The sequence below is a fragment of the Blennius ocellaris genome (genome assembly GCF_963422515.1).
Source record: "Blennius ocellaris genome assembly, chromosome: 20".
Lineage (NCBI taxonomy): Eukaryota > Metazoa > Chordata > Actinopteri > Blenniiformes > Blenniidae > Blennius > Blennius ocellaris.
Window position 1 is genome coordinate 23085178 of NC_137669.1, and position 137377 is coordinate 23222554.

At 52.1% G+C, this 137377-nt stretch overlaps 13 protein-coding genes across 15 annotated transcripts in view; 4 read left to right on the forward strand and 9 right to left on the reverse strand.

The window, feature by feature from the left end:
• The window catches only part of LOC308144815 (serine/threonine-protein kinase Sgk1), a gene marked incomplete at its 3' end in the record, with an annotated part of 8684 nt that extends 4768 nt beyond the window's left edge, over positions 1-3916 (forward strand). The window contains exons 8-13 of the mRNA XM_080516048.1: positions 315-427; positions 678-801; positions 1307-1402; positions 1484-1639; positions 1720-1809; positions 3752-3916. Coding sequence (XP_080372174.1) covers positions 315-427; positions 678-801; positions 1307-1402; positions 1484-1639; positions 1720-1809; positions 3752-3916 — 744 coding nt within the window. The remainder of the gene's footprint in view (positions 1-314; positions 428-677; positions 802-1306; positions 1403-1483; positions 1640-1719; positions 1810-3751) is intronic.
• Positions 3917-7989: 4073 nt separating this feature from the next.
• eya3 (EYA transcriptional coactivator and phosphatase 3) lies at positions 7990-18057 on the forward strand. The gene is given in 28 exon segments (XM_080515888.1): positions 7990-8094; positions 9324-9419; positions 10225-10274; positions 10416-10486; positions 11677-11742; positions 11819-11873; positions 12157-12266; positions 12454-12597; positions 12767-12837; positions 12839-12853; positions 13595-13693; positions 13695-13773; positions 13881-13891; positions 13893-13910; positions 13912-14001; positions 14003-14026; positions 14028-14054; positions 14183-14265; positions 14377-14467; positions 15012-15035; positions 15037-15058; positions 15061-15070; positions 15198-15235; positions 15238-15360; positions 15627-15741; positions 16507-16628; positions 16701-16801; positions 17922-18057. Coding segments are annotated over 27 exon segments (1788 nt in total). The 5' UTR covers positions 7990-8094; positions 9324-9371; the 3' UTR covers positions 18003-18057.
• A 2286-nt stretch (positions 18058-20343) lies between these two features.
• Positions 20344-33079, reverse strand: xkr8.3 (XK related 8, tandem duplicate 3; the record flags this gene model as incomplete). The annotated part of the gene is made up of 6 exons (XM_080515889.1): positions 32695-33079; positions 31289-31533; positions 29511-30466; positions 26495-26859; positions 22034-22293; positions 20344-21098 (listed from the first exon to the last, which is right to left on the reverse strand). Exons 1-6 carry the CDS (start codon positions 33018-33020, stop codon positions 20344-20346), a joined length of 2907 nt encoding a protein of 968 aa, XP_080372015.1. The 5' UTR covers positions 33021-33079.
• A 987-nt stretch (positions 33080-34066) lies between these two features.
• On the forward strand, positions 34067-40726 carry srsf4 (serine and arginine rich splicing factor 4). Of its 3 annotated transcripts, XM_080516033.1 has the most exons (7): positions 34067-34197; positions 36066-36205; positions 36568-36585; positions 37199-37305; positions 38254-38468; positions 38565-38642; positions 39903-40726. In XM_080516033.1, exons 1-7 carry the CDS (start codon positions 34091-34093, stop codon positions 40390-40392), a joined length of 1155 nt encoding a protein of 384 aa, XP_080372159.1. In that variant the 5' UTR covers positions 34067-34090; the 3' UTR covers positions 40393-40726. The 3 variants fall into 3 exon arrangements, with proteins under 3 accessions (XP_080372159.1, XP_080372160.1, XP_080372161.1); XM_080516034.1 differs by lacking the exon at positions 36568-36585; XM_080516035.1 differs by lacking the exons at positions 34067-34197; positions 36066-36205 and having other exon boundaries at positions 36326-36779.
• Positions 40727-42448: 1722 nt separating this feature from the next.
• msto1 (misato mitochondrial distribution and morphology regulator 1) lies at positions 42449-51386 on the reverse strand. Its single transcript, XM_080516013.1, has 14 exons — positions 51223-51386; positions 50327-50456; positions 50172-50241; positions 49020-49095; positions 48833-48882; positions 48567-48716; positions 46676-46790; positions 46455-46589; positions 45972-46124; positions 45195-45326; positions 44920-45104; positions 44721-44825; positions 44526-44650; positions 42449-43543 (listed from the first exon to the last, which is right to left on the reverse strand). Exons 1-14 carry the CDS (start codon positions 51304-51306, stop codon positions 43293-43295), a joined length of 1761 nt encoding a protein of 586 aa, XP_080372139.1. The 5' UTR covers positions 51307-51386; the 3' UTR covers positions 42449-43292.
• A 6580-nt stretch (positions 51387-57966) lies between these two features.
• On the reverse strand, positions 57967-64413 carry tomm40l (translocase of outer mitochondrial membrane 40 homolog, like). Its single transcript, XM_080516036.1, is given in 11 exon segments — positions 57967-58350; positions 58352-58413; positions 59647-59749; positions 59841-59917; positions 61244-61366; positions 62155-62260; positions 62355-62456; positions 62530-62622; positions 63432-63499; positions 63568-63782; positions 64356-64413. Coding segments are annotated over 10 exon segments (1155 nt in total). The 5' UTR covers position 63782; positions 64356-64413; the 3' UTR covers positions 57967-58143.
• Positions 64414-65650: 1237 nt separating this feature from the next.
• On the reverse strand, positions 65651-78548 carry LOC308144802 (putative ATP-dependent RNA helicase ddx6). Its single transcript, XM_080516030.1, has 13 exons — positions 78400-78548; positions 75174-76171; positions 73340-73444; positions 73120-73249; positions 72885-73031; positions 72128-72222; positions 71903-72025; positions 71535-71663; positions 71335-71451; positions 71156-71219; positions 70079-70180; positions 69664-69880; positions 65651-68514 (listed from the first exon to the last, which is right to left on the reverse strand). The coding sequence occupies exons 2-12, from the start codon at positions 75438-75440 to the stop codon at positions 69669-69671; spliced, it is 1491 nt and encodes a 496-aa protein (XP_080372156.1). The 5' UTR covers positions 75441-76171; positions 78400-78548; the 3' UTR covers positions 65651-68514; positions 69664-69668.
• An 849-nt stretch (positions 78549-79397) lies between these two features.
• Positions 79398-91622, reverse strand: lipea (lipase, hormone-sensitive a). The gene is given in 17 exon segments (XM_080516057.1): positions 79398-80252; positions 80255-80258; positions 82112-82227; positions 82230-82404; positions 82406-82456; positions 82458-82492; positions 83869-84096; positions 85572-85716; positions 85801-85947; positions 86020-86205; positions 86293-86310; positions 86312-86439; positions 86912-87002; positions 88170-88454; positions 89185-89689; positions 90787-90838; positions 91589-91622. Coding segments are annotated over 15 exon segments (2157 nt in total). The 5' UTR covers positions 89509-89689; positions 90787-90838; positions 91589-91622; the 3' UTR covers positions 79398-80028.
• Positions 91623-95763: 4141 nt separating this feature from the next.
• LOC308144710 (sodium/hydrogen exchanger 3-like) lies at positions 95764-113712 on the forward strand (the record flags this gene model as incomplete). The annotated part of the gene is made up of 16 exons (XM_080515890.1): positions 95764-96109; positions 105595-105897; positions 106264-106424; positions 107226-107304; positions 107552-107729; positions 107814-108034; positions 108133-108335; positions 109482-109571; positions 109648-109718; positions 110179-110308; positions 110405-110556; positions 110744-110864; positions 111195-111362; positions 111461-111515; positions 113173-113265; positions 113399-113712. 16 exons carry the CDS (start codon positions 95764-95766, stop codon positions 113710-113712), a joined length of 2685 nt encoding a protein of 894 aa, XP_080372016.1.
• Positions 113713-115225: 1513 nt separating this feature from the next.
• On the reverse strand, positions 115226-119158 carry olah (oleoyl-ACP hydrolase). Its single transcript, XM_080516047.1, has 6 exons — positions 118974-119158; positions 117900-118038; positions 117676-117775; positions 117120-117289; positions 116191-116273; positions 115226-115840 (listed from the first exon to the last, which is right to left on the reverse strand). The coding sequence occupies exons 1-6, from the start codon at positions 119098-119100 to the stop codon at positions 115698-115700; spliced, it is 762 nt and encodes a 253-aa protein (XP_080372173.1). The 5' UTR covers positions 119101-119158; the 3' UTR covers positions 115226-115697.
• Positions 119159-122802: 3644 nt separating this feature from the next.
• LOC308144711 (free fatty acid receptor 3-like) lies at positions 122803-123828 on the reverse strand (the record flags this gene model as incomplete). Its single annotated transcript, XM_080515891.1, has 1 exon — positions 122803-123828. The coding sequence occupies one exon, from the start codon at positions 123826-123828 to the stop codon at positions 122803-122805; it is 1026 nt and encodes a 341-aa protein (XP_080372017.1).
• Positions 123829-127883: 4055 nt separating this feature from the next.
• LOC308144712 (free fatty acid receptor 1) lies at positions 127884-129059 on the reverse strand (the record flags this gene model as incomplete). The annotated part of the gene is made up of 1 exon (XM_080515892.1): positions 127884-129059. The coding sequence occupies one exon, from the start codon at positions 129057-129059 to the stop codon at positions 127884-127886; it is 1176 nt and encodes a 391-aa protein (XP_080372018.1).
• A 1951-nt stretch (positions 129060-131010) lies between these two features.
• tekt2 (tektin 2 (testicular)) overlaps positions 131011-137377 on the reverse strand; it is a gene marked incomplete at its 5' end in the record, with an annotated part of 7931 nt that continues 1564 nt past the window's right edge. Inside the window, 8 exons of the mRNA XM_080515894.1 lie at positions 131011-131378; positions 131481-131560; positions 133836-133979; positions 134073-134180; positions 134626-134740; positions 135897-136040; positions 136130-136335; positions 136707-136871. Of these exons, the coding sequence (XP_080372020.1) occupies positions 131165-131378; positions 131481-131560; positions 133836-133979; positions 134073-134180; positions 134626-134740; positions 135897-136040; positions 136130-136335; positions 136707-136871 (1176 nt within the window). The 3' untranslated portion in view covers positions 131011-131164. The remainder of the gene's footprint in view (positions 131379-131480; positions 131561-133835; positions 133980-134072; positions 134181-134625; positions 134741-135896; positions 136041-136129; positions 136336-136706; positions 136872-137377) is intronic.

The following is a 137377-nucleotide window of genomic DNA, read 5'->3' on the forward strand; positions in this document are numbered from 1 at the left end:
ATGGATTAACATGTGAATGTGACTGTGTGGATTAACAATGTTGAATAACGTGTGAATGTGACACCGTGGATTAACACCGTGGATTGACGTGTGAATGTGACGCCGTGGATTAACAATGTTGAATAACGTGTGAATGTGACACCGTGGATTAACACCGTGGATTGACGTGTGAATGTGACGCCGTGGATTAACGTGTGAATGTGACGGTGTGGATTAACACCGTGGATTAACGTGTGAATGTGACGGTGTGGATTAACAATGTTGAATAACGTGTGAATGTGACGTCCTGGATTAACGGCGTTGTGGCCCTGCAGCTGTTCTACCACCTCCAGAGGGAGCGGGTCTTCCTGGAGCCCCGGGCCCGGTTCTACGCCGCCGAGATCGCCAGCGCGCTGGGCTACCTGCACTCCCTGCACATCGTGTACAGGTACTACAAGAGCTCCGGCTCCCTCTGGTGGACACATGGCGACAAGGCAACCCAACAGTTTGATGAAATGAGTGAAGAAACGGAGGGAAAGGAATAAGAGAAGGAGTGTAAAATGAGTGTTAAATGAGTCCAAATTACTCGAGTACTTGAGTGTAAACGTTAAACCAGAACTCAGACTGGTTCAGTGTTTGGGCCAGTGGTTCTTCTTCGGTGGTGGTTAATCGGCAGGACTGACCCGTCCTCCCCTCAGGGACCTGAAGCCGGAGAACATCCTGCTGGACTCGCAGGGACACATCGTCCTCACGGACTTCGGCCTGTGCAAAGAGGGACTGGACCCCAGCGGGACCACCACCACCTTCTGCGGGACGCCGGAGGTACGAGCGCCGTCCCACTTCCTGTTCCCGTCTCCACGGCAACCTCTCCGGCGAAAAACGCTCGGATTGAGGAGAGTTTAGAAAACCATGTCGGTTTCCATGGAGACGGCAGAAACGCTTGTTATTACGGTGACTGTCAAAATAAAACCGCCAAGTTGGATTGTTATTACGGTGACTGTCAAAATAAAACCACCAAGTTGGATTGTTATTACAGTGACTGTCAAAATAAAACCACCAAGTTGGATTGTTATTACGGTGACTGTCAAAATAAAACCACCAAGTTGGATTATTATTATGACGACTGTCAAAATAAAACTACCAAGTTGGATTGTTATTACGGTGACTGTCAAAATAAAACCGCCAAGTTGGATTGTTATTACGGTGACTGTCAAAATAAAACCGCCAAGTTGGATTGTTATTACAGTGACTGTCAAAATAAAACCGCCAAGTTGGATTGTTATTACGATGACTATCAAAATAAAAGTCGCCCCGCCTCCCCCGACAGTACCTGGCGCCCGAGGTGTTGCAGAAGCAGGCGTACGACCGTACGGTGGACTGGTGGTGTCTCGGCTCCGTCCTCTACGAGATGCTCTACGGCCTGGTGAGTTCCCGTGACCTCTGACCTCACACCCCCCCCGGTCTGTCCACAGCACTAACCCCGCCTCCCCCCCCTCCCCCGCAGCCGCCGTTCTACAGCCGCAACACGGCGGAGATGTACAGCAACATCCTGCACAAGGCGCCGCTGCTGAAGCCCAACGTGTCCAACGCCGGCCGCGAGCTGCTGGAGGGACTCCTGCAGAAGGACTGCGCCGCGCGGCTGGGCGCCAAGGACGACTTCGTGAGTACCCGCCATCCCATGATACCGCCCGCCGTCGCCGCGGCAACCGGCTGATCGCTGACGGTTCCCTCTGTCTGCAGCTGGAGCTGAAGCACCACTCCTTCTTCTCCCCCATCAACTGGGACGACCTGATGTCCAAGAAGGTCACGCCCCCCTTCGTCCCCTCAGTGGTACGTCCCAACACTGCGTCCACTCTCTGTGTCCACTGGTCCAACCTCTGTCCTGGTCCAACTATGTGTCTCCTGGTCCAACTCTGTGTCTCCTGGTCCAACTCTGTGTCTCCTGGTCCAACTCTGTGTCCTGGTCCAACTCTGTCTCCTGGTCCAACTATATGTCCACTGGTCTAACTCTGTGTCTCCTGGTCCAACTCTGTGTCTACTGGTCCAACTCTGTGTCCTGGTCCGACCTGTGTCCACTGGTCCAACCTGTGTCTCCTGGTCTAATTCTGTCTCTTGGTCCACTCTCTGTGTCTCCTGGTCCAACTATCTGTCTCCTGGTCCAACTCTGTCTCCTGGTCCAACTATGTGTCTCCTGGTCCAACTCTGTGTCTCCTGGTCTAACTCTGTGTCTCCTGGTCTAACTCTGTCTCCTGGTCCAACTCTGTGTGTCCTGGTCCAACCTGTGTCTCCTGGTCCAACTCTGTGTCTCCTGGTCCAACTCTGTGTCCTGGTCCAACTCTGTCTCCTGGTCCAACTATATGTCCACTGGTCTAACTCTGTCTGCTGGTCCAACTCTGTGTGTCCTGGTCCAACTCTGTCTCCTGGCCCAACTCTGTCTCCTGGCCCAACTCTGTCTCCTGGTCCAACTATGTGTCTCCTGGTCCAACTCTGTGTCCACTGGTCTAACTCTGTGTCTCCTAGTCTAACTCTGTCTCCTGGTCCAACTCTGTGTGTCCTGGTCCAACTCTGTCTCCTGGCCCAACTCTGTCTCCTGGCCCAACTCTGTCTCCTGGCCCAACTCTGTCTCCTGGCCCAACTCTGTCTCCTGGTCCAACTATGTGTCTCCTGGTCCAACTCTGTGTCCACTGGTCTAACTCTGTGTCTCCTAGTCTAACTCTGTCTCCTGGTCCAACTCTGTGTGTCCTGGTCCAACTCTGTCTCCTGGTCCAACTATATGTCCACTGGTCCAATTCTGTGTCTCCTGGTCCAACTATATGTCCACTGGTCTAACTCTGTGTCTCCTGGTCTAACTCTGTGTCTCCTGGTCCAACTCTGTGTCTACTGGTCCAACTCTGTGTCTACTGGTCCAACTCTGTGTCCTGGTCCGACCTGTGTCCACTGGTCCAACCTGTGTCTCCTGGTCTAATTCTGTCTCTTGGTCCACTCTCTGTGTCTCCTGGTCCAACTATCTGTCTCCTGGTCCAACTATGTGTCTCCTGGTCCAACTATGTGTCTCCTGGTCCAACTATGTGTCCACTGGTCTAACTCTGTGTCTCCTGGTCTAACTCTGTCTCCTGGTCCAACTCTGTGTGTCCTGGTCCAACCTGTGTCTCCTGGTCCAACTCTGTGTCTCCTGGTCCAACTCTGTGTCCTGGTCCAACTCTGTCTCCTGGTCCAACTATATGTCCACTGGTCTAACTCTGTCTGCTGGTCCAACTCTGTGTGTCCTGGTCCAACTCTGTCTCCTGGCCCAACTCTGTCTCCTGGCCCAACTCTGTCTCCTGGCCCAACTCTGTGTCTCCTGGTCCAACTATGTGTCCACTGGTCTAACTCTGTGTCTCCTAGTCTAACTCTGTCTCCTGGTCCAACTCTGTGTGTCCTGGTCCAACTCTGTCTCCTGGCCCAACTCTGTCTCCTGGCCCAACTCTGTCTCCTGGCCCAACTCTGTCTCCTGGCCCAACTCTGTCTCCTGGTCCAACTATGTGTCTCCTGGTCCAACTCTGTGTCCACTGGTCTAACTCTGTGTCTCCTAGTCTAACTCTGTCTCCTGGTCCAACTCTGTGTGTCCTGGTCCAACTCTGTCTCCTGGTCCAACTATATGTCCACTGGTCCAATTCTGTGTCTCCTGGTCCAACCTGTGAAATGTTTGAAATCTGTTGGTTTGTGGAAATAAGTTTCAGAATTTGTTTTAATCGTCTGCCCCCCCCCCTCCCCATCACCCCCCCCCCCACAGAGCGGCCCCACCGACCTGCGGCACTTCGACCCAGAGTTCACCCACCTCCCCGTGTCCTCGTCTCTCTGCACCGACAGCCTGAGCGTCACCAGCAGCGTGAAGGAGGCGGCCGGCGCCTTCCCAGGCTTCTCCTACGGACCCCCCCCAGACCACGCCTTCATGTAACCCCCCCCCAACCCCCCCACCAACCTGGCAACACGTCACCACATCAGGGTGTGGAGGAACCGAGCAGGACGGACACATCTGGTGCAGGACACATGTCTTCCAGCTCAAGTGCCAAGAGGAGGAGACACTGAGGAGGAAGAGGAGGAGGAGGAAGAGGAAGAAGAGGAGGAGGAAGAAGTGCCTGAGGTTCTAAAGGCAGTGGGGCAGTATCGGACCGAGTCGTTTCCATGGCAACGAGTGAAAACACAAAACTTCAGTTGCGTTTTTGGGAATCCATTTACACTGAAAACACACTTTTTTGAAAATGGCCCCCCCGGTGGAACTTTTCTGAAACTGCATCGTGTGTGTGTGTGTGTGTGTGTGTGTGTGTGTGTGTGTGTGTGTGTGTGTGTGTGTGTGTTACAAAAACAGACGGCGCCAACTAGTGGCGGCCCAGCATGCTGTGACATCGTTTTCACTTGAGACGTGGCGTAAAGACGGGGGGGGGCGGAGCCCCAGCGGGGGGGGGGAGGGGGCGGAGCCCCGTGTTCCTGCTCACGCCTTCATGACGTCTTCATGTGCTAAAGCCGCTTTTATTTTCTTAAAAGTTCACCGTGTCGTCGTTTCCTGTTGACGCTGGGCTGCACTGGAGGGAACGAGGGGGAGGAGCCTGGGGGAGGAGCCTGGGGGGAGGAGCCTGGGGGAGGAAACGAGGGGGAGGAGCCTGGGGGAGGAAACGAGGGGGAGGGAACGAGGGGGAGGAGCCTGGGGGAGGGAAAGAGGGGGAGGGGCCTGGGGGAAGGAACGAGGGGGAGGAGCCTGGGGGAGGGAACGAGGGGGAGGGGCCTGGGGGAGGAAACGAGGGGGAGGGGCCTGGCGGAGGACGCCGTGTGGACGCAGGGGCAGTTTGTCACCTTTACTGCCCCCGCGGGGCACAAATGAAGGAAAAACTTAATTTTTTTTTTTTTTTTAAATTAATGACTTATTGATCTATAGTGTCTACGTCTGTAGATCTATGATTCTAGACCAGGAGGGTGAAACGCGACGCTCCAACTGTGAACATTCCCAACAAAATCTAAATGATCTTCCCACGTTTCTTCAGCGTTTCGGAGGCTGAAGCCAGTCGGTTTGTAGAAACTCCCAGAATGCAACAGGGTTTTTTTTTCTGGACGTTTCATTGAAATATTTTGGAAGAAGTGGGTTAAACTGACGGTTGCCACGGCGACATGACGCCAGCCGGGGTGAGATTGTGGCTCGACTCTCCTCCTGCTGCTGCTGCTGCATTGTGGGTAAAAAAAAGTCCACGTTTTCTCATCCGAGTGAGAAACGATGAACGAAATGAGTGAAGCTGTCTCATGTCTCCTCATGTCTCATGTCTCATTGATCCAAACTGTTCACTTTCTCTCTCCTTTTCACTCGTTTGTCCTCAAAAACAGAAGATTTTCCTTTTAGAAGTAGAAAAAAAAAAAGTGTCTATTTAAATGTTTTTTTCTATATTTTAACCGCCACAGTTCGGTCTGTACATAAATAGGATTATTAAAGATTACATCTATGAAGAATATATTTAATTTTAGGGGCTTTTTTTGGGCTCCTTTTCATCCAAACCTGTTTTAATCTGATGTTTTAATCTGATGTTTTAATCTGAGTGAAGGAAGCGTCACTGAAGCTCGTCCGCATTTCATTGTTTTTGCCGTTTCCTTGCAAACGAATTGTTCCGTGTGTTCGTGTCGAGGAACTGTGGACGTCTTGTGCCTGTCCAGGGCGGCCTGTAATCCCTGTAATCCCTGTAATCCAGATACATTACCCCCCCCCCCCCCCCCCCCAAAAAAAAAACCCCGGGCTCCTTGCTTAATCTCGTAAAAAACAAAAAACAAGATCAGTAATTATTAACAAGGAGCCACAACTTGGTTGTGCAAAGTGCAATAAGACCACGTGAAATAAGTTTCATTCATTCGTCGTCTGGGATTAATTCTGTTTTCACAGAAAAGGTTTGGTTGTTTCCGGAGGTTTCGAGAGGAAACGGAAGATCCTCTTCCACTCCGACGTGTTACTTTTCTGTTTTCTACTTTTTATTTATTTCCACGTCGACGTGTGAAAACATCATTTACATGAAACGTTCTGAAACTGTAACCTGCGTCAGAAACGGCAAATTAAAATCTCTAAAGTGGAGTTTGTGTGTCTTGGTGGTGTTTTAATGCAGTTTACACTTTAAATAGTCGTTTGGACATAAATAAAACCTAATTTCACAAATAAAATCATCAATTATATTTTATTAATTTCTAATTTATTAGCAAAATATGACGTTTGTCAGGCAAACTGTGTTTCTACATATTTTATTACCACACTAACTGTTGGAGACGTGTTTGTTTGTTTGTTTGTTTCACTTTAGTCTTTATTGACTTTTCTCTTCTTTTTTCAACACAAACAAATAAAAACCAGGAGTTTTTCCTCAAAGGAACAAAGTGATTCAATTAGTCTGGTCAGGAAGAGGACAAGAAAACAAATGTTAATAAAGAGAGGGAGAGAGAGAAAGAAAGAAAGAGAGAGAGAGAGAAAGAGGGAGGGAGAGAGAAAAAGAAAGAAAGAGAGAGAGAAAGATAAAGAAAGAAAGAGAGGGAGAGAGAAAAAAGTAAGAAAGAAAGAGAGAGAGAGAAAGATAAAGAAAGAAAGAGGGAGAGAGAAAAAAGTAAGAAAGAAAGAAAGAAAGAGAGAGAGAGAAAGAGAAAGAAAGAAAGAGAGAGAGAGAAAGAGAAAGAAAGACAGGGAGAGAGAAAGAAAGAAAAAAGAAAGAGGGAGAGAGAAAGAAAGAAAAAAGAAAGAGGGAGAGAGAAAGAAAGAAAAAAGAAAGAGGGAGAGAGAAAGAAAGAAAAAAGAAAGAGAGAGAAAGAAAGAGAAAGAAAGAAAAAAGAAAGAGGGAGAGAGAAAGAAAGAAAAAAGAAAGAGAAAGACAGGGAGAGAGAAAGAAAAAGTGAGAAAGAGGGAGAAAGAAAAAAGAAAGAAAAAAAGGAAAGAAAGAGAGAAAGAAATAAGTAAGAAAATATGAGAAAAAAAGAAAGAAAGAAAGAGAAAAGCAAGAAAGAAAGAAGGAGAGAAAGAAAGAAAGAAAGAAAGAAAGAAAAAAGCAAGAAAGAAAGAGAGAGAAAGAAAGAGTGGGAGAGAGGAAAAAGTAATAAAGAAAGCGAAAGACAGGGAGAGAGAAAGAAAGAAAAAAGAAAGAGGGAGAGAGAAAGAAAGAAAAAAGAAAGAGAGAGAAAGAAAGAAAAAAGTAAGAAAGAAAGAAAATATAAGAAAGAAAGAGAGAAAGAACAAAAAAAAGAAAGAAAAAAGTAAGAAAGAAAGAAAGAGAGAAAGAGAGAGAGGGAGAGAAAGAAAGAAAGAAAGAGAGAAAGAATGAATGAAAAAAGAAAGAAAGAAAGAAAAAAGTAAGAAAGAAAAAGTAAGAAAGAAAAAGAAAGAAAGAAAGAAAGAAAGAAAGAAAGAAAGAAAAAAGCAAGAAAGAAAGAAAGAAAGAAAGAAAGAAAGAAAGAAAAAAGCAAGAAAGAAAGAGAGAGAAAGAAAGAGTGGGAGAGAGGAAAAAGTAATAAAGAAAGCGAAAGACAGGGAGAGAGAAAGAAAGAAAAAAGAAAGAGGGAGAGAGAAAGAAAGAAAAAAGAAAGAAAGAGAAAGAAAGAAAAAAGTAAGAAAGAAAGAAAATATAAGAAAGAAAGAGAGAAAGAACAAAAAAAGAAAGAAAAAAGTAAGAAAGAAAGAAAGAGAGAAAGAGAGAGAGGGAGAGAAAGAAAGAAAGAAAGAGAGAAAGAGAGAGAGGGAGAGAAAGAAAGAAAGAAAGAAAGAGAGAAAGAGAGAAAGAAAGAAAGAAAGAGAGAAAGAATGAATGAAAAAAGAAAGAAAGAAAGAAAAAAGTAAGAAAGAAAAAAAAAGAAAGAAAGAAAGAAAGAAAGAAAGAAAGAAAGAAAGAAAGAAAGAAAGAAAGAACTCTTCAGGTTATATTTATACCTGTCTCTTCCCGCCACACCTGTCGCGTCCTCTCGCGCCAAAACCCCTCTGCTGTCGCTGAGCGGCTGACGCATGCGCAGTGCGGATCCTCCCCCGGCCAGACTTCCTGCCAAATAGTGCTCCCTAACAACGGACAAAGCTTGTGAGAGCGGAGCCGCAGAAAGACACAGAAAGAGCACCGCGGCCCGGTCGCTCCTTCAATGGTAAGCCGCCTCCGGGCCGTGTGTCCCGGGTCAGGGCTCCGGGGGGGCTCCGGGGGGGCTCCGGGGGAGGTGGGTGCTTCAGCTCCGGCTCGGTGCACCGGGACTCAGACGCCTCCACACGCTGCCGGAGGCGGCTAATTCCCGGAGCGGAGAACTTTTGTCTCCCGGGCTGGAGTCGGTGTAATTCATGATTAAATACCGGAGTTTTTTTTTTTTATATATATATATATATCGGTGAAGCGAACCGGGAGTTCTGCCGGGGGAGGAGGAGGCGCGTTTACTGAGTTTTCGTTGCGATGCAGCGGGGTAAAGTGAGTGGCTGTCGCTGGAAGGTTGCGGGGTGCCGTCTAAATGCTGGCGCACTCTTGTTTATTTGCTCCAGTGTCACCCTTAAAATTCTGGCCCGGTGACGTTGCTTGATTGCCCGTCTCGTGTTTTGTACTCTGCGATCAATGAACGCTCGGGCTTCTTGTGTTTGAACCGCGTCCAGTAGTTAATTCCCAGGAAGTAGTCTCGGACTGGCTTCACCTTCACCCGCCAGCCGCCGCGGGAGGCGTGTACTTCCTGGACGCTCATCCCAGCCAGCCTCCAGTCTGGACCTGGGAACTGGATAATGAACCTTGTAACCTGGACCTGGTCTCGAGACTTTACCCTTGATTATTTAAATATCCTCCTGGACTTTTCTAGAACTCTTCCTTGAACCTCACCCTGGAACTTTAAATACTCTTCCAGTGAGACCGATCCAGACCTGGAGCTTCCTGCTATTTACACAATAAAATAAATCACTGGATTTCATTAAAGAAGATCAGACTTTTCTGGACTTTACCTTTAAAAACAAGCTTTAAGAGGAAGTGGGTGATTTAATAAATACAGATTGTTGGACCAGGACCAGGTGAAGACCATGTTCGTCATGTTCTGTCTCTTTAAATGTCACATTCTGATGTAAACAAATAGCCAGTTTGTTTGTTTTTTTCCAACGCAGCTAACAAAATAAATTTTTTAAATGGTCTTAATTTGGAGGGACGAGGTTTGAGTAAAAATAAAAAATTTGGATGGGTTGGTTTTCCGTCGGGGCGATTTCTTAGCTTTCGGTATTTTTTTAGTTATTTTAATGTGAAGTGTGTGTGTGTGTGTGTGTGTGTGTGTGTGTGTGTGTGTGTGTGTGTGTGTGTGTGTGTGTGTGTGTGTGTGTGTGTGTGTGTGTGTGTGTGTGTGTGTGTGTGTGTCAGCGTTACAGTGGGCTTCCCGGCTGCATCCAGTAGGCGGAGCCAGCAGACATGGCGGCTCGCTCCTCTGCAGGGATGGACGACTCCCAGGAGCAGCCAGTGAGTCTGGGGGGGGGAGGGGGGGGGGGGTAATGAAGTGTGATTTGTTTACTTGTTTACGTTCCAATCTTCTGAAAACTCATGCATGCAACCTGCGTAAATGCTGCACACGATGTAATTGGCATGTTTGGCCACTAGTGGGAGCTGCTGTTTGTTTTGGTAGTGAAACCTCACACACACACACACACACACACACACACAGCACAGAACCATCTGAACGTTGACGCTGGGAGAACACGGACCTTCTAGTCCACAGGTGGTTGAATTATTGCGGTGACTGTCAAAATAAAAGCACCAGGAGAATCTGGACTGGCGGTCTCTACTGAGCATGTGCAGAACTACTGGTGACTGCCGACGTAGCGAGGTGGAGCAGGTTCAGAAGAGTTCCTGGTTTGTCCAGCGGGGGGACGTCCTCCTGACGCTCCTGGTTTGTCCAGCGGGGGGACGTCCTCCTGACGCTCCTGGTTTGTCCAGCGGGGGACGTCCTCCTGACGCTCCTGGTTTGTCCAGCGGGGGGACGTCCTCCTGACGCTCCTGGTTTGTCCAGCGGGGGACGTCCTCCTGACGCTCCTGGTTTGTCCAGCGGGGGGACGTCCTCCTGACGCTCCTGGTTTGTCCAGCGGGGGACGTCCTCCTGACGCTCCTGGTTTGTCCAGTGGGGGACGTCCTCCTGACGCTCCTGGTTTGTCCAGTGGGGGACGTCCTCCTGACGCTCCTGGTTTGTCCAGTGGGGGACGTCCTCCTGACGCTCCTGGTTTGTCCAGCGGGGGACGTCCTCCTGACGCTCCTGGTTTTGTCTCCGCAGGCCAAGAAGGTGAAGCTGGAGCAGGACGGTTCGCGGGAGAAAGAGTCCAGGTTCGTCCTCGTCCTTCCTCCCCTTCCTCACCTTCCTCACCTTCCTCACCTTCCTCACCTTCCTCCCCTTCCTCCCCTTCCTCACCTTCCTCCCTTCCTCACCTTCCTCACCTTCCTCACCTGGTCTTCTTCATGTTTCAGTCGTAGCGACGGCGGCAGTCCGGACCAGGCCGCCTCGTATTCGTCGCTTTCTGCAGCCCAGCTGGACCCAGGTACCGGGACCGCCTGCAGCACTGGGAGGGTGGGGGTGTGACGGTGTTCTGACGGTGTCGTTGTGACGGAGTCGTCCTGACTGGGTTGTAACTGTGACGTGTCGTTGTGACGGTGTTGTTCTGACTGTGTTGTTGTGATGGTGGTGTTACTGTGATGGTGTTGTTGTGGTGGTGTTGTTGTGACTGTGACGGTGTCGTTGTGATGGTGTCGTAACTGTGACGGTGTTGTTGACTGACGGTGTTGTTGTAACTGACAGTGTTACTGTGACGGTGTTGTTGTGCTTGTGGTGTAGCTGATGGTGTTGTGACTGTGTTGTGATGGTGTTGTGACTGTGACGGTGTTGTGACTGACAGTGTTACTGTGACGGTGTTGTTGTGCTTGTGGTGTGACTGTGATGGTGTTGTTGACTGTGACGGTGTTGTTGTGACTGTAACGGTGTCCTTGTGACGGTGTCGTTGTAACTGTGACGGTGTCCTTGTGACTGACGGTGTTGTCGTAACTGTGACGGTGTTACTGTGACGGTGGTGTTACTGTGACGGTGTCGTTGTGACTGTGACGGTGTCGTTGTGATGGTGTTGTTGTGACTTTGACAGTGATGGTGGTGTGACTGTGACGGTGTTGTTGTTACTGTGATGGTGTTGTTGTAACTGTGACGGTGTCGTTGTGACGGTGTTGTTGTGACTTTGACAGTGATGGTGGTGTGACTGTGACTGTGTTGTTGTTACTGTGACTGTGTCGTTGTGATGGTGTTGTTGTAACTGTGACGGTGTCGTTGTGACGGTGTTGTTGTAACTGTGACTGTGTCGTTGTGATGGTGTTGTTGTAACTGTGACGGTGTCGTTGTGACGGTGTTGTTGTGACGGTGTTGTTGTGACGGTGTCGTTGTGACTGTGACGGTGTTGTTGTGGTGGTGTTGTTGTGACTGACGGTGTTGTTGTGACTTTGACAGTGATGGTGGTGTGACTGTGACGGTGTTGTTGTTACTGTGATGGTGTTGTTGTGACTGTGTTGTTGTAACTGTGATGGTGTCGTTGTGACTGTGACGGTGTCGTGATGGTGTTGTTACTGTGACTGTGTTGTTGTGATGGTGTTGTTGTAACTGTGACGGTGTCGTTGTGACGGTGTTGTGGTAACAGTGACTGTGTCGTTGTGACGGTGTCATTGTAACTGTGACGGTGTCGTTCCTCAGCTGAAGCGGCGGCGGCGGCGGGCGGAGCGGCGCTAGCAGGCGACCTCGCCATCAACTCGTTCTCAGGTACCAGACGAACTCCTGACGGAGGAAACGTGGAGGACGGAGACTTTTAACCTTCGTTTCTTCTTCTGTGTGGCAGAAACAAACTCGGCGGCGACGGCGGAGTTCAGCCAGCAGGTGTACCAGGCCGGCAGGTGAGTCGCTCTTCATCATCATCATCATCATCATCATCATCGTCATCTTCATCGTCTTCATCACAACCAGCCTTGTTCCTTTTCTCACCTTTAAAAATGACGAAATTGACCGAATAAGTTTTTTAACCACGAAATAATTTGGTGGGACGTTTCGGAGAAAAATCCTAATCTGGATTATTTTGGTCAAAATTGAAATCAGGATTAAATCTTTTTAGTTTGAAACAGAATTTTTTTGAAACAGGTTTTTTTTTTTTTCAAAAATAAAAGCGTCTCTGTGTTTCAGCCCTGCAGTGACGTCCTACAGCAGCCAGGTGTCCTTCCCCCCTCTGGCCCAGTCCACCGTCTACTCCACCTTCCCCCAGACCGGCTCCACCTACGGCCTCCCGCCCTTCGGTTAGTCCCCCCCCTCTCCCCCCTCCCCCCCCTCCTCCACCCTCCCCCCGAACAGCCTTCGCTCTTCAACCTTCATCGCTCTGCTCATCGTGCTTTGGCGCCGTGGACTCGGTCTGCTACACTTCCTGTTTCTCCTCCTCCTCCTCCGTCACCCTCTGCTCCTTCCATTGCTCTCTTTCCTCTTCAGGCGCTATGTGGCCCGGCATCAAAACAGAGACAGGGCCGCCAGAGGCGCCCTCTGGTGGCCAGCCTGGGTTTCTCAGCTTCAGCTCCACATACACCTCCTCCTCCAGCCAGCCCGGCCCGCTGCACTACTCATACCCCAGCCAAGGCAAGCTGCTCCCCCTCCTCCTCCTCCTCCACCTCCACTACCTCCACCTCCACCCACCTCCGTCACACAGTCTGCAACACCACCACAGCTTCCTGTCGTCTCTCCTCATCACTTTGAGCTTCCCTGCAGGAGCAGCGGTGGGTTTTAACCGCGGTGTGTGTGTCTGCAGGCTCCAGCTTCACCACGTCCAGCGTGTACTCCAACGTCCCCGCCGCGGCCGCCGTCACCACGGCCTCCACCCGCCGCCGCCCACCAGGTCACAGACCCCCACCCCCCACCCCCACCCCCCGGCCTCTTATTCTCTTAAGACAGGGGCGCCCACACTTCTTCAGCCTGCGAGCTACTTTGTAAAACGACCACGGTCAAAGTGATCGCCCACTACAAAAATGCAATTTTCAAATATATTGAGGATTCTTTATATGTACAAACGTATAACGATGCACCTTGCCAAAACCGTACGAGCCAATATTGTGCAACACGACATAATTAACTAGGAACATTCTTTGTAACTACCTGGAGTTTACTTTGATGTTACTTTGATCTTTGGTGTTGCGACGGTCTGACTGGCCGACGAGACAAACGCACTTCGAAAACGTCATTGTGAAAAAACAGTCCGCCTCCCCCTTCCTCGTGAAAGTGACACGTCTTCGTCTTCTCACTTGGTCCGACTCCCCCCCCCCCCCCCACACTTATTGTTTGGGGGGGGGGGGGGGGGCTTCAAATTTGCAGTAACTCGCTGACTAGCTTGTTAGCTTCGCCACGCTTTGCGTCGTTGTTTGCGCGTAAGCGGCGACCTGAAGGTCAGGAAAATTCCGCCGTCGTCTGACGCTGCGTTCGATCGTACTCGTAATTCGTAAAGGTAGATTAGCTTCATTACACCAGCGTCTTATTTGTTTTCATGCGATCGACTGGTAGATGGCGATGGACGTATTGAAGCGCCCCTGTCTTGAGACGTCTCCGCTCCGCCCATCTGACCTTCCTGCCGTCTCGCCTGCAGGAGTTCGGCGGCTTCAGCTCGGTGGCTCAGACCCAGTTCCCCCAGTACTACGCCCTGCCGCCCAGCTACCTGCCGCCGGCGCTGCCCGCCGCCGACGAGCTCGGGCGGCGGCGTGGGCGTGGCCGGGTACTCGGCGGTGAAGTCGGAGGAGGCGGCCTCCGCCGGGCTGCCCCCGAGAGGTGAGGCTCACTCTGGAAAGGCTCCATCGCCCCCTGGAGGTTCTCCTCCGTCGGTTCTCCTCCGTCGGTTCCTCCGGCTTCAGGAGTGGGGTTTTTGTCTTTTCCAGACGCGTCCCCAGCCGGAAAACCTCCCGGCCAGGCGCCGCCCTGCCCTCCGGCGTCCTCCACCAGGGCGGCGGCAGAGAGCAGGACGAGGTGGGCCGCAGGAACTCGGTGGGCAAAGCCAAGGGGAAAGGGCAAGAAGTCTGAGAACTGCCCCGCCGCAGGACGGAGACCTGGAGGTAACTGGAGTGGGGGAGGAGGGGGGGGGGGGGGGGGGGGGGGGGTGGGGGGCAGGAGGGGAAGGGGGGGGTTAAACCAGAGGTGTGCAGGAAGTGGATCAGTGGTTCTTCTTCTTCTGTGGTTTTAGCGCGTCTTCCTGTGGGACCTGGACGAGACCATCATCATCTTCCACTCTCTGCTCACAGGGTCCTACGCCCAGGAAGTTCTCCAAGGTCTCCGTCTCCGTCTCCGTCTCTGTCTCTGTGTCTGTCTCTGTCTCTGTCTGTAACTGGGTCTGTGACTGACTCTGCGTCTGTGCCCCCCCCCCCCCTCCCCCCCCAGGGACCCCGCCACGGTGTTGAACCTGGGCCTCCAGATGGAGGAGCTGATCTTCGAGCTGGCCGACACTCACCTGTTCTTCAACGACCTGGAGGTAGGGGGCGGAGTCTAGCCCAGTGGGGGTGGTAGGGGGCGGGGTCCTGGAGGTAGGGGGCGGAGTCCAGCAGGGGGCAGAGCCAGCCCGGTGGGACGGTAGGGGGCGGAGTCCAGCCCAGTGGGGGTGGTAGGGGGCAGAGTCCTGGACGTAGGGGGCAGAGTCCTGGACGTAGGGGGCGGAGTCCTGGGGGTAGGGGGTGGAGTCCATCCCAGTGGGCGGGTAGGGGCGGAGTCCTGGAGGTAGGGGACGGAGTCCAGCCTAGTGGGGGTGGTAGGGGGCAGAGTCCTGGACGTAGGGGGCAGAGTCCTGGGGGTAGGGGGTGGAGTCCAGCCCAGTGGGGGGGTAGGGGCGGAGTCCTGGGGGTAGGGGGGCGGAGTCCAGCCCAGTGGGGGGGTAGGGGCGGAGTCCTGGGGGTAGGGGGGCGGAGTCCAGCCCAGTGGGGGGGTAGGGGCGGAGTCCTGGGGGTAGGGGGGCGGAGTCCAGCCCAGTGGGGGGGCGGTGGCGAGCAGCAGCTTGCATCATGAGCCTCTTTGTGTTTCAGGAGTGCGACCAGGTGCACGTGGAGGGACGTGTCCTCTGAGGACAACGGGGGGACCTGAGGTGTGTCTGTCCTCCTCTTCCTCCTCCTCTTCCTCCTCCTCTTCCTCCTCCTCCTCCTCCTCCATCACTCTTCTGACCCCCCAGCAACTCCTTCTCCTTCCCCTCTCTCTCTCTCTCCTCCCATCAGCAACTACAACTTCCTGTCTGACGGCGGCTTCAGCGGCCCCGGGGGGGCGGAGCCTCGGGGGCGGCGGCGGGGGTGCAGGGCGGCGTGGAGTGGATGCGTAAACTGGCGTTTCGCTACCGGCGGCTAAAAGAGATTTACAACGGCTACAAGGGGAACGTGGGCGGTGAGTTCTTCTTCTGTGGTGGATTCAGAGCAGCTCACGTTTCTACCGTCACGGTTCTATAGACTGTTTTTATTCACATTCCAGTTTGTATTTCGTGGTTTTCAGTGAAGTTTGCTTCACAAATGGTGTTTTGTTGTTTCTCCCCGTTTCCACAATGATGAAGAGTTTCTCTACCAGTTGACGTGTTCAGGTGTAGTGTTTGAAACGGTTGCCGTGGCGACGGGTGCCGGGGGTGTTGCTAACGGAGGCTGCTGGTTGTGCCCCAGGCCTGCTGAGCCCCATGAAGCGGGAGCTGCTGCTCCGCCTGCAGGCGGAGATCCAGGTGGTGACGGAGGCCTGGCTCAACACGGCGCTCAAGTCCCTGCTGCTCATCCAGTCCAGGTCACTCTTCATCCTCCTCCTCATCCTCATCATCTTCATCATCCTCCTTATCCTCATCTTCATCATCCTCCTCCTCACCCTCCTCATCTTCATCATCCTCCTTATCCTCATCTTCACCTTCCTCGCCCTCCTCATCCTCATCATCATCCTCATCTTCATCTTCACCCTCCTCATCCTCATCACTCCTCACCCTTCTCATCTTCATCATCTTCACCCTCCTCATCTTCATCATCTTCACCCTCCTCATCTTCATCATCCTCACCCTCCTCATCCTCACCCTCGTCCTCCTCCTCGCTCTCCTCGTCCTCTTCATCCTCCTCACCCTCATCATCCTCTTCACCCTCCTCTTCATCCTCTTCACCCTCCTCTTCATCCTCCTCACCCTCTTCATCCTCCTCACCCTCTTCATCCTCTTCATCCTCCTCACCCTCCTCTTCATCCTCCTCCTCCTCCTCTTCACCCTCCTCTTCACCCTCCTCTTCATCCTCCTCACCCTCTTCATCCTCCTCACCCTCTTCATCCTCTTCACCCTCCTCTTCATCCTCTTCATCCTCCTCATCCTCCTCCTCCTCCTCACCCTCCTCTTCATCCTCCTCCTCCTCCTCTTCATCCTCCTCCTCCTCCTCTTCATCCTCCTCCTCCTCCTCTTCACCCTCCTCTTCATCCTCCTCAGAGAGGAGAAGGTGCTGGAAAGTCGTCTTCACATTCACTTATTTAATTGTCTGTCCCCCCCCCCCCCGTCCCGTCCCGTCCCGTCCTCCACAGGGGGAAGTGTATGAACGTGCTGGTCACCACCACCCAGCTGGTCCCGGCTCTGGCCAAGGTGCTGCTGTACGGCCTGGGAGACGTTTTCCCCATAGAGAACATCTACAGCGCCACCAAGATCGGTACGGCGGCGCCCAGGTAATCCCAGGAGTCATGTAATCTGACTACTCAGTGTTCGGCGCTCTGCCACGCAGGCAAGGAGAGCTGCTTCGAGAGGATCGTCTCTCGCTTCGGCAAGAAGGTGACGTACGTGGTGATCGGGGACGGCCGGGACGAGGAGTTCGCCGCCAAGCAGGTGAGCAGCTTCCTCTAGTCCAGATTATAGAGCATCTTCCTCTAATCCAGATTATAGAGCATCTTCCTCTAATCCAGATTATAGAGCAGCTTCCGCCTCTAGTCCAGATTATAGAGCATCTTCCTCCTCTAATCCAGATTATAGAGCAGCTTCCTCCTCTACTCCAGATTATAGAGCAGCTTCCTCCTCTAGTCCAGATTATAGAGCATCTTCCTCCTCTAATCCAGATTATAGAGCATCTTCCCCCTCTAATCCAGATTATAGAGCATCTTCCTCCTCTAGTCCAGATTATAGAGCAGCTTCCTCCTCTAGTCCAGATTATAGAGCATCTTCCCCCTCTAATCCAGATTATAGAGCATCTTCCCTCTCTAACCCCAGATTATAGAGCATCTTCCTCCTCTAATCCAGATTATAGAGCATCCTCCCCCTCTAATCCAGATTATAGAGCAGCTTCCGCCTCTAGTCCAGTTTATAGAGCATCTTCCTCCTCTAATCCAGATTATAGAGCAGCTTCCTCCTCTAGTCCAGATTATAGAGCAGCTTCCGCCTCTAGTCCAGATTATAGAGCAGCTTCCTCCTCTAGTCCAGATTATAGAGCATCTTCCCTCTCTAACCCCAGATTATAGAGCATCTTCCTTTATAGAGCATCCTCCCCCTCTAATCCAGATTATAGAGCATCTTCCCCCTCTAACACCAGATTATAGAGCATCTTCCCTCTCTAACCCCAGATTATAGAGCATCCCCCCCCTCTAATCCAGATTATAGAGCAGCTTCCGCCTCTAGTCCAGTTTATAGAGCATCTTCCTCCTCTAATCCAGATTATAGAGCAGCTTCCTCCTCTAGTCCAGATTATAGAGCAGCTTCCGCCTCTAGTCCAGATTATAGAGCAGCTTCCTCCTCTAGTCCAGATTATAGAGCATCTTCCCTCTCTAACCCAGATTATAGAGCATCTTCCTCCTCTAATCCAAATTATAGAGCATCCTCCCCCTCTAATCCAGATTATAGAGCATCTTCCCCCTCTAACACCAGATTATAGAGCATCTTCCCTCTCTAACCCCAGATTATAGAGCATCTTCCCCCTCTAATCCAGATTAAACCAGGTCTTGTCTCCACCCTCCAGCACAACATGCCGTTCTGGAGGATCTCCACCCACGGTGACCTGGTGTCCCTCCACCAGGCGCTGGAACTGGACTTCTTGTAGGAGGAGCTCAAGCTGCTGGACGAGCCCCCCCCCCCCCCCCCCCCCCCCCCCCCCCACACACACACACACACACACACACACACACACACACACCCCCCCTTCCACGGCAGCTGAACGTCTCTTCCTCTTCATACTTCAGGATGCGTTGTCTCTTCCTGGGGGAGGTCCCCAGGACGTCGGTCGCCATGGAAACACCCCGGGGGGGTGAGGGCGGGGGGGGGTCATGACAGGGTTAATCTCACTTCCTGTTGTTTTGCCATGTGGCTCTTTAACAAGCCTGGTGGATTTGGACTCACGGCCCTCAAACAGACGATGACTCCGCCCCCCCCTCTGACCTCTGACCCCCCCCCCCCCCCCCCGCTGCAGGTCAACGGCAGTCATGAAGCAGCTCACAGTGACTCAATGAGCTCGTTTCTAGAAAGACTTCATCCAGAAGCTCAGACTCTTCCTGAGGAAACTTTCACCACTGGAACTTTTCTTTTTATTCTGACTTCCTGTGGGGGGGGGGGGGGGGCAGCAGAGAGCAGGAACTGTGTTTCTGACCACCTGAAGTCCTGGGATCAGATTGACGTTTTAACCTCGGGGGTCATGAAAACACAACGAAGCATCTAAATATTGGAAAAAATCCTTTTTTTGTTGTTGTTGTTTAACCTCGAGGCCAAAATGACGATAAAAACATTTAACTTGCAGCTCCAATCAAAGAATTTCTCCTGAAGCAGTGAAACCGACGTGGGGAAAACCATGACGTTCTGTTTCCTCTGTATTGTCGGGGGGGGGGGTTGAGGGGGGGTCGTGGCCAGATTAGGACTGAACACTGAGCCTGAACAAAACGTTGGTATTTCCACACCTGCAGCTTCGACCGTTACGAATGTGTATTTCTGTGTATTTTCCTTTGTTTGTGTGACTGTGTGCATATTTATATTGTGCCTTTAACCCCCCCCCCTCCTCCCACCCTCCCCCCCCCCTCTCCCCCCTCCCCCCCCCCCCGGTGATCAGGTGAGGCTGCAGCCCCCCCCCCAGAGGGTTTTAAAGCTTTGTTCTGCCGCCTCGGTGAGTCAAATATGAGCAAACGAGTTCTCATGGTAAAAAATACTCGCGCTTCACACAAACGTGCGTTTTTGTTTTTTATGTAAAAAAAAAAGAAAGAAAAATTTAAGCAAATTTTTTGCTTTTCTTTTGTGTTTTTGGAAGAAAAAAAACGGCAAAATTTGTGAGAATATCTGGATATAATTTGTGTTGATTGACGCCGAGGTAATGCTGCTAAACGTGCACTGGGGGGCGGCAGTGAGTCTGATCAGTCCTGTGATTCCACCCGCTGCCACCGGGGGCTGCAGTGACTTCCTGTTCACAGCAGAAGAAGCAGGAAGAGGCTTTTATCTCCGTGTGTGTGTGTGTGTGTGGCGTGTTTCCACTTCCTGTTTGATTTCTTCTTCGTGTAACTTTGTGTTGCGGTTCCTCGGGGTCGTCTCCGTCATGAAGAGTCGCTACGCGTGACCCTTGATGCTAACGTGACGACGACAGTCGCTGTTTCTGGGTTCTCCTGTTTACAGCCTCCAGACGGTGTAAATACATTAACGACTTCGAACTGACGTCTCTTTATTCACGGAAACACAAATGCTTGGACACGTTGGTGACGGAGGTATAAAATACTCTGGTAGTGAAGGGCGGGGCTTTAAAGATTCACTTTGACAGACGCTAGCTCCATTAGCATACACAGCTAACGTTCTCCAACTGTTAGCTTTAGCAACTTTTAACTTCCTGTTCACTGACCAATGAATGACGTGTGTGTGTTCATAAATCAGCTTTAGAGGCAGAACCTCGTCCTGTTTGACGCTACAATAGTAACTCTACAGTTGTAGCTCTACAATAGTAAAAGCACAGTGACTTGGAGTCGTAGCTGTAATCTGATTACTGGTTTGGAAATAGTAATGTCAGATTACTGGTCACTGGAAGAAGTGGTCATAAGTTAACAGAATAATACTTCACAGGCATCATCAGCCACCGCAGGCTAACTAGCCTAGCCACCACGGGCTAACTAGCCTAGCCACCATAGGATAGGGAGCCTATCCACCATGGGATAAGCAGGCTAACTAGCCTAGCCACCATGGGATAAGTAGCCTAGCTGCCACAGGCTAACTAGCCTAGCCACCATTGCATAAGGAGCTTAGCTGCCACAGGCTAACTAGCCTAGCCACCGTGGGATAAGGAGCCTAGCCGCCATAGGATAACAACCCCCCCCCCCCCCCCCCCGAGTCCTCCAGCTCTGCCCACGTCACCAAGCCCCCCCAGAGTCACAGTGACTCGGTCCAACGTCCGTCCCCTGGAGGACGAGGGACGCCGGTCAGGAGTAGAAGTTCTCGGCCAGCTTCCTCATTCTCCTGTTGCAGCGTTCAGAGGTGGGGGGGATCTGGGGGTGGGGGGCCCTCAGGCATCTGTACATGGGGAGGTCCACCTCGTCCGCGGAGCCGGGCGTCTCCGCGCCGTCCCCCCTCGCGTCGTCCACCCCCATGCCGCCGTCCCCCTCCAGCTCCTCCTTGCCCACGTTGGGATGGAAGTACTTGTAGTACAGCAGCTTCAGTGCGAGTCCCAGGACGTAGAGGACGACGAGGCAGGCGGCGGTGGCGGCGCCCGGCGGCAGGACCGGGACGTACGGCGGGTCCACCGTCGTCCTCCAGAACCAGACGCCGCACAGCGCCGCGGTGTCCGCCAGCGCGAAGCCGTGGTACAGCAGGGTCTGGTGCCTGGTCCGGCCCTCCGACACGTTGAACCAGCTGAAGTACCAGATGAGGCCCACCGTGCCGCGGTACAGCCACTCGCCGCCGGCGCTGTCCATGAAGTGGGTCTGCGCCCTCCAGGCGCAGAAGAAGAAGAGCGCCCAGCAGCACAGGAAGTGGGCGAAGACGAAGCAGGGCAGGACGGAGGCGAAGAGGGCGAGCGCCGCCACGCGGGACGCGATGAGCAGCAGGTTCCACAGGAAGAAGACCAGCGAGGAGACCAGCGACGGGCGGTGCTTCTCCGGCAGGAAGGAGCGCAGCGAGCGGTGGTACGTGGTCACGCAGAACGCCACGGCGGAGGCCGACGCCGCCGCCTTCAGCACTGAGGAGGAGGACGAGGGAGAGAGAGAGAGAGAGACGTGGTGTCAGGCTGTGGGCGGGGCTAATCAGTTAGGGGGCGCTGTGAGTGGGGCTAATCAGTCGGGGCTGTGGGCGGGGCTAATCAGTCGGGGGGCTGTGGGTGGGGCTAATCAGTTAGGGCTGTGGGCGGGGCTAATCAGTGAGGAGGGCTGTGGGCGGAGCTAATCAGTGAGGAGGGTTGTGGTCGGAGCTAATCAGTGAGGAGGGTTGTGGGCGGGGCTAATCAGTGAGGAGGGTTGTGGGCGGGGCTAATCAGTGAGGAGGGCTGTGGGCGGAGCTAATCAGTGAGGAGGGCTGTGGGCGGGGCTAGTCAGTGAGGAGGGCTGTGGGCGGAGCTAATCAGTGAGGAGGGCTGTGGGCGGGGCTAGTCAGTGAGGAGGGTTGTGGGCGGGGCTAATCAGTGAGGAGGGCTGTGGGCGGAGCTAATCAGTGAGGAGGGCTGTGGGCGGGGCTAGTCAGTGAGGAGGGCTGTGGGCGGGGCTAATCAGTTACCATCTACCGTCGTACCTCATCTCCCGTTTATACGACAATGAAAATCTTTCCTTTTCTGAAATGTTTCCCGTTTCCATGGAAACGATGACGAAAGCCAGAAACGCTGTAGTCGCAACTATTATTTTTAATACTGAAATATCGATAAACACAAGAGTTCAGCCGCTCTTTGAACGTTACATCAATGACTTGCGGCCTCGACGCTGCCCCCCGGTGACACCCGGCGGTACTGCAGCGTCCCGGAGACGGACGAAGACGACGTCAGATCGGAAGTTAGCTTTTCACGTAGCGTGACCGTCGCCTCTCAATGGGAAAAGTTGGCGGTTCGATCCCCCCCGTCCTCGTGTGACCCTTGGAGCAAGGCACCAAAACTAAAAGTTGCTCGCCGTGGATCCCTCGTCTCCTCACCTGGTATGGGGTGGAGACGCCCCCCCTGCAGGACGCTGGTGAGCATGAGGACGAGCTGGGGGGCGCTCTCGGAGAAGGTCTCCATGATGCGCAGCATGTTGAGGTCGTGGCTCAGGTACGCCGCGTCGTCCTCTGGGTCGCCGCCCTTCGGGTCGTCCTCCGGGTCGCCGCCCTTCGGGTCGCCGCCCTTCGGGTCGTCCTCCGGGTCGCCGCCCTTCTTGCGGATGCTCTTCATCGCCGTCTCCAGGACGCCCAAGTACCTGAAGGAGAAACGACGCGGCAACAAACAAAACGCTCAGCGGCTCGTCTGGTTTCTGGAGGAAGTGGTCATAAGTTAACAGAATAATACAGGCTAACTAGCCTAGCCACCACGGGCTAACTAGCCTAGCCACCACGGGCTAACTAGCCTAGCCACCACGGGCTAACCAGCCTAGCCACCATGGGATAAGGAGCCTAGCCACCATGGGCTAACTAGCCTAGCCGCCACAGGCTAACTAGCCTAGCCACCAGGGGATAAGCAGCCTAGCCGCCACAGGCTAACTAGCCTAGCCACCATGGGATAAGGAGCCTAGCCACCATGGGATAAGGAGCCTAACCACCACAGGCTAACTCGCCTAGCCACTATGGGATAAGGAGCCTAGCCACCATGGGCTAAGCAGCCCAGCCGCCACGGGATAAGGAGCCTAGCCAACATGGGATTAGGAGCCTAGCCACCACAGGCTAACTAGCCTAGCCACCATGGGATAAGCAGCCTAGCCGCCACAGGCTTACTAGCCTAGCCACCATGGGATAAGGAGCCTAACCACCACAGGCTAACTCGCCTAGCCACTATGGGATAAGGAGCCTAGCCACCACAGGCTAAGCAGCCCAGCCGCCACAGGCTAACTAGCCTAGCCACCATGGGATAAGCAGCCTAGCCGCCACAGGCTAACTAGCCTAGCCACCATGGGATAAGGAGCCTAACCACCACAGGCTAACTCGCCTAGCCACTATGGGATAAGGAGCCTAGCCACCATGGGCTAAGCAGCCCAGCCGCCACGGGATAAGGAGCCTAGCCACCACGGGCTAAGCAGCCCAGCTGCCACAGGCTAACTAGCCTAGCCACCATGGGATAAGGAGCCTAGCCACCACAGGCTAACTAGCCTAGCCACCATGGGATAAGGAGCCTAGCCACCACAGGCTAACTAGCCTAGCCACCATGGGATAAGGAGCCTAGACACCACGGGCTAACTAGCCTAGCCACCATGGGATAAGGAGCCTAGCCACCACAGGCTAACTAGCCTAGCCACCATGGGATAAGGAGCCTAACCACCACAGGCTAACTCGCCTAGCCACTATGGGATAAGGAGCCTAGCCACCACGGGCTAAGCAGCCCAGCCGCCACAGGCTAACTAGCCTAGCCACCATGGGATAAGCAGCCTAGCCGCCACGGGCTAACTATCCTAGCCACCACGGGCTAAGCAGCCTAGCCGCCACAGGCTAACTAGCCTAGCCACCATGGGATAAGGAGCCTAGCCACCACAGGCTAACTAGCCTAGTCACCATGGGAAAAGGAACCTAGCCGCCACAGGCTAACTAGCCTAGCCACCACGGGAAAAGGAGCCTAGCCACCACGGGCTAAGCAGCCTAGCCGCCACAGGCTAACTAGCCTAGCCACCATGGGATAAGCAGCCAAGCCACCACGAGCTAACTAGCCTAGCCACCACGGGCTAACTAGCCTAGCCACCACGGGTTTTCGGGGAGAGTTTCGCCGTCACGCAGCTGCTTTTTGAAAAACGACGTCCGTTTAGAAGGAAGCGGCAGAAACGATGCAGGTGACGTGTCGTCTGTTTTGTTTCTGTAATGAAACTACACACACACACAATAGAACGATGAGTTCTAAGCAAAAACTCTCGAAGAACATTCTCCTGGACAAACCACCAAGTCGGATTGACTGTCAAAATAAAGGTACCAAGTTGGACTGTCAAAATAAAAATGCAATTTTGCAGTTTTTGTGGGTTTATCCAGAAACGGTCGGCCGCCGATGGACGACATCAAATCATCCCTGAAAATTTCAGATTAAATAGTTTAAATTTAGAGTATTTTTTTGTGAAAAGCTGGTAAAAATACATAAATACAAAGAAACAAGTAAATAAACACGAGCAGACTGAAGTGAGTTCCTCCATTAACAGATATTCTAGAGTTGTAACTTGTAACAGACCAGAGTTTCATCAATTCTTTGAAGTCGTTGGTAGTTTTTGTCTCTTTCAGCGAACTTTACTTTGAAAGTAGGCGGAGAAAAGCAGAGCGAGGGAAGTGTTGGTTCTTCTTTCCTTCCCGAGTCGCCGTGGCCTCGTGAGGACGGACGTCACGGGTCCTGGAGAGGAACTACACCCTGCTGCCACTGTGTGCTCCACCTGACCCCCACCTGACCAACTTCCTGCTGTGTGCTCCACCTGACCCCCACCTGACCTCAACTTCCTGCTGTGTGCTCCACCTGACCCCCACCTGACCTCAACTTCCTGCTGTGTGCTCCACCTGACCTGTTCCTGCTGTAGTGCTCCACCTGACCTCAACTTCCTGCTGTGTGCTCCACCTGACCCCCACCTGACCAACTTCCTGCTGTGTGCTCCACCTGACCTGTTCCTGCAGTGCTCCACCTGACTTGTTGTTCCTGCTGTGTGCTCCACCTGCCCTGTTCCTGTAGTGCTCCACCTGACTTGTTGTTCCTGCTGTGTGCTCCACCTGCCCTGTTCCTGTAGTGCTCCACCTGACTTGTTGTTCCTGCTGTGTGCTCCACCTGACCTCCACCTGACCAACTTCCTGCTGTGTGCTCCACCTGACCTGTTCCTGCAGTGCTCCACCTGACCCCCACCTGACCTGTTGTTCCTACTGTGTGCTCCACCTGACCAACTTCCTGCTGTGTGCTCCACCTGACCTGTTCCTGCAGTGCTCCACCTGACCTGTTGTTCCTGCTGTGTGCTCCACCTGACCTCCACCTGACCAACTTCCTGCTGTGTGCTCCACCTGACCTGTTCCTGCAGTGCTCCACCTGACCCCCACCTGACCTGTTGTTCCTACTGTGTGCTCCACCTGACCAACTTCCTGCTGTGTGCTCCACCTGACCTGTTCCTGCAGTGCTCCACCTGACTTGTTGTTCCTGCTGTGTGCTCCACCTGCCCTGTTCCTGCAGTGCTCCACCTGACCCCCACCTGACCTGTTGTTCCTACTGTGTGCTCCACCTGACCAACTTCCTGCTGTGTGCTCCACCTGACCTGTTCCTGCAGTGCTCCACCTGACCTGTTGTTCCTGCTGTGTGCTCCACCTGACCTCCACCTGACCAACCTCTTACTGTGTGCTCCACCTGACCTGTTCCTGCAGTGCTCCACCTGACCTGTTGTTCCTGCAGTGTGCTCCACCTGACCTCCACCTGACCAACCTCTTACTGTGTGCTCCACCTGACCTGTTCCTGCTGTGTGCTCCACCTGCCCTGTTCCTGTAGTGCTCCACCTGACTTGTTGTTCCTGCTGTGTGCTCCACCTGCCCTGTTCCTGTAGTGCTCCACCTGACTTGTTGTTCCTGCTGTGTGCTCCACCTGACCTCCACCTGACCAACTTCCTGCTGTGTGCTCCACCTGACCTGTTCCTGCAGTGCTCCACCTGACTTGTTGTTCCTGCTGTGTGCTCCACCTGCCCTGTTCCTGTAGTGCTCCACCTGACTTGTTGTTCCTGCTGTGTGCTCCACCTGACCTCCACCTGACCAACTTCCTGCAGTGCTCCACCTGACCCCCACCTGACCTGTTGTTCCTACTGTGTGCTCCACCTGACCAACTTCCTGCTGTGTGCTCCACCTGCCCTGTTCCTGCAGTGCTCCACCTGAACTCCACCTGACCAACTTCCTGCTGTGTGCTCCACCTGACCTGTTCCTGCAGTGCTCCACCTGACCTGTTGTTCCTGCTGTGTGCTCCACCTGAACTCCACCTGACCAACTTCCTGCTGTGTGCTCCACCTGACCTGTTCCTGTAGTGCTCCACCTGACTTGTTGTTCCTGCAGTGTGCTCCACCTGACTTGTTGTTCCTGCAGTGCTCCACCTGACCTGTTGTTCCTGCTGTGTGCTCCACCTGACCTCCACCTGACCAACCTCTTACTGTGTGCTCCACCTGACCTGTTCCTGCAGTGCTCCACCTGACCTGTTGTTCCTGCAGTGTGCTCCACCTGACCTCCACCTGACCAACCTCTTACTGTGTGCTCCACCTGACCTGTTCCTGCTGTGTGCTCCACCTGACCTGTTCCTGCAGTGCTCCACCTGACTTGTTGTTCCTGCTGTGTGCTCCACCTGAGCTGTTCCTGCAGTGCTCCACCTGACCTGTTGTTCCTGCTGTGTGCTCCACCTGAGCTGTTCCTGCAGTGCTCCACCTGCCCTGTAGGAGGCGCAGCGTTTCCTGTCAGCAGGAGAAAGAAAGAGAAACCAAACTCCCCCACCTCAAGTAGCTCCCCAGCTGCAGCAGGTGGAGGACCCCCAGGGTCCGGCCCCTCACGCTCTCCTCCACCCGGGTCCGCATGACGTAGTCGTCGTAGCCGTACCAGAGCCAGCTGTAGACCTGGACCAGCACCGAGGAGCCCCCCAGCAGCAGCGCCAGCACCCCCAGGCGGCCCCAGGCCCCCGCCCAGTAGAAGCTGCAGGCCGCCAGCAGGTCCAGGACCACGTCCACCAGGAAGAGGACCAGGGACACGCTGGACAGGACGAAGTCCAGCCAGGTGAACCGGAACTGTCCCATCCTGACGGGGACACGGTCTAACTCCGACTGGCCAGAGGCAAAGTTCAGCTTTGAAGAGGGCTCCTCCTCCTGGGGACAGGAGTCTTAAAGGAACAGTGTTCCATTTCTCACTCACACTGAGGGGGTGTGTCCTAACACTCCCTCCTGTCTCCTTACAGTCTCTCCTGTCTCCTTACAGTCTCTCCTAACACTCCCTCCTGTCTCCTTACAGTCTCTCCTATCACTCCCTCCTGTCTCCTTACAGTCTCTCCTATCACTCCCTCCTGTCTCCTTACAGTCTCTCCTGTCTCCTTACAGTTTCTCCTAACACTCCCTCCTGTCTCCTTACAGTCTCTCCTATCACTCCCTCCTGTCTCCTTACAGTCTCTCCTAACACTCCCTCCTGTCTCCTTACAGTCTCTCCTATCACTCCCTCCTGTCTCCTAACAGCTCCTATCTCCTTTCCTGTCCACTTCTCCTGAACCACAGAAGTGTTCAAGAGATAAGAGCATTGGAATTCTCACTAAGCCAAGGAAAGGAGGCTCAATGCTTCCTTTATCCTAGGAAACACTGATGGGGGGGCGGGGGGTCTGGATTGGAGGTGGACGGGGGGTCTGGATTGGAGGGGGGGGGGGGGGTGCGGGGGGTCTAATTGGAGGTGAGCACCTCGTGGGCCCCGGCTCCTCTAAACACTTCATCAGGTTAAAATCTTTATCGAAGAGTAAAATAACTTTTAAGAATCGACACACAAACATCAGGAGTCGTTTTAACAGTCGTTTCACTTTAATGCTGGTAAATGAGGTAAAAGTTGATGATGTGACCTTGACTGTCAGTCTGTCAGAACGTAGACCGTCAGTCTGTCAGAACGTAGAGGAGGACTGTCAGATCGTAGAGGACCGTCAGAACAAAGAGGAGGACCGTCGGTCCGTCAGTCTATCAGAACATAGACCGTCAGTCCGTCAGAACAAAGAGGAGGACCGTCAGTCTGTCAGAACATAAAGGAGGACCGTCAGTCCGTCAGAACAAAGAGGAGGACCGTCGGTCCGTCAGTCTGTCAGAACAAAGAGGAGGACAGTCAGTCCGTCAGAACAAAGGAGGACCGTCGGTCCGTCAGAACATAGAGGTCCGTCAGTCTGTCAGAACAAAGAGGACAGTCAGTCCGTCAGAACATAAAGGAGGACCGTCAGTCTGTCAGAACATAAAGGAGGACCGTCAGTCCGTCAGAACAAAGAGGAGGACCGTCGGTCCGTCAGAACATAGAGGTCCGTCAGTCTGTCAGAACAAAGAGGAGGACAGTCAGTCCGTCAGAACAAAGGAGGACCGTCGGTCCGTCAGAACAAAGAGGACGACCGTCAGTCTGTCAGAACAAAGAGGACGACCGTCAGTCTGTCAGAACGTAGAGGACGACCGTCAGTCTGTCAGAATGTAGAGGACCGTCAGACTGACGGTCTACGTTGTGACAGTCTGTCAGAACGTAGACCGTCAGTCTGTCAGAACGTAGAGGACCGTCAGTCTGTCAGAACATAAAGGAGGACCGTCAGTCTGTCAGAACAAAGAGGACGACCGTCAGTCTGTCAGAACAAAGAGGACGACCGTCAGTCTGTCAGAACGTAGAGGACCGTCAGACTGACGGTCCTCTACGTTGTGACAGTCTGTCAGAAAGTAGACCGTCAGTCTGTCAGAACGTAGAGGAACTCAGGACTTAAAGCAAAGTGAAACAGTTTGACAAGAGAAAAGTAAACAGCTGAACAAACAGACGGTCGCTGCTCTTCTGGGTCCAACAGGTTGTTCTGGTTCAGACAGTAAAACAAACAGAGCGTCACTGCAGCCCTACCCTCACTGCAGCCCTACCGTCACTGCAGCCCTACCGTCACGGTTCGTCTCCTACAACCTGAGTTACATTCAGCTGAAACATTTGAAAGTTTACAATCTATTTGTCCTTTAACCTTCATGTTTCCTGCTCGTTTTCTAAAACACCAGACAAACTTCTGACACATGAAAATAAACTCTTTCATCTCTTTCATGTACAAATAGATATTTTTCGGTGTAAAAACAATTTTCTGAGTAGAAAAAAAGAGTTTGTCTAAAAAAGAAGTTGGTTCTTGTGTGAAGTTGTTGAAACTTCCTGGTTCCTTCATGAACAAGTTCTGAGTTTCTCAACTAGTTTTTCCCTTTAAAGTACAATATGACCAAAAAACACCCGTGATGAAATATTCTATTTATAGATACTGTGAGTCACTTCTTAAAAGAAACCCGGTCGTTTCAGTTGTTTTTTTACCGTCGTACATCTTTTATCATTTTCTACGTCTTCTCAGTTTAAACATTAACTTTCTTTATTATTTCATTTCAACCAAAAATACTGTGTATTACTAGTTTATCACAAAAATTTAAACAGTATAAATCCGTTTATGATTTAAGTTGCCAAGAAAATCTCAAATTTAAAAATGTCTAATATTTCAGAACGTCACTTTTTTCTACTGGGCGTCACGATTATCGGAAAGTAAAAATATATAAAGAGGTTCAGATGCAGAAATTCACTAAACTGGATCAAACTGATCTAGTTCCAGACTTCTGGATTCAATCTGGACTCTGAGGAGGGTCTTCATGGTTCCGTGGCCTCAGCGGCGGCGCTAGCCTCGTTAGCCTGGCTAGGGTTAGCCTCACTAGCCTGGCCCGCGGCGTTAGCTCGGCCCACGGTGGCGCGGACTCGTCTGGGCGTGTAGAAGGTTCATGGTTCATGGTTCCGTGGCCTCGGCGGCCGCATTAGCCTGGCCCGCGGCGTTAGCCTCGTTAGCTCGGCCCGCGACATTAGCCTCGTTAGCCTGGCCCGCGGCGTTATCCTCGTTAGCCTGGCTAGTGTTAGCCTCGCTAGCTTGGCCCGCGGCGTTAGCCTCGTTAGCCTGGCCCGCGGCGTTCTCCTCGTTAGCCTGGCTAGTGTTAGCCTCGCTAGCCCGGCCCGCGGCGGCGCGGACTCGTCTGGGCGTATAGAAGGTGTGGGCGTGGCGGACCATGCGCCTGTTGAGCAGCTGGTTGGACGGCGGTCCGTCCAGGAAGGTGAAGTCTCTGTAGGCCACCTGGGCGTCGGGCAGGTCGGGGGGGGGCGGGGCCGCCGGCGGCGGCCCCCCCCCCGGGTCCCTCAGCGGGGGCCTCCACAGCCGGGGGTGGAAGCAGCAGTAGTACAGGGCCTTGAACAGCAGGCCCAGCAGGTAGGTGAGCGGCAGGGCCACCAGCAGCGCCGCGCCGTACGCCTCCGTCTGCGCCTCGTCGCGGTAGCGCCACCAGGTGGCCAGCAGGATGGCGCCGTCCGTGGTGATGAAGCCGTGGTACACCAGGCCGCGGCCCCGCGTACGCCCCTCCGCCACGTTGAACCAGCTGAAGTACCAGATGAGGCCCACCGTGCCGCGGTACAGCCACTCGCCGCCGGCGCTGTCCATGAAGTCCGTCCCCTGGCGCCACGCCCACAGGACGAAGACCGGCCACAGCAGCAGGAAGTGGACGGCCACGTAGCCGGGCAGCACCGAGGAGAAGAGGGCGAGCGCCGCCACCCGCGGGGCGATGAGCAGCAGGTTCCACAGGAAGTAGACCAGCGAGGAACCCCAGCCCTGCTGCGCCTTGTCCGGCAGGAAGGACCGCAGGGACCGGTGGTAGTCCACCACCATCCAGGCCAGGGACGTGGTGGACGCCGCCATGCTCACAACTGGAAGACAAGGAAGCAGGAGGACGATCAGGATCGGGGACGGGGACCAGGAGGACAGTCAGAATCGGGGACCAGGAGGACATTGGGTACGGGGACCAGGAGGACAGTCAGGGACAAGGATCAGGAGGACAGTCGGTGACGGGGACCAGGAGGACAGTCAGGGACCAGGAGGAGAGTGGGGACGGGGACCAGGGGGACAGTCGGGATCAGGGACTAGGAGGACAGTCAGGACAGGGACCAGGAGGACAGACGGGGACCAGGAGGACATTGGGGATGGGGACCAGGAGGACAGTCGGGGACCAGGGGGACAGTCGGGGACCAGGAGGACATTGGGCGACGGGTCCAGGAGGACAGTCAGGATTGTGGACGGAGACCAGGAGGACAGTCAGAATCGGGGACCAGGAGGACATTGGGTACGGGGACCAGGAGGACATTTGGGGATGGGGACCAGGAGGACATTGAGGACAGGGACCAGGAGGACAGTGGGGGACGGGGTCCAGGAGGACAGTCAGGATTGTGGACGGAGACCAGGAGGACAGTCAGAATCGGGGACCAGGAGGACATTGGGTACGGGGACCAGGAGGACATTTGGGGATGGGGACCAGGAGGACATTGAGGACACGGACCAGGAGGACAGGGACCAGGAGGACAGTGGGGGACGGGGTCCAGGAGGACAGTCAGGATTGTGGACGGGGATCAGGAGGACAGTCGGGATCGGGGACAGGGACCAGGAGGACAGTGGGGACGGGGACCAGGAGGACAGACGGGGACCAGGAGGACAGTGGGGGACCAGGAGGACAGTGGGGGACCAGGGGGACTCACACTGCACGGGACGGGCCTGGTTGGTCCTCAGCACCACGTAGATCATGAGGGTGAGTTGAGGCGCGCTCTCGCAGAACGTCTCGATGAGCCGCAGCATGCTGAGGTCATGTGTGAGGTACACGGCGTACTCTGACCCCGCCTCCCGGCGCCACCACACCCTGAAGCCCTGCCGGATGGCCGAGACGTGCCTGAGGGGGGGGACAGACGGCGTCTCACACACCGGAGACACAAGAAACCCTCTGGAGCTGCAGGTCAACCCAAACAACTGTTGTTTATTCCAATGGCCGAGTCTGATGCTGTTAGCATTAGCATTAGCGTGCTACAATCGTTAGCTTTCTTCTTCTCACAGCTTTAGATGTTTCTGCTTCAAACGTCTGTTAGCATGTTTAGCGTTAGCAGCATTTAGAAGTCTTTTAAGTATCTACTGAACTTTTTATGAAGTTATGTCATCTAACGTCAGATTATAGAGCATCTTCCCCCTCTAACAGATTATAGAGCATCTTCCTCCTGTAATCCAGATTATAGAGCATATTCCTCCTGTAACATCAGATTATAGAGCATCTTCCTTCTCTAACATCAGATTATAGAGCACCTCCCCCTGTAATCCAGATTCTAGAGCATATTCCTCCTCTAATCCAGATTATAGAGCATCTTCCTCCTCTAACATCAGATTATAGAGGCTCTTCCTCCTCTAACATCATATTATAGAGCATCTTCCTCCTCTAACATCAGATTACAGAGCCTCTTCCTCCTCTAATCCAGATTATAGAGCCTCTTCCTCCTCTGACACCAGATTATAGAGCATCTCCCCCCTGTAATCCAGATTATAGAGCATCTTCCTCCTCTAACATCAGATTATAGAGCCTCTTCCTCCTCTGACACCAGATTATAGAGCACCTCCCCCTGTAATCCAGATTATAGAGCCTCTTCCTCCTCTGACACCAGATTATAGAGCACCTCCCCCTGTAATCCAGATTATAGAGCCTCTTCCTCCTCTGACACCAGATTATAGAGCACCCCCCCTGTAATCCAGATTATAGAGCATCTTCCTCCTCTAACACCAGATTATAGAGCATCTCCCCCTGTAATCCAGATTATAGAGCATCTTCCTCCTCTAACACCAGATTATAGAGCATCTCCCCCCTGTAATCCAGATTATAGAGCCTCTTCCTCCTCTAACATCAGATTATAGAGCCTCTTCCTCCTCTAACAACAGATTATAGAGCCTCTTCCTCCTCTGACACCAGATTATAGAGCATCTCCCCCCCTGTAATCCAGATTATAGAGCATCTTCCTCCTCTAACACCAGATTATAGAGCATCTCCCCCCTGTAATCCAGATTACAGAGCCTCTTCCTCCTCTCGGTGAAGCCCCGGAGGAGCCACCAGGTGAGCACCGGCCGTTACCTGCACAGGAAGCCGAGCTGCAGCACATGGAGCAGGCAGAAGACCTGCACCCGGTCCCCGCACAGCACCGTCTGGACGCCGGTGCGGCCGCCGAGTCCCGGCAGCTCGCGGTCGTACCAGAACCAGAACCAGCTGAACGCCTGGACCACCAGGGAGGACAGCACCATGAGGCCGACCAGCACCGCGAACCACGCCACGTCCCCGCGGCGGTAGAACTCGGCGGCGACCCACACGTCGGAGCCCCAGTCCACGAGGAAGGTGCAGAGGCCGACGACGGAGAAGGTGAAGTCCACCCAGGAGTACCGGGAGAAGCAGGCGCGCTCCATGGCGGAGCGGCGACCTGTTGCCGCGGAGCTAGCAGCGGCTAACCCCCCCGCCGCCGGGCGGACCGTTACTTCCTCCTCCTCCCCCCCTCCCCCGGAGCTTAGGAGCGGCTAGAGTCCGGCGGGCGGACCGTTACTCCCCCTCCTCCTCCTCCTCCTCCTCCTCCTCCTCCCCCGGAGCCGCTCCGCTGCCTCCACCGCGGAGAGGACGAGCTGCTCCCGGGACTCCCAACATCTGCTCGCCCCGCTCGCTCCGTCCGGGCGGCGTCGGAGCGGAACGGCGGCGGAAGCGGGCTGGAAGCCGAGACGCGAAGTTGTACAAAAAAAAAAAAAAAAAAAAAAAAAAAGTTTTTCCACCAGCGGAGTGTCGCGCGAGCACCGCCCGGCTGGGTGGAGCGCGGCCGGATAAGCCCCGCCCACCGCGCCGGGGCGGGCGGGCGGAGACTTCCAAACGCCAACCCGACTTTTTTAAACGGACTGACCGTTAAAACCGAAGCGTCCGTCGATGAATCGACTCACCGATGTCCAGAAAGTTTTTTTTTTGTCTGTTAATTAAAATAAAAACTTAATTTTAAATTACATTTTTATTTTAATTTTAAAATAAAATGTTTTTCCCACCTTTGGAGCTTTGCTCACCTGGAAACAGACACACAAGACCCAATGAAAGTTTCACTGGAGGTTTCACACACACACACACACACAATAAATAAATAAACAAATAATAAATAAACTAAAATAATACACTCTGATATATTTGGAAAATAGGTAGGTTTTTTTTAAGGATTAAGTGTTTGTGTTACTTTTTAAGATGTGCTTGTGGCACCTTACTTTTTCAGTGAAAAGTGTATTACAAATAAAAATAAAAATTATTATTATTATTATTATTATTATTATATAATAACTGTTTCAAATTACAGTACAGTAATCAGTGCCGGTGAAGCCACGCCCACGGTGCCGCCGACCAATCACATTGAACACCAGGTGACGTATACCACCCCGGGCCTCCCCCGGGAACGCGCATCGTGCGTCACCAGTCGAGTTCACGCGGTTCGCTGCACGCGCAGGCAGACAATATGTCGCGGGTGTACATCGGCAGGCTGAGCTACAGAGCCCGGGAGAAGGACGTGGAGAGGTTCTTCAAGGGCTACGGGAAGATCCTGGAAGTAGACCTTAAGAACGGGTACGTTACCGTCCGTCCCCGCCGGTGGGAGAGCGGGCCGTGTGCCCGGGCCTCGCCGGGCAGATGGCTCCGTTGTCTGGGCCTCGCTCGAAGCCCTGCGGCCTGCTAATGCTAACTAGCATGTGATTCAAACGAACGTGTCGCTTTTGTTAGCTTTTTTATTTTTTATAGATTGAATCGAAAGCGTGTTTCGTTCGGTGCTAAACTTGGGAAGCACGCGGCGGCGACGTGGTTCCGAGAGGATAAATGTTAATTCGTTCTCATTTAAATCTCAGCAACCCGCGTCGAGGTCCGTTAGCCGCGGCGAGCTAGCCGCTGGACGTGGCAAAGTCAAAGGCAGAAGCCCACGTTTTCTGTTCCGAGCGGCTGTAAAACTGCACATCTGGAAGCAGCTGCACCCACGGTGCTTCGTCTGCACACACACACACGTGTTAAAGTCCATCCTCACGGTTTAACTAGCGGCTTTTTATTTAACCAATTCGCTCCGTTAGAGGAAACAAAGCGGAATTCCCTCACAATGTGATGCAGATTCTAGATCTATAGACGTAGTATCCTAGATTACTCATTACAGCATATATCTATTGGATATTGTACAATTGCAGGGTATATTGAATATTGCACACTTCGGATTTTGAACTTCTATTTTAAAAATGTGTATTTTTTTTGATAGATGTAGTTAGTCTATATTCTTTAATCATCCCCGAAGGGAAACTGTTTTGTTGCAGCAATCTGGTACCTAGGAATGTTATAAAATACAATTTTATATTCTATTCTATTGTATTTTATAACATTCCTAGGTACCAGATTGCTGCAACAAAACAATTTCCCTTCGGGGATGATTAAAGTTATCTATCTATCTAATGTTTATTCAGGGTGATCTATATACATCTACATCTATAGATCTACACCGTAGGACGAACAGGATGGAATTCAAATTCCGCTGTCTTGTGCTCACTGCAAAAATACCAAAGTTCACTTTGACTAGATTAAATGTCCACGTTATAAAACACCACTTCACTGCTCTGCAGCTTTTCCCCCGCTGTACTTACGTCACAGTAAGTTTCATGTTTCGTCCCGAGTCAAATAGTGAAATAATGTTTCCTGCAGGAGATTCACGCCTCTGAAGCTGCTGCGTCCTCCTCCACGTGAAAATAGTCCCAACCTCTCCAGGGACCAATACAGTGATTGTGAGGTTTTAAAGACGGAACTAGTTTATTATGATGAATAAAGTATTATGTGGAATATGGACGTGGTTACAGAGAACAAACTGATCCTTTATTTAAACGACTAGAAACACTGACATTTAAAAATTTAGTGGAGTAGAACCTTCTAGAAACCAGGTTTAAAGCTCATCTGGACATTTTACCGAACAAATTGCAAAACAGATTCGCCGAGAGAGGAAAAGTAGATCTGAACTGAAAGGAACTGAGGTTTTTTACAAAACCCAGGTTTTAAAGGAAAAATGCATCTGAATGTAAGGAGTCGGTCTGATTGTAAAACTAAAACTTCTAAATCCACTGATGTGTTTAAGAAACTTGTTAAATGATCAATGTTACAGAAATACGACACTGCGGAGCAGCAGATCAACCTTATTGATTAATTAATTTTGTATTTGATGTTTTGGGGGGAAAAACGTCTGCATGTGAATGAACTGGACTGTAAATGATTTAGTGTTGATAAGAGGTTTGACTTCTTTCTGCTCTTCATTCACATGAACTGCTGCTGTTGCGTCGTTTTAAATGAATGAAATAAATCATAAAACGAAAAACATATTAAAGCAAACGGCTCTGGTGTCTGCAGATCAAAATGTCTGTTTTTGTTGTGTTTTGTCTGGAAGTGACGTGTGTTTTGTGCCGTCCCTCCTGCAGGTATGGGTTTGTTGAATTCGATGACCCTCGCGACGCAGACGATGCCGTTTACGACCTGAACGGCAAAGACCTGTGTGGTGAGCGGGTCATCGTGGAGCACACCAAGGGGCCGCGGCGCGACGGAGGCTATGGGGCCCGGAGTAAGTGTCCGGCACGGCGCTGTTTAATCTTCATTACGGGGAGTCGACGTTTGTTAAAACTGTGTCCTTGGCGGCTGCGGCGCATTCAACTTCAATCCTAATTAATCAGACATCAGATCATGTTGCTTCTCGCGTTGAGATTTCAACATCGCTACCCGCTCTCCTTCAACTTGCTTGCGCCGCCGCCGCCAACGCGCCGAAGCACTGTGATGATTGAAGTAATGTGACTGTGACGGGGCCTCGATGCCGCCATGATCGATGTCTGTGACCACTGTGAAACGTAACCATGTCAAATATCCTGTGCTCTCAATCAAATGTCTTATCGTATCCGTTTTTTTTTTCTTTTTCTTTTTCTTTTAAAGTGACTGTCGATTTAAAAGGTAAAAAGATTTAACAAAGCACCTCAATGTTTTAATTGAAAGAGTCCTTTGCTGACTGCCTGCCCCCCCTATTGCTGGCCATGGTGTCCCCCCTTTCCAAGAGTGTGGTTTGACCATTCTGGGCCCCTGGGCAGACCAAAAAAGGGAGCCATTGTGAATGAAGACCGCTTTTCCCATTAGGCCCAGGCCGGGTGGTGAGGATGCCATGGGGGTTAGGAAGAGATGTGGGTTCAGCCTGAAACAGCAACATGTATTGTGTAACAGTCAAATGTGTCTAGATAGGCTAGCTTAGCAACTTTGCTTTAGTTCACCGTAAGTACTTTTCTCTGTTAGCTTGACTTTTTTTTGTTAGTTTTTTTTTTGGAGTCTTTTCTTTAATTAGGCCAATTGGACTTTTTAACCAAATCACATGTGTTGTACTGTAAATTAAGATTAAAGTCGTAGATGTAAACTAATGAGTTAGCGTTTGCCTTTTTAATTTTTTTAATCCCATGTGGATATTGTCAGACTTGGTAGCCTGTAGCTTGGAGTTTAGTGAGCTTTTTGTTTTTTTTTCCAGCGCAGTTGCTTTCCCGTCCTCATTTCTCCTTTTCTTTCCTTCTTACCCTGCAAGGTGGATATGGGCGCTGGGGCAGAGACAGATATGGTCCTCCCATAAGGACAGATTATCGCCTTATTGTTGAGAATCTTTCCAGCCGCTGTAGCTGGCAGGACTTGAAGGTAAGACACCTTTTCTCACTGTGGGGGAGGGGGGGGGCTGGACTGGCTCCGCCCATCTATGGGAAGAGGGGGAGGTACTTTCTCCTCGTGGTGCCATGTGCCAGAGCAGAGCTGCAGAGAATCGGTTTCACATTTTAATGGAGACTTTGATTTGATCAAGTTTGGCTTCTTTCAGAATCAATCAATCAATCAGATGTTATTTGTATAGACCTTTACAATCACCCAGTGGAACCAAAGTGCTTCACAGCAAAGCTATAAAAGAAATATATACAAGAATAATGCATAAAAACAATACATTAAATGCAGGTGTGACGGTGCTGCAGGTTGTTGGAAGCTTCCAGAGATTCATAAAAACTACATACAGAATAAATACTCCGTCCTAGACGGAGTTAAAACCTAAAAAAAAAAGGGTTTTCAGCTTTGACTTTAAAAAGGCCGAGATCGTTAGTGGTGCGAATCGGTCAGATGTTGGAGGTTTTTGTCGTTTCTTTAGTGACGGACTCGTTTCACGATGCCGCAGAGGAAACCAGAAACAAGTCTGGGTCTTTGATCTCTTTAACGAGATCAAGGACTCGTTTCACGAAACCGCAGAGGAAACCAGAAACAAGTCTGGGTCTTTGATCTCTTTAACGAGACCAAGGACTCGTTTCACGAAACCGCAGAGGCAACCAGAAACAAGTCTGGGTCTTTGATCTCTTTAACGAGATCAAGGACTCGTTTCACGAAGCCGCAGAGGAAACCAGAAACAAGTCTGGGTCTTTGATCTCTTTAACGAGATCAAGGACTCGTTTCACGAAGCCGCAGAGGAAACCAGAAACAAGCCTGGGTCTTTGATCTCTTTAACGAGATCCTTTGAAGTATTTGTGAGGATTTCGTAGTTCAGTGTCCAGGAAGTCTGAGCTCCGTCCTTCAGTCTGTCGGACTCTCCTGACCCGGACTCTCCCGCAGGACTACATGCGGCAGGCGGGGGAGGTGACGTACGCCGACACCCACAAGGGCCGCCGGAACGAGGGCGTGATCGAGTTCCGGCTGTACTCCGACATGAAGCGCGCCCTGGAGAAGCTGGACGGCACCGAGGTCAACGGCAGGAAGATCCGGCTCATCGAGGACCGGCCCGGCGCCCGCCGCCGCCGCTCCTACTCCCGCAGCCGCAGCCGCTCCAGGTAGGGTCCCGGGCGGTACGGCGTCCCAATCGGTGGATCGGTTCGCCTCCGTGACGATAAGCGTACGGCGGCCTCATGCTCCTTGCTTCTCCGCAGGTCTCGCTCCAGGAGCCGCAGGAGTCGCAAGAGTCGCAGCCGCAGCGAGAGCAGCAGCCGCAGCCGCTCGCACTCCAGGTGAGGCCCTGGTGGGGGGGGGGCCGCTGCCGCCTGGTGGCGGGGAGGGCGGGGAGCCGCCGCCGTCTGGTGGGGGTGGGGAGCCGCCGCCGTCTGGTGGGGGTGGGGAGCCGCTGCCGCCTGGGAGGGCGGGGAGCCGCTGCCGCCTGGTGGAGGGGAGGGCGTCGAGCCGCCGCCGCCTGGTGGGGGTGGGGAGCCGCTGCCGCCTGGTGGAGGGGAGGGCGGGGAGCCGCTGCCGCCTGGTGGAGGGGAGCCGCCGCCTGGTGGAGGGGAGGGCGGGGAGCCGCAGCCGCCTGGTGGAGGGGAGGGCGGGGAGCCGCTGCCGCCTGGTGGAGGGGAGCCGCTGCCGCCTGGTGGAGGGGAGCCGCCGCCTGGTGGAGGTGAGGGCGGGGAGCCGCCGCCGCCTGGTGGAGGTGAGGGCGGGGAGCCGCAGCCGCCTGGTGGAGGGGAGGGCGGGGAGCCGCAGCCGCCTGGTGGAGGGGAGGGCGGGGAGCCGCCGCCGCCTGGTGGAGGGGAGGGCGGGGAGCCGCCGCCGCCTGGTGGAGGGGAGGGCGGGGAGCCGCCGCCGCCTGGTGGAGGGGAGGGCGGGGAGCCGCCGCCGCCTGGTGGAGGGGAGGGCGGGGAGCCGCCGCCGCCTGGTGGAGGGGAGGGTGGGGAGCCGCCGCCGCCTGGTGGAGGGGAGGGTGGGGAGCCGCCGCCGCCTGGTGGGGGTGGGGAGCCGCCGCCGCCTGGTGGCTGGGAGGGCGGGGAGCCGCCGCCGCCTGGTGGAGGGGAGGGCGGGGAGCCGCTGCCGTCTGGTGGGGGTGGGGAGCCGCTGCCGCCTAGTGGAGGGGAGGGTGGGGAGCCGCTGCCGCCTGATGGAGGGGAGCCGCCGCCTGATGGAGGGGAGGGCGGGGAGCCGCTGCCGCCTGGTGGGGGCGGGGAGCCGCCGCCGCCTGGTGGAGGGGAGGGCGGGGAGCCGCTGCCGCCTGGTGGAGGGGAGGGCGGGGAGCCGCTGCCGCCTGGTGGAGGGGAGGGCGGGGAGCCGCTGCCGCCTGGTGGAGGGGAGGGCGGGGAGCCGCCGCCTGGTGGAGGGGAGGGCGGGGAGCCGCAGCCGCCTGGTGGAGGGGAGGGCGGGGAGCCGCAGCCGCCTGGTGGAGGGGAGGGCGGGGAGCCGCTGCCGCCTGGTGGCTGCAGAGCCAAACAGTCATGTTTCCTGTCCAGACGCCTTGTTGTGCGTCAGGTTGTCTCCGGGTGTTGAAGTTCCGTGTCTGTCCACAGGGCGGCGTCTCGCTCCCGCAGCCGCTCTCACAGCAAGAAGAACAAGAGCAAGAGCAAGAAGGAGGAGGAGGAGCGCAGCAACGGCGCCCAGAAGAGCAAAGAGCGCAGCCGCAGCCGCAGCCGCAGCAAGAGCAAAAAGGCCAAGAAGGACGGCAAGAAGGGCAAGAAGGACGACTCCAGGTCCCGGTCCCGCTCCCGGTCCAGGTCCAGGTCCAGGTCGGAGGTCAAGGACCGCTCCAGGAAGTCTGGCTCCAAGGGCCGCGAGCCGGCCAAGAGCGACGACGAGGGGGCGGAGCCGGAGCGCGGCTCCCGCTCCCCGTCCCCCGCCGAGCCCAAGCCCAGGGCCGCGTCCAAGTCCAAGTCCCGCTCCCCCTCCCCCGCCAAAGCCCGGTCCCAGTCCCGCTCCCGCTCCCGGTCCGCCTCCCGCTCCAAGTCCCGGTCCCCGACCCGCTCCCGCTCACCGCTCCCGCTCGTAGTTCACTTTTTGTAACGCCCCCGCCCCCGCCTCTTGTCTATTTACATTCCCCAGCCCCCGCCCCCCCTCCACCCTGGCCCCCCCCCCCCCTCCGCCCTGGCCCCGCCCCCCCTGTTTTGATAGTGCCGGAGGAAACGTGTCTTCACCTGCTAATTCCATTTGGTTTGACTTTTACTCTGCGTGTCTTTCCATTAGAGGCGTTTGTACATGAACGGGTTCATTCGTTTTATAAGTTTAATGATGGAGTGATCCTCTTCTTCTTCTCTTCTTTTTTAACTGGGCTGTAGTGGGGACGTGTTCACACTCCCAACAATCACGTTGTTTCACATTAAAGATCTCCTGTTCTGAACTCTGTTTCATCTGTTCACTGACGACTATCAGCTTTTATTTCAGCGTGACGAAGAAGTTCTCACTTTAAATCTTCACATGTTCGGTTCTACTCAGGAACATTTAGAAACGTCAGTCAAATAAAATCTCAAATATGAAACACTAAAGGGAAAGTAACCTTTAAACTACAATGAGTTTCTGTTATTTTGACGACAGGAAAGCAACTGGAGGTAAAATGAAACATGAACTCAGGATCAAAGTTCTTCAGACGTGTTTTAATGTGTTTTACACAACGAGAACCGTTATTAAAGTGATGCAGCAAAGAAAATCTCGGTTCTATAAGGAGGAAGATCTGAATATGTCTGGTGAACAGTGACACCTGCTGGACACGAGGGGAAACGCACCAAGTCCCTCATGAAACATTTGTTCCATTAGATCAGGGGTCGTGGAAGTAAAACTGCCGTCAGATTCTGAAGTCGAATTTCTAACAATTTTTTTACCATTGAAATCAGACTTTGAATTTTAAAAGTTTCTTAAGTTTCTTAGTTTCTTTTTTTGCTTCTGATTTTTTTTCAACGTCTAAAAATATTCAGTGTGTAAAAATTCAATGGTTCTAAAATTTCAGCTGCAAAAAAAATTCAGCCACAAAAAAATTCAGCTGCAAAAAAATTCAGCCGCAAAAAAAATTCAGCCGCAAAAAAATTCAGCCGCAAAAAAAATTCAGCCGCAAAAAAATTCAGCCACAAAAAAATTCAGCCGCAAAAAAAATTCAGCCACAAAAAAATCCAGCCGCAAAAAAAGTTCAGCCGCAAAAAAAGTTCAGCTGCAAAAAAAATCCAGCCGCAAAAAAAGTTCAGCTGCAAAAAAAATCCAGCCGCAAAAAAAGTTCAGCTGCAAAAAAAATCCAGCCGCAAAAAAAGTTCAGCTGCAAAAAGAATTCAGCCACAAAAAAATTCAGCTGCAAAAAAAATCCAGCTGCAAAACAGCCAGAATCTCTGCGCCATCAGGACGATGCAATCGACACTTGTCTCGTTCACCCAACGTCCAATCAGGGGAAGCTTTGTTGGTCACGTGACCAGAGCAACGCTGGGCCAGAGAGGATTTATGCCATTTATGTGTGTAAATTCTACAAAGACATTAAACCACATTGCAAATCACCAGGAGTTATGAAACAACATACCGGTATGTGACAAACTTTTAATGACGTGTGAAAATGTTTTCAAAGAAATTTAATGTATGCAACGTTTTACATGCAGAAAATAGTTCAATTTTCTCCTGTTTGATTTTTGGCAAAAACACATTCTAACCTCCCCATAGTGCTTCTGGCACCGCCGTCAATCACCTGCTTATGTTTGTTAACATTTGTTTTTGCCATAACAAGCACTGCGCAGATTAGAGTATTCAATGGATGTAAAAAATAAAAATCAAACAGCAAACAGTGAATTTTTTTTTTGTGGCTGATTTTTTATTTGCAGCTGAATTTTTTTTGCAGCTGGATTTTTTTTTTGTGGCTGAATTTTTTTTGCAGCTGGATTTTTTTTTGGTGGCTGAATTTTTTTTGCAGCTGGATTTTTTTTTGGTGGCTGAATTTTTTTTGCAGCTGGATTTTTTTTTGGTGGCTGAATTTTTTTTGCAGCTGTATTTTTTTTTGGTGGCTGAATTTTTTTTTGCAGCTGAATTTTTTTTGCGGCTCAATTTTTTTTGCAGCTGAATTTTTTTTTGCAGCTGAATTTTTTTTGCGGCTGAATTTTTTTTTGCAGCTGAATTTTTTTTGCAGCTGGATTTTTTTTTGTGGCTGAATTTTTTTTGCGGCTGAATTTTTTTTTGCAGCTGAATTTTTTTTGCAGCTGGATTTTTTTTTGTGGCTGAATTTTTTTTGCGGCTGAATTTTTTTTGGTGGCTGAATTTTTTTTTTTGCAGCTGGATTTTTTTTTTTGCAGCTGGATTTTTTTTTGCAGCTGAATTTTTTTTGCAGCTGAATTTTTTTTTGCGGCTGAATTTTTTTTTGCAGCTGAATTTTTTTGCAGTTCAATTTTTAGACACATTGAATTTTTACACACTGAATATTTTTAGATGTTGAAAAAAAATCAGAAGCAAAAAAAGAAACGTACTTGAAATTTGACAGCTTTTGCTAAATTTTTTTTGTGGCTGAATTTTTTAATTAAGAATAAGTGAATAAAAACCAATCAACCTGCAGGTAAAAAGCTCCACAAGAAGTCAAACAGTGTTTTGGCTTCAGATAGTTTATTAAATATATATAAAAAAAAAACAAAAAGTCATTACAGTCATGTGACGTTCTGTAGAAAAAACATCCAGTTGCAGTAAAAAAAAAAGGATCTGATCAGAACGTCGCATTAAAACGAGAGCGGAGCAACTTTTAAACAGTAAACATGTCCGTTTCCATGCTAATGCTACGTTAGCGCCTCCCGCTGCTGAACCGGAGCGACGTTCATCCAGAGCGACGCTTCGTCTGGAGTTCCTCACGTCGCCGCGGCGTGGAGTCGTCCAGACCCCCTGCAGCTCGTCCTCAGATCGTCCTCAGCTCGTCCTCAGATCGTCCTCAGATCGTCCTCTGCTCGCGGGGCAGATCAGTCGTCGTCGTCGGACGAAGAGGAGCGCGTGGCGCCGCCGCTGTCGTCGCGGTAACAGCGAGCCAGGCAACGCAGCTGCTCCAGAGCCTCCTGGTAGTCGGCGAGTTCCAGCCCCTGCGACAGGAAGCTGGGCACCGAGCGGCGGACGGAGGCGGCGGCGGCGCCCCGCTGCAGCTCGGACAGCCACGACTCCAGCGCCGGACCCGACTGCAGCGACGTCAGGACAGGAAGTGACGAGACGGCCGGCGCTGCAGGAGCAAGACAACGTGAGGCGCTACGCTAACGTGGAGACGAGGACGAGGCTACGCTAACGTGGAGACGAGGACGAGGCTACGCTAACGTGGAGACCAGAACCACGCTACGCTAACGTGGACCATCCAACCAACCAACCAACCAACCCAACAACCAACCATCCAACCAACCAACCATCCAACCAACCATCCAACCAACCAACCAACCATCCAACCAACCCAACCAACCAACCACCAACCAACCAACAACCAACCAACCAACCAACCAACCAACCCACCATCCAACCAACCCAACAACCATCCAACCAACAACCAACCAACCATCCAACCAACCAACCCAACCAACAACCATCCAACCAACAACCAACCAACCAACCATCCAACCAACCAACCCAACCAACAACCATCCAACCAACAACCAACCAACCAACAACCATCCAACCATCCCAACAACCATCCAACCAACCAACAACCATCCAACCAACCCAACCAACAACCATCCAACCAACCCAACCAACCAACCAACCATCCAACCAACCAACAACCAACCAACCAACCAACCAACCATCCAACCAACCATCCAACCCACCATCCAACCAACCCAACAACCATCCAACCAACCAACAACCATCCAACCAACCCAACCAACAACCATCCAACCAACCATCCAACCAACCAACAACCAACCAACCAACCATCCAACCCACCATCCAACCAACCCAACCAACAACCATCCAACCAACCATCCAACCAACCAACAACCAACCAACCAACCATCCAACCCACCATCCAACCAACCCAACCAACAACCATCCAACCAACCCAACCAACCAACCATCCAACCAACCATCCACTTAACAAACCGACCAAGGAGAACGTCCCGCCATTATTTTCCTTCACACCTTCTGAACATGAAGTTGTGTTGTTGTCTCGTGAGCGGCGGCCATATTGAATGTGTGTTGGCGGGAGGACGACTCACAGGCGTGCGGCGGCGGCGGCGGCGGCGTCTCGCTCAGCAGGAAGCCGCGGTCGCTGAGAGACGGGCTGAAGATCTGAGGGAATGGCGGCGTCAACTTGCTGGGGGTGGACACCAGCTGCAGGGCCCTGCAGGAGACACCGGGGGGGTCAGGGGGGGGGTAAGACAGACGTAGTCACCCTGCAGAGCCGGACTCACAGAGGACAGGAAGGGTAGAAGGAGCGGACGTAGGACGCCAGGACGTCCTCGCCACTGTGGAGGCTGTGCAGGGGGGAGGGGGGCTCCGTCCCGGGGGGCAGGGAGCTGTGGAGGACAGGAGGGGGTTAGAGTGGTAAGCGGGGGGGGGGGGGGGGGGGTATCCACGTTCTCGTCGCCATGGAGACAGAGGGACAGACACCTGAGGAGTCTCTGGCCCTCGTAGCCCTTCAGCGTCGTCCACTGGCCGTAGCAGCGGCCGTCGCCTCCCTCGGGGCACGCCGACAGCGGTTTCCACGGCAACGCGTCGGCACAGCCGCTCAGGGCGTCGGGGAGCGAGGAGCCGTGCATCATGGGAAACGGCACGGCGCCGTACGCCGCCACCACCTGCGGGGGGGGCGGAGCACACGTCGGGACTGCGGCGTGGAACCGGCGCGGCGGCGGCGGAGACGCCGGGCGGCGGCGGCGGCGGCTCACCTTCCTCCCCGACTCCGTCAGCGCGTCCGACACCTGCCACATGGGGACGCTGTTGGTCCTCAGACGGTACGGGACGGTCAGGGCGTCCAACGCCAGGGCGAGGACGGCGCTGGAGTGGAACCAGAGGGACGGCTGCAGAGACCAGGGACGACACGTTAGAGGGAAGATGCTCTATAATCTGAGGTTAGAGGGGGAAGATGCTCTATAATCTGATGTTAGAGGGGGAAGATGCTCTATAATCTGAGGTTAGAGGAGGAATATGCTCTATAATCTGGTGTTAGAGGGGGAAGATGCTCTATAATCTGAGGTTAGAGGAAGATGCTCTATAATCTGGTGTTAAAGGAGGGAGATGCTCTATAATATGGTGTTAGAGGAGGAAGATGCTCTATAATATGATGTTAGAGGAGGAAGATGCTCTATAATCTGGTGTTAAAGGAGGAAGATGCTCTATAATCTGGATTAGAGGAGGAAGATGCTCTATAATCTGAGGTTAGAGGAGGAAGATGCTCTATAATCTGGATTAGAGGAGGGAGATGCTCTATAATCTGGATTAGAGGAGGAAGATGCTCTATAATCTGGATTAGAGGAGGAAGATGCTCTATAATCTGAGGTTAGGGGGGAAGATGCTCTATAATCTGGATTAGAGGAGGAAGATGCTCTATAATCTGGATTAGAGGAGGAAGATGCTCTATAATCTGAGGTTAGAGGGGGAAGATGCTCTATAATCTGGATTAGAGGAGGAAGATGCTCTATAATCTGGATTAGAGGAGTTCTCACGTCGTAGTTCAGGTCGGGGAACGCCGGCGGAGACGGCGGTCGTCTTCCAAGTCGTCCTCGAAGGGTTAAAGGACAGAAGAAGGAGCTGTGGCTGGACATGTGGACCGTCGCCATGGTGACGTTCAGGAGGTGGTAGAGGTCCTTCAGGGGGGTCTGGACACACACACACTACAGGTCACACACACACACACACACACACACACACACACACACACACACACACACACACACACGCTACAGATGACACACACACACACACACACTCTACAGGTGTCACACACACACACACACACACACACACACACACACACACGCTACAGATGACACACACACACACACACACTACAGGTCACACACACACTCTACAGGTCACACACACACACACACACACTACAGGTCACACACACACTACAGGTGACACACACACACACACACACACACACACACTGCAGGTGACACACACACACACACACACACACTCACTGAACCCGGGTGACTGACGGGCGCCAGCCCCCACGTCAGGATGCCCCGCCCCCCGTAGGAGTCCCTCAGCATCTCCGTGACCTTTGACCCCAGGCCGGCGAAGCCGTCGGCCACGTCGCAGAGCACCTGGAAGCCCTGCGGGGAGACGACGAGTCGTTTAGCCCGAGCCGCCGCCGCGCTTTTTTTTTTTGGTTCATCGTCACGTTTCCGGCGGCGGCGACCTGCAGGTAGTCGCACTCCTCCACGAAGAAGTGCAGCTTGTCCTCCAGCTCGTCCAGCAGCGCCCCCTGCAGGAGGGCGTCGCCCTGGCCGAAGGCCTCCAGGCGGTGGGCCTCGCTGCACACACACACACACACACACACACACACACACACACACACACACACACACACACACACACAGTTCAGACGGAGTACGGGGTTAATATTTGTGCCAGAATTCTGAGCGAGCGACGGGAAGATTTGAGCGCAAAAAGAATTAATTGTGCAGCAACACTAGTCGCATTGTGAGGAAATATTTAAATTGCGCAAAGACAAACTTGAGATTGTCGCTCAAAAATCATTTCTGCGCTCAACCTCTCTCTCTCTCTCTCTCTCTCTCTCTCTCTCTCTCTCTCTCTCTCGCTCAACCTCTCTCTCTCTCTCTCGCTCTCTCTCTCTCTCTCTCGCTCAACCTCTCTCTCTCTCTCTCTCTCTCTCTCTCTCTCTCTCTCGCTCAACCTCTCTCTCTCTCTCTCTCTCTCTCTCGCTCTCTCTCTCTCTCTCTCTCGCTCAACCTCTCTCTCTCTCTCTCTCTCTCTCTCGCTCAACCTCTCTCTCTCTCTCTCTCTCTCTCTCTCTCGCTCAACCTCTCTCTCTTTCTCTCTCTCTCTCTCTCTCTCTCTCTCACCCTCTCTCTCTTTCTCTCTCTCTCTCTCTCAACCTCTCTCTCTTTCTCTCTCTCTCTCTCTCTCTCTCTCAACCTCTCTCTCTCTCAACCTCTCTCTCTCTCAACCTCTCTCTCTCTCTCTCTCTCTTCTCAACCCTCTCTCTCTCTCTCTCTCTCTCTCAACCTCTCTCTCTCTCTCTCGCTCAAATCTCTCTCTCTCTCTCTCGCTCGCTCAAATCTCTCTCTCTCTCTCTCTCTCTCTCTCGCTCGCTCAAATCTCTCTCTCTCTCTCTCTCGCTCACTCAAATCTCTCTCTCTCTCTCGCTCAAATCTCTCTCTCTCTCAAATTTCTCTCTCTCTCGCTCGCTCAAATCTCTCTCTCTCTCTCGCTCAAATCTCTCTCCTCTCGAATCTCTCTCTCTCTCTCAAATCTCTCTCTCTCTCTCTCAAATCTCTCTCTCTCTCTCTCAAATCTCTCTCTCTCTCTCAAATCTCTCTCTCTCTCTCTCCCCTCCACCTCCGCTCAAGTCCTGCTGTGCGCTCGCTCAAAATGTCCAAAGCCCAAATGTGACACACGGTTGTCCACCAATCACAGAAACTCAGGGCGGGCGTTGAATTCTGATTGGTTGCTTCGGATTGTGGAAGTGCCTCATAACCGACGAAGAAGAAGAAGAAGAAGAAGAAGAAGAAGAAGAAGAAGAAGAAGAAGAGGGAAAAACAAACAGAAGGGAAAACAGAAATAAGGAAAACTAAAGTTCCTGGATTACAACATGTTTTCCCCCGCAGTTTGTTTTTCCCTCTTCTTCTTTTTCTTTTTCTTCTTCGTTGGTTATGAGGCACTTCCATGTTCCGAAGCAACCAATCAGAGTTCAACGCCCGCCCTGAGTTTCTGTGATTGGTGGACAACCGTGTGTCACATTTGGGCTTTGGACATTTTGAGCGAGCGCACAGCAGGACTTGAGCGGAGGTGGAGAGAGAGAGAGAGAGAGAGAGAGAGAGAGAGAGAGATTCGAGCGAGAGAGAGACAGAGAGAGAGAGAGAGATTTGAGCGAGAGAGAGAGAGAGAGAGAGAGGTTGAGAGAGAGAGAGAGAGAGAGAGAGAGGTTGAGAGAGAGAGAGACTTTCAGCCTGAGGTCGTTGCCAGAGGCTCGACGCACCACCTAGTGGTTTGACGTGGTACTGCGAGGAGAGGGGGAGGTGGGCGGGGCAGCGGGAGGGGGGGGGGGGGGGCGGGGGGCCTCCTACCCGTCGTGGTTGTACTGGTGGATGACGGAGATGGTGCGGGGGTGCAGGTGGATCCTCAGGAAGTCGGACCACACCTTCACGCTGCCCTCCAGCCGGTAGCCCTGCTGCAGGCGGGCCAGACGGCGGTTCACCGAGTCCACGCCGAGCGGCCCCTGTGGGGGGAGGGGGAGGGGAGGGGGAGGGGGGGAGGGGGGGGAGGGGGGGGGGGGAGGGGGGGTAGTTAAACCGCTGCCTCCCACTCCATCTGCCCCCGGGAGCTCTTCTTACCCGAGCAGTGGGGCTGTGAGGAGAAGTCAGTCTGGGCCAGGATCTCAGCCTGAGGGACCAAAACAACAGGTTACTATGGCAACGGCTACAACAGCTGCAGGGAGTACTTCCTGCAGTACTTCCTGCAGTACTTCCTGCAGTACTTCCTGCAGTACTCCCTGCAGTACCGGCCCCGACAACACTCACGTCCATCTTGTCCAGGTCCTGCAGGAAGGGGTTTTTCTCCAGAGGACTTGCTTCGTGCTTCACCAGACCTCCGTCCCTGAAACGACTGTAAAACCCAGGATGAAGATGTTACTGCTGCGACTGTCAAAATAAAACCACCAAGTTGGACTGTTATTACGGTGACTGTCAAAATAAAACCCCCAAGTTGGACTGTTATTACGGTGACTGTCAAAATAAAACCACCAAGTTGGACTGTTATTACGGTGACTGTCAAAATAAAACCCCCAAGTTGGATTGTTATTACAGTGACTGTCAAAATAAAACCACCAAGTTGGACTATTATTACGGTGACTGTCAAAATAAAACCCCCAAGTTGGACTGTTATTACAGTGACTGTCAAAATAAAACCACCAAGTTGGACTGTTATTACGGTGACTGTCAAAATAAAAGTACTAAGTCCAGGAGAATAAGGACGGTAGTCGTGACACCATGGTGGAAACTTCGGTCTCTACTGAGCATGTGCAGAACGACTGGTCTCTACTGAGCATGTGCAGAACAACTGGTCTCTACTGAGCATGTGCAGAACTCCTGGTCTCTACTGAGCATGTGCAGAACTCCTGGTCTCTACTGAGCATGTGCAGAACTCCTGGTCTCTACTGAGCATGTGCAGAACGACTGGTCTCTACTGAGCATGTGCAGAACTCCTGGTCTCTACTGAGCACGTGCAGAACAACTGGTCTCTACTGAGCATGTGCAGAACTCCTGGTCTCTACTGAGCATGTGCAGAACTACAGGTCTCTACTGAGCATGTGCAGAACGACTGGTCTCTACTGAGCATGTGCAGAACTCCTGGTCTCTACTGAGCACGTGCAGAACGACTGGTCTCTACTGAGCACGTGCAGAACAACTGGTCTCTACTGAGCATGTGCAGAACTCCTGGTCTCTACTGAGCATGTGCAGAACTCCTGGTCTCTACTGAGCACGTGCAGAACAACTGGTCTCTACTGAGCATGTGCAGAACTCCTGGTCTCTACTGAGCATGTGCAGAACTCCTGGTCTCTACTGAGCATGTGCAGAACCACTGGTCTCTACTGAGCATGTGCAGAACCACTGGTCTCTACTGAGCATGTGCAGAGGAACTTATTAAAGAAGACTGACTGGAGGGTTTCTCACCAGGTGACGGCAGACGTGTCTTTTCCCGGGTCGTAGAGACGTCCCTCCTGACGCAGGGTCCGAAGACTTCCTGAAACACACACACACACACACACACAGTGTGAGGATGGAGGGACTCGTTGCCGTAGTGACAAGGTGCTCGCCGTGGCGTTGACCTTTGAGGTCCATGGCGATGAGACGAGGCGTGTAGGTGACGTGTCCACCATGCGTCTGTCCCTCACGGAACAACACGTCACTCTGGACCTCACCTGCTGACGAGTCGGGGTCGTACGACAACCCCGCATCCTGAGAGAGAGAGAGAGAGGGAGAGTGGGAGGGAGAGAGAGAGAGGGAGGAAGAGACAGTGGGAGGGAGAGCGAGAGAAGGAGAGAGGGAGGGAGAGGGAGAGATTGTGGGAGGGAGAGAGAGAGAAGGAGAGAGGGAGGGAGAGAGACAGCGGGAGACAGAGAGAAGGATGAGAGAGGGAGGGAGAGAGATACAGCAGGAGGGAGAGAGAGACAGAAAGATGGAGAGAGGGAGGGAGAGGGAGGAGAGAGAGATAGACAGAAGGATGGAGAGAGGGAGAGAAAGAGACAAAAGGATGGAGGGAGAGAGAGAGAGAGAGAGAGAGAAAGAGACAGAAGGATGGACAGAGAGAGAGAGAGAGAGAGAGAGAGAGAAGGATGGAGAGAGGGAGGGACAGGAGTGGATCTCAGGTCTGGTTTTTCTTGATTCCATCATCAAGTAAAGTAATTTATTCATTCTATACGTAAACACAATGCTACATGCTAAATGCTACCATGTCCAGTTAAAATGCTTTGAGGACACATTCTGGTTGTTTACAGGATAGAACAAGAATGAATAGAGGAAAAACTGAGATTTTGAAAACATGGACATATTAAATGTTCCTCCGCAGCAGAGGAAGACCCCCCCTCCCGGTCTACCGGGACCCGAACCAGTCCACACGTCAGGATCGTGAGTCGAACCGGGAGAGAAACGTGAAGCTCGTCCCACAAGTGTAAACACACGCGGAGCTATCGGTTAGCCACCTAGCCTAGCGTTAGCCGCTAACCTGTAAGTTCCACCAGTGGGCCCCCACGAAGTTCGAATAGTGTCCGAGCTGCAGCGTGACGACCTCCCGGCACAGGCCGCTCATCGTGGCGGGATCAGCGGACACGAACACACGTTTGGAAGAGTTTTGGGAGCATGACGGGAGAGTTTACGGCGAACCGCAGAGAGGCGGGGCCAGTGACGTCAGCCTCTTGCTATTGCTTCGGGTGGAAAGCGACAGGGGATTTGATTGGACTGTGATATGACGTCACAGTCAGGGTTGGTTGCACTGTGCCATGGTGTCACGTGTAGCTGGAACCACCGATATTAACAGGACTTCCATAATATATATATTATATATATATATTTATTATTATTATTATTATTATTATTATTATTATTTTAATTTTGGTTTAATTTTATTTATCATTTTTTTTATTAAATGTTATACATTTTTTATTAAAAAATTCATTTTTTTTCCATCAAGACTCATATCAGTAAACTAACAAGATGAGAAACACAAGTCATCATAAACACACACACAAACGCACACACACACACACACACACACACACACACACACACACACAGCTGTATACAGGTAGTTAGAATCTGTGTTTTATTCGTTTTCATTGTAAATAAATGTAATGTTTGGAATCATACTTGTTGTGTTATTAATGAGCACAAACGTGACTGAGATGTCGACTCTTCTGTGTCAAGAACTCCAAAATCCTTCAAGCTTTACTGTTAATTCTGGTAACTGTAATTAATTTATAACTATTAATTTAAACTCCTGATGAACAGTTTAGTGTATCTTAATGGACTGATAGAACTGAACTGGCTGTCACTTCCTGTTACACATGTGGAGCTCCAGGTTTCTGATACGCTTCAGATTAAATGTTCAATAACTTAATTACAACCTTTGATGATTGTCGACCTGCCGTCCTGATCCTGACCAGTGAAGAAACCTTACATATGAGACGTGTTTTGACGTTTCAGTTCCTCCATAACGAGTCCTGAAATGTGTCCAGTGAGTGTGACGAGGACAAAGAGACGACCCCCTGCAGTGCACGGTGGTTTTATTGGTGATTCTTCACACAATCCTCTCTACTGGCCGCCGGTGAAGAACAGCACCAGAGGCTGGAACCAGACGCGCACCTCCTCCGCCTTCTCGCCCAGCGTGGACTTCAGGTCCTCGGCCGAGTCCTCGATGCGGTCCTTGATGTCCTCGGCCGCGTCCTCCATCTTGTCCTTCACGCGGTCCACCTGGGACTCCAGCAGGTCTCTCAGCGAGGCCACCTTAGCCTGGGCGTTGTCCCGCACCTGAGCGAAGAGCGGGTCCAGGCGAGACCTCACGTCCGCCACGTTGTTGGCGGCGCGAGACCGAGCGTCGTCCAGGTAGTCGGAAACTTGCCTGAGAGGGGAGACATGGAGGACTTTGTGGAGAACCGGCGACTCACGATCACGACGTGTTCATTCTGGGTCTCCGGTTCTACCACGGTGAAAACGAAGCGGCTAGTTTGTGGGTTCTTACTGCCCAATGAGCTTCAGCCTCCGAGACAGGGGTGATGCGTTCAGGTGCATCACGTAACTTTCTTGTTTTCTTTTTTAGATTTGGTGAGTTTGTGTTTGAGTTACCTTTAATCCTTTCCCTTACCCTTACCATAACCTTAAACCCTTACCCTTAATCCTTTCCCTTACCCCTAATCCTTAGCCTTACCCTAACCTTAAACCCTTACCCTTAATCCTTTCCCTTACCCCTAATCCTTACCCTTACCATAACCTTAAACCCTTACCCTTTATCCTTACCCTTACCCTAACCGTAAACCCTTACCCTTAATCCTTACCCTTACCCTAACCGTACACCCTGACAGACCAAAGTCTGTCATGTGGACACGAATCCACTCAGGAAGTAGTTTCGGTGTCTGGATTTGCTCTGACCCCCGTCTCCTCTGAGACAGGGGTGATGCGTTCAGGTGCATCACGTAACTCCGAACTTTCTTGTTTTCTCTTTTAGATTTGGTGAGTTGGTGTTGAGGTGTTGAGGTGTTGAGGTGTTGAGGTGTTGAGGTGTTGAGGTGTTGAGGTGTTGAGGTGTTGAGGTGTTGAGGTGTTGAGGTGTTGAGGTGTTGAGGTGTTGAGGTGTTGAGGTGTTGAGGTGTTCAGGTGTCGAGGTGTCGAGGTGTTCAGGTGTTCAGGTGTTCAGGTGTTCAGGTGTTCAGGTGTTCAGGTGTCCAGGTGTCCAGGTGTTGAGGTGTTGAGGTGTCCAGGTGTTGAGGAGTGTCCCACTGACCTCTGGATGTCCTGCGTGTCCTTCTGCAGACGCTTCCTCAGCTTGCGGCTGTAGGCCGACATCCTGGCGCGGACGTCCTCGGCGTTCTGCTCCACCATGGCCTGCAGTTCCTCGCGGTACTTGTCCATCTGCTGGCGCCCGTCGGCCACGTGGCCCCGGAGCCGCTGGCCCAGCCGCTGCAGGTCCTTGCCCGCGCGCTGCGCCGCCTCCTGGCCGTACGGACTCAGCTTGGTGTGGACGTTGTCCCGGTACGAGCTCAACTCCGCCAGACTGTCCTGGACCAGGGTGCTGAGCAGAACCAGGAGGAGACGGGGGTCAGAGGACTTTGGTCTGACAATCTGGTGGTTCTTTCTCTGAACCCACACGGTTCAGGGTACAGGTAAGGGTGGGGGTAAGGGTTTAAGGTAAAGGTATAGGTAAAGGTTCGGGTAAAGGTAAGGGTTAGGGTAAAGGTAAGGGTGGGGGTAAGGGTTTAAGGTAAAGGTATAGGTAAAGGTTAGGATTAAGGGTAAGGGTAAGTTTAAGGGTTTACGGTTAGGGTAAAGGTTAGGGTTAGGGTAAGGGTAAGGGTTTAAGGTTAGGGTCAGGGTAAGGATTATGGTAAGGGTAAGGGTCAGGGTAAGGATTAGGGTAAGGGTAAAGATCAGGGTAAGGGTCACTCACTCCAGCTCTCTGCTGACATGCGAGTCCTTCAGGTCCTTCAGGATCCGGTCCAGCTGAGAGTTCAGGTCAGTGAAGAAGTCTTTGACCTTGTCCACGGGGGAGGTAAGGTCCGTCTGCGGGTCGTCCTGGAACAGATACCTTGCCTGGCAGCCTGGTGGGACGAGAGGAACCGTCACACATCAGGAGGAACAGCTGATCACTTTCATATCAACTTCATAATTCATCAAACTGTTAATATGCAATACTGATGACATCCAGCAGGCGGAGGCGGAGCTAAAGAAAGATCAAAGGATCCTTTATGAACTATTCTAATAAATAACACTAAAATTCAAGAAACTGTTTTTCATTGATTTCATAGAAACTTGTTTTTCTGTTTGGTTGTTTGTGAATCTGCAGGTTGTTTATCGACACAAACAAATAAAAGCTTCGTGACCGATAAAAATATACAACCAATAGAATTTATTGTTCCTGTTTTATCTTCGATCAGCTGATTGATAAAGCCACTTTACATAACGGTCAATATAAGAGGAATTACAGCTCAGCCCTTTGAAGACTTGCTCAATAAGTTAATAAGTTAATATTAGTCACAAGTGACCATGACAAAGTATCAATGAAGTAGAAATAATAAAGTAGCAGTAATAGTTATAAAGTATTAATAAAGTAGCAGTAATAGTTGTAAAGTATTAGTAAAGAAGCAGTAATAGTTGTAAAGTATTAATAAAGTAGCAGTAATAGTTATAAAGTATTAGTAAAGAAGCAGTAATAGTTATAAAGTATTAATAAAGTAGCAGTAATAGTTATAAAGTATTAGTAAAGAAGCAGTAATAGTTATAAAGTATTAATAAAGTAGCAGTAATAGTTATAAAGTATTAGTAAAGAAGCAGTAATAGTTATAAAGTATTAATAAAGTAGCAGTAATAGTTATAAAATATTAGTAAAGTAGCAGTAATAGTTATAAAGTATTAGTAAAGTAGCAGTAATAGTTATAAAGTATTAATAAAGTAGCAGTAATAGTTATAAAGTATTAGTAAAGTAGCAGTAATAGTTATAAAGTATTAATAAAGTAGCAGTAATAGTTATAAAGTATTAGTAAAGTAGCAGTAATAGTTATAAAGTATTAGTAAAGAAGCAGTAATAGTTGTAAAGTATTAGTAAAGAAGCAGTAATAGTTATAAAGTATTAATAAAGTAGCAGTAATAGTTATAAAGTATTAGTAAAGTAGCAGTAATAGTTATAAAGTATTAATAAAGTAGCAGTAATAGTTATAAAGTATTAGTAAAGTAGCAGTAATAGTTATAAAGTATTAATAAAGTAGCAGTAATAGTTATAAAGTATTAGTAAAGTAGCAGTAATAGTTATAAAGTATTAATAAAGTAGCAGTAATAGTTATAAAGTATTAGTAAAGTAGCAGTAATAGTTATAAAGTATTAGTAAAGTAGCAGTAATAGTTATAAAGTATTAGTAAAGAAGCAGTAATAGTTGTAAAGTATTAGTAAAGAAGCAGTAATAGTTATAAAGTATTAATAAAGTAGCAGTAATAGTTATAAAGTATTAGTAAAGTAGCAGTAATAGTTATAAAGTATTAATAAAGTAGCAGTAATAGTTATAAAGTATTAGTAAAGTAGCAGTAATAGTTATAAAGTATTAATAAAGTAGCAGTAATAGTTATAAAGTAGCAGTAAAGTAGCAGTAATAGTTATAAAGTATTAATAAAGTAGCAGTAATAGTTATAAAGTATTAGTAAAGTAGCAGTAATAGTTATAAAGTATCAGTAAAGTAGCAGTAATAGTTATAAAGTATTAATAAAGTAGCAGTAATAGTTATAAAGTATCAGTAAAGTAGCAGTAATAGTGGAAACACATCTCCAGTTCTACTGTGTGTGTTTTTTTTACCCCATTGAGTAAAGTAATGAGTAAAGTAATGAGTAAAGTAATGAATAAAGTAAAGAGTAAAGTAATGAATAAAGTAAAGAGTAAAGTAATGAGGTCAGTTTTAGTAAAGCGGGTCAGTTGGACAGGAAGTGACCTGAGAAGACGGCCAGAGCCACGATGAGACCAAACGTCCTCATGATGGGCAGCATCAGGATCCTGCAGGAGAGACACACCATCTTCATCATCATCATCATCATCGTCATCGCTCTCATCATCATCATCATCATCATCATCATCATCATCACTGCTTTTGTTTTCCAGGATATTTCAGTCTCAGGTGGTTTCTATTAACATAGTTCTACTTTTATCAGCACATTAAAAAAAAAAAAAAAAAAGAACTTTTTAACACTTCACTGATTTTTCATGCTAATTTTTTTTAAATTCATTTAGAAGAAAAATTCTGACGACAAATGTTAAAAAGCCACTGATGAGACTTTAAAAAAAACAACAATTCCCTCTTAAAACAAGCATCAAAGCAAACTTTGTTTTTCTGGAAGACGAAGAAGAAAAGTTTTACTTTGATCCAGTACATAAAGTTTTTTACCGTTTCTCTTCCAGCAACTAAATCAAACTTACTGCTTTTTCACAAGAACTTCTTTACCTGAGTTTAATCTGTATTTAATCTGTATTTCTACTTCAATCAAAGATCCAAGTACATTTTACACATTTAACTAATGTTTTGTGTGTGTGTGTGTGTGTGTGTGTGTGTGTGTGTGTCCTACCTCAGAGATGTGATGTCGTTTCTCCAGACGAGCTCCTCACTCAGTATTTATAGTCTATTGATATCACTGATCTGATCCAATAAAAGTGAGGAGGTCAAAGTTCGCGGCCTCGTTGTCACCTCTTTATTGCCGTTTGGAGTTTTTGCTTTGTAAAGTACAAAGCAGACGCTGGACGTCCTGGAGGACACGGTCCTGGAGGACACGGTCAGACTGCGTCCGTCCTGAAGCCGTCCTGAAGAGACGCGTCTTCGTCTGAAGACGTGAGGATGTGTGAGTTTGTTGACGTGAAGTTTGAAGATAAACAAAGACGAAATCAAGAAGAGATCAAAGGTCACGTCAAAGCGACACGTCGGGTCCACAGTGTGACTCTAATGACTCGAATTATAAGATCGGAACGTTTCCAGGAACTTTAACCCGTCGTAAAGAAACAGTCAAGCTCTCCGACTGCTTTTTGTTTTTTTACCTGAACTTCTTTGGGTTTTACCTTCTCTTTCATCTGAAGCACAATTCTGTTCATTCTGTCGTTATGGTTGTGGCGCTGGTAGCTTGGTGGCTAACAGTGCTGGGAGCTTAGTAGCTTGGTAGCTAACAGCGCTGGTAGTTTGGTAGCTAACAGCTCTGGTAGCTTGGTAGCTAACAGTGCTGGGAGCTTAGTAGCTTGGTAGCTAACAGTGCTGGGACCTTGGTAATTAACAGCGCTGGTAGCTTAGTAGCTAACAGCACTGGGACCTTGGTAGCTAACAGCGCTGGTAGCTTAGTAGCTAACAGTGCTGGGAGATTAGTAGCTTGGTAGCTAACAGCGCTGGGAGCTTGGTAGCTAACAGCACTGGGACCTTGGTAGCTAACAGCGCTGGTAGCTTAGTAGCTTGGTAGCTAACAGTGCTGGGAGATTAGTAGCTTGGTAGCTAACAGCGCTGGGAGCTTGGTTGCCAATAGCGCTGGGAGCTTGGTAGCTAACAGCGCTGGGAGCTTGGTAGCTAACAATTTAAACAGTAAAGATCTACAAGTCTAACTGCTTCTTACAACTTAGTAAACTTTCCCTCCGTTTCCATGGAGACGGAGCGGTTGCAAAAAGTTGCATCCGACCGACACTGCGGCGCGTTTTAAGCTGAAAGGCCGGTGACAGGAAGCGAGTGAAAGAAAGCAGCGACAGCAGGTTCAGTACGAAATGCTCTTTATCAGTCCCGGAGGTATGTACAGGTCGGTTCTACGCTTTCATGAGTGGAACGTAGAAAAAAAAACAAAAAACAAAAAAAGGCAACAAAACGATTGTGACGAAGACGAATGGCGCCGTGAACTCCTCGCTAAAGTTCCTTGGCGAACGAAGTCGGACCTCAGCTGGAGACTCGTGACGGGAGAAAAAAACAGTCCGGAGGTGAGCAGCGGCGGCGGCGGTGGCGGCGGCGGCGGCGGCCGACTGCTGCCGGACGTCCTGAGCGCCGCGCGGCGGCGGCGGCGGGCGCCCTACCCGATGGTGACGCGAAGCCGCACTGGAACTTGTTCTTGCGGTGGTTGAGGAAGGAGCAGAGGACCAGCGACAGCCGGCAGCGGCAGCAGCTTCTTCTCCAGCGTGGCGCCGACCACCCAGTTGCTGTCGACGGAGCCTGAAGGGAAACGACGAGCAGAGGCAGCGTCAGGAAACGCGGGAAAACCCTTTGATCCAACTCTTCCTCTACACAAAAGAGCGATTAGAGTCTAGTGGACGTGGTTCCAGAGACCAAACTGATCCTTTAGTTAGAACAGTGTCTTTCAACCTTTTTTGAGGAGGCACACTTTTTTCTTTGAAAAAATCTGGAGTCACACCTCCACCCGAAATGTTAAAATGTTAAACTGTGTAGCCTCTATTAACAATATAAAGTCTTTCTCATCAAAGACATCAAAGTCATTGTCATCAAAGACATCAAAGTCATTGTCATCAAAGACATCAAAGTCATTCTCATCAAAGTTTTATCAACAGGAATCCAGTAAATCCTTTTTTTAATAGTGACTCCCTCAGTGTGAAACCTGGACCTGATGGATGAAGAGCTGAGATCCTGGTTTTCAAAAACTTCTCCATCACTGTCACTGACACAGTACTTTGATACAAGATGGTAGCAGGAGGTGGAGATGAACCACACTGACGTCTGTCACTTTACATTTCACCGGCAAAGTTCTGTGCTGCCCTCTAGTGGTGAAGAGTATTTATACAGGATTACTCTGCAACACACTGTCGCTGTGAGAGCAAAGGTTTTTTTAGAAAATAATGTGAAATTGGATCATTTCCCACGACTCAGCTGACGATCTGGAGGAAACACCAGTGTGTCGCGGCACCGTGGTTGAAAAACACTGATTTAGACGACTAGAAACACTGAAATGTAAAGATTTAGTGGAGTATAACCTTCTATAAGCCAGGTTTAAAGCTCATCTGGACATTTTACCGAACAAATTGCAAAACAGATTGGCTGAGAGAGGAAAAGTAGATCTGAACTGAAAGGAACTGAGGTTTTTTACAAAACCCAGGTTTTAAAGGAAAAATGCATCAGAATGGAAGGAGTCGGTCTGATTGTAAAACTAAAACTTCTAAATCCACTGATGTGTTTAAGAAACTTGTTAAATGATCAATGTTACAGAAATACGACACTGCGGAGCAGCAGATCAACCTTATTGATTAATTTTGTATTTGATGTTTTGGGGGAAAAACGTCTGCATGTGAATGAACTGGACTGTAAATGATTTAGTGTTGATAAGAGGTTTGACTTCTTTCTGCTCCTGTTCATTCGTATGAAATTCTGCTGTGGCGTCGCTTTAAATTAATGAAATAAATCATAAAATGAAATGAGGCGGCGTGCGGCGCCGACCTTTGAACTGCAGGTTGGCTTTAGGGACGTCCAGCTGGTAGGCGAAGGACACGCTGGTGTCCTGCATGCGGGCGCTGGCCTCCAGCTCCACCCCCACCTGCAGCTGCTCAACAAACACACAAACAAACAAACAAACAAACAAACAATCAAGCAGCAGATCGTCCGGCGACGCTCCAGGAGGGGGCGGAGCTTACCTGATCGTTGGCTCTGTGGTAGTACGAGGCGTGGCCCCCCGCCGAGCCGAGCGTCAGCGTGGCCACGTAGTTACTTCCTGCGGGGCGGAGCAGGGGGGCGTCAGAGGAGGAGGAGCGCTACGCCCGTTTCACAACCACTTCCTCTACGTTTCCATGGAGACGGGACTCCCGCCGTTTTCTAAGGCTCTTTCTTGTCTACGCGAGCAAACCACATCTCCCCCCCCCCCCCATGCAAACTACTCCACACGATGCAGTACCACCACCGGGCCTGTAGGGGCGCCGGGGCGCACCGCTAACAAGAGGACGACACGGAGGACGGTAAAACGGAGAAATCGACATCCGTCCATTAAAGCTACAAGCACCAGCAGCTTCTGCAGCGCCCCCTGGGGGAGGGAGTCGCCATGTTGGGGTTCAGTGATGTCACAGAGAAGGAGGCGGGGCCATGACATCATCGTTTTCAGCTAAATCCAGTTTGACTCTCACCTGTGCAGCGCTTTGACTCTCACCTGTGCAGCGCTTTGACTCTCACCTGTGCAGCGCTTTGACTCTCACCTGTGTCGCGCTTTGACTCTCACCTGCGTAGCGCTTTGACTCTCACCTGCGTAGCGCTTTGACTCTCACCTGCGTAGCGCTTTGACTCTCACCTGTGTCGCGCTTTGACTCTCACCTGCGTAGCGCTTTGACTCTCACCTGCGTAGCGCTTTGACTCTCACCTGCGTAGCGCTTTGACTCTCACCTGTGTCGCGCTTTGACTCTCACCTGTGTCGCGCTTTGACTCTCACCTGTGTAGCGCTTTGACTCTCACCTGTGTAGCGCTTTGACTCTCACCTGCGTAGCGCTTTGACTCTAACCTGTGTTGCGCTTTGACTCTCTCCTGTGTCGCGCTTTGACTCTCACCTGTGTAGCGCTTTGACTCTCACCTGTGTAGCGCTTTGACTCTCACCTGTGTCGCGCTTTGATTCTCACCTGTGTAGCGCTTTGACTCTCACCTGTGTCGCACTTTGACTCTCACCTGTGTCGCGCTTTGACTCTCACCTGTGTAGCGCTTTGACTCTCACCTGTGTAGCGCTTTGACTCTCACCTGCGTAGCGCTTTGACTCTAACCTGTGTTGCGCTTTGACTCTCTCCTGTGTCGCGCTTTGATTCTCACCTGTGTCGCGCTTTGACTCTCACCTGTGTAGCGCTTTGACTCTCACCTGTGTAGCGCTTTGACTCTCACCTGTGTCGCGCTTTGATTCTCACCTGTGTAGCGCTTTGACTCTCACCTGTGTCGCACTTTGACTCTCACCTGTGTCGCGCTTTGACTCTCACCTGTGTAGCGCTTTGACTCTCACCTGTGCAGCGCTTTGACTCTCATCTGTGCAGCGCTTTGACTCTCACCTGCGTAGCGCTTTGACTCTCACCTGTGTAGCGGCCCACCAGAGACATGACGGCGCCCTCCTCCCCTGGCCGGCGGTGGTACACTAGCTCCGCCCCCAGAGCCACCGCTGAGGTGACGGACTGCAGGTAGTGAGTGACCAGGATACCTGCCAGGAGAGAAGTACTCTGATTACTCCCGGGAAGTTACTGCTCTATTTTATAGAGCATCTTCCTCCTCTAACATCACATTATAGAGCATCTTCCTCCTCTAATCCAGATTATAGAGCATCTTCCTCCTCTAATCCAGATTATAGAGCATCTTCCTCCTCCAACACCAGATTATAGAGCATCTTCCTCCTCTAATCCAGATTATAGAGCATCTTCCTTCTCTAACACCAGATTATAGAGCATCTTCCTCCTCTAACACCAGATTATAGAGCATCTTCCTCCTCTAATCCAGATTATAGAGCATCTTCCTCCTCTAATCCAGATTATAGAGCATCTTCCTCATCCAACACCAGATTATAGAGCATCTTCCTCCTCTAATCAGATTATAGAGCATCTTCCTTCTCTAACACCAGATTATAGAGCATCGTCCTCCTCTAACACCAGATTATAGAGCATCTTCCTCCTCTAATCCAGATTATAGAGCATCTTCCTCCTCTAATCCAGATTATAGAGCATCTTCCTCCTCTAATCCAGATTATAGAGCATCTTCCTCCTCCAACACCAGATTATAGAGCATCTTCCTCCTCTAATCCAGATTATAGAGCATCTTCCTTCTCTAACACCAGATTATAGAGCATCTTCCTCCTCTAACACCAGATTATAGAGCATATTCCTCCTCTAATCCAGATTATAGAGCATCTTCCTCCTCTAACAGCAGATTATAGAGCATCTCCAGTACTAAAACCTAGTAGTAGTAACTGAGTACTGCTACGTGGAGACGCAGTACCAGAGCCGGCGAGGACGTCGGGGTTTCCTAGCGTCACGGCGGCGGTGAAATCTTCTCCCCTGAACTCGGTGTCGCCTTGCCAGTTGACGAACTTGTGTTGTTGCGTCTGAAACCGGAAGCAGGAAGTGAGTGGGCGTGTCCCGGCGGAAGTGGGCGTGTCCCGGCGGAGGGGGGCGGCGGCGAGAGGGCGAGACGCTCACCTGGAAGGCCAGCTTGGATCGGACCCTGCTGCCGAGCTGGTGGATGACCTGCGCGTTGAGGCTGCCGCTGTTGTCCATGTCGGCCACCATGACGGGGAAGAGCTGCGGCGCGGCGGCGGCGGCGGTTAGATCAGAACCGGCGCCACGCAAAGTCACTTGGCAAAGAGTTTCTCACCTCAGCAGGACCCGTCTGCTTCGTCCCGACGTAGGTGGTGCCGAACCTGTAGGTGGAGTCTCCGGCGGTGCTGAGCAGCAGCGTGTGATTCACCTGCAGGCCACGGAGCAGAGCGACCGTCAGCACGCGGTGTGGGGCCATCGGCACACGGTATTGCGACAGTTGGCACGCGGTGTGGGACTGTAGGCACGCGGTTGGAAACAGTCTGCTCGCTGTGGGGGACTGTCGGCATGCGGCGGGGGACCGTCGGCACGTGGTGGGGTACAGTCAGCACGCTGTGGGAAACCGTCGGCACGTGGTGGAGGACAGTCGACACAGTGGAGGACAGTCGGCACGCTGTGAGGGACAGTCGGCACGCGGTGAGGGACAGTCGGCACGTGGTGGAGGACAGTCGACACAGTGGAGGACAGTCGGCACGCTGTGAGGGACAGTCGGCACGCGGAGAGGGACCGTCGGCACGCGGTGGGGGAAAGTCGGCACGCGGTGGGGGAAAGTCGGCACGCGTTGGGGGTACCGTCGGCACGTGGTGGAGGACAGTCGATACAGTGGAGGACCGTCGGCACGCGGTGAGGGACAGTCGGCACGCGGAGAGGGACAGTCGGCACGCGGAGAGGGACAGTCGGCACGCGGTATGGAACCGTCGGCACGTGGTGGAGGACAGTCGGCACGCGTTGGGGGTACCGTCGGCACGCGGTGGGGGGTACCGTCGGCACGCGGTGAGGGACAGTCGGCACGCGGAGAGGGACAGTCGGCATGCGGTATGGAACGGTCGGCACGTGGTGGAGGACAGTCAGCACGCGGAGGGGGACTGTAGGCACACGGTTGAAAACCGTCTACTCGCTGTGGGGGACAGTCAGCATGCGGTGGGGGGGCCGCCGCACCGCGCCGGCGGCTGCACGCACCTGGAAGTGGTTGCTGAGGCCCTTGTTGACGAGCAGCCGGACTCCCTCCATCGCCAGCGGGTACACCTCTGCGGACACAGCAGGCGTCAGCGCCAGCAGCTCTGCTCCGCGCCTCCGGGAGCCAATCGGGACGTACCTTTGCACCGGCGGTGGCACTCGTCAAACGCCCCCGGGTTCGGCAGCGAGGCTTCGCTCTCCGGCTGCTCGCCGCCCGTCCCGGTCGGGGGGGACACCGAGGACACCGAGGACACCGGGGGCATCCCGAAGCCCGGCGGCACCGTCAACCCGGGGCCCGCAGGAGCCGGGGGGGGCGAAGGGGTGGGAGAGCTGGCAGCCAGAACACTGCCCATCCTGGGGGGGGAGGAGGAGGAGGTGGGGGGGGGGGGGGGGGGGGGGGGGGGGGGACTCCATTAGAGCTGCTGCTGTAACATAGGGGGGGTTAACACCTCTTCACCCCCCCCCCCCCCATCACACCCTGGAGACAAGATGACACTGTGTACAATCCAATCAGCGGAAGACGTTAATGACCTCAGCTAATAAACACGTGATCCAAACAGGGGCGTGACCCTTTAACCTTTGACCTTTCACGTCGCTCGCTCAAAAGTCGGCAGAAAACAGATTAATTTCAGATTAATTCATCCGACTGACACATTTGAGAAAACGCTGCAGACCGTCAGCTCCGGGTCAGACTGAAGGAGAGAGATTAAGAAGTGTGTGTGTGTGTGTGTTTGATGTTTTGAATGGGAGCCGCCATAGTGACACTCCGTTAGCCTCTGCTAGCCTGTTAGCTCCACACAGAGCTGCTCAGCCGCCCCGCGGCCAAACCCGCCGCGGGCCGCCGGCCCGCGCCGGTAAAGCCCCGCTCGCATGTTTCCGCTCGAGCTCCATGTTTAAAGCCAACAGGACGAGAAAAGAGAGACTCACGCTGCGGTTCCAGAGGACGAAGCAGCCGGAAGTCAACGAGCGAGACCGGAGGGACCCTGGACCCGCCCCCTTTTCTCACGACGCACCCCGATTGGCTTGACGAGGCGGAATCCCGGGCGGTGATTGGAGGAGAGATCCGTCACTCAGGGAGCCGAGGTGAACTGCAGACGTACCGGGGTCATCCTCGAGCGCTATTGGCCAACCTGCGTGACGTCATCGCGACAGTGCTTGTGATTGGAGGAGACGTCCCGGTTTGGAGGGCGCGGCCAAGTGACGTCGCCGTCAAGGTCAAATGTCAATCAAGAGAGGAAATCTGAAGCGTGTTTGTTTTTTTTCACGAGTTAAAGGTTTTAAATTAATGCACAATAACTAAAACGATAAAAACTGTTAAAAACATGAGAAATGGGGGAAAAAAACTTTAATTTGGAAAATAAAAAAAAAAAGCTATAAAAAGAACCGAGAAGAGAGCGTTGTGCTTCTTCTACAGTAAGTCCAGGTCAAGAAGATTAAATGACGGGAATAATTTAATGACAAAGGTTCCACTTTTAATGCATTGATGACCGCACTAATATAAAAATAAATAAATATTGAAAGCACATTGAAATGAGAATTTTGTAATAAAAGAAGCGAAGCCAGGAAGCTGAAGTTCAGGTCATTTATTGACTTTGAGTCCCTGCATGTTTATTCCATGTTACAACCGTAGAGGACCGAGTGATTCTACACAAGTTGCTGCAACACCTCCTGTTTGTTTATGCAATTTCTGGGATTAAAAAAAAAACAAAACAAAAAAGCATTAGTATGACATCTTTGTGGTTTCAATCAATTGAAAGGGAGAAAAAAAAAAATAAAGACCATGAGGAGAAACTATATTGGGAAAAGTAAAGAGTCATTTTAATTTATTTTAGGAGGAAATAAAACTAAATTTTCTCGGAGGTGAACTGAATGCGATCACTCGTCACTGCTGGACGTGTCGTTGGGAAACTCAACCTGCTACCCTGGAGCTGAAAAAACCAAAAAGAAAGAAAAGAGTTTTTGTTGTGGGAGAACTTCGCTGAGTCGCTTTTTAAATCTGACCCCGACTGGAGGTCGCCCGGCGGAGGAACGCCGTCTTCACCTCCGCCCACTTTTGCTTCGCTCAAATTGGAAATCTGCACAAATCCCTGGCAGCGTCTGACTTTGGAGGCCGAATTCTCACAATTTCTTCAGATCGTTGAAGAACTTAACCCCGCCCACTGCCCCACCCCCACCCCCACCCACTCCTCACCCCCACCCCCCCCCCCACCCACCCCAAAAAAAGACGTACAACACAAAAGAACATTCACAGCCTCAGTCACCATCTCCCCTGCGACTCCCGGGAAAAAAAACAAAAAGTTTGAAAAACCTGGCGAGATCTGCTCTTAAAGGTACAGTAACACAACAGCACGTTTTTTTGCTAGCTTGTTAGCATGCTAACAGTTAGCCAGGAAGTAGCCTTCAGCATTATGCTAGCGGTGTGAATAAAGCGTCATCCAGCTAAAATAAAGTGACAGTTCATTTTTCAAACATCGTTCGAGGGCGAAACTGAATTCCAACCACCGACGATCATCCGCTAGCTAGCACTCTGGCTAGCATACGCCAGCCGGAGGAGTTCGACGCGGTGTTGACGCGACGGTGGGATTTTTTAGCGTAAATCAAGTGAACAGAACATAACGTCCATCCCCAGTCGAGTCGGGGGGAAAAGGGATTAGCGCTAGCTTGTCGGCTCATTAGCACGGCGCCAACAATAGCCTAGCGTGTAGCATCAACACCGGCTTTGACATTTTCAAAAAATAAACGATGGCGATTAAAGTTTAATTCACACAAATACTCCGTTCTTGAGTTCGTCCCATAAAAGTCAAACGCTTCGCCTTCATCACCGCGTCGTTCGCCTCCAGCTGATCAGCTAGCTTAGCAGAGCTAGCGGTTCTGCAGCGTAAATACGTGTCCCTCTACCGCCCCCTACTGCCTTTAAACTGTCACAGCCAGCCCGCGAGTTTAGGTTCCCTCTGCTGGGGGGGGGGGGGGGGGGGGGGCATCTGGAAGCAGTTGTGGAGTCGCAGAGAAGATGGAGAACCGACGGTCTGGGTGTGGAACCAGAACCGTGGAACCCAACACACACACACACACACACACACACACACACACACACACACACACACACACACACACACACACACACACACACACACACACACACACACACACACACACACACACACACACACACACACACACACACACACACACACACACACACACACACACACACACACACACACACACTTTTTTGGTTTTGCTTCGATGTTAAATCCTGAAAATCATTTTCGAAGGAGTCAAACTAAAAACTTCTCACCAAGCAAAAGCGTTTTGTTGTTTTCTGATGTTTTTTTTTTTTTTCCCCCTCCAAACTGTAAACGACGAGTGTAAACAACGGTGAATCGTCACGGTTCCGTTGCCGGGGAAACAACCGGGGGGGGGGGTGACCTCGTGTGGGAGAAAATAAAAGTTTCCAGGAAAACGTCACTGACGGACCATTTCTGTGTGCTGAAGCCTGAAGCCCCCCCCCCATCCCCCCCCCTCCTCCCCTCCCCCCCTCCCCCCCAGCAACACAAACCCCCTGGTCAGTGGGACTCTGAGGGGGGGGGGGGCTGTTCCAGCTGCCTGTTCAGCGATGCTACAGTTAGAAAGCGAGGCTCCGCCCCTCGCCTTGGAAACTAAACGAGTGCTGCTGCTGTTGGTCCTTCAGAGGCCGAGCGCCTTCGTCGCTCTGTGGTCCAAAACAAAAACAAACAACAAAAAACAAACAACCTAAAACCTAAAACCAGGCGGCGAGAATCAAACGACGCAGAGTTTCAGACATTCAGAGGAGCTGGGAGAGACGAGGAGGACGAGGACGAGGACGGGGACGAGGAGGACGACTGCTGTTTAGCACCAAACTGGAATCGTTCTGCAGAGACGGGCCGGTGGGGGAGGGGCGTGTGTGTGTGTGTGTGTGTGTGTGTGTGTGGTTTGCCATCGGGGTGAAAGGGAACAACAGTCACGCAGTGTTTTAAATAAAGCTGCCCTTTTTTCTCTTTATTGCCGCGTTCACACCAAAAAAATACCTTCGCATTCAGGACTGCAACGAGTTTGAGCCGTGTGTGTGTGTGTGTGTGTGTGTGTGTGTGTGTGTGTGTGTGTGTGTGTGTGTGTTTGTGCTTGCACGGTGACTGGATGAGTGATTAAGGCACTTCAGTGACGTCAGCAGTGAGGAGAGAGAACCGACGGACCAAACCTCCCTCAGAACCGGACCTGGACCGACACACCACATCCAAACAGAACCATCTGGAACCATCTGGACCGATTCAACCCGACGAGTCTGGACCGAGTCAACCTGGCCACAAAACGATCCGTACCGATCTGAGCCAGAACGATCTGAGCCAGACCACTGTGAACCCCCAACTGATGTGAAACAACCTGAACGGATCAGATCCACGAAACGATTCACCACAAACTAAACGATTCATCTTGAATTAAACGATTCACCCCGACCTAAACCATTCACCCCGACCTAAACGATTCACCCCAAACTAAACGATTCACCTTGAATTAAACCATTCACCCCGACCTAAACGATTCACCCCGACCTAAACGATTCACGCTGAACTGAACCATTCACCCTGAACTAAACGATTCACCCCGACCTAAACGATTCACCCTGAACAAAACGATTCACCCAGATCTAAACGATTCACCCCAAACTGAACGATTCACCTTGAACTAAACGATTCGCCCTGAACTAAACGATTCGCCCCGACCGAAACGATTCGCCTTGAACTAAACGATTCACCCACATCTAAACAATTCACCCCGACCTAAACGATTCCCCTTGAACTAAACGATTCACCCCGATCTAAACGACTCCCTCTGACCTAAACGATTCTCCCCGACTCCACCACGTTTCCAGTTTGGTGCTAAACGACGTCTGGCTTGCCGAGTTGAGGCTCCGCCCCTCGCCGGGCGGCAGCAGCAGGAAGCCAACGAGCCGCCGGCGGGTGGAGCAGGTGGAGCGGGTGGAGCGGCTTCGCCGGGACGAACTGAGAATGAAGTGTTGTTGAAGCTCGTGTGTGACGTCTGTGCAAAGGCCCGGCGAGTCCCGACGCTGTGGAGGAGAGGAGGTTCTGGTTAGGAGGTTCTGGTTAGAAGGTTCCAGTCGGGAGGTTCTGGTTAGGAGGTTCCAGTCGGGAGGTTCTGGTTAGGAGGTTCCAGTCGGGAGGTTCTGGTTAGAAGGTTCCGGTCGGGAGGTTCCGGTCGGGAGGTTCCGGTCGGGAGGTTCCGGTCGGGAGGTTCCGGTCGGGAGGTTCCGGTCGGGAGGTTCCGGTCGGGAGGTTCCAGTCGGGAGGTTCCGGTCGGGAGGTTCCAGTCGGGAGGTTCCAGTCGGGAGGTTCCAGTCAGGAGGTTCCAGTCGGGAGGTTCCAGTCGGGAGGTTCCAGTCAGGAGGTTCCAGTCAGAAGGTTCCAGTCAGAAGGTTCCAGGTACAAGGTTCCAGTCAGAACGTCCAGAACGACGCCAGCAGATCCAAATGAGAAAAAACAAGCAAGAAAAGCAACTAAAACAAGAAACGGCTAAAGAGGGCCACTAGAGGGCAGCACAGAACTTTGCCGGTGAAATGTAAAGTGACAGACGTCAGTGTGGTTCATCTCCACCTCCTGCTACCATCTTGTATCAAAGTACTGTGTCAGTGACAGTGATGGAGAAGTTTTTGAAAACCAGGATCTCAGCTCTTCATCCATCAGGTCCAGGTTTCACACTGAGGGAGGCACTATTAAAAAAAGGATTTACTGGATTCCTGTTGATAAAACTTTGATGTCTTTGATGAGAATGACTTTGACGTCTTTGATGAGAAAGACTTTATATTGTTAAAATGGGCTACTCGGCTGTTCAGACGAGCTTTTAGTCGTCATGGCTGTTTTTGGTTTGATCTTTATTCCGTCCGTACTATTTTATTATGTCGATGTCTCTGAAGCAGCTGGTGATTTTATCTGTGAAAGGAGCGATAGAAATAAACTTTCCTCTTCTTCTACAGAGTTTCATGTTTTAAAATGTCCAGGTGGTGTAGGTGGAGGTGGTGGAGATGTGCCTCCAGAGTTTTCCAAAGACAAAAGTGTGTCTTGGCTCAGAAAGGTGGAGAAACCCTGGTTTAGATCACCACCTGGTGGCCACACCGACAAACTGCAGCCCCCCCCCCCCCCCCCCCCCGATCACGTCGTCATGGTAACAACACAAGGAAACCCAGCGGACGGCGTCTCACCTCCTCTAGGTGTCCTGGGGGCGGCCCGTCTTCTCCTCCACCTCCTCCACCTCGCAGTCGGCGCTGCCGGAGTGGTACTCCGCCACGTACAGGCTCTTGTCGATGCTGCCGGGGATGGGCTTGATGTCGGTCACCAGCTGGTCCTCGATGGCCTTCAGGTTGAAGCGGTCCTCCGACGTGATGAGGTTGATGGCCAGACCCAGGTGGCCGAACCTCCCTGAGGACCGGGGGGGGACAGGGGGGACAGGGGGGACGGGGGGGGGGACAGGGTGGAGGTCAGGTGGCAGTAGTGTCACGTTACGAACACCACCTTCGAGTGGTGGTCGTGGAGGTGGGGGTGGGGGTGACCCAGCAGAGCCCCTCAGGCTTCACCCTGGCTGAACCTGGACCCGGTCTGGACCCGGTCTGGACTCACCTGACCTCCCGATGCGGTGCAGGTAGGTCTCCGCGTTCTTGGGGAAGTCGAAGTTGATGACGACGTTGACGGCCTGGATGTCGATTCCTCTGGTGAACAGATCTGTGGAGCAGCAGCAGTTTACACCTCCTGCTACACCCTCCTTCTACACCTCCCTCTGCTACACCCTCCTTCTACACCTCCCTCTGCTACACCCCTCTGCTACACCCTCCTGCTACACCTCCCTCTGCTACACCCTCCTGCTACACCCTCCTTCTACACCTCCTGCTACACCCTCCTTCTACACCCTCCTGCTACACCTCCTGCTACACCCCCTCTGCTACACCCTCCTTCTACACCTCCTGCTACACCCTCCTTCTACACCTCCTGCTATACCCTCCTTCTACACCCCCTCTGCTACACCCTCCTTCTACACCTCCCTCTACACCTCCTGCTATACCCTCCTTCTACACCCCCTCTGCTACACCCTCCTTCTACACCTCCCTCTACACCTCCTGCTACACCCTCTTTTACACCCTCCTCTTTTACACCCCCTCCTGCACCCCCTGCTACACCCTCCTCCTGCTACACCTTCCTCCTGCTACACCCCCTCTACTACACCTCCTGCTACACCCTCCTCCTGTTACACCCCCTCATGCACCACCCCCTCCTGACAGTGGAGCCTCACCAGTGTACACCTCCCCCTGCTCCACCTCCCCATTCTCCACCCCTGCTGCTACACCTCCTCCTGCTACGCCCCCCCCCCCCACGCTCCTGCCAGTGGAGCTTCACCAGTGCACACCTACTCCTGCTACACCCCCCCTGACAGTGGAGCCTCACCAGTGTACGCCTCCTCCTGCTACACCTCCCCATTCTCCACCCCTGCTGCTACACCTCCTCCTGCTACACCCCCCCTGCTACACCCCCCTGACGGTGGAGCCTCACCAGTGCACATCCCCTCCTGCTCCACCCCCCCTGCTACACCCCTCCTGACGGTGGCGCCTCACCAGTGTACACCTCCCCCTGCTCCACCTCCCCATTCTCCACCCCTGCTGCTCCACCCCCCCTGCTACACCCCTCCTGACGGTGGCGCCTCACCAGTGCACACCAGGTTCCTGCACAGTCCGTTCCTGAAGTCGTGGAAAACGCGGTTCCTGTACTCCTGCAGACAAAACCAGGAAGTCGACTGAAGTCCAGACACAATCCTCCACCCTAAGGTGTAGCGCTGCTGGCTACGGTAGCTAGCAGCTCGTAGCAAGTTGAACCCGGAGGCTCACCTGCATCATTTTGGCGTGGATGTAGAAGCAGGAGTAGCCCAGCTGAGTGATCTTCTTGGCCAGCAGCTCCACCCTCTGGGTGGAGTTGCAGAAGATGATGGACTGGTTGATCTGGAGCTGCGGCAGAGCGAGAAGCACGTTACGGCGGGTGGAGGAAGTTGGGGGGGGGACGCGCTCCGGGCCGCGGGTCGGTGGGTTACCCTGGAGAACAGCGTGTTCAGGCAGTGGACCTTCTGCCGCTCCGTCACGTAGGCGTAGAACTGGGTGATGCCCTTCAGAGTCAGCTCCTCCATCAGGTTGATCTCGTAGGGTTTCTGAAGGTGTTTGGCCTGCAGGGAGACAACAACTTCATGAGGAGGAGGCGGGGTCGACTGGGTGGAGGAGGCGGGGTCGACTGGGTGGAGGAGGCGGGGTCGACTGGGTGGAGTCAGTTTCAGGGTTTCAATGCCAACATTGTGAAAACTGTGTCCGAACGTTATTGTTAGAAACAGAAAATCTAGAAATCCCTGCGGGTGGAACCTGGTGACGTAGCGGCGCCACAGACCAAAGGAGGAGGCAGAGTTCTCACCATGAACTTCTGCACGCTGATGGGGAAGGTGGCGGAGTAGAGGAGGATCTGCCGGTGCTTGGCCAGGAAGCTGATGATGTCCTCGATGAGGACCACGAAGTCCTGAGACAGCAGCTTGTCCGCCTGGAGGACGAGGAGGACGAGGAGGAGGACAGACGTTACCGGGGGTCAGAGGTCAAGCTGCTTGGACCACCTTGGGTCAAACTCGGACGTTGTGTGTTTTACCTCGTCCATCACCATCATCTGGACCCGGTCCACCTTCGCCACCCCCTTCTTGATGAGGTCCAGGATCCTGCCGGGCGTAGCGATGACCACGTGCACTGGCGAAGGAAACACCGTCAGTTAGCGAGGCGCGGCTCCGGCCCGCTTCAGGGGACAACTAGTGACGGTTGCTATGGAAACGCTGCGTTTTTAACCGAAAACATTGTGTAACACAGGGACTTTGTCAGGCGAGTCGTGGGAAATGATCACATTTCACATTATTTTCTAAAAAAAAAAACCTTTGTTCTCACAGCGACAGTGTGTTGCAGAGTAATCCTGTATAAATACTCTTCACCACTAGAGGGCAGCACAGAACTTTGCCGGTGAAATGTAAAGTGACAGACGTCAGTGTGGTTCATCTCCACCTCCTGCTACCATCTTGTATCAAAGTACTGTGTCAGTGACAGTGATGGAGAAGTTTTTGAAAACCAGGATCTCAGCTCTTCATCCATCAGGTCCAGGTTTCACACTGAGGGAGTCACTATTAAAAAAAGTCCTTGCTTTCTGGATTTACTGGATTATTTACTGGCGGGTTGCCAGGTTGGCTGACCGGGAGCCACCGTACTGCTGAAACTGGAGGAAATACTGGTGAAATATTAATTTATACTCTCTCTCCTCTGGACTGTGTGCGTGTGTGTGTGTGTGTGTGTGTGTGTGTGTGTGTGTGTGTGTGTGTGTGTGTGTGTGTGTGTGTGTGTGTGAGACGACGCAGGCGTCTCACCGGTCTCGTCCAGACGCATGATGTCGTCCCTCAGGTTGGTCCCTCCAGTGGTGGCCATGACCTTCACTCCTCCCAGATGTTTGCTGATCTGGATGCAGATCTGGCTGACCTGCAGGGCCAGCTCCCTGGTGGGCACCATCACCATGGCTACACACACACACACACACACGTATCAACACCCGCTGGCTGTGAGAGGCAGGACAGTGCGGCTCCCGGCCTGCGGGGGGCGCCTCACCCTGGATGTGGTCCTTCTTCAGGTCTATCCTCTCCAGCAGGGGGATCAGATAGGCTCCACTCTTCCCCGTCCCGTTCTTGGCCCGGGCCAGGATGTCCCGGCCGGACAGGGCGATGGGGATGCTCTCCTCCTGCAACACAGACACACCGTCTCACCCTCCCGTCTCGCCGCATCGAAAACGACCGGTGTGGACGGACGTGGGACCGCGAGGCGAGCGCACCTGAATGGGGGACGGCTTCTCCCAGCCCATCTCGAAGATCCCCATCAGCAGCTCTCGCTTCAGGCAGTAGTCTTCAAACTCGTTCCCTTTCGTGGACGTGACGTCCTGCCGGGGACAGAGGACAGAGCAGTCAGTAGAGGACAGAGCGGTCAGTAGAGCAGCAGGGGGACAGAGCGATCGGTAGAGGACAGAGGAGTCAGTAGAGGACAGAGCGGTCAGTAGAGGACAGAGCGGTCAGTAGGACAGCAGGAGGACAGAGCGGTCAGTAGGACAGCAGGAGGACAGAGCGGTCAGTAGAGGACAGAGCGGTCAGTAGGACAGCAGGGGGACAGAGCGGTCAGTAGAGGGCAGAGCGGTCAGTAGAACAGCAGGAGGACAGGGCGGTCAGTAGAGGACAGGGCGGTCAGTAGGACAGCAGGGGGACAGAGAGGTCAGTAGGACAGAGCGGTCAGTAGAGGACAGAGCGGTCAGTAGAGGACAGAGGTCAGTTGAACAGCAGGAGGACAGAGCGGTCAGTAGAGGACAGAGAGGTCAGTAGGACAGAGGTCAGTAGGACAGCAGGGGGACAAAGCGGTCAGTAGAGGACAGAGAGGTCAGTAGAACAGCAGGAGGACAGAGCGGTCAGTAGAGGACAGGGCGGTCAGGAGGACAGAGAGGTCAGTAGGACAGCAGGAGGACAGAGCGGTCAGTAGAGGACAGGGCGGTCAGGAGGACAGAGCGGTCAGTAGAGGACAGAGAGGTCAGTAGGACAGCAGGAGGACAGAGCGGTCAGTAGAGGACAGAGAGGTCAGTAGGACAGCAGGGGGACAGAGCGGTCAGTAGAGGACAGAGAGGTCAGTAGGACAGCAGGGGGACAAAGCGGTCAGTAGAGGACAGAGAGGTCAGTAGGACAGCAGGAGGACAGAGCGGTCAGTAGAGGACAGGGCGGTCAGTAGGACAGCAGGGGGACAGAGAGGTCAGTAGGACAGCAGGAGGACAGAGCGGTCAGTAGAGGACAGAGCGGTCAGTAGGACAGCAGGAGGACAGAGGTCAGTAGGACAGCAGGGGGACAAAGCGGTCAGTAGAGGACAGAGAGGTCAGTAGAACAGCAGGAGGACAGAGCGGTCAGTAGAGGACAGGGCGGTCAGTAGGACAGCAGGAGGACAGAGCGGTCAGTAGAGGACAGAGAGGTCAGTAGGACAGCAGGAGGACAGAGCGGTCAGTAGAGGACAGAGAGGTCAGTAGGACAGCAGGGGGACAAAGCGGTCAGTAGAGGACAGAGAGGTCAGTAGGACAGCAGGAGGACAGAGCGGTCAGTAGAGGACAGAGAGGTCAGTAGGACAGCAGGAGGACAGAGCGGTCAGTAGAGGACAGAGAGGTCAGTAGGACAGCAGGGGGACAAAGCGGTCAGTAGAGGACAGAGAGGTCAGTAGGACAGCAGGAGGACAGAGCGGTCAGTAGAGGACAGAGCGGTCAGTAGAATAGCAGGAGGACAGAGCGGTCAGTAGAGGACAGAGCGGTCAGTAGAATAGCAGGAGGACAGAGCGGTCAGTAGAGGACAGGGCGGTCAGTAGGACAGCAGGGGGACAGAGAGGTCAGTAGGACAGCAGGAGGACAGAGCGGTCAGTAGAGGACAGAGCGGTCAGTAGAGGACAGAGGTCAGTTGAACAGCAGGAGGACAGAGCGGTCAGTAGAGGACAGAGAGGTCAGTAGGACAGCAGGAGGACAGAGCGGTCAGTAGAGGACAGAGGTCAGTAGGACAGCAGGAGGACAGAGCGGTCAGTAGAGGACAGAGCGGTTAGTAGAGGACAGAGCGGTCAGTAGGACAGCAGGAGGACAGAGCAGCTGGACTCACTGAGGTTTTGACCCTGGTGTCTTTGGGAGGAAGCTTCAGGCTCCTTTTCCAGTCGTCTCCGAACTTGATGCCTCCTCCTCCTCCTCCTCCTCCTCCTCCTCCTCCTCCTCCTCCTCCTCCTCCTTCCTGAGCGGCTCCACCACTCTTGCCCAGAGCGGAGGCTGCTGGAGGGCCCGCCGCTGGTTTGGTTTGTCCTTTGAGCTGCCCGTTCTGCTTGTTCAGTCCCATGACGAGCGGCGCCGCGTTTTCCGTCCTGGCGGAGGCCATTCTACTCTCTTTTCTTTTTTTTCCTTTTAAACAATTAGATTTTAGCCTCTTCTTAGGTATATAAAAAAAAAAAAGATTGATAAAGCGTTAAAACAATATTCTCTATTCTTTTTTTTTTTTTGTTTGTCTTAAAGTCGGAAAGCTTTGACAACAGACAGATTGGTAGTATTTACAGATAAACAAGTACTCGCCGTTCGGTCCTCTTCAAAAACAGAGTGACTGACGGACGGCGGAAACACACCAAAAAAAAAAAAAAACACTTTTTATACACAAGCTCTTCAAAATGAAGAGAAATTTGCATTCATATGCATAAAGATACTTGAGCACAATATAGAAAAATTATACGTGAACAAGTATCAAAGTTCCAGTCCTGAAATAGAACAACTAAGGCAATCTGAAGACGGGGAACCGGTTCTTCAATACGATCCGACCGACTCGCTCCGGGTTCCACTCTGAGTCCATTCGTGTTTTCCCACTTCGTACAAGCTCCTCCCCCAAAGTCATGTAGTCCGTGACGCTGCGTGTGTCTGTCCTCTGAGCGGGAGTCTGCTGCTCCACGCATGGGAGGACGAGGAGTCCTGAACCGGCACCAGGCCCGGAGTCCGGGTCTGGAGTCTGGAGTCTGGGTCTGACCGGGGGCCTCGGGGAGCCTCGGGCTCCGGCAGCTCAGTGGAAGTGTGCGAGTCGTGGCCGTGAGCGACCTGCTGCCTCCTCCCAGTCCAAGGTGTCTCCTGCAAGACAGCGGGGACACGTCAGTCCTCCACCCCCCGTCAGGAATGTCCAACATGAGACACTTTGTGGTTCAAAACTATAAAAAGGCAGAATCTTGTGTTTGTAAATACAGAAATGACCCGAGCGTCAGACCGAGGCCCTGTTTACATGAAAACATTAAACCTTTGATGCGTTTGTGTTTAAAGTCCCAGTGAAATGAAGGTTCCACCTCCAGAACCCTCTGGTGTCTCTTCTAGAACGTTTTCCTGCTAACTGGCTGAAGGTAAAATGTTAAAACACGGCAATCTGCGAGAAAATAGCCGATAAACGGCGCTATTTCCTCTGCTGGGCGGAGCTTCTGACAATAACAGAGTGACATCACGAGTTGTGCACACGCCCAAGTTGTGTTTACATTATGGAGGATCAGAGTTTTGACCACGAAGAGGCTGAATTGAACCAGATTTCATCATCGTGGTCATTTCAAACCCAGTGATTGATGAAGAAGACACAGAAGGTGGTTCTGCCATCGGTGACCCCGTCTGGAACATGTTTGAGGAAGCAGAAGACGCTTCGTCCTCCATTCGTCCTCGTCTCCTCGCCTCAGCAGCCGCCACTTTTCACCTTTGAGGCTTTGAGGCTCCTGACTTTTGGCAGAACGACCGGCTTCCTGGATCCAACACGTCCAAGAGCTAGAAGACTGAATCACTGAAGACGAGTCCAGGTATTACTTGATCGTCTGCTAGCCGCCCGAGCTAGCGACTCCCGCTAGCCGCTAGTTGCTCCCTTCCTCCTCTCTCCAGTCTCTTCCAGGCTCAATCTTTCGTCAAGGCTCATAAAACACTGACTATAACTTCAAAACACTGTAAAAACTTCGATATTTAAGAGGAAACAAGCCGATATAAACACAACAGATCGAGATCTGCACAACTCGTGATGTCACGCATAGGCTCCGCCCACAAAGGAGAAGGATTCCCCCGATTTCGTCGGCTGGAGATTCAAAATTCAAATAACTTTGTTATGCGACAACAGTGGAGGGGCAGAGTCGGAGGAACCTTACAAGTAGAACCACAACTATCGTCTTTTTGCAAAGTAGTGTTTTACATTTCACTGGGACTCTAAATGATAAAAGGTCTCGATTCACTGAAAACAGCTGCCAAGGTCAGACTTTTTGAAAACTGTGTCGGGGTAAAACACACAAAAACCCAGAGGATCACGTGATCGACTCGCTCCAACAACAAGTCTGTGGCAGAAATGTTGTAACTGGTCCAAACTTACAAGAAAAGATTAAAAACAAAACAAACAAAATCTTAACGGCAGACGCAACAAAACACCGAGCCGAGCTGAAAGCCTGAAGGCGAGCAGTCGGGGAGTCTGGAAGAAACGCAGGAGAGCTGCAGGAGACGTCTGGACATTTTACTGGATTTGAAAACAGACGCATTGGATTATTCTTGTGCAGCAACTGTTTATACAGATATAGAAATAGACAGTTTCATCCCACAGCCCTGCTCTATCACAGACAGATTTCATAGCTGTGTAGGTGACGTTAAGAGTAAATAACCAACTTTAAATAAAAAGTATTTCCACACAGTATTTCTATTTCAGCTGCTCCTGAAGCAGGAAAGGCTTTGGGTTAAAGCAGCAGCTGCACAGGTGAACCTGCCAGGTGGCAGATTACCCCGGACAGGATTTAAACAAGTCGGGCCTGCAGGGGAGCCTGAAACACGCTGAAATTCAAAGAGGCAGAGTTTCTCCAGAGCTTCCAGAGTTTCCAGTGTTTCGAAAGCTTCCACAGTTTCTCCAGCGTTTCCACAGACCTCAGGATAACCTAATTTTCAAACGGGGCGGGCAAATAACATGAACTAAATTCTTCCCGCTTTCAGAGTTATTTCAGGATACAACTCTTACCTATAACACGTCAACACCACAAGATTGACTGGTTTGGATTTTTACTCAAATTTAATAGGGATTAAAAGCTCCTACATAGCATCAAGGCCAAGCTAGCGCGCAAGCTAATACATTTTAAGATAACACGAAATTTTCTTTCACACTGTTCTACTTTAATTGAAAATACGTCGCTCGCGGGAGCAAAACCAAGATATTGATGAGAATTCTTTAGTTTTATCCGTTAACAAAACTAGCTCGAGGCTAATTTAGCACACGGAGGCGAACGCTAGCTCCGCGCTAACGCTAGCCTCGATGCTAACGCGCTAAACTCGGCTGTTTTCGGCGGAAGCGTCCCCAAACCCACCTGGTTTTCTCTGATTCTTCTTCCACGGGTGACGCGATGTGCGGTCGATGTGCTGCTTCTCGTGAGATTCTCTTGAGAAAGATGGTTTTGGTTCGCGGTTCGATTCGCTTCTATTGTGTTTCTGCTTCCTTTAAATCAACATGGTCGCCTTCTTCTTCGCCCGCTCTTCCTCGCCGCTTCCCTCCCGTTTATTACGCGCGAGTCCACGACGCCACCGCCACCAGCCGGCGAACGCGGAACTACAAGACACACACGTTCGCTTCATTTGCTTTGGAGGCGCAGTTTTATTTAGAATTCACGAAAGAGAATCAGGGACAACAAACAAAACGTGTATTAGAAACGTTTTCCATTCACACTTCAATGTCAGAATTCTTACTCGAGTTTTTTTAAAATCTTTTAATTGTACTTGTATTAATGATGGTCATTGGCAATTCACAGTAAAGTTATGTCTTAATCGCTTTGTTTAAATGTATTTCATTTAATTGCCTAAACAGACAATCAGAACAATGTTTCCTCCGTGATGTCAAGACGTCCAGTCTGTAAACACTAAAACTTTTTGAAATGAAAAGGCAAATATTATGCGTTTTCACTCCCAAAACTTGAATTTCTGAAGCTTCTAGATTCAAACTCTGCTTCTTTCTTTACTAAATGTTTGATACTATCTGCATATTTAATACTGAACAGATGAAATCCCTCCACAGAGGCGCTCTACTCTCTGTGAACCAGTGATTTAAGAAATAAACGGAATCTATTTAAAAACAGCTGATTTATAAATCGTGATTGTCAACAGTGAAAGTGGCGGATCCAGCTTGTTAAAGGTCAATGGAAAAATAAAAAAAACTGTCTGGTGGATGAAAAAGAGTTAGAATGTGATTGCGTTGCGAGGCTGTTCCAGTGACCATCCCCCCTCCCCCCCCTGCCTCCCCGTCTGACGCGAGGCAGAACAGGACGGGCTGTTCCCGTCCCGTCGGCCGCTCAACGCCACACAAAGTGTCAACCACAGCGTTGAAGCTTTCATTAATGAAAGTTTTGAAGTACAGACACACAGAGTCATGTCGCGCTGGTGAAAAGCCTCGCTACGCCGTGAACACGCGACAAACCGGCAACGCCGGAGCGTCCAGGCGACCCCGGCGTTCACGTCGCAGTGGGAAAAATTGCTTTTTAGAGTCGTATAAACCTGAGCTTCTCTTCTAGACAAAGAGCACGTTCACTTCCTGGAGTCAAGGCACGAAGGCTAACACAGATGTAGCGTGGAATAGACGCAGAATTCAATACGCTTGTAAACAAGATGGCGTCCGGAGAGCGAGAGAAAACTACAAAGGCCACTCGTTAGAAGGGAGAATATTGCTTTTACCCGTCGTGAATTAAAAATGTGCGTAAACTGGAATTTAAAAAAAAAAACGCAGCCCTCAAGGTTTGTGGTCGTTCTACCAGGCCGGCTCTCCGGCTCCCCCTGGTGGCGCGTCGCAGTGGGACTTCGCTCGAGGGCTTGAACCTCAAAAAAACGACCTCGTGAGCTGAACGGGCTCTGGTGAATTTCCAACCCGTGTTTGCAGAATCAACGCCACGGCGCCAGTGCAAAGTTACTTTGGTGATTTTTTTCTCTCTCATTGTTGTGTTGAAGTGCGGTCAAGCTTGTCGCGACGCGTCGCCCCCTCCCCCGCTCTCCGGCTGCAGGACCCCCCTCATGCGGGCCACGCAGGCCGCGGTGGCCGCCTCCGTCTCCCTGGCGAGCTGCGACAGGCTGAGGAAGCCGTGCGGGAGGTCCGGCACCACCGTCAGCGTGGCCGGCTGCCCCGCGGCGCGCAGCCTCCGGGCGAACGTCACCGAGTCGTCCAGCAGGGCGTCCAGGCCGAGGTCTGCCGGGGGACACAGCGCCGTCACAATCCCAACATTCACTTTTCTGTCTTTTTTTTACTTAAGGTCGTGCAGATAAACGATACAAAACGGTAAACAATTCCAAAGATGAGTGAAAATGAACAATACATTCTGTGTACAAAAGTAATACAAACAAGTGCTACCTCAAATACTATTTACATAATGTGTGTGTGCGTGCGTGTGTGTGTGTTTGTGCGTGTGTGTGTGTGTGCATGTGTGTCTGTGTGTGCGTGCGTGTGTGTGTGTTTGTGCGTGTGTGTGTGTGTGCATGTGTGTCTGTGTGTACGTGCGTGTGTGTGTACGTGCGTGCGTGCGTGTCTGTGCGTGTGTGTGTACGTGCGTGTGTGTCTGTGTGTACGTGCGGGTGTGTGTGGGCGTGCATGTCTGTGTGCGTGCGTGCCTGTGCGTGTGTGTGTACGTGCGTGTGTGTCTGTGTGTGTACGTGCGTGTGTGTGGGCCGTGCGTGTCTGTGTGTGTGCCTGTGCGTGTGGGCGTGCGTGCGTGTGTGTCTGTGTGTGTACGTGCGTGTGTGTGGGCGTGCGTGTCTGTGTGTGTGCCTGTGCGTGTGGGCTGGTGCGTGCGTGTGTGTCTGTGTGTGTGTGTACGTGCGTGTCTGTGGGCGTGCGTGTCTGTGCGTACGTGCGTATCTGTGCATGTGTGTACGTGCGTGTGTGTGTGTGTGCATGTGTGTCTGTGTGTACGTGCGTGTGTGTGTACGTGCGTGCGTGCGTGTCTGTGCGTGTGTGTGTACGTGCGTGTGTGTCTGTGTGTGTACGTGCGTGTGTGTGGGCGTGCGTGTCTGTGTGCGTGCGTGCCTGTGCGTGTGTGTGTACGTGCGTGTGTGTCTGTGTGTGTACGTGCGTGTGTGTGTGGCGTGCGTGTCTGTGTGCGTGCCTGTGCGTGTGGGCGTGCGTGCGTGTGTGTCTGTGTGTGTACGTGCGTGTGTGTGGGCGTGCGTGTCTGTGTGTGTGCCTGTGCGTGTGGGCGTGCGTGCGTGTGTGTCTGTGTGTGTGTACGTGCGTGTGTGTGGGCGTGCGTGTCTGTGTGTGTGCCTGTGCGTGTGGGCGTGCGTGCGTGTGTGTCTGTGTGTGTGTGTACGTGCGTGTCTGTGGGCGTGCGTGTCTGTGCGTACGTGCGTATCTGTGCGTGTGTGTACGTGCGTGTGTGTGTGTGTGCATGTGTGTCTGTGTGTACGTGCGTGTGTGTGTACGTGCGTGCGTGCGTGTCTGTGCGTGTGGGCGTACGTGCGTGTGTGTCTGTGTGTGTACGTGCGTGTGTGTGGGCGCGTGTGTGTGGGCGTGCGTGTCTGTGCGTACGTGCGTAACTGTGCGTGTGTGTACGTGCGTGTGTGTGTGGACGTGTGTGTGTGTACGTGCGTGTGTGTGGGTGTGCGTGCGTGTGTGTGCGTGCGTGTCTGTGTGTACGTGTGTGCGTGTTTGTATATGAAACACTAAGTGTGACTTGTTCTGTTTACAGAGGAAACAGAGGAGAAAGGAAACAGTTTGTTAACATAGAAATGAGCAAAAGAAAAAAAAAAAAAGTGAAATGATCCATTTTGTAGAAATTGTTTGTTTTGGAACCGAGGTTCTACCGTCATAGATCTAGGGAGCGTCGACTGACATTACGATTTACGCATTTCTAAGTATTCCACCGCTACTTTGACGCTCGTGTCGCCGAACGCCGCTGCGGCGCTCGCGAAAATGCACCATTTCAGCTTTTGTTCCAGGAATGTGGTGTGTTTCCATGGAAACGCTGTGTGTGTGTGTGTGTGTGTGTGGTTTCATTGGAGAAACGGCGCCCCCCGGTGGCCCCGGCGTGACGCGGCGGTCCTCACCACGATGTGGACGGGCGGCAGCCCCCGCAGCAGGGCGTCGGGCGCCAGCAGGGGCGACACGAAGGGGTTCCGGACCACGGGGCAGGTCAGCGGGCGGATGACGGCGCGGCACTCGAGCGCAGCGGCTCAAAGCCTTCTGGGTACTGGACGAGGCCGGCGGGGGCTCCCGTGGCGGCGGCGGTGGCGGCTGCGGCCGCGGCCGCGGCGGGGGTCTGGCTCGGCCTCCGGGTGGCCCGGGTGGCCCGGCCCGGGTCCAGGAAGGACTGGATCCAGTTGGAGGCTCCTTGCGTGAGGGTCGCTGAGCAGCAGCGCCGTGTCGCGGCCCAGGGCGCTCAGGGTGCCCGCCGCCCGGCGCCGGCGCCACCGTCCGGTACTCCACACCTGCAGCGCCGCCACGGTCAACAAGACAAGTTCACATTTTGCACAGCTCTGTTATTTAATTTATATTTTATTTAATTACAAAACAAAACACAAAACAAAAAAAAAAACAAATAACATAATAACACCTAACACCACACCACCACCCACCACCCACACCTCACCACTCCCCACCACCCTCACCTCCTCACCCCCCCTCCACCACCCTCCCCTCCACCACCCCTCACCCTCCCTCCACCTCTCCACCTCCACTCCACCTCCCCTCCCCACCTCTCCTCTCCACCCTCCACTCACCACACCTCCCCTCATCCTCTCACTCCTCCACTCCTCTCCTCTCCCTCTCCCCTCCTCACTCTCCTCACCTCCTCCTCCTCCTACTCCTCCCCTCCTCTCCTCCTCCCTCTCCTCTCCTCTCCTCTCCTCCTCCCTCCTCCCTCCTCCCCTCCTCTCCTCCACTCCCTCCCTCCTCCTCTCCTCTCCTCCTCCTCCCTCCCCTCCTCTCCTCTCCTCCCCTCCTCTCCTCCTCCTCCTCCTCTCCTCTCCCCTCTCCTCTCCTCTCCTCCTCTCCTCTCCTCCTCCTCCTCCTCCTCTCCCTCCTCTCCTCCTCTCCTCCTCCCCTCCTCTCCCTCCTCCTCCTCTCCTCTCCTCTCCTCCTCCCCTCCTCCTCTCCCCTCCTCTCCTCTCCTCCCTCCCCTCCTCTCCTCCTCCCTCCCCTCCTCTCTCCTCCCTCCTCTCCTCCTCCTCCTCTCCTCTCCTCTCCTCCCCCTCCCCTCCTCTCCCTCTCCCTCCTCCTCCTCTCCTCTCCTCCTCCCCTCCCTCCTCTCCTCCTCCTCTCCGCCCCTCCTCTCCTCTCCTCTCCTCTCCTCCTCCTCCTCTCCTCTCCTCCTCCTCCCCTCTCCCCTCCTCTCCCCTCCTCCTCTTCCCTCTCCTCTCCTCTCCTCTCTCTCCTCCTCTCCTCTCCTCCTCTCCTCCTCCTCTCCTCTCCCCTCCTCTCCTCCCTCCTCCTCCTCCTCCTCTCCCCTCCTCCTCCTCTCCCCTCCTCTCTTCCTCTCCCCTCCTCTCCTCTCTTCCTCCCCTCCTCTCCTCTCCTCTCCTCTCCTCTCCCCTCCTCTCCTCTCCCCTCCTCTCCTCTCCTCTCCTCTCTTCCTCCCCTCCTCTCCTCCCCTAAATATATTTTTTTATTTATATTTCCTTTCCTTCGCCACATTTTGTCCCTTCAGAGTTGTTTCAGCGGCGCCGGAACGTCGTCTGGTGTGAAATGAGGCGTGAAGCAACACACACACACACACACACACACACACACACACACACACACACACACACACACACACACACACACACACACACACACACACACACACACACACACACACACCGACCTGCGTAGGCGTTGAGGCACTTGGCCAGGACGCCGAGGGGCAGCAGGGGGTCGATGAGCGTGAGCAGGCGTGAGGGCGAGGCGTCGGTGGTCACCAGGGTGGCGGGGTAGGCGGCCATGACGCCGTCGGGGACCCGCACGCCGGTGGAGGCGGCCTTCATGGACACGGTGATGCAGAGGTTCCCCCCGGCGCTGTCTCCCGCCAGACACACCCGCCGGGCCGTGGAGCCTGGAGCGCACACACACACACACACACACACACACACACACACACACACACACACACACACACACACACACACCATCAATACTGAAGTAAAATTCCAAGTTATCAAGACTCAAAGACTCTAAAAATTAAAAAAAAAATACTATAAAATAAAGCTTCTTCAGGTTCAGCCGGCCTGTTGGCTGCAGCGGGGAGGACTCGTGCTCAGACTTGTGCTCTGACTCATGTTCAGACTCGTGCTCAGACTAGTGTTAAGACTCATGTTGAGACTCATGTTCAGACTTGTGCTTAGACTTGTATTAAGACTTGTGTTGAGACTCGTATTAAGACTCATGTTGCGACTCGGTGCTCAGACTCGTGCTCAGAATCGTGTTCAAACTCATGTTCGGATTCAGTGCTCAGACTCGTGTTGAGACTCGTGCTCAGGCTCGTGGTCAGATTCGTGTTGAGACTCGTGCTCAGAATCGTATTAAGACTCGTGTTCAGACTCCTAGTAAGACTCGTGTTCAGACTCATGTTGAGACTCGGTGCTCAGACTCGTGTTGAGACTCATGTTCAGACTTATGTTGAGACTCGGTGCTCAGACTCGTGTTCAGACTCATGTTGAGACACGTGCTCAGACTCGTGTTCAGACTCGCGCTCAGACTAGTGTTCAGACTCGTATCAAGACTCGTGCTCAGACTAGTGTTCAGACTAGTGTTCAGACTCGTGCTCAGGCTCAGACTCGTATTAAGAGTCGTGCTCAGACTCGTGTTCAGACTCGTATTAAGACTCGTGCTCAGACTAGTGTTCAGACTCGTGCTCTGACTCATGTTCAGACTCGTGCTCAGACTAGTGTTAAGACTCATGTTGAGACTCATGTTCAGACTTGTGCTTAGACTTGTATTAAGACTTGTGTTGAGACTCGTATTAAGACTCATGTTGCGACTCGGTGCTCAGACTCGTGTTGAGACTCATGCTTAGACTCATGCTCAGACTCGTGTTGAGACTCGTGTTCAGACTTGTATTAAGACTTGTGTTGAGACTGGTGCTCAGAATCGTGTTCAAACTCATGTTCGGATTCAGTGCTCAGACTCGTGTTGAGACTCGTGCTCAGGCTCGTGGTCAGATTCGTGTTGAGACTCGTGCTCAGAATCGTATTAAGACTCGTGTTCAGACTCCTAGTAAGACTCGTGTTCAGACTCATGTTGAGACTCGGTGCTCAGACTCGTGTTGAGACTCATGTTCAGACTTATGTTGAGACTCGGTGCTCAGACTCGTGTTCAGACTCATGTTGAGACACGTGCTCAGACTCGTGTTCAGACTCGCGCTCAGACTCGTATCAAGACTCGTGCTCAGACTAGTGTTCAGACTAGTGTTCAGACTCGTGCTCAGGCTCAGACTCGTATTAAGAGTCGTGCTCAGACTCGTGTTCAGACTCGTATTAAGACTCGTGCTCTGACTAGTGTTCAGACTCGTGCTCAGACTCGCGCTCTGACCCAGCAGGTGGCAGTTCTTCAGGGCCCAGCAGTAGGCGTAGAAACACTCCTCCAGCGCTCTGGGGAACGGCGCCTCGGGGGCCAGGGAGTAGTCCACCGACAGGACGGGGACGCCCAGGTCCCTGGACCAGCTCCGGAGGTAACTCTGACAAACACACCGCCCGTTACATCGGAGGACAGACGGCGAGTCCCCAGGAGGGACACCGAGACTCTGTGTCGGGCCGGCACCCTCGTGAGATCTGGACGTCTGCGCCACGAAGCCTCCGCCGTGGAAGTGGATGAGCAGTGAGGGGGAGGGCGGCAGCTTCTGGACCCAGGGCATGCGGGGCACGGGGGCGGGGTCGTCCCGGGAGAGCGCCAGCAGCTCCTCGCTGTCCTGGAACGGCAGGAGTTACACGTGACAAACGAGACAAGACACCCCAGATTCTGACGGCTGACGGACCCTCACCTGTCCCTCTCGCAGCTCGTACGAGATGAGACGCATGTGGACGGGCCCGGGGCCCCAGTGGGCCACGGGGGGCCCCACGCTGACCGACAGGCTGGGGTCGGAGGCCAGCGGCAGGCGCAGGGCGACGGGGGGCACGGTGAAGGTGAAGTTGACCTGCACCTGACTGGAGGCCATCCTGTTGAAGCCCTGCACACAGCCCAGCACACGGGTTACCGCGCGCCGCCACCCGCCGCCGCCGCCACCGGTAGGGCGCGAGCGCGAGTCCCTGCTTACTGTGATCAGGCCGTTTTCCCGTCAGGTTCCAGAAAGACTTCCAGAAGTGCATGTCCAGGTTCTGGGTGATGCGTTCAAACTCTGCGCCGCGCAGCTCAGGATCCATGACGTACTTCCCCGAAGTAAGGAGGGAGAGAGCGGCCAGACCTTGATCACAACCAAAAGCAGAGTTCAGACGAGAATCTCGTCAAGGTCGTTTCAAAACAGGTCTCAAGGTTTCTAAAGCTTCTATATTTTCCTCAGGTTTGATTTCAGGTTAAAATGACCGTCGTCGTCAAAACAGTTGTCAGATATTGTGAAAATCTGCGGGTTCCTTAGCCTCTTTAGCCCTGTTAGCATCACTCCGTTAGCGTCAGTCTACTGTGACAAAAGTGCCCAGCGGGAGGAAAACCTGCGACAGAGACAGAAAGTTCTAATGTCCCCCTTTGGAGTCTTACTGGAAAAAAACAGGTTGTTTTTCTTGGCCACGTGTCATTTCCGTCTGCATTTCCCTCGCGGTGGGCTAGCTAACACCACCCCTACTGGCGAGAGGACACACCCTCTGTAACGGCTCAGGAAGTCTTTGTCGGAGGGGAAACAATCAAAGAAGTGTGATGGTCTTGCATCAGGAGCAGCTCACCCAATCCAGACTGCTGCTTCCCGTACGTCTCTCCGTACGACATCATGCTGATCACAACCGTCTGCAGGAACGGACGAAGGGACGGTGAGAACTGTGGCGAAAGGAACGATAAAGAAACACACGCTTGGTACCATCGTTTTCAAAGTCTTTGATATCCTGGGGATGAAGACGAGTTTGAATTATATTGTACATTAGTATCACGTTTTGGCACCAACATCTTTAAACTCCTTCATCTCCACGGTGGTTCCAAGACCTTGGTACCAAGATGTTGGTACCAACACTTGGCGGTTCCAAGACATTGGTACCAATACTCGGCGGTTCCAAAACGTTGGTACCAACACTTGGCGGTTCCAAGACGTTGGTACCAAGACTTGGCGATTCCAAGACATTGGTACCAACACTTGGCAGTTCCAAGACGTTGGTGCCAAGATGTTGGTACCAGCACTTGGCGGTTCAAGACGTTGGTACCAAGACTTGACAGTTCCAAGACGTTGGTACCAAGACTTGGCGATTCCAAGACATTGGTACCAACACTTGGCAGTTCCAAGACGTTGGTGCCAAGATGTTGGTACCAACACTTGGCGGTTCCAAGACGTTGGTGCCAAGATGTTGGTACCAACACTTGGCGGTTCCAAGACGTTGGTACCAAGACTTGACAGTTCCAAGACGTTGGTACCAAGACTTGGCGATTCCAAGACATTGGTACCAACACTTGGCAGTTCCAAGACGTTGGTGCCAAGATGTTGGTACCAACACTTGGCGGTTCCAAGACGTTGGTACCAAGTGACTTGACAGTTCCAAGACGTTGGTACCAAGACTTGACAGTTCCAAGACGTTGGTACCAAGACTTGACAGTTCCAAGACGTTGGTACCAAGACTTGACAGTTCCAAGACGTTGGTACCAAGACTTGACAGTTCAAAGACGTTGGTACCAAGACTTGACGGTTCCAAGACGTTGGTACCAAGACTTGGCGGTTCCAAGACGTTGGTACCAACACTTGGCGGTTCCAAGACGTTGGTACCAAGACTTGACAGTTCCAAGACGTTGGTACCAAGACTTGAGTTCCAAGACGTTGGTACCAACACTTGACAGTTCCAAGACATTGGTACCAAGACTTGACAGTTCCAAGACGTTGGTACCAACACATGGTGGTTCCAAGACGTCGGTACCAACACTTGGCGGTTCGAAGGTACCAAGCTTTGGCACCAACGCCGTGGCGCTCCCACGGCGGTGGTGCAGCTGCGGTCGATGGCCCACCTGGAATCCAAGGCAGCGGCCGTAGAAGCAGGCCTTGTGCATGGAGCTGTACTCCTGCACAAACCTGGTGGTCAGCTCGTGGTTGTGCAGCGAGAAGAGCTGCCCCAGCGGGTTGTCGTCCATGATGCGCTGGGCGAGGTGCAGCAAGGCGCGCAGCTGGGTCAGCGCGCTGCAGTACGCCTCCATCTCCAGGGCGTTGTGCTCGGCCCGGAAGAAGGCGCTGTGGTAGTTGGAGGCGATGTAGCGGGCTTTGTGCAGAATGTGGAGGAGGCAGGAGAGAACGATCTGGAAGACAAGGGTTCCTGAGCTGCGTCTCGCGGTTCGTCCTGGTTTGACGGGAACGTCGGCGGCGCCACCGGGACGTCAACAGACAAAACCCAGAACGTCGTTCTGGCGAACGCGAACGTCCGTCGCCTTAAACTGAAGCTCATGTGGAACCAAGAAAACGTCATTTGAGCCAAACGACCACAATCTGTCAGTTTGTACAGTTTCAGCTCTTCAATCAACCCAGTTGGCATTTTATGCCGCTTCTGCTGTTTTGAGGATTTTGAGCCATTTAACCATTTTTTACCATTTTTCTCAACCAACTACCTAGATTTTTATATTTATGTTGATATTTTTTATGTATTTTTATATTCTTAGCACTGTATTGCACTGTCTTTTCTTACCTGTATGTCCTGAGGTGCACGGCGGCTCTGCGGGAGCACCCCCCCATTTTCGTTGTACCCCTGGTACCATGACAAATAAAGCTATCTATCAATCTGTCTGTCTGTCTGTCTGTCTGTCTGTCTGTCTGTCTGTCTGTCTGTCTGTCTGTCTGTCTGTCTGTCTATCTATCTATCTTTACCTTCGTTTTTGCAAATTTGACCAATTCCTGCCCTCTCAGAGTTTCTTCGTAGATTCGATCACTTTCTCTAAAACCAGCTGCTTTGGCGGTAAAACTGCTTGCGTCCGTGCTCAACAATCTTAATCTCTGTTTTACGAGGTTTTCCCAGGCGCCTCTCGTCGGCCGTACCTTGACCAGGCTGCGGTAGCCGTTCCCGACGGTCTGTGCGTCCAGGTCGTAGTGGTGGAAGACGGCGGCGAAGCCGGCCACGACGGGCGCCATCGCCCGCCCGTGCTCCTGGATCTGCCGGGTGCAGGTCGTCAGGCGCTCGGCCACCGGGCCCGGGGGGGGGCGGTCCGGGCGTCCCGACAGCAGGGACAGGTTGTCCTCGCAGGCCTTCTCCACGGCGGCGAACACCACCCGGTAGTCCATGTCCGCCTCCGGGGGGCCGACGACCGGACGGGCCAGAGCCGGAGCCTCCTCTGCCGCCGCCGCTCCGTCGACGGAGCTCATTTCTCAGCCGCTATCTGCAGCGGGGGGGGGGGTCAAAGGTCACAGACAAAGCAATCTCTTGCACATCGACTCGGTGCAGCTGACTGTGTCCGCATGAGGTCAAAGACTCTGCTCCGGAGGAACTCCGTCACCTCCTCCGTCACGCCAGCGGAGCGGCGCTAGCAGGACCTCCACCCGTCGTCTGGAGGAACAACAATCAATAAACAACAATCAATAAACAACAACTCTGTCAAGGTTACTTCTTGACTTCTACACTAACCTGAATATTCACTGATATATCAACAATAATGATCATAAATAATGACATATTTGTACATTTAATTTTTCTTCTTGTCATTGCATTCATGTATATATTTATATATATATATGACACTTTAAAGGTTTATTATGTAAACGGCGTTTTATCATATATATATATATATGACACTTTATCCAAGTCACTTTATCTACGCCACTAATTGACCACGTACTGCCAACACTGGTATTTATTTATTTATTACTAGAGTATGTTTATTGTACCTATCCTTCACTTTGCCCCCCCCATCATAGTTTATTTCCCTTGTATCTCATCCTACTGTATATTTACCTTAGAACTTATTATACTTTATTATAGTTTGTGATTTTTATCTTATTTTTTAGTCGTATTTTATAGTCATTGTATATCAGATTCCTCCTCTTCTTATCTAACTGTTTGCACATTCCTTGTCTTTCCTTTCCTCATGAGTCCTTAAGAGCAGAATGTTACGAGTCCATTTCTCCCCTGTGAGATTAATAAAGGCTTTTCTTATCTTATCTTATAGATAAATGGTATTTCCGTGCAGGGCTGTTAAAAAGTGAGGCTGCATAAAAAACTAAGACGTTAAATGAAGACGCGTCCAGAAAGACACATAAAGAATTATATTTGCAGAAGCACAGGACTTGATAAACACTTTGACAGTTAGTTTCAGAGCCTCAGTGGGTGAAAGGCTGAATGAAGACGCCGGAACGTCACGAGACCTTGAAAGGCTTCATTCTAACGCCGTCCCATCAGGACTTGATGTTCTGTCCTTCGTGAACCGACGGTCATGACAAACCCGCGGTGTCTCGTCAGGCACGTTCAGGGAAGACATCAGTCTATCAGTACGGTCGTCTCAACAGGAAACCACGAAGAACAGAGGGCCACGAGATAAAAGCCCCCGTTTACATAATAAACCTTTAAATCAAACTTTAATGTTTTTCATTGTTGTGCTGCAGATCATGAACATTTCTATAGTTTTTCACATTTATACATATATTTACCATTTTCTTGGTGGTTTTGCGGGACTGGACTCTCGATGTTTGAAACTTCTGACTTTGACGAGAGACGAAACCGTAAAACGACATAAAAAAAAAAAGAAACTTTCATTAAAATTCAGAACATAAAAATGAACATTTATTTTTTTTTAAAACAAAAAAACACGGACGCTCCTTCAGGAAACTATCATTTGTCTCGCTTGTAGTTATTAATGTGCTAGATTGTAAATAAGACTGAAAATGGGGGATTTTGGTTTGATCTCAATATATTTTTAACAGTTTAATAGATTAACAACATGGTAAGAATATATTTACGACTTTTTAAGAAGAAAAAAATTGTATTAAATCAGTTTGTATTTATTTTGAAGTTTCGTTCTCGCTTCAGAATCCGGATTCCCGTGCGCGTTTCGCCAGCGGACCTGGCAACCCGGCCAGCTGATGAGACCTGTCAGATCACTTTCCTTCACTCCGCGTCTCCCGAACACAACTTCAATCTACACAATAAACTACGTTTCCCCGGAGGACAGAGTCCAGGGGGGGGTCAGCCTCGCGCTGACACGATCACCCGAACCGATCAATCGATTAATCGACCGATCAGAAGCGACCGGTCCGAGCGGCGTCATGACTTCGCCTCCATCGCAGAGTTGGACTATTCGGTCATGTTTGTAATTCGCGCGCTCACAAACAGCCGGAACCTGCGACCCGCGGCCCGGTACCCGGGACCGGTACCGGTCCCGGTACCGGTCCCGGGTCCCGCCGAGCTGCCGGCCAGGAGACACTCTGTCCCCCGGTGGTCTGTCTCACTCACCGGGACGCGCCGCCGCCGCCGCCGCATCCTCTTCCGCGCTGCTCCTGCTGTCCGCGGGCGCGCGCACGCTGCCGAGCGGGAGGACGGCGCGCGCTCGCGACGCAGCTGCGAGCGCGGTCAACAGGTGGGGGGGAGGCGGGGGCGCGCACGGGGCGAGGAGGGGGACCAGGGGTAACGGGGGGGGGGGGGGGGGGGGGTAGTGTGGAGCACATGGGGTTACTGGGTGGTACGGGGGGGGGGGGGGGGGGTAGAGGGGGACAGGGGGGCAATAAGGGGACAGGGGGGCAATGTAGGGTACAGGGGGGCAATAGGGGGTACAGAGGGGCAATAGGGGGGCAATAGGGGGGCAATAGGGGGACAGGGGGGCAATGTAGGGTACAGGGGGGCAATAGGGGGTACAGAGGGGCAATAGGGGGGCAATAGGGGGTACAGAGGGGCAATAGGGGGACAGGGGGGCAATGTAGGGTACAGGGGGGCAATAGGGGGTACAGAGGGGCAATAGGGGGACAGGGGGGCAATGTAGGGTACAGGGGGGCAATAGGGGGTACAGAGGGGCAATAGGGGGACAGGGGGGCAATAGGGGGTACAGAGGGGCAATAGGGGTACAGAGGGGCAATAGGGGGACAGGGGGGCAATAGGGGTACAGGGGGCTACAGAGGGGCAATAGGGGTACAGAGGGGCAATAGGGGGACAGGGGGGCAATAGGGGTACAGGGGGCTACAGAGGGGCAATAGGGGTACAGGGGGGCAATAGGGGTACAGAGGGGCAATAGGGGGACAGGGGGGCAATAGGGGTACAGGGGGGCAATAGGGGGACAGGGGGGCAATAGGGGTACAGGGGGCTACAGAGGGGCAATAGGGGTACAGGGGGGCAATAGGGGTACAGAGGGGCAATAGGGGGACAGGGGGGCAATAGGGGTACAGGGGGCTACAGAGGGGCAATAGGGGTACAGGGGGGCAATAGGGGTACAGAGGGGCAATAGGGGTACAGGGGGGCAATAGGGGGACTACAGAAGGGCAATTGGGGTCCAGGGGGCTATAGGGGGGTCTGGGTTAGTTGGGGGCAGTTATTGGGGGCAGAACTGAATGAATTCAGTTTGAATGTGAATTCATTAAAACGTCATCATGTTTCATCAACTTGGTTTGTTTACAGTTTTTTAATGAATTAAAATGAGAAAAGTTCAGTGAAATGTCAACAAGTGACTCGTCTCCATATTCAATATTACTTCACACAGTTCATTCTTTCATTGTTACTTTTTTATTTGTTAATGTTACTATTTGTTTTGTTTTGCTCTGTTATGTTTGTTTACTTGTACTAGTTGACCTTTTTCTATCGTACCAACACGTGTGAAATAAACGTTTTTAATCAAATATTACCTACAGATCATCTCCTCAGTGTGTGTGTGTGTGTGTGTGTGTGTGTGTGTGTGTGTGTGTGTGTGTGTGTGTGTGTGTGTTGACCTTTGACCTCTGCGTTGACGCAGCCTGCAGTGTAAACCAGCCTCCAGCTCGGTTCCTCAGGTTTCCCCGTCCAATAGGAGCGTCAGGATTACTTCCTCTCTGCAGTAACTTGGACGACGTTCCAGAGCGGCTTGTTGAGGCGCAGAACGTGGAGTCCCAGCGGGTTCTGCGGTTAATGAGACACCAGACGAGGTGGAAGTGAAGCGTTGAAGCTAATGTTTCTGAGAATGAGTGACAAGGAAGGTGAGGAAGGTCAAACACACTGAGAACGTCACGGACTAGAACCAGTGGAACCATGACAACCACTAGAACCACCAGAACCACTAGAACCAATAGAACCATGACAACCACTAGAACACACTAAAACCATCAGAACCAGCAGAACCATTAGAACTACTAGAATCATAAGAACCACTAGAACCAGCAGAACCACTAGAACAATAAGAACCAGCAGAACCATTACAACCATTAGAACCAGTAGAACCACTAGAACCATTAGAACCACTCGAACCAGCAGAACCATTACAACCACTAGAACCATTAGTACCACTAGAACCATTAGAACCATCAGAACCATTAGAACCAGCAGAACCATTACAACCAGCAGAACCATTAGTACCACTAGAACCAGTAGAACCATCAGAACCATTAGAACCAGCAGAACCATTAGAATCATTGGAACCACTAGAACCATTAGTACCACTAGAACCATTAGAACCAGTAGAACCACCAGAACCATTAGAACCAGCAGAACCATTACAACTACTAGAACCATTAGTACCACTAGAACCATTAGAACCAGTAGAACCATCATAACCAGCAGAACCATTAGAACCATTGGAACCACTAGAACCATTAGTACCACTAGAACCATTAGAACAAGTAGAACAATCAGAACCATTAGAACCACTAGAATAATTGGAACCACTAGAACCATTAGAAACCATTAGTACCACTGGAACCATTAGAACCATTAGAACCAGCAGAACCACCGCTAACCTCATTGTGTTCAGAAGGTTGCCGTGGAAACAGGAAGGTTTTCTGAGACCAGAACTCACAAAGACGTCGGTCAGGAACCAGGAACCAGAGACCAGAAACCAGGAACCAGGAACCAGAGACCAGAAACCAGGAACCAGAGACCAGGGGACCAGAAACCAGGAACCAGAGACCAGAAACCAGGAACCAGAGACCAGGGACCAGAAACCAGGAACCAGGAACCAGACGAGACGGAACCTCCAATGTAAAGTCAAACTGCTTCTGTCACATAAACACACTGACATGGAGGGCTCAACAGAGCTGCTGTGTGTGTGTGTGTGTGTGTGTGTGTGTGTGTGTGTGTGTGTGTGTGTGTGTGTGTGTGTGTGTGTGTGTGTGTGTGTGTGTGTGAGACAAACGGGTCGAGCAGCTCCCACATCACTGAAACACAATGAACCTCATGCAGCCACGTCTTCTTCACTGTTTCTGGCTTTTACTTTGACAGTCCACTGTAATGACGATCCAACTTGGTACTTTTATCTTGGTAGGGTTAGGTTAGGTTTTATTTTGGTAGGGTTGGGCTAGGGTTAGGGTTAGGGTTAGGGTTAGGGTTAGGGTTAGGTTAGGGTTAGCTCATTGTGCACCAGTGTGTGTGAGGTTTCATTACCAAAACTATCAACAGCACCAACTAGTGGCCCGACGTGAACGCTGCGTCATTTTCAGCATTTTTCTGCCGTTTCCATGGAAACGGGATTTGCTAATATTACCTTCAGTATTACCTTCAGTATTGGCAGTAACTGGATGTATTTCGTCAATTGGAAGCCAGCCGCTGCTGATGCTAATGCTAATGCTAATGCTATAGAGAACCATCTCTCAGGAAACAGGACAGAAAGTATTTTATTTATTTATTTATTTATGTATCTATTTATTCATACAACAACATTCATACAGCTTCTCTAAAGGGAACATGCGTTCCGTCAAAAGGCTACTGATGCCGATGACGGTTGTTGCGTTGGACCCAGGCTAATGCTAATGCTAATGCTACTTGCGGTGAGCCGCTCGTCATGTTGCTTCTCGGCAGAACCGAGCGACTTCAGGATCCATCCTGCACCTTTACCATTTCACTAAACTCCTCCTGACCACAGGAGTTAGCATCACGGCAACACGCGTTGAAAGGGCAGATCCAGTGAATGCTGAGAGGAAACGCCGAGTCTCTGGAGGTTCGGTGTGACCCTGGACGGTGACTCACATGTCCCTGCGGGACTCCGTCCCGGGGAGCAGAAACACTCAGGTGAAGGAGTGTCGTTTGTCTTTGTTGGTACGAGTGTACAGAAGGACTTCACGGCTAAGATCAACAAGGAAGTGCGTCTGAGGCGCTCCGATCGATGCGACGGGAGACGTTCGGCATGAGGGACGCTGGAGGGAGTCGTCAGGAGGCAGAGCGGCATCGTCCTCTGAGCCGAGTGGACAAACGAGCCGGTCCGGGTCTGAACGGGGAGGAGCAGCGAGGCCGGGCTGGGCTGAGCCTCGCCCGCAGGGGGAAAACCTGAAACCTGGACTGACGGAGGTGGAGCCGAGCCGAGGAGGAGCAGGGGACGGGATGAGGACCCGGGTGGACACCGAGTGAGACACAGCCGAGAGTAGGGGAGGGGGACGGACGGAGGAGACACAGAAACGGAGATGTCCCTCTGGGTTCCACTCTGAGGTCCGAGGCGCTGGTCTGGTCGTTTTGTCCCCAACATGGCGACGGCGTGGAGGTTCACCCTCCTCCTTCTTCTTCTTCTTCTCTGCCCGCTGCTGGCGGCGTCCCCGGGACGCGCCGACGAGGACCCGCATGACGCCGTCCAGCAGGGCGACGGTCACGGCGGCGCCTCAGAGCCCGAGAACGGGACGGGAACCGCCTCCGGGGGTCACGACGAATCCGGGGGTCATGAGGAATCCGGGGGTCACGACGAATCCGGGGGTCACGACGACCACGGAGGGGGCCCCATCACCACCCTGCCCATCGTGACCTGGAAGTGGCACCATGTGACCACCCCCTACCTGGTGGCTCTCTGGATTCTGGTCTCCTGGATCTGCAAACTCAGTGAGTCCTTCAGGGCCCCGTCGTTTCGTCCATAAAAGCGGTCCGGTCCCCTACCGGTCGGGTCTTTTGGGACCCGGACCGAGGCGTCCTCTGCTGTGAGCTTTCAGAACAGGAAGTCCGAGACCCAGAACAGAACTCGTGGCTTTTTTCTGCTGGTCTTCTTTTAGAGGTCTGGACCATTAAAGGACAGACGTGTTGAGAGAAAGCAGGTATCTAAGACAGAAGACAGGAATTCCTCCTTTAACTCTGAAGCTTTTGAAAACAATAGAGAGACTTGGAAACAATCCTCAGACGAGTCTTTGTGAAGTTAATTGAGTCTCTGAGTTCAGGTTTTAATGCCAGTTATGGTCGTCGTGACAACCGGTACCCCGACACAGACCTGCAACTGGTCTCATACCATCGTTTCATCTCAGCGTCGTTCCGTCGTTCTGTCTTTGTGCCGTTGTAATGTGAAACCATAGTTCTGTCGTTGCGTCGTAGCCTTGTAGCATCGTTACCTTGGGGAATCGTTGCGTTGGGGAATCGTTACGTTGGGGTATCGTTACGTTGGGGAATCGTTACGTTGGGGAATCGTTACGTTGGGGTATCGTTACGTTGGGGTATCGTTACGTTGGGGAATCGTTACGTTGGGGAATCGTTACGTTGGGGTATCGTTACGTTGGGGTATCGTTACGTTGGGGAATCGTTACGTTGGGGAATCGTTACGTTGGGGTATCGTTACGTTGGGGTATTGTTACATTGGGGAATCGTTACGTTGGAGTATCGTTGCGTTGGGGTATCGTTACGTTGGGGAATCGTTACGTTGGGGTATCGTTACGTTGGGGTATCGTTACGTTGGGGAATCGTTACGTTGGGGCATCGTTACGTTGGGGTATCGTTACGTTGGGGTATCGTTACGTTGGGGCATCGTTACGTTGGGGTATCGTTACGTTGGGGTATCGTTACGTTGGGGAATCGTTACGTTGGGGTATCGTTACGTTGGGGTATCGTTACGTTGGGGAATCGTTACGTTGGGGAATCGTTACGTTGGGGAATCGTTACGTTGGGGAATCGTTACGTTGGGGAATCGTTACGTTGGGGTATCGTTACGTTGGGGAATCGTTACGTTGGGGAATCGTTACGTTGGGGAATCGTTACGTTGGGGAATCGTTACGTTGGGGAATCGTTACATTGGGGAATCGTTACGTTGGGGAATCGTTACGTTGGGGAATCGTTACGTTGGGGAATCGTTACGTTGGGGAATCGTTACATTGGGGAATCGTTACGTTGGGGAATCGTTACGTTGGGGTATCGTTACGTTGGGGAATCGTTACGTTGGGGAATCGTTACGTTGGGGAATCGTTACGTTGGGGAATCGTTACGTTGGGGAATCGTTACGTTGGGGAATCGTTACGTTGGGGAATCGTTACGTTGGGGTATCGTTCCATCGTAGCGTCTTTCTGTCGTCCCCACTGGTTTCTTGACAAACTCTCGATGGAGCTTCAGTCTCGTTCCACAGACACGTCGTCTCGTCTGACATTTTGTTTGAAGAAAGAAAAGATTTAAAAGAATAAAGTTAAAATGTATTAAAATGAGGGAAGTAAAGTCCACCGTTAGCACGGTGAACATCAGGTACAGCCTCGTGTCGTCGTAGCGCCTGGTGTTTAGGCGAAACACTCAGCAGGTTGGAGTTTCAATCCCCCGTCTGTTCACACGTCCAAGTGTCCTTGAGCAAGGCACTGAACCCCAAACTGCCTGAGCTCATTACGCTAGCTGCTCCCGTCGGGGGCCGAACGGCTGAATGTGATTCACAGTGAAGTGACGGAAATCTATTTGTCTTATATCACGTCCATGTATCTTAAACTCAAGTGGAATATTCTTTTTTTTCATTTATTTATTTATTTCATTCATTTAGAACAACGCAACAACATTTCATATGAATGAAAAGGAGCAGAAAGAAGTCAAACTTAAATGGACAAAAAAATACTTCATTAAAACAAACTACCACATCTTTTTTCTATTAAGTAGATCCTATTTCCAAACTTTAAATATCTCCAGCACATTAAGGTACATTTCAGATTATTAGAATTGAGAGTTAATTGTTTTTTTTCAGCATCTTTACAGTTGAAAAATCTCAAGTCTGTGTTGACATGCAACCTTGATTTTTATCCGACCCGGACATTAATATGATTTAAAGCAAAAGCTTTGATATCAGAACTTCCTCAAACGTTGGTTTTCCTGCATTTCTTCCCTCTGAGCGCTGAGTCATGATAAATACTGACGCTGTGTTTCCCTGCTGTGGTCAGTGACACTGGCAGTCATTAACGCTTCCTGTTTAGCCAACACACACCGCCGTGGACAGCGTCAATGAGGCAGCGTGTTTGTGTGTGTGTGTGTGTGTGTGTGTGTGTGTGTGTGTGTGTGTGTGTGTGCTGGCATAAATAAGGGGCTGGAAGTTTGACCGACAACATCCAAACAGTGAAATCGGACACAAGCTGCCGACGGTGTGGTTGAAGGTTCAGGTCGGCCATCAGGACGTACTAATGACACTTCTACTGCAATGAGGGCGCAACAACGCGGTAGTGACAGTTAAAATACATCAATAAAGTACCAGAGACAGTGAATCACATCAATAAGTTAGCAGTAATAGCAGAAAAGTATCACCAAGTACAGATAATAATGAAGAAGTGGCAATAAAGGACCGATAGCAGTAGGAAGGTAACAATAATGTACTGATGATAGAGAAAAAGTATCGATAAAGTACAAATGATATAGAAAAAGTATTTATAAAGTACCAGTAACTATAGGAAGGTAACAATAAAGTACTAATGATATAGAGAAAGTATCAATAAAGTACTGATGATATAGAGAAAGTATCAATAAAGTACTAATGAGAGAGAAAATGTATCAATAAAGTACAAATGATATAGAAAAAGTATTTATAAAGTACCAGTAACTATAGGAAGGTAACAATAAAGTACTAATGATATAGAGAAAGTATCAATAAAGTACTGATGATATAGAGAAAGTATCAATAAAGTACTAATGATATAGTGAAAGTATCAATAAAGTACTGATGATAGAGAAAAAGTATCAATAAAGTACAAATGATATAGTGAAAGTATCAATAAGTACTAATAATAGAGAAAAAGTGTCAATAAAGTACTAATGATATAGAGAAAGTATCAATAAAGTACCAGTAACAATAGCAAGGTAACAATAACGTACTAATGATATAGAGAAGGTATCAATAAAGTACAAATGATATAGAGAAAGTATCAATAAAGTACTAATGATAGAGAAAAAGTATCAATAAAGTACAAATGATATAGAGAAAGTATCAATAAAGTACTAATGATAGAGAAAAAGTATCAATAAAGTACAAATGATATAGTGAAAGTATCAATAAAGTACTAATGATAGAGAAAAAGTATCAATAAAGTACAAATGATATAGTGAAAGTATCAATAAAGTACTGATGATAGAGAAAAAGTATCAATAAAGTACAAATGATATAGTGAAAGTATCAATAAAGTACTGATGATAGAGAAAAAGTATCAATAAAGTACAAATGATATAGTGAAAGTATCAATAAAGTACTCATAATAGAGAAAAAGTATCAATAAAGTACTAATGATAGAGAAAAAGTATCAATAAAGTACAAATGATATAGAGAAAGTATCAATAAAGTACTAATAATAGAGAAAAAGTATCAATAAAGTACTAACGATATAGAGAAAGTATCAATAAAGTACTGATGATAGAGAAAAAGTATCAATAAAGTACAAATGATATAGTGAAAGTATCAATAAAGTACTAATGATAGAGAAAAAGTATCAATAAAGTACTAATGATATAGAAAAAGTATCAATAAAGTACCAATAACAGTAGAAAAGCATCAATAAAGTAGAAGTGATAGAGAAAAAGTATCAATAAAATCGTGAAAATGTATCGTTAAGTTACTAGTAGTAGTACACAAATGTCAATAAAGTACAGATTATAGTGAAGAAGTATCAATAAGGTAGCAGTTATAGTGAAAAGAGTATCAATCAAGTACAACAATGAAAAAGTATTAAAGCAGCAGTAATACTTGGAATAAATCACTAAAGTGGCAGTAATAGAAAATAATGCAAGAGATGAGAGTATCTACAGAAGTAGAATGAATTTGATCAAAAAATACATTTAAAGTGTAAAAATTCTAGAAATGTCAATATTAAGAAAATATTTTTAAAAAGAAAAAGTCAATAAATGTATAAATGTCCTTTGAAAATACTCATTTTAAATCAGTTTTAAACTATTAGATTTGATTCTAATCATTTCTGCCGTTTTAAAAAGTTTACTATTCTTTGTTTTGATTCAGTTTTTCAATTTGGTAAGTTTTGTAAATTTATTAACAACAATAACAACAATAATAATCAGTCGGTCATGTTTTTTCTCCACATACTGACTTTCACTGGAAGTTTTGCAGACGTCAGCATCTTTCCTCTCAGATCCAGTTTCTCTGAACCACAAAGCTTCTTTCTTCTTTTGTTTTCTACTTTGCTGCAACACAAAGGACAATAAACACACATTGACTGAAACACCTCGTTTACCTCGTTTACCTCGTTTACCTCGTTTACCTCGTTCCCAACAGGGGGCCTGTGAGCCTGGAAGCCTGACGTAACACAACGTTACACAACTTTACACAATGTTTACACAACTTCACACAACGTTACACAACGTTACACAACGTTTACACAACGTTACACAACTTTACACAATGTTTACACAACTTCACACAACGTTCACACAACGTTTACACAACTTTACACAACTTCACATAATGTTCACACAATGTCTACACAACTTTACACAACGTTTACACAACTTTACACAACTTCACACAATGTTACACAACTTCACACAACGTTTACACAACTTTACACAACTTTACACAATGTTTACACAACTTCACACAACATTTACACAACTTTACACAACTTTACACAATGTTACACAACTTCACACAACGTTTACACAACGTTTACACAACTTTACATAATGTTACACAACTTCACACAATGTTACACAACTTCACACAACGTTTACACAACTTTACACAACTTTACACAATGTTTACACAACTTCACACAACGTTCACACAACTTTTACACAACTTCACACAACGTTTACACAACTTCACACAATGTTTACACAACCTCACACAACGTTTACACAATGTTTATACAACTTCACACAATGTTTACACAACTTCACACAACGTTCACACAACGTTTACACAACTTCACACAACGTTTACACAACCTCACACAACGTTTACACAATGTTTATACAACTTCACACAATGTTCACATAATGTTTACACAACTTCACACAATGTTTATACAACTTCACACAATATTTACACAACTTCACACAACGTTTACACAACCTCACACAACTTCACACAATGTTTACACAACTTCACACAATGTTTACACAAGGTTTACACAATGTTTACACAATGTTTACACAATGTTTACACAACTTTACACAATGTTTACACAACGTCACACAATGTTTACACAACGTTTACACAACTTCACACGTTCACAACGTCGCTCTTCTGAGAGTCGGAGGAGAAAACGAGTAAAGAACCGACTAACATTTTAGCGTCAGCATGAATAAACGTGAAAATAAACACAACGTGGTGAAGAAGAGAAGTTAAGTTAAGTACTTTGATGTTTCGCTGTAAGAAACCAACTTTGTCGTTTCAGTGGAATCAAAGAGAATTTTGCCGTAGAGACTCCTCCACCCAGATCGGGCGGAGCAGAAACACAACGTGCAAAAAAACCTGCATTTTCTGCAGCGCCTGCAAAAATATGGTACTTCGTGAAGTCGTGAGGTTTGTTCTTCCTCTGTGCCCCAGGGGGCGCTGTTACATTCGGCGGTGCTCTTCTATTGGGGACTTTACGGTAGTTCAGCCTCATCGTGAAGCCGCCAGAACCTTCCGAGTGTGTAGAAGCACCACGAGGAGAATCGAGAACGTGAACGTATGTGGTGATAAACAAGCGTCCCGGACGGAGACGGACTGTCCACGCTCTTCCCTCGTCGGCTCCACGCGTCCAAACTCCCGCCGGGCGACACGTTCGTTGGAGTTAATGGGTAAAAAAAACAAAAACGTAGGAATCTGATTTTAGAGAGCGACTCACTTCTTAAACCTGGATTGAGAAACAGGGGGGGCGTCAATCATTGCTGGAGCCTGAAGCCGGCGGGACACACACACCTGAAGACGTCCAACCAGACGACCTCTGCTCCACACACACACACACACACACACACACACACACACACACGTGTGTGTGTGTGTTCGAGGTGTCAAAGCACAAATAAACAGAGGGCAGTGATGTGACTGAGTAACCAGGCCGGTCCCGGGTCGCGTCCTTCACTTCCCCCTCAGACCGTCCGGCCGGCGTCACGGAGACGTCTGAAGACTCGTCTGGACCCAACGGGTGGAGGTGAAAGAAAGCCTCCCGAATCACAGCTCCGTCAGGCGGGTGGAGGCGTCTGACGGCGCCGGCGACTTCCTAAACCTTTTAGCGTTTTCCCCCGGTGAGGCCCTGATGCGCCGCCGCGGCTCCCTGTGCCTCCTGGGCGCCGTCCTGCTGCTCCGCCTCGCCGCCTCGGCCTCCGTCGGCGAGGCGGCGGCGGCGGCGGCGGCGGCGCCCGGGCCTCCCCACGGCAACCACAGCGACCACGGCGCCGTCACCGGGATCCCCGTCGTCACCTTCAAGTGGCACCACGTGGCGGCGCCGTACCTCGTGGCCTTGTGGGTCCTCGTGGCCTTTCTGGGGAAACTCGGTACGTAAGAGCGTCCACTCGTCTTTATCGGTCGGGGGGGCGGAGGAGCCCAGACGTAGAGACCTGACGTAGGTTTTTCGTAAATTGTCGGGTGGTTTGGCGGTGGAGTGACGGAGGACGGGCGTCTCAGTGGACGTCACAGGTGGTTGAGACGAAGTGACGTCTGAGGGTTTGAATACAATGTCTCCTGCCGGGGGACATTCCTCCGGTGCAGAGGGACGGATGGACGCTCCTCAGAAGCCGCGGAGGACGGAGGCTTTTTTTCCGCCGGTGGAATTCAACATTATTCAAAGTTCCCGTGACCTTTGACACACTGAACCTCCCGGCTCAGTTTTGAAAACGTTCTGCAGCAGCACTTCAAGAGTTTGTCCTTTTTTTGCCCCACGTTCGTCTCAGAACCTGGTCAAATATTCATGCTGACGTCTTTGTTAGTATTTTAATTTGTAGTAACGCAGGGGGGGTCGAACTGGTTTTATAGTGGAGGGGCCACCTCCACCCGATCTGTCCTCTGGAGGGACGACGGGTCAAACATCACATGTTAAACTGCAGATCTGGACAAATGTCAAAGTCTTTCCTTCTTTTGATCCTTTTGATCTGCAAGAATCTGCCAGTTTATTCTGAAATATACATATTTAAGGAAATCAGATATTATTATATTTGGAAAAAAAAAACCCTCAGTCACCTTATCTGGATATTTTTATTCTGGATTAAAACAATTTGTCATCATCTGGAAATTGTTTTGACTTTACGTGTCTAAAGTGTCACTTCACATAAGCTGGACTCGTTGTTTTATTGTGAAAGGTGTTGAGTCATGTGACCTCCACAGACGCATTAATTAATTCTGACCAAGGACGGTTTTGAATGTCATTTTTGCCGATCGAGTGTTTTTAGATCAGAATCTGTCAGTTTTCATATTTATACTTAAAAAAAAAAAAATCAGCTCCGATCAAAACCTCCAAGACCCACAAATCGTCCGTACGAGAGGACGTGGACGACTTTTATCACAAACCAACTTAAACGTGAACATTCGTGCACATTTAAACATGTTTCTTTCCTTCCCTCCTCCACCCTCCTCCCTCCTCCACCCTCATCCTCCCTCCTCCTCCCTCCACCCTCCTCCACCCTCCTCCTCCCTCCTCCACCCTCCTCCTCCCTCCTCCTCCCTCCTCCACCCGCCTCCTCCACCCTCCTCCCTCCACCCTCCTCCTCCTTCCTCCTCCACCCTCCTCCTCCCTCCTCCTCCCTCCTCCACCCTCCTCCCTCCACCCTCCTCCTCCCTCCTCCTCCACCCTCCTCCTCCCTCCTCCACCCGCCTCCTCCACCCTCCTCCCTCCACCCTCCACCCTCCTCCTCCACCCTCCTCCCTCCTCCTCCCTCCTCCACCCTCCACCCCTTCCATCCCCCTCCACCCTCCACCCTCCTCCTCCCTCGTCCTCCACCCTCCTCCACCCTCCACCCTCCTCCTCCACCCTCCTCCTCCTCCCTCCTCCTCCACCCTCCACCCTCCTCTTCCACCCTCCACCTTCCTCCTCCCTCCTCCACCCTCCTCCTCCCTCCTCCACCCTCCTCCTCCTCCTCTCTCCTCCTCCTCCTCCACCCTCCTCCTCCCTCCTCCACCCTCCTCCACCCTCCTCCCTCCTCCTCCACCCTCCTCCCTCCTCCTCCACCCTCCTCCTCCTCTCTCCTCCTCCTCCTCCACCCTCCTCCACCCTCCTCCACGCTTTCAAGTGAAAAGGCAAAGCTAAGGCCACGATTTAACCGAATGAATCAACTTCTACGTTCGTTCAAACCGGAGGCTTGAAAACACATCAGATAATCCTAAGATATGAAATATTCTCACAAATTAAAACACGAGATTCTTGTGTCTTTTGAAAAAAAAATTAAGCAAATATATAATATAATGTGTAAATAATCTAAAGCTGGCTTATTTCTTATGGGAAACATTGCATTTTATTTCAAAGGTCACATCAGAGGTGAAAAAGGACATTGAAGCCTTTTAAAATGCTTTGAAGACTCGGTTCAACACGTTTGATCATTAATGAACCTTTAGAGGCACTTCATCAGGCCATTACACACACACACACACGCACACGCGCACGCGCACGCGCACGCGCACGCACACGCACGCACGCACGCACGCACGCACACACACACACACACACACACACACACACACACACACACACACACACACACACACACACACACACACACACACACACACACGCACACACACACACACACGCAGGAACAGTTGATCATTAAACCTTCAGGCTGGAATCTAAATGAGGTTCAGGTTGAAAAGTCGCCGTCAGACGAATGAAGGAACGGACGTGATGTTGTGTTTGACCACTGGGGGGCAGTAGTGAGTCGCCGCTCCTCCGAGCACTTTTTCTATCTGTGTCATGTCACGTCGACTTCTTCTGTCATTGGACCGAATGCATGAAGAGGTAGAACGACTCACTGCACCACCTGCTGGTGCGGAGCGGTACTACAGGCAGGCTGGAGGCTCCTGGCCAGGAGGTGGCGTACGTACGCACCTTCCAGGACCTTCAGCAGCTTTACGGTCGAGGCCTTAGACATTGAACTGAACTTGTTGACGCTCGCGAGCTTTTGTCGTTCCGACTCACCACGTTTCTGCCTCGTCTTTCCTCCTCCGCCCTCAGTCATCGAGGCGAACCACCACGTGACCAGCGTCATCCCGGAGAGCGCCCTGCTCATCTGCTTCGGCTTCGTCCTGGGCGCCATGATCTGGGGCGCCGACCAGGCGCAGACCTTCACCCTGACGCCGACCGTCTTCTTCTTCTACCTGCTGCCGCAGGTCATCCTGGACGCCGGCTACTCCATGCCCAACAAGATGTTCTTCAGCAACATGGGCGCCATCCTGGTCTACGCCGTCATCGGGACCTGCTGGAACGCCGCCAGCCTGGGCCTGACGCTGTGGGGGTGTCACAAGGGCGGGGCTATGGGTAATTTATTCATGGTTCAGGGCCCCTCTTTAAATCACACAGGGGAAGGGGTCACCAGTTTCTGCACACAAAAAAAATCAACCTTTAATTTGTAGATTAATCAAATGAGTTTATGGGTTATTAGTTACTATTAATATTTCCAAAACTCAACTTGTGAGGGATGCACCGGTACTCCCGCGTATCATCTGCATATAGAGTATGACTGAAGGGTTATAAGAAGTGCATGGCGTCCCACAGGGTTCTGCACTGGTCCCACTACTGTTCTCACTGCACGTTTCCTCCTGCCAGTAAAGATTAGTACTAGAGGTGCTGGTCCGGTGTACTGGTCCGTCTCCGAGTCCAGACCGGCGTCTTTGTGTCCCGCAGGAGACCTGGACATCGGCCTGCTGCAGTACCTGCTGTTCGGCAGCCTGATCGCCGCCGTGGACCCCGTCGCCGTCATCGCCGTGTTCGAGCAGGTCCACGTCAACGAGGTGCTCTTCATCATGGTGTTCGGAGAGTCGCTGCTCAACGACGGCGTCACCGTGGTTCGTATGCTCCGCCCTCACCTCGCCGCCGAGCGGTACGATGTTCTGCCGCCGTGTCCCAAGTCGGCACGACGTCCTGCCGCCGTGTCCCAAGTCGGCACGACGTCCTGCCGCCGTGTCCCAAGTCGGCACGACGTCCTGCCGCCGTGTCCCAAGTCGGCACGACGTCCTGCCGCCGTGTCCCCAGGCGGTACGACGTCCTGCCGCCATGTCCCAAGGCGGCACGACGTCCTGCCGCCGTGTCCCCAGGCGGCACGACGTCCTGCCGCCGTGTCCCAAGTCGGCACGACGTCCTGCCGCCGTGTCCCAAGTCGGCACGACGTCCTGCCGCCGTGTCCCAAGGCGGTACGACGTTCTGCCGCCGTGTCCCCAGGCGGCACCACGTCCTGCCACCGTGTCCCCAGGCGGCACCACGTCCTGCCGCCGTGTCCCCAGGCGGTACGACGTCCTGCCACCGTGTCCCCAGGCGGCACGACGCTCTGGGAGTTTCCAGGAACATCCGTCAAAGAGAAAGTACACCTGCCAGACGTGAAGTGGCGGCAGAGCAAACACTCAGCCGTACAGTCCCGGGACCTTTGCCACCAGAGACGTCCTTCAACCTGTTCACACTTCGTACTCCTGAGCTCATGAACACGTTGACCTCGTGGTGAAATACTGCTCATGTGTGAGACGTTCAGCTGGAAGAGTCACTCAAGTCCTGCTCATGTCAATCCTGCAAACTGAAGCAATCAAAGGCTCTCGGTACCAGGCGACGTATCCGTTTTCCTTTTCACGTTATACACTTTCTTGTCTTCTTTTAAGGTCCTCTTCAACGTCTTCGACGCGTTTGTGTCACTGGGAGGATCTCAAATCGATGCAGTGGAGATCATTAAAGGAATAAGTGAGACTCGTTTACTCATTACCAGAGAAACCTGTGTGTGTGTGTGTGTGTGTGCTCATTCCCTTTGTTACAGAGGCGGTTAGCTTAGCATTTAGCAGCATCAAGCAGTTTGGAGTTCAGCATCTTGCTCAAGAGCCCCTAAACATGTGGACTGAACCAGCAACCCAATGAGCCACAGTCGTCTCACCACCCCCTGTGCAAGTTTCTGATTTGCCCCTCCCCCCCCCCCCCCCCCCCTCCGGTACAGTTTCCTTCTTCGTGGTGGCGTTTGGCGGTTCGCTGGTGGGCTTCGTGTTCGGCCTCCTCATCTCCCTCGTCACCAGATGCACCAAGAACATCCAGATCATCGAGCCGGGCTTCGTGTTCGTCCTGGGCTACCTGGCCTACCTGACGGCCGAGATGCTCTCGCTGTCCGCCATCTTGTCGTGAGTCCGCCGCGGGTGGGGTGGTGGTGGGGGGTGGCGGCGGGGGAGGTGGACGGACGTCTTCATGACGCTTCTGCTCCGCAGCATCGTCTTCTGCGGGATGTGCTGCCAGAAGTACATCAACTCCAACATGGACGAGAACTCTGTCAACACCGTGCGGTACGTCATGAAGGTCTTGGCCAACGGCTCGGAGACCATCATCTTCGTCTTCCTCGGCATCTCGGCCATCGACAAGACCATCTGGGTGTGGAACACCGGCTTCATCCTCCTCACGCTGCTCTTCATCCTCGTGTACAGGATCATCGGTGAGGAGCTCCGTAGCCCCCGACACACTGCCACTGGTGTAACGCTGGCCGACACCAGGTGATAGAGCATCTTCCTCCTCTGTACAACCGTCCCTCAGGTGTGTTCTTCCTCACCTGGATCCTGAACAAGTTCCGCCTGGTTCCCCTGGAGTTCATCGACCAGGTGATCATGAGCTACGGTGGCCTGCGGGGGGCCGTGGCGTACGGCCTGGCCACCATGCTGGACGAGAGCAAGATCAAGGAGAAGAACCTGATGGTGTCCACCACGCTCATCGTGGTGTACTTCACCGTCATCGTCCAGGTAACCGCTCTGACTGTAGCGTCTCCAGGTAACCTCTCTGGTTGTAGCGTCTCCAGGTAACCGCTCTGGTTGTAGCGTCTCCAGAGAACCGCTCTGGTAGTAGGGTCTCCAGAGAACCTCTCAGATTGTAGCGTCTCCAGGTAACCGCTCTGGTTGTAGCGTCTCCAGGTAACCGCTCTGGTTGTAGCGTCTCCAGGTAACCTCTCTGGTTGTAGCGTCTCCAGGCAACCTCTCTGGTTGTAGCATCTCCAGGTAACCGCTCTGGTAGTAGGGTCTCCAGGTAACCGCTCTGGTAGTAGGGTCTCCAGGTAACCGCTCTGGTAGTAGGGTCTCCAGGTAACCTCTCTGGTTGTAGCGTCTCCAGGTAACCAGTCTGACTGTAGCGTCTCCAGGTAACCGCTCTGACTGTAGCGTCTCCAGGTAACCAGTCTGGTTGTAGCGTCTCCAGGTAACCAGTCTGGTTGTAGCGTCTCCAGGTAACCAGTCTGACTGTAGCGTCTCCAGGTAACCGCTCTGACTGTAGCGTCTCCAGGTAACCAGTCTGACTGTAGCGTCTCCAGGTAACCGCTCTGACTGTAGCGTCTCCAGGTAACCAGTCTGGTTGTAGCGTCTCCAGGCAACCTCTCTGGTTGTAGCGTCTCCAGGCAACCTCTCTGGTTGTAGCGTCTCCAGGTAACCAGTCTGGTTGTAGCGTCTCCAGGTAACCAGTCTGACTGTAGCGTCTCCAGGTAACCGCTCTGACTGTAGCGTCTCCAGGTAACCAGTCTGGTTGTAGCGTCTCCAGGCAACCTCTCTGGTTGTAGCGTCTCCAGGCAACCTCTCTGGTTGTAGCGTCTCCAGGTAACCAGTCTGGTTGTAGCGTCTCCAGGCAACCTCTCTGGTTGTAGCGTCTCCAGGTAACCAGTCTGGTTGTAGCGTCTCCAGGCAACCGTTCTGGTTGTAGCGTCTCCAGGTAACCAGTCTGGTTGTAGCGTCTCCAGGTAACCAGTCTGGTTGTAGCGTCTCCAGGTAACCAGTCTGACTGTAGCGTCTCCAGGTAACCCCTCTGACTGTAGTGGTTTCCTGTCGGACCGGAGCGTTCGCACACCGACGTTCTGATGGGACTGAGCTCCGCCTGATGTTTCCCCCCTGACCTCTGTGTTTCAGGGAATAACCATGAAACCTCTGGTCACGTGGCTCAAGGTGAAGCGAGCGGCGGCGGCGGAGCGCAGCCTGGTGGAGAAAGTGCAGAACAAGGTGAAGCCGGCTAACGGCGGAGCAGCGGCGGCGGGAAGCCGCGGCAGTGTGCTAACGGTGTCCTCTTGCTGTTCAGGTGTTTGACCACATGCTGGTCGCCATCGAGGACATCTCAGGACAGATCGGACACAACTACATGAGGGACAAGTACGTGGAGACAATGTGCCTTGTTTGTTTGTTTGTTTGTTTGTTGTGACGCCTCTCCGCTCCTCCAGGTGGAGCCACTTCGAGGAGAACTGGATGTTTGTTTGTTTGTTGTGACGCCTCTCCGTCCTCCAGGTGGAGCCACTTCGAGGAGAACTGGATGTTTGTTTGTTTGTTGTGACGCCTCTCCGTCCTCCAGGTGGAGCCACTTCGAGGAGAACTGGATGTTTGTTTGTTTGTTGTGACGCCTCTCCGTCCTGCAGGTGGAGCCACTTCGAGGAGAACTGGATGTTTGTTTGTTTGTTGTGACGCCTCTCCGTCCTGCAGGTGGAGCCACTTCGAGGAGAACTGGATGTTTGTTTGTTTGTTTGTTTGTTGTGACGCCTCTCCGTCCTGCAGGTGGAGCCACTTCGAGGAGAACTGGATGTTTGTTTGTTTGTTGTGACGCCTCTCCGTCCTGCAGGTGGAGCCACTTCGAGGAGAACTGGATGTCTCGGCTGTTGATGAAACCGTCGGCCAGGAAGAACCGAGACCAGCTCTTCAAAGTTTTCCACAAACTGAACCTGAAGGACGCCATCAGCTACGTGTCCGAGGTCAGCCGACGTCCTCACAGTAATCTATTACAGCTCCTCACGCTAGCAATGTAACTGGACAAGTACTCGGTACTCGGTACTCTGGTGTGTTCTCAGGGAGAGCGCAGGGGATCGCTGGAGTTCGTCCGGAATGAAAACGCCTTCGTGGACTTCAAGAAGAAGTTTGGCGACGACTACGCTGACGTGATGCCCGACATCATGGCCGAGATGTCGGGGGAGGAGCCTGGAGCCGCCGCGCCCAGGTCAGGGTCACAATCAATCAATCAATCAATCAATCAATCAATCACACATTCACACTCAAACCCAGCAGTCATGTACGATCACACACTGCCCTCTGGTGGCCAGAAGCAGTCGTAACAGCTGAAAGTCGTGATCCAGACCCACCGATCAATAATCAATAATCAATAATCAATAATCAATGTTTCCTCCCTCCAGACACTCGGTGGCGTCGGTGAGTCTGGAGATTCAGCAGCAGGACATGAAGGGCGTGAAGGAGACGGAGGGCGTCAACAGTCACCATCTGCTGCAGCAGCACCTGTACAGGGGGAGGAAGCAGGTGGGCGTCGCCACTCCTCCTCCTCCTCCTCCTCCTCCTTCATGTCCTCTTCCTCCTCCTCCTCCTCTTCCTCCTCCTCCTCCTTCATGTCCTCTTCCTCCTCCTCCTCCTCTTCCTCCTCCTCCTCCTCCTTGATCTCCTCCTCCTCCTCCTCCTCCTCCTCCTCCTCCTCCTCCTCCTTCATCTCCTCCTCCTCCTTCATCTCCTCCTCCTCCTCCTCCTCCTTCATCTCCTCCTCCTCCTCCTCCTCTTCCTTCATCTCCTCCTCCTCCATGTCCTCCTCCTCCTCCTCCTTCATGTCCTCCTCCTCCTCCTCCTCCTCCTCCTCAGCACCGTCACCGCTACAGCCGCAGCCACTTCGACGTGAACAAGGATGAAGACGAGGTTCAGGAGATCTTCCAGAGGACCATGAGGAGCCGCCTGGAGTCCTTCAAGTCGGCCAAGATGGGCGTGGCCCCGCCCAAGACCATCAGCAAGCACGGCAAGAAGGAGCAGAAGGTGGGAGGGAGCGCCGCCGCCACTGCCGCCGCCGCCGCCACTTCCTGTCCAGCGCCGTCCGTCACGTCTTCACTTTCCTGTTCTGTTTCTTCTCACAGCTGCCGAACGGGAAATCTCTGGACAAGAGCAGGAGCTGTCATTCTGGAGACGAAGGTCTGACCCACCAGGCCACCGTCACCCTATAACCTCAATAACACCTCTATAACCTCAATAACACCCTATAACCTCAATAACACCTCTATAACCTCTATAACACCCTATAACCTCAATAACACCTCTATAACCTCAATAACACCTCTATAACCTCAATAACCTCTATAACACCCTATAACCTATATAACACCCCTATAACCTCTATAACACCCTATAACCTCAATAACCTCTATAACACCCTATAACCTCTATAACACCCCTATAACCTCTATAACACCCTATAACCTCAATAACACCTCTATAACCTCAATAACCTCTATAACACCCCTATAACCTCTATAACACCCTATAACCTCTATAACACCTCTATAACCTCAATAATCTCTATAACACCCCTATAACCTCTATAACACCTCTATAACCTCAATAATCTCTATAACACCCTATAACCTCTATAACACCCTATAACCTCAATAACCTCTATAACACCCTATAACCTATATAACACCCCTATAACCTCTATAACACCCTATAACCTCAATAACACCTCTATAACCTCAATAATCTCTATAACACCCCTATAACCTCTATAACACCTCTATAACCTCAATAATCTCTATAACACCCTATAACCTCTATAACACCCTATAACCTCAATAACCTCTATAACACCCTATAACCTATATAACACCCCTATAACCTCTATAACACCCTATAACCTCTATAACACCTCTATAACCTCAATAATCTCTATAACACCCCTATAACCTCTATAACACCTCTATAACCTCAATAATCTCTATAACACCCTATAACCTCTATAACACCCTATAACCTCAATAACCTCTATAACACCCTATAACCTATATAACACCCTTATAACCTCTATAACACCCTATAACCTCAATAACACCTCTATAACCTCAATAACCTCTATAACACCCCTATAACCTCTATAACACCCTATAACCTATATAACACCCCTATAACCTCTATAACCTCTATAACACCTCTATAACCTCAATAATCTCTATAACACCCTATAACCTCAATAACACCCTATAACCTCAATAACACCCCTATAACCTCTATAACACCCCTATAACCTCTATAACACCCCTATAACCTCAATAACACCCTATAACCTCAATAACACCCCTATAACCTCTATAACACCCCTATAACCTCAATAACACCCCTATAACCTCTATAACACCCCTATAATCTCTATAACACCCTATAACCTCAATAACACCCTATAACCTCAATAACACCTCTATAACCTCAATAACCTCTATAACACCTCTATAACCTCAATAATCTCTATAACACCCTATAACCTCAATAACACCCTATAACCTCAATAACACCCCTATAACCTCTATAACACCCCTATAACCTCTATAACACCCCTATAACCTCAATAACACCCTATAACCTCAATAACACCCCTATAACCTCTATAACACCCCTATAACCTCAATAACACCCCTATAACCTCTATAACACCCCTATAATCTCTATAACACCCTATAACCTCAATAACACCCTATAACCTCAATAACACCCCTATAACCTCTATAACACCCCTATAACCTCTATAACACCCCTATAACCTCAATAACACCCTATAACCAGTTTCTTCTTCTCCTCACAGACTTCGAGTTCTCAGAGGGCGACAGCGCCTCCGGCTTCAACTCCTCGTACTACAACTCCTCGTTCCCCATGAGAGTGACGTACCGAGCAGGAGGTAGAGGAACTCTAATATATATACTGTATATATTTAAACATATAGAAGATGTAAAGAACCCTGAGAGCAGTCATGAGGTCTGAACGTCTCGGCAGCAGCTCCTCATCGCCCCCCGTCTCTCTGTTCTGTCCAGCCGGGATCGAGAACCCGGCCTTCATGCCGGACCTGGACCCCGCGGACCCGCTGCAGATCCCGCCCTGGCTGGCGGAGGCGGAGCCTGACAGCGGCGCCGTGGCGCCGTCGCAGCGCGCCCAGGTGAGGCTTCCCTGGACGCCCAGCAACCTGCGGCGTCTGGCTCCTCTCCGCACCAGCACCCGCTCCACCGACTCCTTCATGCTAGCCGACGTCCCCGCCGCGCAGCGGCCGGGCGACGAGCGGCGGACGCCGCCGCCTCCTCCTTCGCCTCCTCCTCCGCCGCCGCCCCACAGAGACAGTGACCACATGTAGCAGGAAGGACCGCCGCGTCCCACAGTCCAACCCTCCGGGGACGACGACTCCAAACCACCTCAGTCGGGGGTGTCAAACTCAGGTTAGCGTTAAAATGTTAGCATGTTAGCATGGTGCTCCTTGGCCAAACGGCACAATTAAATCTTCCCCTCTTCCCGCGAGTTTGAAACTTGAAGGCGTCCAGCATCAAAACTATCCCAGTCCTCAGTGCGAGGTCGTCGCGGCGACGAGGGACAGACACTTACCGTGAACGACCGGACGGCGCGTCTTCCAGAGTTCTCAAACACTGCTTGTTTCAGGGGACAGCGCCCCCAAACCGCAGCTGCTGGAACTGCGTGATATTCTCCAGGCGGGTTGATCCGGTTCTAAACTGGACGCGACGCCGCCGAACCAGATAAAGGCTGAACATTAGTGGAAACGAGAGCCGGAAAACGACAAAACATTTCTAAAATGACGTAAAAAGGTTCTAAAATGACGTGAAAAGGTTCTAAAATGACGTGAAAAGGGATAAAACGACATAAAAAGGTTTTTAAACAACTTAAAAAGAACTCTAACCATGTTAAAAGGTTCTAAAATGACGTAAGAAGGTTCCAGGATGATTTAAAAGGGGATAAAACGACACAAAAAGGGCTAAAATGACATAAAAGGTTTTTAAACAACTTAAAAAGAACTCTAACCGCGTTAAAGGGTCTAAAGTGACGTAAGAAGGTTCCAGGATGACGTGAAAAGGGCTAAAACGACACAAAAAGGGCTAAAATGACAGAAAAAGGGCTAAAATGACATAAAAGGTTTTTAAACAACTTAAAAAGAACTCTAACTGCGTTAAAGGTTCTAAAGTGATGTAAGATAGTTCAAGGATGATTTAAAAGGGGATAAAACAACATAAAAAGAGCTAAACCGACATAAAAAGGGCTAAACCGCACTCTTGCTAGCTGTGGAGCCGAACGTAGGACGTCGTCATTCCATCAGCGTACATTCCGTACGCCCCCGGTGGACACACCAGGAACTGCAGCACCTTCAAAGTGGAGAGGTTTTGGCGCCTCGCCGGCCGGTTTGGTCCTCAAGTTTGACACCCCCGAGACGAGGGACGGTTTGACACCCCGAGACGAGGGACGGTTTGACACCCCGAGACGAGGGACGGTTTGACACCCCGAGACGAGGGACGGTTTGACACCCCGAGACGAGGGACGGTCCTCCTCTGCTTTCCTGCGTTCTTCTGTGAAAACGTTGACGAGTCGCTGAACTCGGGCTTCAACCGACTCGTCAACCCGTTGATCTTTGATCTTCTGGTTCTTAGTAAATCAAAGGCTAACAATCAGTTTCCTATCCTTGAATGTGATGAACGAACCTCCGGTAGCCGCGACGACGGGCGATTTAGAAACAACGACGGGCGTTTTGATTAAGAGTGGAACGATTCCGACCTGAAGTTGTGTTTGTGTGTTTGATGTTTTCCGGGATTGTACTTGAAGAATAAAGTCACTGAAACGTGTCACGTCTGCCAGTAACCTTTATTTTTCACACACCTGGAATGTGGCGCCGGCGCGGCGGCGTTTCACCGTCAGTCACACGTTTAGACTCCGCCCACACCGCCACGTCGTCCCGTCCCACGTATTACGTCTCAGGACTGAAAACGGGTTCTGCAGTGGAGGGACTTCAAGACGCCACCCCGGCTTTGATCTGTGGACGAGGCCCCGCCTCTCGCCGTGATGTCACCAACATGGCGGACGACCTGCCGCAGGTGACGCTGCAGAAGCTCGTCGCTTTAAAAAGGCCACATGGTGGATCTCATCAATTCCGGGGTTTTATTTTAACGCTCCACGTCTCCTTTGTTATTTTGAGTGTAGTTTAGTTGCAGCGCCGCCCGGAGGCCTGGAGGAGGTACTACACCCTGGGTGGAGGCCAGGCGGTGGTGTGGACGGGGACTGTGTCTTCACTGCAACGTGTGGACCAAAGCAGGGCGTTAGTGGACAACCTGCCGCCCGTCGTCACAGATAGTCCATGTCCGCCGTCTCCAGGTGTTTCCTGATGTGGTCCAGCAGGATCTGCTCGTTGGCGGGATCCTTCAGGTAGAAGTGAGCGCCGTCCAGCATCGTGACCGTGAAGTCCCCCGACGTCGTCTCCTTCCACGCTGTGGACAGAAAGAACACCACACTTATTACCAGGCTTCAACCCGCCGTCCCACCGCCGTCCCACCACCGTCCCACCGCCGTCCCACTGCCATCCCACCACCACTGTCCCACCGCCGTCCCACTGCCGTCCCACCACCGTCCCACCACCACTATCCCATCGCCGCCGTCCCACCACCGCCGTCATCCCACCGCCGTCCCACCGCCGTCCCACCGCCGTCCCACCACCGCCGTCATCCCACCAACGTCCCACCATCACCGTCCCACCACCACCGTCCCACCACTGTCCCACTGCCGTCCCACCACCGCCGTCCCACCACCACGTCTCACCACCGTCCCACCACCATCTCACCTTGCAGGTCGTGAGGAACGTCGTCTTTCCCGTCGAAGCAGGTGAGCGGGCAGGAGAGCAGCGGGCCGGCCGGCCTCTCGCACCTGCAGGGGGTCAAAGTTCAAGTTCTTTTGCACATTTTTAGAGAATCTACAGCGAGAAAGTCGCTGATTATTTCTTATTGACACAACAGGAATAGAAACGACCCGCAGTCGTCCAGCTAGCAGGTCATGAGGACGCCGTCTCCTGTAGCTCACCTGTAGCTCTCCAGTAGCTCTCCAGTAGCTCACCTGTAGCTCACCTGTAGCTCTCCTGTAGCTCTCCTGTAGCTCACCTGTAGCTCTCCAGTAGCTCTCCAGTAGCTCACCTGTAGCTCTCCAGTAGCTCTCCTGTAGCTCACCTGTAGCTCTCCAGTAGCTCTCCCTTAGCTCTCCTGTAGCTCTCCCTTAGCTCAACTGTAGCTCTCCTGTAGCTCACCTGTAGCTCTCCTGTAGCTCTCCCTTAGCTCAACTGTAGCTCTCCTGTAGCTCTCTGGTAGCTCACCTGTAGCTCTCCTGTAGCTCTCCCTTAGCTCACCTGTAGCTCTCCTGTAGCTCACCTGTAGCTCTCCAGTAGCTCATCTGTAGCTCACCTGTAGCACACCTGTAGCTCTCCAGTAGCTCACCTGTAGCTCTCCTGTAGCTCTCCTGTAGCTCACCTGTAGCTCACCTGTAGCTCTCCTGTAGCTCACCTGTAGCTCACCTGTAGCTCTCCAGTAGCTCACCTGTAGCTCTCCAGTAGCTCACCTGTAGCTCACCTGTAGCTCTCCTGTAGCTCTCCTGTAGCTCACCTGTAGCTCTCCAGTAGCTCACCTGTAGCTCTCCTGTAGCTCACCTGTAGCTCACCTGTAGCTCTCCAGTAGCTCACCTGTAGCTCACCTGTAGCTCACCTGTAGCTCTCCAGTAGCTCACCTGTAGCTCTCCACCAGGTGCAGGTCGGCCTTCAGGGCCGGCAGGAAGAGCCGCAGCACCTCCGGCTGGGAGAGCAGCTCTGGAGGAGTTCCTCCCATCGACGTCAGCCAGCGCAGGAAGTCGTCGTCCGACAGGTGGCTTCGCTTCGCGGCCTGGAGGCGAACCTCCGACTGTCGAGAACGACACAACGAGTTTTCTTCACCAACACATTTCTGTTCTCGCATTATGAACGAAGCTAAAACTTGTGTATTTGTACTTCCTGCTGCCGAGCAGCGATTTCTACGGTGGCCTGGAAGAGATGTTTTGTCCTGCTTCATCATTCCGGCGCCCGACGAGGACATCTAGTGGTCAATCAGATGAAGTGCAACGGAGACGTATCGTTGGCTGGTTGATCGCTTTGGGTCGGATTTAGTTTCACTCGTCTCCTGCTGTTTTTTTGAAGTTTGTTGTGTTTTGCACTTCCAGGCCACCGTACACATTCCACTGTACCTTCACCTCATGAGATCTTATTCAAACTGCTTGAAATCCAAACTTAGCGAGCAGGAAATGGACTCACATACGGAGCAGAAGCTCCGGACAGGAAGACGTGAACCGGCTCCACGTTGTGACGCGTCTTCAGGGCGACGGCGACGGCGAAGCTGGCGAAGGCGCCGAAACTGAAACGGAACCAAAACCACCTGATGAAGCGTGACGAGGGGACACACCCACCCACCTGGAGGACACACCCACCTGGAGGACACACCCACTTATAGGACACACCCACCTGCGGGACACACCCACCTGTGGCCAAACAGAGCGAACGGCTTCTCCTGCAGGACGGGCAGCAGCACGTCCACGACTTCATCCACGATCTGCTGCATGTTGACGAAGAACGGCTCCTTCCCGCGACTCTCTCTGCCCGGGAGCTTCACCGCTAGCACTGTACCGCCACAACACACACCTGAGAGCATTAGCGCTAGCACTGTACCGCCACAACACACACCTGAGCGCGTCACCGCTAGCACTGTACCGCCACAACACACACCTGAGAGCGTCACCGCTAGCACTGTACCGCCACAACACACACCTGAGAGCATTAGCGCTAGCACTGTACCGCCACAACACACACCTGAGAGCATTAGCGCTAGCACTGTACCGCCACAACACACACCTGAGAGCATTAGCGCTAGCACTGTACCGCCACAACACACACCTGAGAGCATTAGCGCTAGCACTGTACCGCCACAACACACCTGAGAGCGTCAGCGCTAGCACTGTACCGCCACACACACCTGAGAGCGTCACCGCTAGCACTGTACCGCCACAACACACCTGAGAGCATTAGCGCTAGCACTGTACCGCCACAACACACACCTGAGAGCATTAGCGCTAGCACTGTACCGCCACAACACACACCTGAGAGCATTAGCGCTAGCACTGTACCGCCACAACACACACCTGAGAGCATTAGCGCTAGCACTGTACCGCCACAACACACACCTGAGAGCATTAGCGCTAGCACTGTACCGCCACAACACATCTGAGCAGCGCTAGCACTACTTATATATATATATATATAGTTATTCCAGTAACAAGCATTCTCTTGATTTTAATGCATCGCCCTCTTGGAATCATTCTAAATTTTCACTATTCCAAATGCAATTTTATTAGTCTTTTTAGAATCTTAACTATTTATTCTCCTGTTTTAATTAACGTAAATTTATATTACATTAAATGTAATATAATGTAAATAATGTACATTCTAGCAATAGCAACTTCACACACACACACACACACACACACACACACACACACACACACACACACACACACACACACACACACACACACACACACACACACACACACACACACCTTCCACAGAGCTGAGCTCGAGCCCCCAGCGTGCACAGTGCGCGGCCCCGCCCCCCGCCCAGGGGAAGCAGAGGAGTCTGGCCACAGCTTCCGGTCTCCTCCTGAAGCAGGTCACGACCTTGTCCATCCTGGAGCTCCACGACCAGGACCAGGACCAGGACCAGGACCGGATCCGGGACTCAGTTCCTGCGGTGTGTCTCCTGGGGACCAGTCGGTCAAAACTTCCGGCTTCTCTTCTTCTGTGGTTCCCAGTGTGTTGGTGTCAGTGTGTGTGTGTGTGTGTGTGTGTGTGTGTGTGGAGACCCCTGCAGGCTGCAGGGAGGAACTACACCCACCTCCTCCCATCAAGTCGCTTCTCTCTCCCGGTGTGTGTGTGTGTGTGTGTGTGTGTGTGTGTGTGTGTGTGTGTGTGTGTGTGTGTGTGTGTGTGTGTGTGTGTGTGTGTGTGTGTGTTATGTAATAAAGGTTCGCTGCAGCTGAGCTTTGTCCACCAGGAAGACGTGTCTCCGTCTCTCATGATCCTCGTCCAACAACACGTCTTTTATTTCATTTGAATTGTGGGAATAAACCCAGATAATCTGATGAACCCTAGCATTAGCATTAGCTTCTGGAGTGCAGTTTCTAGCATTAGCATTAGCTTCTGGAGTGCAGTCTCTAGCCTTAGCATTCGCTTCTGGAGTGCAGTTTCTAGCATTAGCTTCTGGAGTGCAGTCTCTAGCAATAGCATTAGCCACTGGAGTGCAGTCTCTAGCATTAGCATTAGCTTCTGGAGTGCAGTCTCTAGCATTAGCATTAGCTTCTGGAGTGCATTCTCTAGTGTTATCATTAGCTTCTGCAGTTTAGTCTCTAGCGTTAGCATTAGCTGCTGGAGTGCAGTTTGGTAACTATTTCACTAACATGTATTCACAGTAGCGGTGATTTGCATTATTAGCATTATCGTGCTCCAGTTACCGACAGCTGCATTATGGGTAGTTTTCCTCCATTTGACTCTCACACCCGTCTCCAGACGAAGCATCATCAAGTGGGCGGGGCCAGCAGGTGACCAAGCAGCTGTGAAGAGTCAACAGTGGGACTCTATAAACGCTGCTTATCTGAGTGCTCAGCATTATTACTACTGGCAGGACGGGAGTCCGTCCCCCTGCAGGGACGGACGTCTTTACAGCTCTGCTGTCCTTCATAGGAGCTGCTCTTCTGTTTATGAACTCAAACATCCTGCAGGCTGATTATTTGACCTCTCGTCCAATAAAACACTCGTCTTTCATTAGACGCTCAGGGTGGACCAGTGGCTGGTCCTGTCCTGCAGGGGGACGACGTCCCCAGTCTGAGTGCAGGCTGTTCAGGCCGTGTCCACACCTTGTCCACACCAGGCTGTCTACACCAGGACATGTCCACACCACACCAGGCTGTCTACACCAGGCCGTGTCCACACCTTGTCCACACCAGGCTGTCTACACCAGGACATGTCCACACCACACCAGGCTGTCTACACCAGGACGTGTCCACACCTTGTCCACACCAGGACGTGTCCACACCTTGTCCACACCACATCAGGCTGTCTACACCAGGACATGTCCACACCTTGTCCACACCACATCAGGCTGTCTACACCAGGACATGTCCACACCATGTCCACACCACATCAGGCTGTCTACACCAGGACGTGTCCACACCTTGTCCACACCACATCAGGCTGTCTACACCAGGACGTGTCCACACCTTGTCCACACCAGGACGTGTCCACACCTTGTCCACACCACATCAGGCTGTCTACACAAGGACATGTCCACACCTTGTCCACACCACATCAGGCTGTCTACACCAGGACATGTCCACACCTTGTCCACACCACATCAGGCTGTCTACACCAGGACGTGTCCACACCTTGTCCACACCACATCAGGCTGTCTACACCAGGACATGTCCACACTACACCAGGCTGTCTACACCAGGACGTGTCCACACCTTGTCCACACCACATCAGGCTGTCTACACCAGGACGTGTCCACACCTTGTCCACACCACATCAGGCTGTCTACACCAGGACGTGTCCACACCATGTCCACACCAGGCTGTCTACACCAGGACATGTCCACACCACACCAGGCTGTCTACACCAGGACGTGTCCACACCTTGTCCACACCACATCAGGCTGTCTACACCAGGACGTGTCCACACCATGTCCACACCAGGCTGTCTACACCAGGACATGTCCACACCACACCAGGCTGTCTACACCAGGACATGTCCACACCAGGCTGTCTACACCAGGACATGTCCACACCACACCAGGCTGTCTACACCAGGACATGTCCACACCACACCAGGCTGTCTACACCAGGACATGTCCACACCAGGCTGTCTACACCAGGATGTGTCCACACCAGGCTGTCTACACCAGGACGTGTCCACACCATGTCCACACCAGCTACAACCATCTTCTTCCTCCCTGTTGTTTTAAAAAGTTTCTCGTCAACACGGGAATCTTGTGTGTCCACAGGAAAACTACTGAAGAGGATGCAGTACATGTCCAGGCCTGCGGGTGGCGCTGCATCTTTCTGTGATGGAGGCTCACCTGTCCAGGTGGAGGCTACGTCTGCTGGTTGGTTGATCGGCTGTGAGCTGGAGGTGGAGGACGTCCTGCTGTTGCTGCTGCAGTTGTACACTTAAGATTAAGTACAGTATCAGTATATAATAGAAGATTAACGATGTGATGATCATCGGACTCTTTATTTTGCGACGTGAAGCAGAAACACGACTGACAAACATTTTCAAAGAGACTCTAGCAGCTTTGATCCTCCATAACATTATGACCAGCCTCCGAACCGACGGGCTTCCTGTCAGAGCCAGCAGGGGGTCTGGTGGACCGGACCGCCCGGGCCTTGGTCTGGATCGTGGCCCACAGATTAAACCACAGAGCTTCAGGCTGGAGACGCTCTGACTCTTTGGCTGCGTCCCAATTCTCCCCCTGAGCCTTTCATCTTACCCCTCCCCCTTTGAAATGCGCGTTCACGAGAGTCTGAGGGGTGTCTCATTTCACTACTGTGCAGAGGCGGAGGGGTGAGGGTGAGGGGGAAGTCCAAATACGGCGCAAAAAACTGAAGTAATCCACGTCTCCGTCTATTTATTCACCTTGACGTGGAAACGAAGCAGCCAAGCTGCTGCCACACGGTGAATTTGGGACGGCGGGACGACGCTCCTGCTGGAAAAGCAACTAACATCCGTGGTTCAGCTCTGCTGATGTAACGGCGCCGTATTATGACGTCATAACTGTGAGACGGAGCGAGAGGGGCGGGGCTGAGCAGAGGGAGAGGGGTGTCCCAAATCTAAGGGCTGAAACTGCCTTTGCCCTCGTTTTGGAGGCGGAGGGCTAAAGGGTAGGCGGAGGGCTAAGGGGTAGGCGGAGGACTAAGTGGTAGGCGGAGGGCTAAGGGGTAGGCGGAAGACTAAGTGGTAGGCGGAGGGCTAAGGGGTAGGCGGAGGGCTAAATGGTAGGCGGAGGGCTAAGGGGTAGGCGGAGAGCTAAGGGGTAGGCGTAGGGGTAAGGGGTAGGCGGAAGACTAAGTGGTAGGCGGAGGGCTAAGGGGTAGACAGAGGGCTAAGGGGGAGGTGTAGGGGTAAGGGGTAGGTGGAGGGCTAAGGGGGAGGCGTAGGGGTAAGGGGTAGGTGGAGGGCTAAGGGGTAGGCGGAGGGCTAAGGGGTAGGCGGAGGGCTAAGGGGTAGTTGTAGGGGTAATAACAGAATTGGGATTGGCCCTTTGTCCAGCTGTCCTCTGGTCACGTCACATTATGTCGTCATGGTCATAATGTTATGGCTCGTTGCTCTTAGAGTTCACAGCCCGTCCGTCTGCTTCCTGTCACAGCTCTGCGGAAGGGGGCGTTGGTTGGTGTCCCCGGGCTTCGGGGGACTCGGGGGGTGCCCCCGGGGCCCCCGCAGCCCCCCGGGGCACCGCAGGATGTGCGTCTTGGCCATGACGCTGCGGAAGCAGTGGTTCAACATGCTGCGGACGGCGGCCGAGGAGAAGTAGAAGATGATGGGGTCCAGGCAGGCGTTGAAGGTGCTGGACAGCAGCGCCACGTTCCGCCACTCCTGGCTCTCCTTGCGGGCGAAGCCCACCACGTGCGAGGCGTTGTACGGCCCGAAGCACACGGCGAAGACCAGCAGCGTGCCGAGCGCCAGGCCGATGGCGCGCAGCTTCCGGCGCCGGCCGATGTTGGGCAGCCGCGACAGGATGAGGATGAAGTTGACGTAGCAGTAGCTGCAGACCAAGAAGGGCACGCAGAAGAGGACGAGGAAGAGCTCCAGGCGGACCGGCAGCACGATGCGCAGCTCCTCCTCGGTGAAGTTCAGGTAGCAGGTGGGCGGGGCCCCGGCGCCACCGCTGCCGTTGACGCCGCCGCCGCCGGCGCCGTCGCTCCACTGCGAGTAGGGCACGATGTAGACGACGCTGAGGTTCAGGCAGGTCACCGCCCAGAACAGGAAGCAGGCGGCGGCGGCGTAGCGCGGCCGGCGGCACAGCGAGTACCGCAGGGGGAAGGCCACGCCCAGGTAGCGCTCCACGCTCACGGCGGTGAGCAGCAGGGTGCTGTTGTAGATGGTGACGTAGAAGAGGAAGCCGGTGAGCGGGCAGAGGGCGTAGGGCAGCAGCCACGCCATGTCGTCCGACGCCTCCTGCATCTTGAAGGGCAGGATGGCGAGGAGGATGAGGTCGGACACGGTGAGGTTGAGCAGCAGCACGTCGATGGGCGTGGCCTTGCGGTACACCTTCCGGCTGAAGGTGCAGAAGGCCAGGATGTTGGCCGGGACGCCCATCAGGAAGGTGACGACGTAGACGCAGAGCAGCAGGTGGCAGTGCATGATGGGAGCTGTGGAGACACACGGCGGCAGGAGGTCGCGAAGGACGTTCGACCCGCGAAGCGTCAGATTGTTAGTCTAGTCTTCATCTCGTCTCACGATACATCAAAGCAGAGCTGCTTTGAACCTCCGTCCTTCTGTAAGATCTTGCCGTTTCTAAAGCAGGTTTCTCATTTAAAGTCATTAAACAAAGTGTGTTTTAATCCAATTATTTATTTTCACTCCTTCAAAGACCGGAGAGAACCTGCAGTGAGAACGTCAGAACCTGAGAACCAGAGAAAGTGAGAACTTCAGAACCCCAGAACTTGAAAACCTAGAATACTAACAGTCTAGAACTTCAAAGGGATCAAGTTCAAGGTCGAATTTGTCCGTTATTCTTCCACATAGCAGAAACTGAAAATGTTCTTTGATTTGTTCTACTGATCAGAGATTTAAACAAACTTTAACGTTTGAGAACGTGTCAAATCTTTAACTGTGTTATTTTTGATTGAATGGAGAATAAACGAGCAGAACTTCCTGCAGTGTGTCAGTAAAGAGAATCTGGACTGACCGTCAGTGAGCAGGACGTCCGTCCATCGCCTCGTCCTCAGACGTTCTGCAGGAGTCGAGAACCGACGTCTCCTCATGAGCGAGAACCGGCCGCTATCTCCTCCCACATCCACGGAAATTTAATAAGAGCTCTAATCAAACACCGTCGCCCGGCAACCGTCAGAAGTGACGGATGAGGATGTGTGGAGAGAGAGAACTTGGTAAAAGAGGTGAAGTCAGAGAGGCTCAGGTGAACCTGCAGAGGGAGAACGTCAGAACCAGAGAACCAGAGAAAGTGAGAACTTCAGAACACCAGAACTTGAAAACCTAGAATACTAGCACAGTCTAGAACTCTAAACCCACCTGTGTGGAACCCCGGTCCTGGAGGGCGGTGGCCCTGCAGGTTCTCCACGAGTCCCTGCTTCAATAAGGCTGATTGCAGGGAGGGAACCCGGTGGGGAACCATCATGAGAATCAGGTGTGTTCAAGAAGGGAGACATGGAGAACCTGCAGGGCTGCACCTCCAGGACGGAGTGTGACACCCCTGTCCAACCCACTCTAGAACTCTTAACCCACTCTAGAACTCTTTACCCACTCTAGAACTGTAAACACATTCTAGAACTCTTAATGTACTCTAAACACATTGTAGAACTCTAAACTCATTCTAGAACTCTTAACACACTCTAGAACTCTTTACCCACTCTAGAACGCTTTACCTACTCTAGAACTCTAAACACACTCTAGAACTCTAAACACATTGTAGAACTCTTTACCCACTCTAGAACTCTTTACCCACTCTAGAACTGTATACACATTCTAGAACTCTTAACGTAGTTTAAACACATTGTAGAACTCTAAACTCATTCTAGAACTCTTAACACACTCTAGAACTCTTTACCCACTCTAGAACTCTTTACCCACTCTAGAACTGTAAACACATTCTAGAACTCTTAACGTACTTTAAACACATTGTAGAACTCTAAACTCATTCTAGAACTCTTAACACACTCTAGAACTCTTTACCCACTCTAGAACTCTTTACCTACTCTAGAACTCTTTACCCACTCTAGAACTCTTTACCCACTCTAGAACTCTAAACACATTCTAGAACTGTTTACCCATTCAAGAACTCTTAACACACTCTAGAACTCTAAACACATTCTAGAACTCTTTACCCATTCTAGAACTCTAAACCCACGCTAGAACTCTAAACACATTCTGAACTCTTAACTCACTCTAGAAATCTTTACCCACCCGAGAACTCTTAACACATTCTAGAACTCTTTACTCACTCTAGAACTCCAAGAACCTAGAACTCCAGCACATCTGCAGACATTCTGTCGTCGCTCGGTGACGCCTGCTGGTCACTGCTGGTATTTGTCGTTTGTTCCACTAGATGGCGACTTGTTGTTCAGTCTGGTGATGAAGGTGAAGAGGTGCTTTATACTGTCTGACCACACACACACACACACACACACACACACACACACACACACACACACACACACACACACACACACACACACACACACACACAGTGCATTAAGTGTGTGTGTGTGTCCATTAGGTGTGTGTGCAGACGGTTTACCAGCTACTGTGCAGCCGGTTCTTCTAATCTACTCAGCAAGGTGGAAGTAATCCATTACAAATACTCACATTACTGTGATCAGGTGGTGTTTCTGGGTACTTTTGAGGATACTTGGACTGCGATACTTTATAACATACTGATGAGTCACTACTGCATTCATGAGTCAACAATTCTAATTACACTTATTAAACAGTAAATGATACTTAAATTACTTTTCAACAAGTACTCAGTACTATTTTCTGTTGTCGAACTCAAAACATTGATGCAGTGAAAGTTACTTGTACTTTGAGTCGAGGACCTAAATTTCAAGATGAGTACTTTCTAACACCTTTACTCTCTGTACTTTTATGAGTAACATATCATTTTACTCATATTTAAGTACAATTTACAACATAAAATCTACTTTTTGACAACAATACTCTTAATTGTAAATAAGTAAAAACTAGTTGCAATCAAATACTACATTTCAATGCTTTCTACTTCTGTAATCTAGTATTTTTGAATACGTCTCACTCCTATGAGTAATCTTTCCTATGAGTAATCTTAGCCATACTCGAGTACATTACATAGCATATAAGAATCATCAGTAACTACAGAGTACATCTGCAGTTTTAAAGTAGATGAATTCAGCTGTACTCAAGTACTATTGTACTCGAGTACTATCGTAAAAGTACAAATTAGAGTCAGAGGCCAAGAGCGTACTCGAGTACTATCGTACTCGAGTACGCTCTTGGCCTCTGACTCTAATTTGTACTTTTATCAGTATGTAAAGGAAAAGTATCTCATAATGAAACATTATCGTTACTTTTTGAGAGAAGTACTTTGTAAATCTACTGGAGTATTTTGGAACAATGGTAGTGTTACTGGTAAATAAGTAATATGTATCAGTACTGAAATACAAAACCTAAATACTTTGGACTGTACTTTGAGGAACGGTTGTACACACACACACACACACACACACACACACACACACACACACACACACACACACACACACACTGTAGTTGCCAGGAAGTTAAATCATTGAAAGAAAATCTCCACTTGACGACGTTTTCCTTTATTTTAAAGCTTTAATGATTAAAAACTTCTGGACAGGAAGTTCTTCTACTTTGAGAAAATCAGTCGTCACCTGATGTGACGATGCTTTGATGGTGTGTGTGTGTGTGTGTGTGTGTGTGTGTGTGTGTGTGTGTGTGTGTGTGTGTGTGTTCCTCTAACCTTCTTCAGCCCCTCATAAACATAAACACTGGAGAACGTTCTCGTGGACAGACCATCAAGTTGGATTGTTATTATAGTGACTGTCAAAATAAAAGTACCAAGTCCAGGATTCCTGACGTTGTTCAGATCGTCTCTTCTGGAGGAAGTGGTTTCCTGTTTCCTGTTTCCTGTTTCCTGTTTCCATCGTCTCTGACAGGAAGTCCAGTGGAGGAAGAGGAGAGAAACATGGAGTCACCATGACGACGTGGAGCCTGGATGGCGGCAGGGCGGAGGGTGTGACTCGGCGGAGGGTGTGACTCGGTGGAGGGTGTGACCCGGCGGAGGGTGTGACCCGGTGGAGGGTGTGTTTCAGCAGAGGGTGTGACCCGGCGGAGGGTGTGACTCGGTGGAGGGTGTGACTCGGTGGAGGGTGTGACCCGGTGGAGGGCGTGTTTTGGCGGAGGGTGTGACCCGGCGGAGGGTGTGACCTGGCAGAGGGTGTGACTCGGTGGAGGGTGTGGCTCGGCGGAGGGTGTGACCCGGCGGAGGGTGTGACTCGGCAGAGGCTGTGACTCGACGGAGGCTGTGACTCGACAGAGGCTGTGACTCGGCAATGGGTGTAACACAGCGGTGGGTGTGACTCGGTGGAGGGTGTGACTCAACGGAGGGTGTGTTTTGGCGGAGGGTGTGACTCGGCAGAGAGTGTGACTCAGCAGAGGCCGCCGTCACCCGATGGCTGCCGTCACCCGTGACCCCCTCGGGTCACCCCCACCGCCGCCCGGCTCCCCCCGGACCCGGTGGTCGCCGCCGGGACGTTCGTGGTCCTGCCCGGAGGCCCCGCCCTCCCGCCGCGCCCCGGCCGCCCCCGCCCCCCGCAGAGCCGCCCCAGGACGCCCCTGGACGCGGCGGGCGACAGCAGGAGCATGACCGCCGGCTCCAGGAAGACGTTGCAGCAGCTGGTCAGCATGGCGAGGCTCCGCCACTCCACGTTCTCCCGCCGCGCGAAGCCCACGATGTGCGAGGCGTTGTAGGGGGCGTAGCACACCACGAACACGCCCAGCGTGGACAGCGCCACCGCCAGCACCCGCCGCTTCCCCGGCGGCGGCAGGTTGGAGCGCCACACCAGGGCGACGCAGCGCAGCGTGCAGAAGGTGGTCAGCGCCAGCGGCAGCAGGAACAGGGCGACGGCCATCTCCAGCCGCAGCGGCAGCAGCACCGCCAGCTGCGACGCGTTGAAGCGCTCGTAGCACGACGCCGCGCCGCCCTCCGCCGCGTCGGCGTACACGAAGTGGGCGTCGCCCTCGGCCGCCAGGCCCGGGCCCAGGTGCAGCAGCACCACGGCCCAGAGCGCCGCGCTGACCAGGCAGGAGATGCGGGCGCGGCGGTAGCGCTTGTAGGCGATGGGGAAGGCGATGCCCAGGTAGCGCCCCGCCGTCACCGCGGCGACGAACAGGCAGCCGCCGTACAGCGAGGCGTACAGGAAGAAGCTGAAGGCGGGGCACAGCGGCGCCGGCAGCCTCCAGCCGCGCAGCAGCGTCTCCAGCGCCCGGACGGGCAGCCAGGCCGCCAGCGCCAGGTTGGCCGCGCACAGGTTGAGGGCGTAGACCACGTTGGGCGTGGCGCCGCGCTTCCGCGCCTTGCGGACGTACACGTAGAGCACCAGCAGGTTGGCGGGGAGGCCCAGCAGGAAGGTGACGGAGTAGACGGAGAGCGCCACCCAGTCCTGCGCCGTCGCCGACGCCATCATCATCTGGAACGCGAGCCCCCCCGCGGTGCGACCCTCCCGGCGCCGGCCCAACAGGACATTCCTCAAACCGTCAACGGAGCGGAGCGGCGGCACGTCCTGCTTCCTCCTCCCATGGAGCTTCACTGTGAGGCTCCGAGGCCACGCCCCCCTACCCCCCCCCACCCCCCCCATGGCAGGTGACACAGGAAGGAGGAACAAGGCGGCGGGGGGGGGGGGGGGGGGGGGGGCGGCGTCCACCGTGGAGGCTCGCCATGGGCGAGGTGCACACGCCATCGTGACGAAGCGCAGATAAGCAGACGTGGTCACTCATGCAGAAGGGGGGGGGGGGGGGGGGGGGGGTACAGAGGGGGGGGGGGGGGGGGCATTTAGCCAGCGCCAGGCTGCCTTAATTGCCCTCGTGGAGGGCAGGGAGCATCTGGGCCCTTAAGTGAAATGATTCAGAAAAATCCAGCCTGGCAGGAAGTGTGTGGAGCGGCGGGCAGCGGGTGGGGGAGGGGGGGAGGGGGAGAGGGAGGGGGGGGGCAGTAAAGTCATAAAGCTGCTGTATGTGTGTGTGTGTGTGTGTGTGTGTGTGTGTGTGTGTGTGGCAGAACGTCCCTGTGACTTGTTGCCGTGGCGTCTCAGCAGCTTGACGACGGATCAAAGGGTCGGAGGCTGAACCCCCCCACATCTCCCCCACAGCCCCTCCGCAACCCCAACAACCCCCCCACATCCCCTCCACAGCCCCCCCAACAGCCCCTCCGCAACCCCAACAACCCCCCCACATCCCCTCCACAGCTCCCCCAACAGCCCCTCCGCAACCCCCAATAACCCCCCAATAACCCCCCCACATCCCCCCAGAGCTCCTCCACAACCCCCCACAACCCCCTCACATCCCCCCAGAGATCCTCCACAACCCCCCCACAGCCCCCAACAACCCCCCACAACCCCCCCACAGGCCCCCACAGCCCCTCCACAATCCCCAACAACCCCCAATAGCCCCCCACATCCCCCCAGAGCTCCTCCACAACCCCCCCACAGCCCCCCACAGCCCCCCACAACCCCCTCCACAACCCCCCCACAGGCCCCCACAACCCCCCACAGCCCCTCCAAAATCCCCAACAGCCCCCCCACAACCCCCCCACAGCCCCTCCGCAACCCCCAACAACCCCCCACAGGCCCCTCCACAACCCCCCATTCCCCCACAGCCCCCTCCACAGCCCCTCCACAACCCCCAACAACCCCCCCACAACCCCCGCACGGCCCCCCACAGCCCCCCACAGCCCCTCCACAATCCCCAACAACCCCCACAGCTCCCCCACACCCCCCCCCACACCCCCCACATCAGAACCACCAGGTCAGACGGACGTCGGGTTTTGTTCTGACGAAATATGTGTTTTTGTTAAACAGCAAACCGCCGCCGGCGCCACCTGGTGGCTCAACGTGCTCACTGCATGGTTTTCGCCGTTTCTGTGTAAACGGACATCATTTTCAGAAAGTTGTCATGTGAACGTGAAACTTTTCTGAAACAGAAACGTGGTTGTGGTTCAGTTCCTGGACATGAAGGCGAGGCGACGGTGGGAATCAGGTGGAGGAACAAAAACTCAATAAATCCCAGTGACAGGAAGTGACGTCCTGGACTTCCTCTCTGCTCACGGTGATTTATCACGGTTCTGTTGTTTTCAGAGCGGAGTCAAAGCAAACAGGTTCTCCAGAGCCTGATGAGACTCTGGTTTCCGGGACGTTCCGTCATCGGGACTCAAAGTTCACGTCCTTATCTCTGTTTTGGTCGGAGACAAACAACCGGCGGAGACAAAGCCTGATAAAAGACAAAACACGTGAGACACAGAGACGCTGCTTTGAACTGGGTTTTAATCTGGACGGGACTGATGTCCACAGAGGACATGTCCACTGAAGATACATCCCCTGAGGACACGTCCACTGAGGACCTGTCCACCGAGGACACGTCATTAAAGGACACGTCTACCGAGGACCTGTCCACCGAGGACACGTCATCAAAGGACACGTCCACCGGGGACATGTCCACCGGGGACACGTCCACCGGGGACACGTCCTCACTAACACTAACAACAGCAGCCACTAGTGGCCCAACATGAAAACTACATTGTTTTCACTGTTTCTACCGTTACTGTGAAAATGCAAAACTTTTCCAAAATGATGACACACACACACACACACACACACACACACACACACACACACACACACACACACACACACACACGATGAGATGACGCTGCCGGGATCAGATCTGGACCAGGACCAAGATCTGGATCCTACTGAGCCAGCAGCTGCAGGTGGCTCCTCCCCCTGGCGTTGGCGAGCGGGATGGGGGCGTGGCCGGGGGCGTGGCCGGGGGCGGGGCGGCTCTGCGGCGCCAGGCGGAGGCGGGTGTTGCTGCTGCGCTGCTCCAGACTCAGAGCCTCCTGCTTCCTGCTCAGGTCCTGCTGCATGACGGAGCGCTGCAGCCGCAGGGCCTGCAGGGAGCGCCTGGGGGGGGGGGGGGGTGAAGCAGAGCAGCAGGGGGTGAAGCAGAGCAGCAGGTGGGGCAGTGGAGCAGCGGGTGAGCGGGTGAGATGCAGCGGTACTCACTGAGCCTGGCAGAGCTGCTGCTCCAGAGCGGCCATGGTGGCCTCCAGCTGCTGAACCTCGGCCACCAGACCCTCCTGCACCTGCAGAGCAGCAGGGGGGAGCAGAGCAGCAGGGGGTGAAGCAGAGCAGCAGGAGGTGAAGCGGAGCAGCAGGAAGTAAAGCGGAGCAGCAGGAAGTGAAGCGGAGCAGCAGGAAGTAAAGCGGAGCAGCAGGAGGTGAAGCGGAGCAGCAGGAAGTAAAGCGGAGCAGCAGGAAGTGAAGCGGAGCAGCAGGAAGTGAAGCAGAGCAGCAGGAAGTGAAGCGGAGCAGCAGGAGGTGAAGCAGAGCAGCAGGAAGTGAAGCAGAGCAGCAGGAAGTAAAGCAGAGCAGCAGGAAGTGAAGCGGAGCAGCAGGAAGTGAAGCGGAGCAGCAGGAAGTAAAGCGGAGCAGCAGGAAGTGAAGCGGAGCAGCAGGAGGTGAAGCGGAGCAGCAGGAAGTGAAGCAGAGCAGCAGGAAGTGAAGCAGAGCAGCAGGAAGTCAAGCAGAGCAGCAGGAGGTGAAGCAGAGCAGCAGGAAGTAAAGCGGAGCAGCAGGAAGTAAAGCAGAGCAGCAGGAAGTGAAGCAGAGCAGCAGGAAGTGAAGCAGAGCAGCAGGAAGTGAAGCGGAGCAGCAGGAGGTGAAGCGGAGCAGCAGGAAGTGAAGCGGAGCAGCAGGAAGTAAAGCGGAGCAGCAGGAAGTGAAGCAGAGCAGCAGGAAGTGAAGCAGAGCAGCAGGAAGTAAAGCAGAGCAGCAGGAAGTGAAGCGGAGCAGCAGGAAGTGAAGCGGAGCAGCAGGAAGTAAAGCGGAGCAGCAGGAAGTGAAGCGGAGCAGCAGGAGGTGAAGCGGAGCAGCAGGAAGTGAAGCGGAGCAGCAGGAAGTGAAGCAGAGCAGCAGGAAGTCAAGCGGAGCAGCAGGAGGTGAAGCAGAGCAGCAGGAAGTAAAGCGGAGCAGCAGGAAGTAAAGCAGAGCAGCAGGAAGTGAAGCAGAGCAGCAGGAAGTGAAGCAGAGCAGCAGGAAGTGAAGCGGAGCAGCAGGAGGTGAAGCGGAGCAGCAGGAAGTGAAGCGGAGCAGCAGGAAGTAAAGCGGAGCAGCAGGAAGTGAAGCGGAGCAGCAGGAAGTGAAGCTGAGCAGCAGGAAGTAAAGCAGAGCAGCAGGAAGTGAAGCGGAGCAGCAGGAGGTGAAGCGGAGCAGCAGGAAGTGAAGCAGAGCAGCAGGAAGTGAAGCAGAGCAGCAGGAAGTCAAGCAGAGCAGCAGGAGGTGAAGCAGAGCAGCAGGAAGTAAAGCGGAGCAGCAGGAAGTAAAGCAGAGCAGCAGGAAGTGAAGCAGAGCAGCAGGAAGTGAAGCAGAGCAGCAGGAAGTGAAGCGGAGCAGCAGGAGGTGAAGCGGAGCAGCAGGAAGTGAAGCGGAGCAGCAGGAAGTAAAGCGGAGCAGCAGGAAGTGAAGCAGAGCAGCAGGAAGTGAAGCAGAGCAGCAGGAAGTAAAGCAGAGCAGCAGGAAGTGAAGCGGAGCAGCAGGAAGTGAAGCGGAGCAGCAGGAAGTAAAGCGGAGCAGCAGGAAGTGAAGCGGAGCAGCAGGAGGTGAAGCGGAGCAGCAGGAAGTGAAGCAGAGCAGCAGGAAGTGAAGCAGAGCAGCAGGAAGTCAAGCAGAGCAGCAGGAGGTGAAGCAGAGCAGCAGGAAGTAAAGCGGAGCAGCAGGAAGTAAAGCAGAGCAGCAGGAAGTGAAGCAGAGCAGCAGGAAGTGAAGCAGAGCAGCAGGAAGTGAAGCGGAGCAGCAGGAGGTGAAGCGGAGCAGCAGGAAGTGAAGCGGAGCAGCAGGAAGTAAAGCGGAGCAGCAGGAAGTGAAGCGGAGCAGCAGGAAGTGAAGCTGAGCAGCAGGAAGTAAAGCAGAGCAGCAGGAAGTGAAGCGGAGCAGCAGGAGGTGAAGCGGAGCAGCAGGAAGTGAAGCAGAGCAGCAGGAAGTGAAGCAGAGCAGCAGGAAGTAAAGCAGAGCAGCAGGAAGTGAAGCAGAGCAGCAGGAAGTAAAGCGGAGCAGCAGGAAGTGAAGCAGAGCAGCAGGAAGTAAAGCGGAGCAGCAGGAAGTGAAGCTGAGCAGCAGGAAGTGAAGCAGAGCAGCAGGAAGTAAAGCGGAGCAGCACGAAGTAAAGCGGAGCAGCAGGAAGTGAAGCAGAGCAGCAGGAAGTAAAGCAGAGCAGCAGGAAGTGAAGCAGAGCAGCAGGAAGTGAAGCAGAGCAGCAGGAAGTGAAGCGGAGCAGCAGGAAGTAAAGCGGAGCAGCAGGAAGTGAAGCAGAGCAGCAGGAAGTCAAGCAGAGCAGCAGGAAGTCCCGGCAGCGTCCCTCACCTGGTCCCGGCACTGGTCCACGCCGGGCCTGCTGGTCCGGGTCTCCAGCCTGGTGTGGGCCAGCTTCAGGGACCCGGTCTTGGCCCGCAGGTCCGTCTCCAGTCCCTGGATGTCCGTCTCCATGTCCAGCATCTCGTCCTCCGTCTGCCGAGCAGAGCAGCCCGTTACGGCGACTCAGCAGAACCCAGCCTGTCCTCTCTGGAACCGGTTCTGGTCCCGGTGCCGGTGGGAACCCACTGTCTGGATCTGCCACTGCAGCTGGTCCCGGGCCTGCTGCTCCTGGTGGCTCCGCCTCCGCAGCTGGAACTCTGTGGTTCTGCGCTGGGCTTCCAGCTGGTTCTGCAGCTGATCCGGAACCGGAGAACCAGAGAACCAGAGGAACCAGAAGAACCAGAAGAACCAGAGGAACCAGAAGGTGTGTGAAAACCCTCTGAACAACTGTGAAGCACCGATTGGATCTGTGGCCTCACCTGGGCCTTACCTCACCTGGGCCTTACCTCCCCTGTGTGTGGCCTCACCTGGGCCTTACCTCACCTGGGCCTTACCTCACCTGTGTGTGGCCTCACCTGGGCCTTACCTCACCTGGGCCCTACCTCGCCTGTGTGTGGCCTCACCTGGGCCTTACCTCACCTGGGCCCTACCTCCCCTGTGTGTGGCCTCACCTGGGCCCTACCTCCCCTGTGTGTGGCCTCACCTGGGCCCTACCTCCCCTGTGTGTGGCCTCACCTGGGCCCTACCTCCCCTGTGTGTGGCCTCACCTGGGCCCTACCTCCCCTGTGTGTGGCCTCACCTGGGCTCGGCTGAGGCTGGTTTCCTCCCTCAGTAGTTGAGCCGTCTGGACGGCCTGGTGAGCCTGACTCACGTTGACCTGACTGAACTGGAGCCACTCCTGAGGGGAAGACGAGCTGCAAGAGAGACCAACACCACTTCCTGTTCACACCACTTCCTGTTCACACCACTTCCTGTTCACACTACACCCTGTTTACACTACATCCTGTTTACACTACATCCTGTTTACACCACTTCCTGTTCACACCACTTCCTGTTTACACCACTTCCTGTTCACACCACTTCCTGTTCACACTACACCCTGTTTACACCACTTCCTGTTTACACTACACCCTGTTTACACCACTTCCTGTTTACACCACTTCCTGTTTACACTACACCCTGTTCACACCACTTCCTGTTCACACCACTTCCTGTTCACACCACTTCCTGTTTACACTACACCCTGTTTACACCACTTCCTGTTTACACTACACCCTGTTTACACCACTTCCTGTTTACACTATATCCTGTTCACACCACTTCCTGTTTACACTATACCCTGTTCACACCACTTCCTGTTCACACCACTTCCTGTTTACACTACATCCTCTTTACACCACTTCCTGTTTACACTACACCCTGTTTACACCACTTCCTGTTTATACTACACCCTGTTTACACCACTTCCTGTTTACACTACATCCTGTTCACACCACTTCCTGTTTACACTATACCCTGTTCACACCACTTCCTGTTCACACCACTTCCTGTTTACACTACAGCCTCTTTACACCACTTCCTGTTTACACTACACCCTGTTTACACCACTTCCTGTTTACACTACATCCTCTTTACACCACTTCCTGTTTACACTACACCCTGTTTACACCACTTCCTGTTTACACTACACCCTGTTTACACCACTTCCTGTTTACACTACACCCTGTTCACGCCACTTCCTGTTTACACTACACTTCGTTGGCGCGTCATGGAAACGGCAGAGACACAGGACACCCCGTAGTTGAACATGTTGGTCCCGGTCCGGGACGATCTGGACTCTGGACACGACGGAGGACACTTTGCTCTGATGGTCTCTACTGAGCATGTGCAGAACTGCTGCTGACTCAGGCCGTCGTGCCCAGAGTCTCCGAACAGCTGTGTTTCTAGCGGTTTCCATGGAGACGCAACGTGAGCTTCGGCTGGATTACATGTGGTACTCAGATTACCCCGGCTGGATTACATGTGGTACTCAGATTACCCCGGCTGGATTACATGTGGTACTCAGATTACCCCGGCGGGATGCGAGTGGGGTTCGTCTTCAGCGAGACGCCGGGGGACTCGGCGGTCAGCGCCAGGCAGCTCATGTCCACGTCCACAGCCTCCGTCTTGGTCTGCAGGTCGGCGGCGAGGCGGTGGCGGACATCCCGCAGGACGCTGGACAGGGACAGGGACGGGGACAGGCTAGCGGTTAGCAGGGCGGCGCCGGCGGGAGTCCGGGACAGAGGACAGAGCGTCCGTCTCACCACAGCTGCTCGAAGGCCTGGTCCACGTGCTGCTGCAGGACCCGCCGCACTCGTCCAATCAGCTCCACTTCTGTCCTCAGCTGCTCGTCCACCGGGTCCACCACCAGCTCCGAGCCGCGGCGTCCCTCCCGCAGCGCCAGGCACTCGCCGCTAACCTCCAGGGGGACGGCGGTGGCAGCCAAGGCTAGCTCGCTCTGCTGCCGGGACTGTCCCAACACACACACACACTGAATCCTGCACCACGTGTCCAGGTCGTCCTCGTCTCCACGTCCAACGTCCACTACAGACACTGGCAGCTGAGATTCTCAGCTGCCAGTGTCTCTCCTGGACGCTGGACGTCCAGTAGAGACACACAGAGCTGAGAATCTCAGCTGTGTGTCTCTACTGGACGTCTACTGGACGTCCAACGCTGAGATTCTCAGCTGTGTGTCTGTAGTGGACGTTGGACGTCCACTACAGACACACGCAGCAGAGATTCTCAGCTGCGTGTGTCTCTACTGGACGTTGGACGTCCAGTAGAGACACACGCAGCTGAGAATCGAGACAGAAACGGGACGCGGTGTGTCCAGCGCCTCACCAGCTCCAGAGCGTCCGTCTCTCCGTCCACCTCCTGGACGCAGAGCTCCAGCTGCTGTCTCCACCGGGACACGTCCCAAACCCGGTTGGCCAGCCGGCGAGACGTGTCCCCCTCGTCCCAGCTGGTCTGTGGACAGACGGCGCCCAGAGTGGAAGAACAGCGTGAGCGTCAGTCATTCTCCCGACCGAACACCAGGGCGGCGCTCTGCTCCGACCGGGGCCATCATTCAATAGCTAAATAATTAAATAATTAGATAATTAAACAAATAAATAAGTAAATACTAAATAAGTAATTAATGACACATTTAATTAATTCTTTCATTTACAGACTCCGCCTCCTTTCTAGAGTTTGATTCACTTTCTGACAACTCCTGAAGACGTTTACGTCGTTTCACTGAAAGTTTCAATGCAAGTTTCACTAAAAGTTTCACTGAAAGTTTCACTGAAAGTTTCAATGCAAGTTTCACTAAAAGTTTCACTGAAAGTTTCACTGAAAGTTTCACTGAAAGTTTCAATGAAAGTTTCACTAAAAGTTTCACTGAAAGTTTCACTAAAAGTTTCACTGAAAGTTTCACTGCAAGTTTCACTAAAAGTTTCACTGAAAGTTTCACTAAAAGTTTCACTAAAAGTTTCACTGAAAGTTTCACTGCAAGTTTCACTGAAAGTTTCACT

What these genes read in the sequence shown, in the direction of transcription:
- srsf4 (XM_080516033.1), top strand. Translation starts at nt 34,091, where the DNA reads ATGTCGCGGGTGTACATCGGCAGGCTGAGCTACAGAGCCCGGGAGAAG. An exon ending in GTAGCTGGCAGGACTTGAAG is followed by an intron (nt 37,306 to 38,253) that starts GTAAGACACCTT and finishes ACTCTCCCGCAG; the next exon opens with GACTACATGCGGCAGGCGGG. An exon ending in CGCAGCCGCTCGCACTCCAG is followed by an intron (nt 38,643 to 39,902) that starts GTGAGGCCCTGG and finishes GTCTGTCCACAG; the next exon opens with GGCGGCGTCTCGCTCCCGCA.
- msto1 (XM_080516013.1), bottom strand. Translation starts at nt 51,306, where the DNA reads ATGAGCGGCCTGTGCCGGGAGGTCGTCACGCTGCAGCTCGGACACTAT. An exon ending in AGGACCTGGACAAGATGGAC is followed by an intron (nt 48,883 to 49,019) that starts GTGAGTGTTGTC and finishes TTGGTCCCTCAG; the next exon opens with GCTGAGATCCTGGCCCAGAC. An exon ending in GAGGGCCAGAGACTCCTCAG is followed by an intron (nt 44,826 to 44,919) that starts GTGTCTGTCCCT and finishes TGTCCTCCACAG; the next exon opens with CTCCCTGCCCCCCGGGACGG.
- LOC308144802 (XM_080516030.1), bottom strand. Translation starts at nt 75,440, where the DNA reads ATGGCCTCCGCCAGGACGGAAAACGCGGCGCCGCTCGTCATGGGACTG. An exon ending in TCAGCGTGCAGAAGTTCATG is followed by an intron (nt 71,664 to 71,902) that starts GTGAGAACTCTG and finishes GTCTCCCTGCAG; the next exon opens with GCCAAACACCTTCAGAAACC. An exon ending in TCCACGCCAAAATGATGCAG is followed by an intron (nt 71,220 to 71,334) that starts GTGAGCCTCCGG and finishes TTTTGTCTGCAG; the next exon opens with GAGTACAGGAACCGCGTTTT.
- olah (XM_080516047.1), bottom strand. Translation starts at nt 119,100, where the DNA reads ATGGACAAGGTCGTGACCTGCTTCAGGAGGAGACCGGAAGCTGTGGCC. An exon ending in TTCGCTCTGTTTGGCCACAG is followed by an intron (nt 117,776 to 117,899) that starts GTGGGTGTGTCC and finishes GTTCCGTTTCAG; the next exon opens with TTTCGGCGCCTTCGCCAGCT. An exon ending in CACCTGGTGGAGAGCTACAG is followed by an intron (nt 116,274 to 117,119) that starts GTGAGCTACTGG and finishes GACCCCCTGCAG; the next exon opens with GTGCGAGAGGCCGGCCGGCC.